This window comes from Rhinoraja longicauda, chromosome 28 (assembly GCF_053455715.1).
Source record: "Rhinoraja longicauda isolate Sanriku21f chromosome 28, sRhiLon1.1, whole genome shotgun sequence".
Taxonomy (NCBI): domain Eukaryota; kingdom Metazoa; phylum Chordata; class Chondrichthyes; order Rajiformes; family Arhynchobatidae; genus Rhinoraja; species Rhinoraja longicauda.
The window spans coordinates 32,537,331-32,659,226 of NC_135980.1; the positions used below are offsets into that span (position 1 = coordinate 32,537,331).

General features: G+C 43.7%; 2 protein-coding genes across 5 annotated transcripts; one reads left to right on the plus strand and one right to left on the minus strand.

Annotated features, from left to right (window-relative positions):
- The first annotated feature begins 27,477 nt into the window (after positions 1-27,477).
- Positions 27,478-43,314, plus strand: LOC144607083 (perilipin-2-like). Its single transcript, XM_078423669.1, has 8 exons — positions 27,478-27,622; positions 28,186-28,252; positions 36,230-36,425; positions 36,874-36,956; positions 37,358-37,622; positions 40,295-40,482; positions 41,506-41,646; positions 42,195-43,314. Exons 2-8 carry the CDS (start codon positions 28,196-28,198, stop codon positions 42,567-42,569), a joined length of 1,305 nt encoding a protein of 434 aa, XP_078279795.1. The 5' UTR covers positions 27,478-27,622; positions 28,186-28,195; the 3' UTR covers positions 42,570-43,314.
- Positions 43,315-52,378: 9,064 nt separating this feature from the next.
- Positions 52,379-118,679, minus strand: hdgfl2 (HDGF like 2). Of its 4 annotated transcripts, none has more exons than XM_078423556.1 (16): positions 118,321-118,679; positions 110,385-110,461; positions 105,094-105,232; positions 98,657-98,803; positions 93,437-93,565; positions 92,605-92,676; positions 86,740-86,890; positions 83,476-83,551; positions 77,001-77,295; positions 72,978-73,084; positions 72,075-72,145; positions 71,671-71,741; positions 69,119-69,220; positions 64,652-64,838; positions 63,189-63,321; positions 52,379-53,707 (listed from the first exon to the last, which is right to left on the minus strand). In XM_078423556.1, exons 1-16 carry the CDS (start codon positions 118,390-118,392, stop codon positions 53,611-53,613), a joined length of 1,926 nt encoding a protein of 641 aa, XP_078279682.1. In that variant the 5' UTR covers positions 118,393-118,679; the 3' UTR covers positions 52,379-53,610. The 4 variants fall into 4 exon arrangements, with proteins under 4 accessions (XP_078279682.1, XP_078279684.1, XP_078279683.1 ...); XM_078423558.1 differs by having other exon boundaries at positions 63,189-63,306; positions 64,796-64,838; positions 83,476-83,554; XM_078423557.1 differs by having other exon boundaries at positions 63,189-63,306; positions 83,476-83,554.
- Between the last annotated feature and the right edge of the window lie 3,217 nt (positions 118,680-121,896).

The following is a 121,896-nucleotide window of genomic DNA, read 5'->3' on the forward strand; positions in this document are numbered from 1 at the left end:
AAAGATCACTAAAGCAATTACCATTGGTGGACATTGGGCCTTTGCACAATATTTTCTGATATGAATCTTATTGATATTTACTATCTTCTAATTCCACTGAGGTGATCATTACACAGTGATGAAACCTCTGGGAGGGGTCAGGACACAGGTACTGAAATCTATTAGTTCACATGGCATATTCACAGGTAAAGGCATCAGTGAGTCATCTGTATCAAAGTCCTTAGGACTTTCTTCATCTCGCTCCATGAACTGCTGCTTGTGTGGAGAAGATTGGTGTCAGCAGCACCATCTTCAGCATTCACAGAATACTGAGCCAGGTGATACGTTTGAGAATGACAAAGAAGGTTGATGAAGGTCGGGCAGTGGAAGGTGTCTACATGGGTCTTAGTGAGGCATTTGATAAGGTCCCTAATGGAAGGCTGTTGCGGAAGATTAAGATGTATGGGATTCACAATGACCTTTGGTTCGGGACCCTTCTTCATAACTTCATAAGTCATAGGAGCAGAATAAGGCCATTTGGCCCATTGTCTACTTCCCCATTCAATCGTTTCATCTCAACACCATTCTCCTGCCTTCTCCCCGTAACCCCTGACACTCGTACTAATCAAGAATCTATCAATCTCCACTTTAAAAACACCTAATGACTTGGCCTGTTTGTGGCTTTAATATAATTTCCGGCAACGTAGCAACACCTTTTCTATTCTTAAATTCTAAGAATGTCCCATTTTTTCCATCTTCTTTATGGTATATCATCACCTGTAAAAATACAGACTGTAGATTTCTTGATTCCAACCCATTCCTTAAGTTGCCTTTTAATGTACACTACAAATACTAATACTCAATAATTCAACCATATTCTAAAATGATTACATTTTATTTGGCACAAACAAAATTAAAACCAATCTAATTAGTGTTTGTGTACAATTGGGAGATACATCACCTCGTTATACTCTGTGTAAAAACAGTGAAGCATTTTGCCTATAGTCTATGCTTCCGGCTTGTCCAAAGGGTGGTGGTCAATCTTACCTGTGTGTTGGCCCCTCTCTTTTTCTCAGAATGCCTCTCTTATCTTCTCATCACACCAGGGACTTCTGTTAAATCAGTCATTTAAAGTAATGACCAATCCTTACTCTACTGCCATCTAATGTCCATGAACTCTGACTGATGAAATTGTTATCAGTTAGTACACAAAGCCACCCATCTGTGCCCTACAGGGATATGATCAATCTGCATCGTACTTTTCAATTATGTTGGGATAAACTTAGTTCTTTTGTCTCAAGTTCTATTTGTTTTCATCATCCAAGATATCTGCACAAATGTCCTTGACTTTATGGCTAGTGAACTGTTTAAAAGCAGTGACCACTGTGACATGGCAATTACATTGATTGGCATTTCCAACATTTGGTGAGATTTTGTTAAGACCCAAATGGATCCTGTACTGTATTGTTGTATGTTCTACGGATCAGAAAACGGCAAACATGACTCTGCTTTCAAATGAAGAAGGGTGAAAGAAAACAAGGAACTGAAGGCGAATGCCAACTGTCTGGAAAACATGGAATCGATTACTATCGGAGGATGAGAGGGCTGAACATGTGATGGAAGGAGCTGCAGATGCTGGTCTGAAGAAGGGTCTCGACCCGAAACATCACCTCGTGCTTCTCTCCAGCGATGCTGCCTGTCTAAGGACATAACATGATCAGGGTCAGTCTACGTGCCTGAGATCAAAGCACTTCCTAACTCAGCAAACTCTACCATCAGAGGGGCAGACTGTCAGAGAGCACAAGTTCCCTCCAACTCACATACCATCTTGACCAGAACGTGTGTCAACATTCCTTCATTATCCCTGGGTCTAAATCCTTGCAGTCCACGCCTATTAGAATACTTTCACACAGAAACCGTAATGGGTGGTGAAGACAGCCAAAGCTGAACAAGCTAAATATGCATAGGCAATAATCTTCCAATCTTTCATCAGAATCAACAAAATAAATTCTATCTACAGCATATTTCCGCAATTTTCCTTTTTAAGAAACCTCTCTAAAGTCGATGAAGTTAAGAAACTTCATCAACTTTACCACCCATTTTCATCCTGCACTCAGATTTACTTGGACCATCTGCGACACCTCCCTTCCCTTTCTTGATCTCACCGTCTCCATCACAGGAAATAGACTATTGACTGACATCTATTACAAACCCACTGACTCCCACAACTATCTCGATTGCACTTCTTCCCAACCCTGCTTCCTACAAAGACTCTATCCCCTACTCCTAATTCCTCCGTCTACACCGCATCTGCGCCCAAGATGAAGCGTTTTATACTAGAACATCCTAGATGTCCTCATTCTTTAGGGAACAGGGGTTCCCCTCCCATCATAGATGAGGCCCTCACTTGTGTCTCCTCGGTACCCCGCAGCTCTGCCCTTGCTCCCCCTCCCCCTAGTCACAACAGAGACAGTCCCCCTAGTCCTCACCTTCCACCCCATCAGCCATCGCATACAACACAATCCTCCGAAATTTCCACAATCTCCAACGGGATCCCACCACTGGCCACATTTTCCCATCTTCACCCCTTTCCACTTTCCGCAGAGACCGTTCCCTCCGCAACGCCCTGGTTAACTCATCCCTTCCCACCCATACCACCCCTTCCCCAGGTACCTTCCCCTGCAACTGCAGAAGATGCAACACCTGTCATTATACCTCCTCCCTCGACTCTTAGTCCACATCTTGAACAACGGATACAGTAGAGACCAAACGCAGACTGGGCGATCGTTTCACAGAACACCTTCACTCAGCCCACGTGAACCAACCTGATCTCCTGGTTCAGACTGGGCGATCGTTTCACAGAACACCTTCACTCAGCCCGTGTGAACCAACCTGATCTCCCGGTTTTGCTGGACACTTTAATTCTCCATCCCATTCCTACACAGACCTTTCTGTCCTCGGTCTCCTCCATTGTCAGAGTGAAGCTAAACTCAAATTGGAGAAACAGCATCTCATATTTCGTTTGGGCAGCTTACACCCCAGTGGTATGAATATTGATTTCTCTCACTTCAGGTATTGTTCTTTATCTGTCACATCACCGTCTATATCTCTCGTTTCCCTTATCCCTAACCAGTCTGAAGAAGGGTCTCGACCCGAAACGTCACCCATTCCTTCTCTCCAGAGATGCTGCCTGTCCCGCTGAGATACTCCAGCTTGTTGTGTCTATGTTCTCTAATACTTCACTTGCTTTAGAATATTCCTGAGAGTCATCTTAATTTACTTCTCTCTCTGTACATTTAATTAACTTTAGTTCTGAGTGGAATGATTAATTAGGTGATTGAAGTGTTGATAAAATTGTTGATAAAATTGGTTGGTTGATTCAGTGAATTTCTATTGGTTAGATTTATAGCAGGTGCTACTGTGGTGTGGTTGGGCTGTGACTGATGTCCTTGTTTGAGGTAAGGATTAGATTCTGATCGTGATGGTTTGTTTCTAGTACCTTTAATGGGAGACAATTGTAGAGATTTATGCTTTTTGTAGATTGTACACATTGTTCAATATTCAATGCTGTGGGAGTTAATGGGTAAAGATTGTTCCATTTCTGGTGCCCTTTGTGTGGACTTTAACTGGGACTGATTAATAACACCTTGAGTTTAACACAATAATTTGATCTATTGAACGTGTTTAGTTCATCATAACATCTGCAAATCTAACTTCTAACAATACAGAGACTTGGGATGGGAGCCAAAAAGAAAATAACTATAATAAATGATGATACTCATCTTGCTTGTCTTGTGATTTTTATATTTAAAATGCATAAAGTTGCATCCGGCTTGGTTCTAAAACTCCTGCACGTGTCCCTTTGATCAAGGCGTCTGTCAATAGTGTATGTAAACTCATTCTGCTTGGACAAATTACTCTGTAATTGTGTTAGCTCTTGAGGGGGGAGGGATAAACCTACCAAATCAAGGTCTCAAGGTCAGTTTATTGTCACATGTACCAATTAAGGTACAGTGAAATTTCAATTACCATGCAGCCAGACTAAAACAAAAGCAAAAAGACACACAACCACATAAAAGTTCACATAAACATCCATCACAGCAGATTCCTCACTGTGATGGAAGGCAATAAAGTCAAAACTTCTTCCTGTTTATTCTCCTGTGGTCGGGGCAGCAAAAACAAAATTTGTGCTTGTTTGAGTAAGGCCCAAGGTGTGAAAATATGGTGCATATTTTCATAATAAAGCATACCACATGTTTAAATAACAGGCCACAGTTTAAAATGTTTTGTTCCTCAACCAGATGAAATGGGAATTCTTGTGGACCAAAGGTGGTGTCTTGGCTAAGATGTTTAGTTGGTAGACCTGCATGGGGCTAGTGCAAATTTACCCTAGTGGTAACATCGGCATTTCTGTAGATGCTCACACAACGCCAAGACTAAGTGGGGGAGGACCACTGTCTAGGGTCCTTCCGCTGCTGGACATTGGGGGGCAGAGTGTGGTGGAGACGTCCTTCAAGCAAGGGAAGGATTTCTCGCCACGGGGCCACATGAGTGGCAAGGGTGGGGGTAACATTGTGTGATTTGTGTAAACACTATTGACTGCCTGTATTGCCTCTGAGAATGTCAAAATAATTTTTTGCACAGTTCCTGTATTGTACATATATTTTACTTGAATATATGTGAACACGAGGAAAGCTGGAGGCCCAGATGGTATATCTGGGCAAGTACTAAAGTCTTGTGCTACTCAGCTTTCTCCAGTGCTCACCACAATATTCAACCTCTCCTTGGCAAAGTCCGTGGTCCCTGCATGCTTCAAAAGATCCATCATTGTACCGGTGCCAAAGAATGCCTCTCCAGCGTGTTTAAATGACTACCGACCGGTGGCCCTCACCTCGGTTGTCATGAAATGCTTCGAGAGACTAATCAAGAAGCACATCTGTGCCATCCTTCCTCGCAACATGGACCCACTACAGTTCGCATACCGTCCGAACAGGTCCACGGATGATGCGGCCTCCCAGGTTCTGCACACCGCTCTCTCTCATCTGGACAGCCAGGGGGGCTATGTGAGGATGCTGTTCATTGACTTTAGTTCAGCTTTCAACACAATAGTCCCCAGCAGACTGGTTGAGAAGCTGCTGGAACTGGGGCTTAGCACCCCTCTGTGTGCCTGGGTCCTGGACTTTCTCACCGCCAGGCCCCAAGTGGTCAGGATGGGGGAACACACATCTAGCTCCCTCACCCTGAACATAGGATCCCCCCAGGGTTGCGTCCTTAGCCCCCTACTGTACTCCCTGAACACACATGATAGTGGGGCCAGGTTCAGCTCAAACGCCATCATCAAGTTTGCTGATGACACTGTGGTGGTGGCCGGATCTCTGACAACGATGAGAAGGCCTACCGGGAGGAGGTGGCTGATCTGGCACTCTGGTGTCAGGACAATAGCCTCCTCTTGAATGTTACTAAAACTAAGGAGCTGATTGTGGACTTTAGAAGGGCTAAACATCCAAGGACGTACACGCCACTGGAGATAAATGGGTCTACTGTGGATAGGGTGAGCAGTTTTAAATACTTGGGAGTCCACATCACAGAGGATCTGACATGGGCAACGCACATTGCCGCACTGGTGGGTAAGGCAAAGCAGCGCCTTTACCACCTTAGACAGACAGCTGAGGAAATTCAGAGTGTCTCTGAGGATCCTTCATTGCTTCTACTCTGGGGCTGTAGAGAGCATCCTGTCCGGCAACATTACAGTCTGGTTTGGGAACAGCTCTGCCCAGGACAGGAAGGCCCTGCAGAGAGTAGTGCGTTCGGCAGAACGCACCATGGGAACTACATTCGTCCCCCTGCAGGACCTATACATCAGGAGGTGCAGATCCAGAGCAAGCAAGATTATGAGGGACCCCTGCCACCCCAGTAACGGACTGTTCCAGATGCTACGGTCAGGCAAACGCCTCCGCTGTCACGCTGTGAAAACAGAGAGGATGAGACGGAGTTTCTTCCCACAGGCCATCAGGACTGTTAACTTTTATAACTCCAGGGACTAAATTTTGTCTTCTCTATATTAACTTATTAACTTTATTTATATGCTGTAACTGTAATTCTTTCTTGTGCACAATCCGCAGGCATTGCCACTTTCATTTCACTGCACATCATGTGTGTGTATGTGACAGATAAACTTGACTTGACTTGAATAAAGTTTATTTTAATTTTGTTTAAATATAGATACTCCTCTAAAGGGAATCTGGAGTACTTAATTCTGATGCCCTCTGTACAGGTAGATGCTAGACTTTCTAGGATCACTTCCTCGAATTGTGACACTTGTAAAATGCATGAACAGTTATAAATCATTGTTCACTGATGAAAAGCCTGGCTCTCAACTACAGGATGTATGTGTGGGACCCACTCTCATTACCTGTGGACAAACCAGTGCTAAAGGAAACTCCACTGAGACAGCTCCCTGATGTGGAGCAAAGACTGGAAATCACTCTATCACTCGATGAGAGAGTCTGCAAGAAGCAAATAGCCAGTGTAAATTTGCTGGACCATGTAGTCTACTGTTGAATAGAATACTTCAAAGGAATGAAATAGGCCTCTGATCTCAATGTCAGTAATGCTTCTCCAGCTCCCACACAACCAGAAACATTCCAAGCGCCCCTGAATTTCCAGTTGGAAATTTCCACTAGAAATCTGTAATCTCCAGCCTCTCCAGAATGTCAAGATGAGGCCCAAAGTTCAGGATTTTAACTTCCAGAGAATCTGTTTATAAACACAACTGCGTTTTACGGCCTTGCTATTTCGCTGTACTGCTTGGTGAAAGCTTTCACTGCATTCAAAACTGACTTCCTACAGCTACCCGATCCTGCCATCTAGCAGAGATGCCCGATAGGCTTTGGACAAGGAGACTCTGAGCTTCAGAAGGCCTTGATCCCATGACATTGAGATTGATTTATTTTAACCTCTAATAGAGGCTTGATACCTGAACTGCTTAACTTGAAAGTAGGTCACCTTGCTTCCTGTCTATTGTATGCCAGTTTTAATCTTTGTTTTGCTTTTTGGTTTGTTTGACCAGGATTGCCACAATAATTCATCCCACTAAATTCATCCCATTTAGTGGGATGAATTATTGTCCCACTTCTTGCAGACTCTCTTATCGAGTGATAGAGTGATTTCCAGTCTTTGCTCCACATCAGGGAGCTGTCTCAGTGGAGTTTCCTTTAGCACTGGTTTGTCCACAGGTAATGAGAATGGGTCCCACACATACATCCTGTAGTTGAGAGCCAGGCTTTTCATCAGTGAACAATGATTTATAACTGTTCATGCTACATGCATCTGACATCATGTGAGTAATGGACTACCTTGCAGAAACCACCCAGGAATGCCTTTACGGAAAATCTAGAGATGCCTTTTGCACTTGAAATACCTCTGGCAGCAATCTTCTCCACATTCAGATCTTCTAGCCTCAGTCCATTTAGCCTCTCCCCTCCAAGTCCAATTTGTATATCCATTAGTGGACCGAGTCCAAATTTGTAGCGATAACACCTTCCAGAACAGATACCTGGTAAAGGCCTTGGAATTGTTCACCATGCAATACAGTAGTTGGCATGGCCCAACTATGCCGCAATGAAAATCATTGTTTGTAGTGCTGCTATCTTGCAGCACAAGTCCCAGGTTCAATCCTAATCTCTAGAGTTTACACATTCTCCTGTGACTATAGGATACATTTAGGATTAGCATAAATATGGTTGGACAGCACTACTTCAGTGGCTGAAGGGCCTGTTGTAATTGCTATACTCTTGATGGTGGGTATTAGGTTTTAAGATAATAATTCTCAGACTGTTTTATCACAGAACAGAGTTACTATGTAGACTTTCGAAGAGATCCCCCTCCCCTCCCCCCACTCACCATCAACAACACCACAGTCACATCTGTGGAGTCATTTAAGTTCATTGGCACTATCATCTCCAGGGACCTTAAATGGAGGGCCACCATCGAATCCACAGTCGAAAAGACCCAACAGAGGATGTACTTCCTGTGGCAACTGAGGAAACACAATCTGCCACAGGCAGTGATGGTCCAATTCTATACTGCTATCATTGAGTCCGTCCTCACCTTCTCCATCATGTTTGGCTCAGCCACCAAGCACGACATCCGGAGGATGCAACAGATCGTTCGCACAGCTGAGAAGGTTGTTGGCTGCAACCTTCCCCCTATTGACGAACCGTACACTGCAAGAGCCAGTAAGCGAGCGGGCAAGATCATCTCTGACCCCTCTCACCCTGGCCACAAACTCTTTGAAGCACTTCCCTCTGGAAGGTGAATCCAGAATGTCAAAGCAGCCACAGCCAGACATAAAAACAGCTTTTTTCCACGAGTGATAGCTCTACTCAATAACCAAAGTCTGGAGTCTCTTTTTTGCTCTGGTTTATTTTCACCCACATGTTTAGACCGTAATGGTGTATCCTTATTGTTTTGATGTGTTTATGCTTTATTCTTAATTGTTAACTGTATGTTTGTGTTCTCATTTGTGAGCGGAGCACCAAGGCACATTCCTTGTATATGCACATACTTGGCCAATAAACTCATTCATTCATTCATTCATTCTATGTACGCCTGGGATCTCTGACCTTGTGCTGGCAATCGTGCATATCAATATTCGATCTCCAAGATGGAGCAAGCCAAGCAGAATAGTCAAGAGCCGTTCTCCCACCTGCACAACCCTGGGGTCAGGTAAGGTACTGCACATATTTAAGAGCACCTATATCGTTGCCACCAATAGTCACTATCCACAAAGATTTTGGTGCAGCTCCATTTTAATGCAGGCGAGGCAAGTGAACTCTGCATCAACAAAGTCAGTCAGTAAAGGTCGGGAGTACAGGAGCAAAGAAGACCATTGGCTGAGAAAAAGTAAGTGTTAATTGCAGGTTAAGGTCCGTTTAAAAAGAGCGCCAAAAGGATGCTAGCAGGCAGTCAGTGAAGCGCACACCTCCAAGCTCGTCAGAGGAAGGCAGGATAGAAGTGAGTACGTGGATTGGCTGATCAATTCAATTAGAAGTTTGGTAAATTGGCCAATTAGGCAATTTAGTGACTGATATAAACAAGGCTTGCACAAGGGGTGTGGCCATGTCTGGCTGAGGAGGTTACACGTGTTTTTAGACACTAAAGTAATGGCGGACAAGTTGATGCAGTGTGTTTCCTGCAGGATGTGGGAAGGTAGGGACACTTCTGGAGCTTCTGGGAGCTACACCTGCAAGAGGAAGGGTTAGTTAGCAGTCTTGTTGTGCGAGGCCCCTTGGGCAAGAGTGATCATAATATGGTAGAGTTCTTCATTAGGATGGAGAGTGACAAAGTCCATACAGAAACAAGTGTTCTGAACTTAAAGAAAGGTAACTTTGAGGGTATGAGGCGTGAATTGTCCAAGATAGACTGGCGATTGATGCTGAAAGGGTTGACGGTGGACATGCAATGGAAGGCATTTAAAGGTCGCATGGATGAACTACAACAAGTGTTCATCCCAGTTTGGCAAAAGAACAAACCAGGAAAGGTAGTGCATCCGTGGCTAACAAGGGAAATCAAGGATAGTATTAAAACAAAAGATGAAGCATACAGATTAGCCAGAAAAAGTAGCATACCAGAGGACTGGGAGAAATTCAGAGTCCAGCAGAGGAGGACAAAGGGCTTAATTAGGAAAGGGAGAATAGATTATGAGGGAAAACTGGCAAGGAACATAAAAACTGACTGCAAAAGCTTTTATAGATATGTCAAGGGAAAAAGATTAGTTAAGACAAATGTAGGTCCCTTGCAGTCGGAAACAGGTGAATTCATCATAAGGAACAAGGAGATGGCAGACCAATTGAACAAATACTTTGGTTCTGTCTTCACTAAGGAAGACATAAACCGTCTGCCGGAAATAGCGGGGGACCGGGGGTCTAATGAGATGGAGGAACTGAGGGAAATCCAGGTTAGTCGGGAAGTGGTGTTAGGTAAATTAAATGGATTAAAGGCAGATAAATCCCCAGGGCCAGATAGGCTGCATCCCAGAGTGCTTAAGGAAGTAGCCTCAGAAATAGTGGATGCATTAGTGATAATTTTTCAAAACTCTAGATTCTGGAGTAGTTCCTGAGGACTGGAGGGTAGCTAATGTAACCCCACTTTTTAAAAAGGGAGGGAGAGAGAAAACGGGGAATTATAGACCAGTTAGCCTAACATCGGTAGTGGGGAAAATGCTAGAGTCAGTTATTAAAGATGTGATAGCATCACATTTGGAAAGTGGTGAAATCATCGGACAAAGTCAGCATGGATTTACCAAAGGCAAATCATGTCTGACGAATCTTATAAAAATTTTCGAGGATGTAACTAGTAGAGTGGATAAGGGAGAACCAGTCGATGTGTTATATCTGGACTTTCAGAAGGCCTTCGACAAGGTCCCACATAGGAGATTGGTGTACAAACTTAAAGCACACGGTATTGAGGGTTCAGTGTTGAGGTGGATAGAAAATTGGTTGGCGGACAGGAAGCAAAGAGTAGGAATAAACGGGTCCTTTTCGGAATGGCAGGCAGTGACTAGTGGGGTACCGCAAGGCTCAGTGCTGGGACCCCAGTTATTTACAGTGTATATTAATGATTTGGACGAGGGAATTGAATGCAACATCTCTAAGTTTGCGGATGACACGAAGCTGGGTGGCAGTGTTAGCTGCGAGGAGGATGCTAGGAGGCTGCAGAGTGACTTGGATAGATTAGGCGAGTGGGCAAATGCATGGCAAATGCAATATAATGTGGATAAATGTGAGGTTATCCACTTTGGCGGCAAGAATAGGAAAGCAGAGTATTACCTGAATGGTGACCGATTGGGAGAAGGGGAGATGCAACGTGACCTGGGTGTCATGGTGCACCAGTCATGGAAAGCAAGCATGCAGGTGCAGCAGGCAGTGAAGAAAGCGAATGGTATGTTGGCATTCATAGCAAGAGGATTTGAGTTTAGGAGCAGGGAGGTTCTGCTGCAGTTGTACAGGGCCTTGGTGAGACCGCACCTGGAGTATTGTGTGCAGTTTTGGTCTCCTAACCTGAGGAAAGACGTTCTTGCCTTAGAGGGAGTACAGAGAAGGTTCACCAGATTGATCCCTGGGATGACGGGACTTTCATATGAGGAAAGACTGGATAGACTGGGCTTGTACTCGCTGGAATTTAGAAGACTGAGGGGGGATCTTATAGAAACATATAAAATTCTTAAGGGTTTGGAGAGGCTAGATGCGGGAAGATTGTTCCCGATGTGTGGGGAGTCCAGAACAAGGGGTCACAGCTTAAGGATAAGGGGGAAGTCTTTTAGGACCGAGATGAGAAAACATTTCTTCACACAGAGAGTGGTGAATCAGTGGAATTCTCTGCCACAGAAGGTAGTTGAGGCCAGTTCATTGGCTATATTTAAGAGGGAGTTAGATGTGGCCCTTTTTGCTAAAGGGATCAGGGGGTATGGAGAGAAGGCAGGTACAGGCTACTGAGCTGGATGATCAGCCATGATCATATTGAATGGCGGTGCAGGCTTGAAGGGCCGAATGGCCTACTCCTGCACCTATTTTCTATGTTTCTATGTTTCTAACTGTGTCCAGGTGCGGCTCCTGTATGGACGTGTGGCGGAGTTGAAGAAGCAGCTGGAAGACCTCGGGGCCATCCGGGAATGCGAGAGTTTCCTGGACAGGACCTACTGCGAGGCTGTCATGCCAAGGGTCCAGGTCGAGCGAAGGTGGGAGACTGTTTCAAAGGGGAGTGAACGTGGGCTACAGGAGACCCCGGTGGCTGTGCCTATTGCAAACCGGTACACCCTCTTGGGAGCTGTTGGGGCAGAATACGCTTCCAGTCCGAGCGGCGGACGTGTTGGCAGATCGAACCCAGGCAAGGAGACTTGACCAGGGAGACCTAAGTCAGGAATATCCATAGTAGTGGGTGACTCCATTGTCCGAGGTATGGACAGTAGATTCTGTGGCGACAGGTGGGACTCGAGGATGGTCTGTTGCCTCCCTGGTGCCAGGGTTCGAGACATCACGGACCTGCTTCAGAACATCCTAGCGAGGGAAGGCAATCAACCGGAAGTAGTTGTGCACGTGGGCACGAACGACGTCGGGAGGAAGAGGAAGGAGATACTGCGATGTGAGTTTAGAGAGTTAGGAAGAAGACTGAGAGGTAGGACGTCGAGGGTGGTTGTCTCTGGACTGCTACCTGGGCTGCTAGTGAGGGCAGGAATAGAGAGATCGGGGATATGAATGTATGGCTGAGGGGCTGGTGCAGGGAGCAGGGATTTAGATTTCTAGACCACTGGGATCTCTTCTGGGGTAGGGGTGACCTGTACAAAAGGGACGGGTTACACCTTAACAGCAGGGGGACCAACATTCTGGCAGGTAGGTTTGCTAGTGCTACAAGTGTGGCTTTAAACTAAGTAATGGGGGGGGAGGGGTTGGCAAACTGGGAATATGGAGATGGAGTTAAAGGGGAAGCAAATACAGGAGAAATTGCAAAGGACTCTCGAATGAATGGGGAGGGAAGTTCTAAAAGGGATAAGAGTAAGGTCAGGGCCAATTGTGACCGGTGTGAGAGGGGAGGTGAATACCGAAACTAAAGTGTTGTATTTACATGCGCAAAGTATAAAAAATAAAGTGGATGAGCTTGAGGCTCAGTTAGACATTGGCAAGTATGATGTTGTGGGAATCACTGAGACATGGCTACAAGAGGACCAGGGCTGGGAACTGAATATTCAGGGGTACACAACATATAGAAAAGACAGACAGGTGGGCAGAGGGGGTGGGGTCGCTCTGTTGGTGAGGAATGATAGTCACTCCCTTGCAAAGGGGGGACATAGAATCAGGAGATGAAGAATCAGTATGGGTAGAAATGAGGAATTGTAAGGGTAAAAAGACGCTAATGGGAGTTATCTACAGGCCCCCAAACAGTAGCCTCGACATAGGGTGCAAGTTGAATCAGGAGATAAAATTGGCATGTCGCAAATGTAATGCTACGGTGGTTATGGGAGATTTCAACATGCAGGTAGACTGGGAAAATCAAGTTGGTAATGGACCCCAGGAAAGAGAGTTTGTGGAGTGCCTCCGAGATGGATTCTTAGAACAGCTTGTACTGGAGCCTACTAGGGAGAAGGCAATTCTGGATTTAGTGTTGTGTAATGAACCTGATCTGATAAGGGGAATCGAGGTAAAAGAGCCATTAGGATGCAGTGATCACAATATGATAAGTTTTACTCTACAAATTGAGAGGGAGAAGGGAAAATCGGAAGTGTCAGTATTACAGTATAGCAAAGGGGATTACAGAGGCATGAGGCAAGAGCTGGCCAGATTTGACTGGAAGGAGGCCCTAGCAGGGAAGATGGTGGAACAGCAAAGGCAGGTATTCCTGGGAATGATGCAGAAGTTGCAGGATCAATTTATCCCAAAGAAGAGGAAAGATTCTAAGGGGAATAAGAGGCACCCGTGGCTGACAAGGGAAGTCAAGGACAGCATAAAAATAAAAGAGAAGTATATCATAGCAAAGAAAAGTGGGAAGCCAGAGGATTGGGAATCTTTTAAAGAGCTATAGAAGATAACTAAAAAGGCAATATGAGGAGAATAGATGAGGTACGAGGGTAAGCTAGTCAATAATATAAAGGAGGATAGTAAAAGCTTTTTTAGGTATGTGAAGAGGAAACAAATAGTCAAGGCAAATGTGGGTCCCTTGAAGTCAGAAGCAGGGGAATTTATTACAGGGAACAAGGAAATGGCAGATGAGTTGAACCGGTACATTGGATCTGTTTTCACTAAGGAAGATATAAGCAATCTCCCAGATATTCTAGTGGCCAGAGATCCTAGGGTGACGGAGGAACTGAAGGAAATCCACATTAGGCAGGAAATGGTGTTGGGTAGACTGATGGGACTGAAGGCTGATAAATCCCCAGGGCCTGATGGTCTGTATCCCAGGGTACTTAAGAAGGTGGCTCTAGAAATTGTGGACGCATTGGTGATCATTTTCCAATGTTCTATAGATTCAGGATCAGTTTCTGTGGATTGGAGGGTAGCTAATGTTATCCCACTTTTTAAGAAAGGAGGGAGAGAGAAAATGGGAAATTATAGACCAGTTAGTCTGACATCAGTGGTGGGGTAGATGCTGGAGTCGATTACAAAAGACAAAATTGCGGAGCATTTGGATAGCAGTAACAGGATCGTTCCGAGTCAGCATAGATTTACGAAGGGGAAATCATGCTTGACTAATCTTCTGGAATTTTTTGAGGATGTAACTAGGAAAATTTACTGGGGAGAGCCGGAGGATGTAGTGTACCTTGACTTTCAGAAAGCCTTCGACAAGGTCCCACCTAGGAGATTAGTGGGCAAACGTAGAACACATGGTATTGGGGGTAGGGTACTGACAAGCAAAGAGTGGAGAGAAATGGGTCCTTTTCAGAATGGCAGGCAGTGACTAGTGGGGTACCGCAAGGCTCGGTGCTGGGACTGCAGCTATTTACAATATACATTAATGACTTGGATGAAGGGATTAAAAGTAACATTAGCAAATTTGCAGATGATACAATGCTGGTAGTGTGAGCTGTGAGGAAGATGCTATGAGGTTGCAGGGTGACTTGGACAGGTTGTGTGAGTGGGCGGATGCATGGCAGATGCAGTTTAATGTGGATAAGTGTGAGGTTATCCACTTTGGTGGTAAGAATAAGAAGGTAGATTATTATCTGAATGGTGTCAAGTTAGGAAAAGAGGACGTTCAACGAGATCTGGGTGTCCTAGTGCATCAGTCACTGAAAGGAAGCATGCAGGTACAGCAGGCAGTGAAGAAAGCCAATGGAATGTTGGTCTTCATAACAAGAGGAGTTGAGTATAGGAGCAAAGAGGTCCTTCTGCAGTTGTATAGGGCCCTAGTGAGACTGCACCTGGATTACTGTGTGCAGTTTTGGTCTCCAAAGTTGAGGAAGGATATTCTTGCTATTGAGGGCGTGCAGAGTAGGTTTACTAGATTAATTCCCGGAATGGCGGGACTGTCATATGTTGAAAGACTGGAGCGACTAGGCTTGTATACACTGGAATTTAGAAGGATGAGAGGGGATCTTATCGAAACATATAAGATTATTAAGGGGTTGGACACATTAGAGGCAGGAAACATGTTCCCAATGTTTGGGGAGTCCAGAAACAGGGGCCACAGTTTAAGAATAAGGGGTAGGCCATTTAGAACGGAGATGAGGAAAAACTTTTTCAGTCAGAGAGTTGTAAATCTGTGGAATTTACTGCCTCAGAAGGCAGTGGAGGCCAATTCTCTAAATGCATTCAAGAGAGAGCTAGATAGAACTCTTAAGGATAACGGAGTAAGGGGGTATGGGGAGAAGGCAGGAATGGGGTACTGATTGAGAATGATCAGCCACGATCAAATTGAATGGTGGTGCTGGCTCGAAGGGCCGAATGGCCTCCTCCTGCACCTATTGTTTATTGTCTATAAAGGGAGCAAAAGAACTTCTTTGTTCTGTATTTGAAAATAACCCTGGTGAACCTGCAACTCCAATGAGCAAGTTCTGCATTGCATGGTCCAGCTTGCATCTCTTCCTGCATAGCCTTGCTCGAGAGAGGCTGATTCTAATCTACTTTAGAAAAATGAGTGGCCAATGGCTACTAAGTAAACTGTGACCTGACAACTTAGTGAAAGTTTGCTCCTGCATCTCCCTGCAGACTTCATGTTTTAAGCTCCACTTTGAAGATGGATACAATCATATAACCATATAAGGTGACCTCCTTTCCTTAGGTCAGTTCTGATCTCCCCACAAGTTAAGTGAACCTATGCCTTGGCAAAATCCTCGGTTGATAACTTGCAAATTTAATTTTTTTAATCTGTCCATCAAACAAAACTAAATACCTACTGAATATTAGATAGTTGGGAAGTAGGGTACATGAGCCAAAGTAGAATATGTGGGATGTGGTCACGTTAAGGGATGCCTCTGTTCAACAGAGGAAATGGTTTCCATAATTTTAAACAGTTGGGTAAAAACCATGTCCTCTGCCACTTGGGACAGAATGTGACCTGAAACTGTCTTGGCCCATTGCAGAGGCCTGTGGGGTGGGGTGGTGGGTGGGGGAAGGAATGGAGATGTGGGGGTGGGGGAGGAGGTGGTGAGATATTTCTGACAAACTATAAACCATCTGTCAGTCATGGGCTGCCCCAAAATAAAAGAGTAAGTGCAGCAGATGTGTAAATGGACAGTGGTGATCTCCAGCACCCTGCAGCACCCTGCAGAACCCTGCAGCACCCTGCAGCACCCTGCAGCACCCTGCAGCACCCTGCAGCACCCTGCAGAACCCTCCAGCACCCTGCAGCACCCTGCAGCAACAGGTAGTATAAGAAAATAACTGCAGATGCTGGTACAAATCGAAGGTATTTATTCACAAAATGCTGGAGTAACTCAGCAGGTCAGGCAGCATCTCAGGAGAGAAGGAATGGGCGATGTTTCGGGTTGAGACCCTTCTTCAGACTGATGTCAGGGGGGCGGGACAAAGGAAGGATATAGGTGGAGACAGGAAGATAGAGGGAGATCTGGGAAGGGGGAGGGGAAGAGAGGGACAGAGGAACTATCTAAAGTTGGAGAAGTCGATGTTCATACCGCTGGGCTGCAAGCTGCCCAGGTGAAATATGAGGTGCTGTTCCTCCAATTTCTGATGGGCCTCACTATGGCACTGGAGGAGGCCCATGACAGAAAGGTCAGACTGGGAATGGGAGGGGGAGTTGAAGTGCTCGGCCACCGGGAGATCAGTTTGGCCAATGCGGACCGAGCGCAGGTGTTGAGCGAAGTGATCGCCGAGCCTGCGTTTGGTTTTGCCGATGTAAATAAGTTGACATCTGGAGCAGCGGATGCAATAGATGAGGTTGGAGGAGGTGCAGGTGAACCTCTGTCTCACCTGGAAAGACTGTTTGGGTCCTTGGATGGAGTTGAGGGGGGAGGTAAAGGGACAGGTGTTGCAGCTCCTAGAGATCACCACCGACCAGGATCTATCTGTACAATGGCTGGTCCAGCTTTGCAGGTCCACAAGGGAATGCATGGAGTGATGGACTATGTGCTTCACAGTACTCACCTTAATTGGTTGTTGGGACCCTTCATCTCACAGCTGACTGGAGAACAGATGCCTCAGGACTCATTATCCCACAAATAAGTGAAGATTGGAAATCTGTGTCAATGTAGAAGCAACCAGCAATTAGATATGAAAAGACAATCTTACAAAGATAAATGTACTTTGCTTCTACTATATAACTAGATATGTCCGCTTCGTATGTAACAAGATGGCAAGTTCTCGAGTGCTCTAGTAATAAGTGTGCTTTTCTATGGAATTGATGTTTAGTCTTTATTCAATTCTGCTTGGCTGTGCATGTAAACAAGACTTGCTATTGTAAATATGAACTCTAACACCTACTAGGTCAATATGTTTATTCCACAGCCTTCAGAAATTGCCTTGCCATGTCATAATCTATTTCAGACTTCCAATTTGATTTAACATCCCTAGGATGGGCAGATTCTATCAGTTTAATGCTGCCAATATTATATTTAGCACTTCACTTTTCATTGCTATGAAATGCGTCAAGTGACACGTTAATATTAGGCTCAGTTCTAATCTATGTTGTATCCTAATTAACTGTCTAACTTGTCTGTCGCCCCTGATTCAGATGTTGCTTCAGATTTTACCCAGTTCCTAAAGTCATTGCCAGTTTAATGTGTAGCAGGTGTCCTGCAATGACGCGCGTTTCAAGGATCTAAATTGACATTGGTCTGACCCTCTGCCTCACCTTGTTTTGGGTGCTGATTTAGATCTAGCATTAGTCTCCATGTATCACCCCACAACAAGCTGGCTGCTCATTCTGAGCCACACTTAACTTGCTCAATGAAAGTGAACCTGTTCTTGTTGCACTAGCACAATATTTGTCACGGCCAGCTCACTCTTAAAATCCAGTTTCAAATTTATTTGGTTATTGACAACTATACTACCTGCTGTCAGTTATTTCCCTATTAAAATCTGTCAGTTTTCCATTGGGCTACTTTTGAAAACCTCTCTTCCAATGAAGACGATCCTATTTGTCCAACACCTCAGACAGAAGCTCCTCATCTCCATTAATCTCATGGGAAGATTCATGGATTTCCTTCTGTCTCCATTTCACCAACAGAGGTGTCAGAATCATTCAAGCCTATAGGTGCTGCTTCTATAATTGAGATTCTAGACATTTCTACATGAGTCTTATGAATGGAATCTTTAACCACTTGTTATCTGCTGGAATAATGTTAATGGGCATCTTGGTCACCATTTAATTTATCCATTTACAAATTTATTTATATATAAATGCATTTCAAAGTACATACTATAAATACAAGCCAAGCCTATTTCACCACCTGATTTAGTTTAGTGTGGAACAGACCCTTCAGCCAGAGTCCCTGCTGACCAACAATCACCCATGCACTAGTTCTATAGTTCTATCCTAAGCACTAGGATCAATTTACAGAAGGCGATTAACCTACAAACCTGCACATCTTTGTTAAACAAGCCTTGAGCAATCTTAACTAGATCTTATCATCTGCAAACAGAATTCTATTCACTACACACAAGTCCAAACACCTTGGAAAATTAAAGAGCAATGAAAAAAAAACTTGTTAATCAATCTGCAGTGAAGTTCCTAATCTATAAAAGGATCTGGAGATGCAAATTGCAAACACTGCAAACTTGAATCTTCACACTGAACGGTCCTAACCTGAAGGTATTTATTCACAAAATGCTGGAGTATCTCAGTAGGTCAGGCAGCATCTCAGGAGAGAAGGAATGGGTGACGTTTTGGGTCGAGACCCTTCTTCAGACTCCTAACCTGAATATCAACTGTTAATTGCCTCCACAACTGCCACCAAACCTGCCAAGTTCCTCCAGCACTGTCTTGTAAAGGATCTGCCCACCTTCACTATGAGTGGATGGTTAGAATGGCCAAAGGGGGCCATGAAATGTCATTGGCACTATTAGTAAACCAGTTTCACGGCCCCCTTTGTAACATTAAGCACGTTTCACGTCCAGTGTCTCTTGTGATGGTTTACTGTGCCTTGAAATAATTCAATCTTGCCAATAAGACATTGTAACAAATCCTTGTTGGCTCTTTCATTTAACCAATGTCTTCCCAGATGAATTTATTCCAATCTGGTGATTTCCAATTTCTTCATCACTGTTGTCAGGCAGACTGATGTAGAGGCCACAGGCCAACATGTTACAACTTCAACTCTAGTTCTTCTGTCCAATGCTGAATTCAAGGATTGAAAATATTTCTATCTTTGATGGCATCTGAGAAATATAGTGAGTAGGAAGGAACTCTAGTGGGTGGTTAGAACAGCCAAAGGCAGCCATGAAATGTCATTGGCAAGTCGGATTAAAGCAAATCTCAAGGCATTTTATACACACATTAAAAACAAGAGGATGACCTGGAAGAAGGTCAGATAAAGGAAGGAATCTATGCTTGGAGTCAGAGGATGCAGATGAGGCACTAAACGAATACCTGTATTCAGTGAAGAGAAGGACTTGGAGAATACAATGATGCTTGGGTAGTGCTGAGGCTTTTGAAGACCATTAAGGTGGATGTCCCCTGGGCCTGATGGGATCTGATCTATCCCAGGTTATTGAGGAAGGCAAGAGAGGTGAGTGTGGGGGGGCTTGAAGGGGGTCTTTATTTCTTCTCCAGCCGCAGGCAAGGTCTCAGAGGACTGGAGAGCGACCAATGCTGTTCTTTTGTTTAAAAAGGGAAATAAAGGGAATCCAAGGACCTATAGGCCAGTGAGCCTCCATCAGTGGTAGGGGACAAATAGAAAGAATGTGGCAGGTCATGTCTTACTCATTTGATCAGGGTTTTTTGAGGTGACAAAGGAGATTGATGAGGGTAGGGTGGTGGATGGTGCATCCATGAATTTTACTAAGGCATTGGATAAAGTCCTTCATGGTAGGCTGATCTCCGAAGATTAAGATTCACGGGATTTAAGGTGAATGGCTTATTCATAGAAGACAGAGAGTTGTGGTGTGAGGAAGATATTCTGACTGGAAGTCTATAACCAGTGGAGCAATAAAGTTCTGCAGGGATATGTGCTGATATCTCTGTTGTTCATGATATATATATAATATATATATAAATTACTTGGATGTAACGGAAGATGAGTTGGTGAGCAGGTTTGGTGCCGACACCAAAATTGGAGGAGTTGCAGACAATGAGGAGGCTGTCAGAAGATACAGTGGGATATAGATCGACTGCAGATCTGGGTGGAGATATGCCAGATGAAGTTTAACCCAAGCAAATGTAAGGTATTGCACTTCAGAAAGTTGAATGTGAGGAGAGAGTATACAGTTAATGGCAAGACCCTTAACAGTGTTGATGTGCAGAGGGATCTTGGAGTCCAAGTTCACAGCTCACTGACGGTGACAGCACAAGAGACGGTGGTAAAGACAGGTTGCCTTCATGGCTAGGGGCATTGAGTATAATAGTATCTCTGTGTCAAAACTTTTGGGGAGCTATTTATTTGTTCCAAGAAAGTGCCAAGGGATGGTGTATCTGTCTTCATTCAGAGAGCAGGAGTGGAGAGTCGGCAGCCGCAGATTCCTGAGCACACATCTCTCCTGATCTGTACACTGCATTCCTCAGAGGTTTGGGAAGATTTATCATGTTGCTGAACTTCTACAGGTGTTAAGTGGAGTGCACTCAGACTGGTTACTTTGTGGCTTAGTTCCATCATTCGAATGCTCAACAATGAAGGAGGCTGCAGAACATGATGGACATTGCTCGGTCCATCTCTCCATAATGATTGCTAATGCCACCACAGATCCTCACCTCTGTTAGAATCAGGAAAGTACAGAATCTCGAGAACTGTTTCCTCCAGATTCATGAACAGCTTCTTTTGTCATCTGTCAGGTTCTTAAACCATGTTGCACAAACCCTCACCTAAACCAACTTCAGCACAAGTAATGGTTGTAAAAAGTCATAATAATATCCAATACCTCCTCCCATTACAGTACCTCGGCATGTTACATTGTAGCGACCATAGAGAATGGTCCAGGTCGTCGAACCCTCGGATTGGCCAGCGAGGTCACGTGGGAACGCGACCATGGGGATTGGTCCAGGGAACGACATCGCTGATTGGCCAGCGATGTCATGTGCGCGTTTGGCGCCCGATTTAGTCAGTTCGGCGAAGTCTTCAAGGAAGACAGTAAGTTTGTATTGGTTGTCCTGTACCTTGTTGTTTAACTCTGTATTCGTGTATTGCGGCTGCAATAAACTTCGTCTACAACCAACAAGTTTCGGACTCGCCATATTGGTGACCCCGACGTGATCTGGACGATCACCGACTGAGCAGGAACCCGACGCCTCGTTGACGATGACCGAGCAGGGCACACCGGAGTCAAGCGCGGCAGGCGTTCATCTTCCGTTATTTTGGACGTACGCACCGCAAGCTTGGTTTAGCCACGCCGAGGCTCAATTCCATATAAAGAAGGTGTCGGACGAATCCACAAAGTACTTCTACCTCGTCAGCGCTCTATCGCCGGACACAACCAAGCGCGTGATGCGGTTCATCGTAAATTCACCTGCGGAAGACAAGTACGAGGCCATGAAGAAGGTATTACTGCGAACCTTCGGGTTGAATAAGCATGGTGGTGCGGCAAAACTTCTGCACCTACCGGATCTTGGAGACCAACTGCCTTCCGTCCTCATGGCCGAAATGATGATGCTAGCCGGTGAGCATACGGACTGCCCGATGTTTGAACAGGCATTCCGCGAGAAACTTCCCGAGGATGTCCGACTGCTGCTTACGGATTGTTCTTTTAAGGACCCCGAAGCATATGCAGCGAAAGCGGACGCGCTCATAGCGGCAAAAAACAAGGCAAGTGGTTCAATCAACAAAGTCTCGACATCGGTGACCACGCCACAGCGACGGCAAGATGGCGCCCCGTCTCCTGCCAATTCTCCGAAAGCCCGCCAAAAAGATCCGCACAAGCGCGGCTGGTGCTATTATCACCTACGATGGGGTAACGAATCCCGCAACTGTCGTTTGCCTTGTACCTTCGCGGGAAATGCCTCGGCCGATCGTACATAGGGGCAGTTACGATTGGCCAGAACCGGCGCCTCTATGTCCATGATCGATTCACGGACACAGAATTTTTGGTAGACACGGGAGCCATCGTCAGCATAGTGCCGCCGACCGACCTCGAAACCAGATCGGGTAAGACAGGTCCCACCCTCATCGCGGTTAATGGCAGCCCAATTCGCACTTTCGGTACACGGAAGATGTCCCTTGTGTTAGGCCTCCGCACGTACGAATGGCCATTCATCATAGCCGACGTCAAACAAGCGATCCTGGGCGCAGATTTTCTCTGGGCTTTTTCACTGGTTCCTGATGTCCGCGGTAACGACCTCCGACCCTCCGCCGAAGATGAGCACGTCGCTCCGACAATCGCCTCCTCGCCCAGCCCTACTGTCAAGGCCGTCGTCGCGGCCCCCGACTCGTATGCTGCGATTCTGGCAGAGTTCCCAGAGCTGCTCGTCCAACGTTTTGACGCACCTTCGGCTAAGCACGGTGTGGTCCATCACATCCGCACCGAAGGCCCTCCCGTTTTCGCTCGGGCCAGGAGACTACCGCCAGACAAACTGGTGGTGGCAAGGGCGGAGTTCAGGAAGATGGAGGAAATGGGAATTGTCCGTCAGTCTGACAGCCCGTGGGCCTCGCCGTTACACATGGTCTCCAAGGCATCTGGGGGGTGGAGGCCATGTGGCGATTATCGGCGTCTCAATGCTGTCACCACGGCTGATCGCTACCCCATACCGCACCTACAGGACTTTTCATCTGGGCTGGAAGGAGCGGTGGTGTTTTCCAAAATCGATTTGGTGCGAGGATACCATCAGATTCCGGTGCGACCGGAGGACATACAAAAAACTGCAACTATTACTCCGTTCGGGTTGTTTGAATGGTTGCGTATGCCTTTCGGTTTAAAGAACGCGGCACAGGCTTTCCAACGACTGATGGACCGCGTGGGCCGGGGTTTACCCTTTTTGTTTATTTATTTAGACGACATCCTGGTAGCCAGCCCCTCAGTGCAGGAACACAAGATTCAAGATTCAAGATATCTTTATTTGTCATCCAAAAAACAAGTTTTTTGAACGAAATTTCGTCACCCACAGTCCAACAATAAGAGCAATAAAATAAGCAAATTACACAACCCCAACCAACACAAAACCCCCCAAAAAGAAACATCCATCACAGTGAGTCTCCTCCAGTCCCCTCCTCACTGTGATGGAAGGCCAGAATGTCTTTTCTCTTCCCCTGCCGTCTTCTCCTGCGGTCAGGCTGTTGTCGTTGCCATGTTCCAGGCTGCGCCGGACGGTGAAATGTCCGCAACGGGCCGACCCAAGCCCCGCTGCAAGTCGGGGCGGTCGGGGCTCCCGACATTGAAGCCCCCGCCGAGCAGAGAAAATTCCGTGGCCTATTTTAGGCCGCGCCGGACGGTGAAATGTCCGTGACCCAAGCCCCGCGATCCGGGGCGGGCGAACACGCTGCCGCTGCCGGAGCTCCCGATGTCGGCATCCACGCGGCCCGAGCCTAAGGCGAGTCGCAGCCGCAGTCGCAGCCTCCGAGAACGGCCGGCTCCGCTGATGGTGAGTCTGATCCGCGGGCTCTGCGAACCAGAGCCCTGGAGGCCGCCAGCTGCAGGAGTTTGGCCGATGGTAGGCCGCAGCAGGAACGGAGACCCGACCTAGAAAACAAAGGTCAGGTCTCCGTTCGGAAGGGACAAATATACAATTTTACATTTCCTCCCTCCCCCCCACACACACACATAGTACACAACCACAAAAACACGACATCACATTTACAATTAAGACAAAATCCCCCAACAAAAACACAAAGACAAACGGACTGCAGGTAAGCCGCAGCTGCTAGGGCAGCGCCGCCACCAGGCCCATTTGCGGACCGTGTTCCAGCGGCTCCAAGACCACGGGCTCATTATCCAACCCTCCAAATGTCAATTCGGCCTGCCTGCCCTCGATTTTCTAGGGCACATAATTACTCCTGCCGGCGCCGCCCCTTTGCCCGAGAAGGTGGAAGCTATCCGGGCTTTTCCCAGGCCCACCACAGTAAAAGGGCTGCAGGAGTTCGTAGGCATGGTTAATTTCTACCATAGATTCGTTCCGGCAGCGGCGCGAGTCCTGCGCCCGCTTTTCCAATGCCTTGCAGGGAATCCGGTAGAGTTGTTGTGGTCCCCGACCGCAGAGTCGGCTTTTACGGCAGCTAAGGCAGCCTTGGCAGACGCCACCATGTTGGTCCATCCGAGCCCCTCCGCCCCCACGGCCCTGACGGTTGACGCCTCTGACGTGGCGGTGGGTGGGGTTCTGGAGCAGCAGGTCGGTGGCCGTTGGCAGCCTTTAGCGTTTTTCAGCCGGCAACTAAATTCGGCCGAGCTGAAATATAGCGCATTTGACCGAGAGCTTCTAGCTCTCTATTTAGCTGTCCGTCATTTCAGGTATTTCCTCGAGGGCCGCCCATTCGTGGCATTTACGGACCACAAGCCATTAACATTTGCTTTTTTGAAATTGTCTGACCCATGGTCGGCCCGCCAGCAGCGGCACCTGACTGCTATCTCCGAATTTACCACAGATGTCCGTCATATCGCGGGTAAGCTTAATGCCGTTGCTGACGCCCTGTCTAGACCTGCTTTTCCCCCTATTTCGGCGGTGGACTGCGAAGTGGATCCCCAGGAGCTCGCGGAGGCACAGCTCCTAGCGGATACCGTTTCGGCTTACCAGTCCACCACTTCGGGATTGAAGTTGGCCCAGGTAGCTTGTGGGTCGGAGGGCACGAAAGTCTGGTGCGATGTTTCTCTTCCTCGTCCCAGGCCGGTAGTACCGCCCTCCCTTCAGCGCCGGGTTTTCGATGCCATTCATGGGCTGGCGCACCCGTCCATCCGCTCCACCTCTGCCTTGGTAGCAGCGAGATTTGTCTGGCATGGCCTGCGGAAACAGGTAGCGGGGTGGGCACGTTCCTGCGTGCCCTGTCAGACCGCTAAAGTCCAGCGCCACGTCCAGCCTCCCGTACAGGATTTCGAGGTCCCGGCTTTTCGTTTTTTCCACATCCACGTGGATTTGGTCGGGCCTTTGCCTTCCTCCCGGGGCTACACCCACCTCCTCACGGTGGTGGATCGGTTCACCCGGTGGCCAGAGGCTTTCCCATTGTTTGATATCTCGTCAGCGTCTTGTGCTAGGACTTTGGCCCTTCATTGGGTAGCTCGTTTCGGGGTCCCGGCAGTTATTACAACTGACAGAGGGCCACAGTTCACTTCGTCCCTCTGGGCCGCGCTGGCGGAACTGTACGGGTCCAAGTTACAACCCACAACTGCATATCACCCCCAGGCAAATGGACTCGTAGAAAGGTTCCACCGCCAACTTAAGGCGTCCCTCAGTGCAAGGCTTGAAGGCCCGGACTGGGTAGACCAACTCCCTTGGGTTCTTTTGGGCATCCGGAATGCTCCTAAGCCAGATCTCGGTGCGTCGTCCGCAGAGCTAGTATATGGCTCGACACTTCGAGTACCCGGAGATCTGTTTCCGGACCCTTCAGCCCTGCTCCCTACAGTCCCATCAGCGTTAGCATCTCTCCGGGAACGGGTGGGCTCCCTGGCTCCAGTGCCGACTTCACGTCATGGGTGTCCCATGGTACATGAACCGTCTTCCCTGAAGGACTGTGAGTTTGTTTTTCTGCGTAAAGATGCCCATCGCGCTCCGTTGCAGAGGGTCTATCAAGGGCCGTTCCGGGTTTTACGTAAGGGAACGGCTACTTTCACCTTAGACATGGGCGGCAAGAGTGAACTAGTCTCGGTGTCCCGGCTCAAACCTGCCCATTTGGACCCGGATCAACCAGTCCTGGTCAGGCAAACCCCTAGGAGAGGCCGACCTCCGTTAGTTCCGCCCAGTCCAGAAACCCCCGTTCCGACAGTTCCTCCAGGACCCCCCGTTTCGGCAGTTCCTCCAGGACCCCCCGTGCCGGTAGTTCCTCCAGAACCTCTCGTTCCGGCTGTTCCACCAAGTCCGGAACCTCCGGCTCCTGTGGTTCAGGCTGTCCCTCTCCGTACTCGTTATGGTCGCGAAATCCGGCTCCCAGCTAGGTTCCGCACCTCGGGTTCTGGGGGGGTTCATGTAGCGACCATAGAGAATGGTCCAGGTCGTCGAACCCTCGGATTGGCCAGCGAGGGCACGTGGGAACGCGACCATGGGGATTGGTCCAGGGAACGACATCGCTGATTGGCCAGCGATGTCATGTGCGCGTTTGGCGCCCGATTTAGTCAGTTCGGCGAAGTCTTCAAGGAAGACAGTAAGTTTGTATTGGTTGTCCTGTACCTTGTTGTTTAACTCTGTATTCGTGTATTGCGGCTGCAATAAACTTCGTCTACAACCAACAAGTTTCGGACTCGCCATAACATGAACTATTTGTGTGTGGCAATCTTGAGTCATACTTAATGAAGGAATGACTCAAATGGCCCAATCTGCACTTTGTGATTCTAGAACAAGAAATTGCAGGTGATGGTTTACAAAATAAAAAACACAAAGTCCTGGAGTAACTCAACGGGTCAGGCAGCAACTCTGGAGAACATGGATAGGTGACGTTTCGGGTCGCGTCCCTTCTACAGATCTGTAATTCTACATTTGCAATGAAATGTTAATTAAAAAAAGATCAGGGTCCTTTCCCCACGGTTCCGTGAGCCCATCCTGTGCCCCCCCCCTCCTCCTCTCCCCCACCCCCTCCTCCTCAGCCCCTCCTCCTCACCCCCACCTCTCCCCCACCCACCTCCCCACTCCCATCCCCACCTCCCCACTCCCATCCCCACTCCCATCCCCACCCCCTCCTCCTCACCCCCTCCTCTCCCCCACCCATCCCCACCCCCACCTCCTCCTCCTCACCCCCTCCTCTCCCCCACCCCTCCCCACCCCCTCCTCTCCCCCACCCCTCCCGGTCCAGCCCCACGCTGGTTGCAACACGGGTCGGGGTCACGAGTCCAACAAGCGCCGTCTGTTCTGCCGGGAAATGTCTGACTCACTCGCGCTGCTTGTGACCTTTCGCCTACTTGTGTGTGTGTGTGTGACTTGTGTGTGTGTGTGTGACTTGTGTGTGTGTGTGTGTGTGTGTGTGTGGGGGGGACTTGTGTGTGTGTGACTTGTGTGTGTGTGTGTGGGGGACTTGTGTGTGTGTGTGTGTGTGTGTGTGTGTGGGACTTGTGTGTGTGTGTGTGTGTGTGTGTGTGTGTGTGTGGGACTTGTGTGTGTGGGACGTGTGTGTGTGGGACGTGTGTGTGTATGTGTGGGACGTGTGTGTGTGTGTGTGTGTGTGTGTGAGCCCATCCCGTGCCCCCCCCCCAATCTCCTCCCCAACTCCCCGCCATCTCCTCCATGAGACGCCGCCCATTCTGACCGACCCGTGACTGCTTTCGCTTTGCTTCGTTGACTGTTGACTGGTTGGAGCTGCTGTCAATCGCTCGGGGCCCCACCCGTCCCGTCACTGGGGGTTTAAAATCGTCGGTCCCGAGTCCAGTCCCCACTCTGGAGAAGTGAGCGGCTCACAGAAGTTAGCGAGTGTGTTACAGAGGTTAGTGAGTGTGTTACAGAAGTTAGAGTGTGTTACAGAAGTTAGTGAGTGTGTTACAGAAGTTAGTGAGTGTGTTACACGGGTTAGTGAGTGTGTTACAGAAGTTAGTGAGTGTGTTACAGAAGTTAGTGAGTGTGTTACAGAAGTTAGTGAGTGTGTTACAGAAGTTAGTGAGTGTGTTACACGGGTTAGTGAGTGTGTTACAGAAGTGAGTGTGTTACAGAAGTGAGTGTTACACGGGTTGGTGAGTGTGTTACAGAAGTTAGTGAGTGTGTTACAGAAGTGAGTGTGTTACACGGGTTGGTGAGTTTACACTCCGCTACTCGCGTTACACTCACTGGTCTTGGGGCGAGACTCGTCTTTGTTTATTCAAGTTCAAAGTAACTTTGACGACACAAATGTTTTTCCAGTATTTTACTTAAAATTTTATTCTGAGAAACTTTATTTTTGTGTCGTTGCCCCGAGACAAGACGATCTCTGCGACGAGTTGATGAACTTTATTCCCAGTGATTTGTCGGTGCGGGCGGAGGGTGAAGCTGATTTGACCCGTTTCTTCTCCACAGATTTCCGCAAATGGCAAATGTTGAAGTGGTCGCTGTTGGGAAGAGTCTGGACGGTGGAGAACAGGAGGTACCGACCGCGCCTGACCCTGGTCCCACTCGCTCCGGCCGCACACTGACCACCGCCCTGGCCGCGGTGTCCACCCCCTCCTCACCCCCACCCCCTCCTCTCCCCCACCCCCTCCTCACCCCACCCCCTCCTCACCCCACCCCCTCCTCTCCCCCACCCCCTCCTCCAGTCTCCCCCACCCCCTCCAGTCTCCCCCACCCCCTCCTCTCCCCCACCCCCTCCTCTCCCCCACCCCCTCCTCACCCCACCCCCTCCTCACCCCACCCCCTCCTCACCCCACCCCCTCCTCTCCCCCACCCCCTCCTCACCCCACCCCCTCCTCTCCCCACCCCCTCCTCTCCCCCACCCCCTCCTCACCCCACCCCCTCCTCTCCCCACCCCCTCCTCTCCCCCACCCCCTCCTCCAGTCTCCCCCACCCCCTCCTCTCCCCCACCCCCTCCTCCAGTCTCCCCCACCCCTCCCGGTCCAGCCCCACGCTGGTTGCAACACGGGTCGGGGTCACGAGTCCAACAAGCGCCGTCTGTTCTGCCGGGAAATGTCTGACTCACTCGCGCTGCTTGTGACCTTTCGCCTACTTGTGTGTGTGTGTGTGACTTGTGTGTGTGACTTGTGTGTGTGTGGGACTTGTGTGTGTGTGTGTGTGACTTGTGTGTGTGTGTGTGTGTGTGTGACTTGTGTGTGTGTGTGTGTGTGTGACTTGTGTGTGTGTGTGTGTGTGTGTGTGACTTGTGTGTGTGTGTGTGTGTGTGTGTGTGTGTGGGACTTGGTCACTGCCGATAACCGGCAATTGGCGTAAATGAAATGAGCGGAAAGCTTTTATTGACTTTTAATTTGGCCCTCCCCCCCTCTCTCCCTCCCTCTCTCCCTCCCTCCCCCCCTCTCTCCCCCCCTCTCTCCCCCCCTCTCTCCCTCCCTCCCCCCTCTCTCCCTCCCTCTCTCCCTCCCTCCCCCCTCTCTCCCTCCCTCCCCCCTCTCTCCCTCCCTCCCCCCTCTCTCCCTCCCTCCCCCCTCTCTCCCTCCCTCCCCCCTCTCTCCCTCCCTCCCCCCTCTCTCTCCCTCCTCCCTCCCTCCCCCTCTCTCCCTCCCTCCCCCCTCTCTCCCTCCCTCCCCCCTCTCTCCCTCCCTCCCCCCTCTCTCCCTCCCTCCCCCCTCTCTCCCTCCCTCCCCCCTCTCTCTCCCTCCCCCCTCTCTCCCTCCCCCCTCCCTCCCTCCCCCCTCCCTCCCTCCCCCTCCCTCCCTCCCCCCTCTCTCTCCCTCCCCCCTCTCTCTCCCTCCTCCCTCCCCCCTCTCTCCCTCCCTCCCCTCTCCCTCCCTCCTCTCCCTCTTTTTTCTATTTAGCAAATTCTTTTTTTATTTCCTTGCTTTAAGCACAAAAGAAACCTTGCTGTTTTGTTAAAATTGCTCTTTATTTTAGTTTATAAAATCGCGTCACAATTCCTCAAAATGGCTGCAGAAGTTTATTTTGGGCCATTTGGATGAAAATCCCAGTTCAAGTCGCCCCACTTTGTGGAGCATGTGGGGATTTGAGCCCAGTCTGCTGGGGTGTTGTACGTGTCCAAATGCACAACAAATTTCTTCTTGATGAAATTAATATATTGTATGAAATCTTGTTTGTAATCTAAACCCTTTTATCTGCAAAGCAGCAGGTCACGATCTTCAAACATCAGTCATTGTGGATTTGTTTTACTCCATCAGTCCAGAAGTGAATTTGAAGTTAATGTTGTTGCATCTCCTGTGATAACATTTTAACTAGAAACCAATTTTGCTGATGAGTAGGTTCAAGCTTTGGGTTGTAGAAAGATTTAATCTCAGTGGACGGTTTTGTGAAATTAGATGTAACAGCTGGAGAAATTGAGCATAACCTTTTGGCCGAGCTGTGATTCCATAGCAGAGTCTGGGGAGGCAACAATGTTGTCGTTCGGTGTCTGGCTGGTAATTACCTGGACTCCAGTGAAATTTATCACAACTGTGTAGCAACCCATGTGAATATAAAAATTGTTAAGAATAGCATTCATAAATTCTGCAAGTCTATACAAAATGTGCTAGATCAGTTTTGCTGTAATGCTTTTGAGTGTAAATTTGATGCAGTCTGTTTTGTTTTATACCTCTGCATTCTCTCAATTTGCACTTGAATGGAAAAGGAGTTTTAGTAGAGAATAACAGGTTCAGAGTGAATGAGGTGGAACAAATCCGTATCGAAGTTGACGGAATTTCATTTGATGTCAGCTGATGGAAGGAAAATCTTGTTTTGACAAATCTGAGCTTTGAGATTGTAATGAGTAAATGAAACCAGTAATGCCAAATTTGGTGTGTAGTGGGCAGTGAGGAAGAATATCTAATGTCTCTATCACTTGGGAAAGTATTCAAAGTAATAGCAAATGGAGTTTCACTGTGGTAATGCAAACCAAGGGAAGACTTGCATGGTGTTGTGAAGAAGGCATTTGGCAAGCTTGTTCTTGCTGGGATCATTGGTGAGACCACACTTGGGATGCTGTGTGCAGCTATAGGAAGAATGTCAAAGTTGGGAAGGATGCAGATGAGATTCACCAGAATGTTGACTGAACTGAAGTTATAAAGCAGTTAGAGGTTGGGATGTTTTTCTTTGGAGTGTAGAAGGCTGAGCGATGACTTTCTTGTTTCCAGCCTGCGAAGTATTCTTGAGCTGTAGAAGATCATGAGGGGCGGGGATGAAATGAACAATCTGTTATTCCCAGGTTACAGGATTCTAAAACTAAAGGACATAGTCTTGAGGGGCGGAGGAGAGATTTGGGGGGGGGGGGGGGGGAGACACGCAACATTGTCTGTATTTGGAATAAGCTGCTGGTGGAGGAAGCTGTAGAAGCAGAGGAAATTGAGACATTTAGACAGATATCTGGATAGGAAGGGTTTAGAGGACTATGGGACCAGCCCAGTATGTTAAATGTGCCTGCATCGACATGTTGGGCTGACCGGCCTATTTCTGTGCTGTACAGCTCTCTGACTGAGGGAATAAAGGTTTGCCGAGGATGGACATGGCATTTGGAACCTGGCAGGCTCCCTCTCCAATGAAAGATCTACAATTGTGGAGGGGTTTTGACAAAAATTCGGTGGATCATTGAGGTGTGGAGATCCTCCCAGAGCAGTGTTCAGATTGAACCTATGCAGGAGAGCAGATTTGATCAGTGTAAAAGCGCAGCGGTAGAGTTGCTGCTTTACAGCGAATGCAGCGCCGGAGACTCAGGTTCGATCCTGACTACGGGTGCTGCACTGTAAGGAGTTTGTACTTTCTCCCCGTGACCTGCGTGGGTTTTCTCCGAGATCTTCGGTTTCCTCCCACACTCCAAAGACGTACAGGTATGTAGGTTAATTGGCTGGGTAAATGTAAAAATTGTCCCTAGTGGGTGTAGGATAGTGTTAATGTACGGGGATCGCTGGGCGGCACGGACTTGGAGGGCCGAAAAGGCCTGTTTCCGGCTGTATAGATATGATATGATATGATACATTAGAAACATAGAAAATAGGTGCAGTAGGAGGCCTTTTGGCCTTTCGAGCCAGCACCGCCATTCATTGTGATCATGGCTGATCATCCACGATCAGCAACCCGTTCTACCTTCTCCCCATGTCCCTTGATTCTGCTAGCCCCAAGAGCTCTATCTAACTCTCTTTTAAACTCATCCAGTGAATTGGCCTCCACTGTCCTCTCTGGCAGAGAATTCCACAAATTCACAACTCTTGGTGAAAATGTTTTTTCTCATCTCAGTTTTAAATGGCTTCCCCTTTATTCTTAGACTGTGGCCCCTGGTTCTGGACTCCCCCAACATTGGGAACATTTTTCCTGCATCTAGCTTGTCCAGTCCTTTTATAATTTTGTTTCTACAAGATCCCCTCTCATCCTTCTAAATTCCAGTGAATACAAGCCCAATCTTTCCACATATGACAGTCCCACCATCCCGGGGATTAACCTTGTTAACCTATGCTGCACTGCCTCAATAGCAAGGATGTCCTTCCTCAAATTAGGAGACCAAAACTGCACACAATACTCCAGATGTCGTCTCACCAGGGTCCTGTACAAATGCCGAAGGACCTCTTTACTCCTATACTCAAATCCTCTCGTTATGAAGGCCAACAAGCCATTAGCTTTCTTCACTGCCTGCTGTACCTGCTGCATGTTTACTTTCAGTGACTGGTGTACAAGGACACCCAGGTCTCATTGCACTTCCCTTTTTCCTAATCTGACACCATTGAGATAATAATCTGTCTCCTTGTTCTTGCCGCCAAAGTAGATATCCTCACATTTATCTACATTATATACTGAATCTGCCCACTCACTCAACCTGTCCAAGTCACCCTGCAACCTCCTAGCATCCTCTTCGCAGTTCACACTGCTACCCAGCTTTGTGTCATCTGCAAATTTGTGGTGTTACTTTTAATTCCATCACCTAAATCATTAATATATATTGTAAATAGTTGAGGCCCCAGCACCGAGCCTTGCGGCACTCCACTCGCTACTGCCTGCCATTCTGACCCGTTTATTCCTACTCTTTGCTTCCTGTCTACCAACCAATTCTCTATCCATGTTAATACCCTACCCCCAATACCATGTGCTCTAATTTTGCCCACTAATCTCCTGTGTGGGACCTTATCAAAGGCTTTCTGAAAGTCTAGATACACTACATCCACTGGCTCTCCTTCATCCATTTTACTTGTCACATCCTCAAAAAATTCCAGAAGATTAGTCAAGCAGGATTTCCCTTTCATAAATCCATGCTGACTTTTACTGCTGTCCAAATGTGCCGTTATCAGGGATGTCACCGGATATCCGCTCCGGCACCTCTGTAAAAACAAAAGGCAAAATAAACTAGCGGGGAATTTAACAGCAGCCGCTCCGGCACTTAAACAATTAGCGCTGCAACACTGGCCATTATTACTACCGGCCATTATTACTACTGGCCATTATTACTACTTTAATAATTGACACCAGCATCTTCCCCACTACCGATGTCAGGCTAACTGGTCTATAATTCCCCGTTTTCTCTCTCGCTCCTTTCTTGAAAAGTGGGTTAACATTAGCTACCCTCCAATCCGCAGGTACTGATCCTGAATCTATTGAACATTGGAAAATGATCACACATGCGTCCACGATTTCTAGAGCCACCTCCTTGAGTACCCTGGGATGCAGACCATCAGGCCCTGGGGATTTATCAGCCTTCAGTCCCATCAGTCTACCCTATACTATTTCACGCCTAATGCAAATTTCTTTCAGTTCCTCTGTCGCCCTAGATCCTCTGTCCTCTAGTACATCTGGGAGATTGTTTGTGTCCTCAGTGAAGACAGAACCAAGGTACCTGTTCAACTCTTCTGCCATTTCCTTGTTCCCCATAATAGTTTCAACTGTTTCTGCCTTCAAGGGACCCACATTTGTCTTTACTAACCTTTTTCTCTTAACATACCTAAAGAAGCTTTTACTATCCTTTATATTCTTGGTGATCTCACCTTCGTACTTCATCTTTTCACCCCATATTGCCCTTTTTGTTACCTCTTGATGTCCTTTCAAAGTTACCCAATCCTCTGGCTTCCTGCCACTCTTTTCTATGTTATACACCTTTTCTTTTAGTTTTATACTATAGACAATAGGCTGCCTTCGAGCCAGCACCACCATTCAATGTGATCATGGCTGATCATTTTCAATCAGTACCCCATTCCTGCCTTCTCCCCATACCCCCTGACTCCGCTATCCTTAAGAGCTCTATCTAGCTCTCTCTTGAATGCATTCAGAGAATTGGCCTCCACTGCCCTCTGAGGCAGAGAATTCCACATCTCAGTTCTAAATGGCCTGCCCCTTATTCTTAAGCTGTGGCCCCTTGTTCTGGACTCCCCCAACATTGGGAACATGTTTCCTGCCTCTAACGTGTCCAACCCCTTAATAATCTTATACGTTTCAATAAGATCCCCTCTCCTTCTAAATTCCAGTGTATACAAGTCTAGTCGCTCCAGTCTTTCAACATATGACAGTCCCACCATTCCAGGAATTAACCTAGTAAACCTACGCTGCACGCCCTCAATAACAAGAATATCCTTCCTCAAATTTGGAGACCAAAACTGCACACAGTACTCCAGGTGCGGTCTCACTAGGGCCCTGTACAACTGCAGAAGGACCTCTTTGCTCCTATACTCAACTCCCCTTATTATGAAGGCCAACATTCCATTGGCTTTCTTCACTGCCTGCTGTACCTGCATGCTTCCTTTCAGTGACTGATGCACTAGGACACCCAGATCTCGTTGTACGTCCCCTTTTCCTAACTTGACACCATTCAGATAATAATCTGCCTTCTTATTCTTACCACCAAAGTGGATAACCTCACACTTATCCACATTAAACTGCATCTGCCATGCATCCGCCCACTCACACAACCTGTCCAAGTCACCCTGCAACCTCATAGCATCTTCCTCACAGTTCACACTACCACCCAGCTTTGTATCATCTGCAAATTTGTCCCTAACTTCCCTTGTCAGCCACGGTTGCCTCTTACTCCCCTTAGAATCTTTCTTCCTCTTTGAAATCTGTATCTGAAATATAAAAAATAATATGAAAAAAATATGAAAATGAAATGATCCTGCATCTTCTGGATTATGCTTAGAAATTCCTGCCATTGCTGTTCCCCTGTCATTCCTGCTAGGATCCCTTTCCAGTCGACTTTGGCCAGCTCATCTCTCATGCCTTCATAGTCCCCTTTGTTGAACTGCAACACTGACCCTTCTGATTTAACCTTCTCCCTCTCAAATTGCAGATTAAAACATATCATATTATGATCATTACCTCCATTACCTTGAGTTCCTTTCCTTTACCTTGAGTTCCCATATTAAATCTGGTTCATTAGACAACACAAAAATCCAGAATTGCCTTTCCTCTGGTAGGCTCCAATACATTCTGTTAGTGTCACCTGTATTGCAGAAAGAAAGAGCAGGAGAAGAAATATGAAAGAGTTACTCTGATTGTGGAAAAGAATGGTTTCACAGACTATGTGCTCAGTCTTTGTACAATTTCAGCCAAGCTACCATGAGAGAATAGGCACAAAATGTTGGAGTAACTCAGTAGGACAGGCAACATCTCTGGAAAGAAGGAAAGGGTGGTGTTTCGGGTTGAGACCCTTCGGTCCGATAGAACTGATCTTGTGTAAATGGTCAACCTTTTGAGACGAGGTGCTCCTCCTGTTGGGCTATCGAGAACTAGGGATGTAAGAAAATAACTGCAGATGCTGGTACAAATCGAAGGTATTTAAATTCACAAAATGCTGGGTGACGTTTCGGGTCGAGACCCTTCTTCAGACTGATGTCAGGGGGGCGGAACAAAGGAAGGATATAGGTGGAGACAGGAAGATAGAAGGAGAACTGGGAAGGGGATGGGGAAGAGAGGGACAGAGGAACTATCTAAAGTTGGAGAAGTCAATGTTCATACTGCTGGGCTGCAAGCTGCCCAGGTGAAATATGAGGTGCTGTTCCTCCAATTTCTGGTGGGCCTCACTGTGGCACTGGAGGCCCATGACAGAAAGGTCAGACTGGGAATGGGAGGGGGAGTTGAAGTGCTCAGCCACCGGGAGATCAGGTTGGTTACGGCAGACTGAGCGAAGGTGTTGAACGAAACGATTGCCGAGCCTGTGTTTGGTTTTGCCAATGTAAAGAAGTTGACATCTAGAGCAGCGGATGCAATAGATGAGGTTGGAGGAGGTGCAGGTGAACCTCTGTCTCATCGTCGATGCTGGTAATTCAATGGGCTGGTAATTCACAAACGTAATGGGATTTGAATCTTTGAAATTCGGCCTCAATTGTGTATATTCAAAATGAAAACTTTAAAACTTTGGGTGGGGATGGTGTAGAAGATCCATGTGCAAGGGGCTGAATATTCTACCCCATTGCTGGTAACGTGAAGTGGGAGGTGACATATTGAGACCTGATTTCGGGCTTGTGTTAATGGAATAAATATCATAACTTTATTTCAGAATGTGGTGAACAGGGTTACCAACCTGCCTCTTGTGAGCTCTGCCTATGATATGGTGTCAGCTGTTTATACAAACACCAAGGAGAACCACCCGTACATGAAGACTGTGTGCGATGTTGCTGAGCAGGGAGTGAAGGCAATCTCTGCCGTGGCTGTCAGTGGTGCCAAGCCTATCATCAATAAGTTGGAACCTCAAAGTAAGACATGGAATTGGTTGCATTCTGATTTGAGACCTTAACGCTACATCTCATGGTGATGTAGAGAGGTAGTTGTGATTGAGCTGAGTTTCCAACTGCCACTTGGCCTGTTCGTAAGAAGCTTCAAGACCTGAAATGATTTCAGTTTCTCTTTCTGCTCCTAATGAAGTGTTTCTTAAGGGCATCCATACAAAGTATTGACCATGATCTGTAAACATTTGTCACTTATGCCCTTAATTCTGGACTTTTGCGACAAGTACAAATGTACTCTGGACCACTACCTGATGTGGACTTCTAGCAGGAAGATTGTGTTGCACAACTTGACCAACCAGGTCATGGCAATATGGGGAGTGGTGTTTGCAACAACACAAGGTTGTTGTGTAATTGTAGGGGGGGGGGGGGGTATTGCATTTGTAAGTAATATGTAACTAAACTGGGTTCTCTTCAGTTGCAGCAGCTAATGAATATGCCTGTATGGGTTTGGATAAACTGGAAGAAAAGCTTCCAATCCTGCAACAATCCACACCCCAGGTAAGGAAAGTCTGCCCTGCAAAAGTGGTTTTGGAAAGGTGTGCACACTTCAGCTTTGGGGGGGCACGGGCTTCATTTAGTATAACCTTCACTTGTAAGATTGCAGAGTTCAATATCTGACTAGTCAGTGAAGTATATTAAAGACTTTCTTTCAACGTAATTCCTGTAAGCTATTTAAATTGTAAGTGTTGCCATTCAAAGTGCTATTCTCTCTGAACAAATGTAATTGGCTGAATTTTAAAGTTTACATTGTGTTATGGTAATGGAAAGTTAATCAATTCAACAATTACAAATGAGCAAAAGTTCATAATGGTGAAAACCAGAAAGTTGCATCTAGATGGAACTTTGTTCTTTTAGAAGTACAGGGGTTGCCATTGGACACCGAATTATCCTCTTTGCAGGTTGTTGCAGACACCAAGGAGCTTGTTTCAACCACCATCATTGGAGCAAAAGATGCAGTCTCCAACACTGTGACTGGTGTAGTTGACATGGCCAAGGGGGCTGTGCACAATAGCATTGAAAAGACCAGAAATGTGGTGGCTGAAGGAGTAAACACTGTCATGACATCCAAGGTTGGCCAGATGGTGTCCACTGGTGTGGACAACGCACTCAATAAATCTGAGGAGATGGTCGATCATTATCTTCCTTTGACTGAAGAAGAGCTAGGTAAGAAACTTGATTTGCTGCCTTGTATAAATTGCCTTGTGTGGTGGGCAGTAAGGTTGGATACTGTGCAAACCAATCAGTGTTGTCAGTCTTTATCTTAAACCTTCTGAATCAATGTTTTTAGACGTGGTCGAAGAACATTTCGCCTACCCAGGGGGTAAATTTGTTGATTCTGGATTTGTACAAATTGACTGACTGTGTTTGGTTCTGGTATACTGGTATCGGTTCATCATTAGACAGTTATGACTTTCTTTGTGCACTGCCACACCAGCAGTCTTCGATATGGTGGACACCAATTATTGTGGTTGTCTAACAACACAAGTGGACACTTTGACCATCACCTACCGATAAATATACTTCCTGTCTTTGCTGTAAATTCTATCCATGTGTTTGAACAAAAATGATCTTTGCCTATCCTGTCGCTCCATACCAACATCCTGATGAATCTCCTAGTACAATTTTTCCTGCTGACCAGTACTGACCACTACTCCAGTTGTACCATAACCAATATTTTAAAGTTGTATTGTCTCATGATCGATGCCTTGGCTAATGAAGACGAATATCTGGTGTTCCACATTATCTACCTGTGGTGCTATCTTCAGGGTTTGTTGGAACTTGTACAAATTCCCTCTGTTCCTCAATGCACCTGGGGCCCTTCCTATTGTGTGTGTCCAACTTATTATTGTGTGTGTCCAACTTTTAATGGTTCTCAAAGTGCACCACCTTGCTTAAGTTCCTCCACCTATTCCTCTGTCCACTTCTTCAACTAATCAGTGTGGTCCTGCAGGCTACAACTAATCTTGTTCTAAATCGAGGGATCCCAACCTGAGGTAAATTTACCCCGGAGGTAAATTTCACCTACCATGGGGTAAATTTGTTGATTCTGGATTTGTACATATTGACTGACTGTTTGGTTCTGGTATACTGGTATCTGTTCATTCGTTGTTCATAAGTGAAATGACATTGTTATGTGTTATTATTGTTATTTGAACTTAAAATAATAATAATGTTAAAAACAGTATTTTAAAATTTACCCTTTGTCGGTTGCTTTGTTATGGTAGAAGTGTAAACTCAAATTACTGAACAAAACAGGGTGGGGGTAAATTTACTTTTGAAAAGTTCCAATGGGGTAAATGGGATGAAAAAGGTAGGGAACCCCTGTTCTAAATGGTGTCAACTGTTGCCATCTACAAAGTTACCACTATGCCTTTTCATCTCCAGATATGGTCATCAAATGATAATGGCTCCAGCACTACTCCCTGTCTACAGGTCGTAAGCTTCCAGTTGCAAAAACAATTCTCTACCCCATTACCATGCAAATTCTGCCAACATGCCTTAAATCTCAGGATTGCAACCTATTGAACTAGTTTCACATTTGAGACTTTATCAAAGACTTTCACTGGAGTCTGAGCAAGTTGTGAAGTCTGATATATTCCATTCTGTCCCTACTGACTCCACTGGCAGTTCCATTCCAATGCTAGATTTCTTGTCAATTGGAACTTGCAATTATGGATAGGATCAGAAGTTTGAAAGAAACTATTGAAATAGTCTCAACAATACATAGATACATAGACAATAGATGCAGGAGTAAGCCATTCGGCCCTTCGAGCCAGCACCGCCATTCAATGTGATCATGGCTGATCATCTACTATCAGTACCCCGTTCCTGCCTTCTCCCCATATCCCTTGATTCCACTAGCCCAGTGAATCGGCCTCCACTGCCATCTGAGGCAGAAAATTCCAGATTCACAACTCTCTGGGCGAAAAGGTTTATCCTTGCCTCAGTTCTAAATGGCCTACCCCTTATTCTTAAACTGTGGCCCCCTGGTTCTGGATTCCCCCAACATTGGGAACATGTTTTCTTCATCTAGCTCGTCCATTTCCCTTAATTTTATGTTTCTACTAGACCGTGGACTCGTTGGGCCCAAACCTCTCCTGCGTTGGTGCAGCATCCTCTCCTCCCCTCCCCTCCCTCCCCTCGAGAGTTTTAGTATATAGATAAGATCCCCTCTCATCCTTCTAAATTCGAAGCAAACACAAGCCCAGTTGCTCCAGTCTTTCATCATATGACAATCCTGCCATCCCAGGAATTAACCTCGTGAACCTCCGCTGCACTCCGTCAATAGCAAGAATGTCCTTCCTCAAATTAGGAGACCAAAACTGCACACAATACTCCAGGTGTAATCGCACCAGGGCCCTGAACAACTGCAGAAGGACATCTTTGCTCCTAAACTCATCTCGTTATGAAGGCCAACATGCCATTAGCTTTCTTCACTGCCTGCTGTTCCAGTATGCTTACTTTCATTGACTGATGTGCAAGGACACCCAGGTCTTGTACTTCACCTTTTCCTAACCTGACACCATTCAGATAATAATCTGCCTTCCTGTTCTTACCACCTGTGGATAACCTCACAATCATGGCTTCTATATCTATTTTCAAACAAATGCTAGAAATTTCAATGCAAATGGCGGATTTGATTAGTACATTAGACACCAACTAGATTTAATGTACAGTAAATAATAATAATATCCATTTCCTGCCAGTCATGCAACACAGAAATGAGCCCATGGTGCCCCATCTACACTTGACCAAACTGCTTATATTATTATTATTATTATTAATGTACAGCAAAGTCCTGATCAGCCTCTACATTAACCTTTCCTGTATTCCAGCAAAACTGGCCACGTCTACAGAAGGTTTTGAGGTGGCCCCGGTACAAGAGCCAAGTTACTATGTGCGTTTGGGATCTTTGTCCTCAAAGGTTCGTCACAGAGCGTACCAGCACTCCACTGCAAAGATGCAGAAGGTTAGGCAAAGCAGCCAAGAAATCATCTCTCAACTTCACAACACAATGGATCTGGTAAGAATTATTTTTGCTGCTTAAACTGTAGATCAGTCACTGTATTCCTGATTCATGTCAGGCCTTCCATCCCCTTGCGGGGGCTGTGCGTGTCGTTTGCCTCGGTAGGGGTCGAGCTGCCTGTCCGTGGGTGCGGGGGGAAGAGAGGGGAAGTTTTGTTGCCTCCATCACAGTGAGGGGGTGTTTGGAGTCACTGATGGATGTTTGTGTTGGGGTCGGGTGTCCTGTGTTCTTTTCTTTTTTGCTGTATTTTGTGTGACTGCTGAAATTTCGCTCGGTGTTGTGCCGAGTGACAATAAAGTGTTGTTATGTTATGTTATGTTTGTACTGACATCCTATGGAATGTGTCTGATTTGTACGATTTCTCAATTTTTTGCTGTTTTTGCACATCATAAATGCTGTGCTGCTCTATAGCATTTGAGTTGCAGCTTGGATGTGGTTCAGCCCATTGAGCACAAGATGGCTCTCTGCAAGTGCACTTGTATTCCCTGTAGCTCTATTCCTATTTTCACTGTACAAGGTAGACATTTGAGATGTCCACATGTTGGATACCACATCCATTTCCTGCCAGTCATGCAACACAGAAATGAGCCCATTGTGCCCCATCTACACTTGACCAAACTGCTTGTGTTTGGCCCATATCCTTCTAAACCTTTCCTTTCCATGTACCCTTCACCATTAATTTTGGGCGGGTGGAGACCATTCCTCAGGGGCTTAAAGTCCATTTTGGTGGTAGTCCCTTGTAATGGAGTGTTGGCTGAACCGCTGAATTTCTTATGTTTAGACCTTCACTATTCTGGGGTAATAATGTGCACAGCCACAATGATGTGTGGATATTTTTGTTTGCCCAGAACATCTCTACTCTGTCTTTTATGTGAGCACCTTTCAATACTCTGCAAGGGGTATTGTACATCTAAAGGGGTTGCTGATAAAACTCAGTGTCATGCACTCTTGCTGGGGGAGAATTGGTGAGGGACAAATTTTAGGGGTTTTTCAGCATCTTATAACCAGGTTTGTTTGTAGATTGAATTGGCAAAGAAAGGAGTGGATTCAGCAAATCAGAAACTCCACGGTGTTCAGGAGAAGCTGCATCAGTCCTGGGATGATTGGGTGAAAAATCAACCTGGCGCTCAAGTAGAGGAACAAACTGCACCGAAAACAGAGGTAGGAAATAGAACTACCCTGAAATCTACAGGAGTGAAGACTCTGTACTTTTTCATCTTGAAGCTGCAGAACACTTAAACTAAAATATTTGGGTATTAGGATTAAAATACCCTAATTTCCTTGGAAATTAAATACACTTTCATTATCATGAAATAATCCAAATAGCTGCATTAAAGTTAGTGATTGTGACTTACTCCATTTGGCTATCACGAAGACTACTTAGCAAGTGCTGGACAGCTAATCTGACTTTACTGAATTGTTTAGAAGTTTGGAACTATTTGCCATTGTAAATTTTTGTTTGGCTTCCCATTGAATCTGTCACTAATTTGCATTGAATCAAATATTTTCATAAAATGCATCTAGTGGTGCAGATTTCAGGTGTAGCAGCAAACTGCTTGTTCTGAGTTGCTATGTGTGTTGCCCTAACCTCCAACCTGGTGAAATGGGTTATTTGTAATAAAAATTCTGGCTATCCACCAGATCTTGGCATTCGTTTTGGGTTTAGTTTGTAGATTTACTCGTTTAAAATTCCTTTGTTTTTATTGCAGCAACTTGAAACTCGAATGCTGACCATGACCCGTGGTCTCACCCAACAACTACAGACAACCTGTCTCACCTTGGTTTCAAACGTTCACGGTCTCCCCCAGCACATTCAAGATAAAGTACAACAGATCCGCAAAACAGCAGAGACCATCCACACTTCGTTTTCTTCTGCACATTCGTTTGGGGATCTGTCTGGGCAGCTCCTGGCACAAAGCCGGGAGCAGATGTTGAAGATCCGTGAGTCCATGGATGGGGTGATCGACTATGTGCTTCACAACACTCCCCTCAACTGGCTGGTTGGTCCTTTTGCCCCACAGCTGACTGAAAACCCTCAATCACCACCAGAGGAGATGATTGCAATGGATGAAATTAAGGAATAGTGTAACCACCCTTAAGTTCTACTTGTTGGGTAGATTGCCCTGTGCTAAACTTGTGTTAATTCTTGGCATTTAAACTTTGACCCTGCTATTTGACTAAATTTGTATTTTTAGCTTAAGAGCAATTGAACAACATTCCACCAAACTACTTTGTCTCAATTTATTTGCAGTATCCTATCAATTTCAATATCTTGTCCTGTCCCCTAGCTAGCACTGTTATTTCATTGCATGATTGCAATGTGTTTCTGTATTTCCCAATACTGATTGGGAAATTACATGTTGCAAGAGCATCAATTTTTTTACCTTTTGTGTGATGCCTGATTTTACTCACACTGCAATTTGTTCCAACGTACTAGCCAGTAAATATGTTTACTTGAAAGGGCAGTAGTACGAGCATGTGTTGGGCTTTATCTATCTGTGCATGGCGCATGGGTGCAAAGATTTGTTCTAACATTTAAACTAGTCCTCATCAGTCCCAAGTACTCTTTGCTTTAAAATGGTGTTGCTTAAAGAACTTAAACCTTTTTTTGGAGTGTGAATTGCTTGGGATAAAAAAATAACCTATGTGACACAGGGGTACTGAAGTTTCACTCGCACTTTCTTCACACACTTTCACTTGTAGTCATCCAAACATTTCATTTGTCAATGCAGCATTATTTGGGGAGTTTCTCGTTTTGAATTGGATGACATGCCAAATGTAAATGGAATTAATAGTATTGCTCTATTGTCAATAAAGGTTATAATGGCACTACCTGTTTATTCTTAAAGATATTCTCTCAATGCAGTGAGTCTCTGAAATATTGATTCTAGTGAAGTTTGTATGTTCTCCCTGTGACCATGGCGTTTTCTCCAGGTGCTCCAGTTTCCTCCCAAGTTCCAAAGATGTGCAGCTTTGTCGGTTAATTGGGTTCAGTAAATTGGCCCCATTGTGTAGAATAGAACTAGTGTATGGGTGATTGTTGGTTGGCATGGACCCCATGTGCTAAAGGGCCTGTTTGAACAATAAATTAAACTAGTCTGTGCACTGAAGTGGTATGCAAATGTACAAATTGTTTCTCCAGTGTGCATAGGTTTTTGTTTATGGTCACAAGCCCTTTACCGGAATGCCACTTCAGACTAGGGTGTGTGAAAAGGCATTTGAGATAAATGAAGTGCACACATCTAAGTGAAAACTTGAAGTACTCGATGCCTTGGGTCTTCACTAAGATTTCATACTTTAGGCTAGGGAGTGGAACTTCCTGTGCATTCTAACTAGTGAGAATGCTGCTACTTGCTGTGCTTCATTGTCTAATGTAAATCACTTAATCAGAGGTTCAATTAGATTTCTGGTAATATGCTAGGCACTCCCGAGCACAACCTTGTCTAGGCTATGGTTAACTGTCCCAATGTAAAAGTAATTTTGAATTAAAATCCTGAATTTAAATGTACATTTAATCTTGCTTTTGCAAGACTAAATATTATTTGGAAAAGAGAAATACAAATTTGATATTCTTTAAGAATTGTACAAGTTTTGGCTGTTATTAGACAATTGTTTCAGTGCTTTTGAGATGTTACAACCCTGCTTTCTATTCCCTTTCAATGGGGGAACTTCCTCACTGACGACTACAGGGTCTGTAACTTGGGCCTCTGTGTCATCCACACCTACTAAAGGATTGCACAGTGCTTGTATGGAATTTCCCAATGGGAGAGGTTGGTACAGCCATCTAAGGTTCAGTTCTCTATATACAGATCCAGGCTGTTGCAACCATTTTAAAGAACATCTAATTCAATCTTAAGGGATGGAACAGGCCAGATGCAGCAAAAATGTTCCTGATGCTGGGGGAGTCCAGAACCAGAGGTCACAGTTTAAGAATAAGGGGTAGGCCCTTTAAGACTGAGATGAGAATTCTTTTCACCCAGTTGTGAATCTGAAATTCTCTGCCACATTGATTCTACTCCAGTACTCTTTGCTGACCTACCTTGCCTGAAAACATTGTGAAATTGTTTTGTAACCAGAATAAACGCTTGCTTATGAATAACGAGTAGTCAATTCAACTCCACTTATACCTTGGCTCTGAAGTGCAATACAATCCTGCAAGAATTGCCTTCTGTAATATCCAAACTCAACTGCATGAAGTAACGCCACCTGTTTTACACACAGGTAATTGCATAGAGCTTGTAGACTTTTGCCTTTTGCAAAGTATCTTGGCTTGCAAAAGATTAGCACATTTTCAATGTTCCAATTTTAGTTGATGAGCAAGTTAGAAAACTAGTTACTGTTAATTCTCTGCATGGAATTTGAGCTCTCAATAGGAAATCAAATTCCTACCCTCTTTTAGTTAGAGACTTGACTTTTTTTTAAACCAAGTCTTGTGGTTCACTCCTGTGTGGAAATGTGTAGCGACATTTATGAAGATCCAGTTTCAGTATTATTACAAAACTGCATAGCCTTCCCTGATTCTGGACTCAAACTCAAATGCTTGGAGTCATTCAGTGTTTAATTGTGTGCTTTTAATGATCAAAAGTATATTATAATTCAGTGCCCTAAAAATTATGCATTGAAATAAATCTCTTGAAGACAAATTGCCAAAGACCACTGCAAAGCAGGAGCCAGAGACCTCAGGAGTAGGATTTCTGGTAATCTTTAGAAGATTGGTGATTAACAGATTCTTGATGAGTAAGGGTGTCAGGGGTTATGGGAAGGCAAGAGAATGCAGTTGAGAGGGATAGATCAGCAATGATTGAATGGTGGGGTAGAGTTGATGGGCCAAATGGCCTAATTCTACTCCTAGAACTTAAAGCATAGGGTCAGCATGTTGGTGGATCAAGCCCTACCATCGTAGTAAGCTGATTGTGGGGTCCACATATCACTTTAGTAGGTTAATGAGTATGTTGTATTTAAAGTTAAGAATTGCAACTTCAACATGCAAGAGGGGATTTGTCAATTAGGACATGGCATTATGGTTAGAAGTCACAACTAAATGTTCAAGTCACTAGAATTTAATATTTGTGGATAAATCCACTCAATTGCTCTTTCAAGATAATAGACAATAGGTGCAGGAGGAGGCCATTCAGCCCTTCGAGCCAGCACCACCATTCAATGTGATCATGGCTGATCATTCTCAATCAGTACCCCGTTCCTGCTTCTCCCCTACCCCCTGACTCCGCTATCCTTAAGAGCTCTATCTAACTCTCTTGAATGCATTTGTACTGGGTTAAATAAAGGCCGTGGCCTTGCAAAAAATGTGCCATTGTAATGAGAAGGGTTCAACAATTTTTTTAACTAAAGGTTAAATGAGTGAATACTGGAATATTTTACTCCAATTTCCACTTGGCAATAAGATTGTTCCTTCTCATTGAAGCAAATGGCAACCTGGATACTGTTTCTAAATGGAGCCATGGAGAGTTTCATGTGCATCTAATTTAATAGTTCATCCAAAGGATGAAACCTGCTCCTAGCAGCTCCTTCCTTGCTGGTTTTAGTCAAGATTTTTGTGCTCAAATCTGAACAAACTTCTACCCAAAGTTGGGCAAGAGTGTTATCCATTAAATTGTGGCTGAAACATTTAGAACTTTTAAAACCTAAGACCAGTTTTTAAAAAAATCACTGTGATTTTTGCCATTAACTGCTTAAGTTAGAATTGTATGCTGATTTCCAGTTCGATCAATTTACCGTTTGGGAGATGTATTATCACTGATTAATTCAAGAAACAAAGATATTAGTCAGCATGTTTCCCTATTCCACAAGACTGAGCCTTGATATCAGTGTTGTCCAAAGTTAAAATGAAGCTAAAACCTAGCTCAAATATCTCCTTGTTGCTGGAGTGGGAGCAGAATCAACTTTCAATTGCCTCATCGCACTACTGCATCTCCTGGTCTTTTATCTTTTTTTTTTTTTTATGAGGGGGGTGGGAACACATTGTTTTATTTATCATTGACAGCCTGAGCTCATAAAAAATAAAATGGGGTCTGATCAATAGAAGAATGCAGTCTCTATCATTTATCAGTGTTTTCTAGTGTGAATAATTATTTAGCATTTGTCTGAAGCAAACTCATTTGGATCCTTTAAAACATAATATAGCTCATTTTGCACATGAGCTAGGTACTGGTGTTCATTTCTTCTAAAAAGGAATTAAATCTATAATCCCAGTAATTAACAAATGAAACATTCTGAAGTACAAGTTTGAAGAAGTGTCCCAACCCAAAACATCACCCATCCTTTTTCTCCAGAGATGCCCAGCACCAAAGATACTGGAGGAACAAGATGAAATTGCCTATACTGGTGTAGTATGCAAAGGAGCCATTTTCGTAGGCAAAACCTGCCATTCGTTATGCCTCTCGCAGTGTAATCAGTGTTTTGGGGAACAGTATGTGTAATTATACCATAAAAATGCAGAATATATCTCATCCATCAATTCAGATTTTTGTTATTTTTCTTTAAATGTTTCTGCATACTAAAATGGCGCCATGACATACTAGTCTTTAGGGTTGAATGGTCCATCTTGCTCTGCTTTATTATCTTTGCCCAGCACTCTGTGAAACGTCACCTATCCATGTTCTCTAGAGATATTGCCTGACCCGCTGAGTTACTCCAGCACTCTGTGTCCATCTTCAATTGAAATACTCTCAGCACGCATCTGTTGAGGTAATAGAATTAATAGCTTGGGTTGGCGACCTTTCAGTGGTGGTTCTGATAAAGTATTGGGTCTTTCTTTCTGCACAGATGCTACCTAACTTGCTGAACATTTTTGTTCTTTCAGATTTCTAGCACCTACATCTCCTTCCCTTTTTGGATACTAATGATCTTGTTTCTAATAAACGAGAGCTATTTCTGCCAGGTGGTGAAGCAAGCAAGCAATGGAAACACCAGTGAAATATATTGCTCATGTGTCATATAGATTGATTAGAGTTGGCGACAATGCCATTTCTTGAGGCTTATTTGATTCTCCAGTCACAGCCAAGTAAAGGAAGATTTTGTGGACTACTGTGAAATATGTCCTGATTTCCTGTCCAAAGTAATTCTAATATGTTGCATGTGCAAGAGCAGATTTGCATTTGTATGTTTCTCCCTCGATAGTTGATCAATGGGCTATTTTACTAGCGGCAAGTTGCCAGTGATCCCGCTGCATCATTGCGTTGTGAACAATGGAAACGATGTGCAGTTAGTTTATTTGGCTTTCATTTCCAATATCTAGTGTCAGTGAGTATGTCAATAGATTACAGAGTAATGAATGCATCTTCCTTTTGAAATTACTCGGTCTTCAATTCTGTTACTCCAGTTATGTTGCAAGATAAGTTGCCAAAACCACCAATGAATCAGTTTCCTGGAAATAAGTGTACTCTTGTACAGGTTTAAACTTTCAATGTCTCTTCCTGCAGGATTAGCAGCACAGATCCCACTTGCCCATTAACCACTTATCTTACCATTTTATGAAATAAACATTATCAACGTGCATATTTAGAAAAATAGGTGCAGGAGGCCATTTGGACCTTCGAGCCAGCACTGCTATTCAATATGATCATGGTTGATCATTTAAAATCAATACCCCATTCCTGCTTTTTCCCCACATCCCTTGATTCTTTTAGCCATAAGAGCTAAATCTAACTCTCTCTTGAAAACATCCAGTGAATTAGCCTCCACTGCCTTCTGTGGCAGAGAATTCCATCAAACAAGTTCCAAATATGTTCCTGCGTTAATTGTTGCTTTGATTAATGTTGCTGAGCTGCATGTATAATGGTGCATGAGAGAGCTGGGGAGAGAAAGTCCCAAAGGTATACACAATGTCCCTGTATGTACCATGATTACTGAATCCATGAGATATAGACAAACAAACCACAGTATTCACAAAACAAAGTTCTGGAGTAACTCAAAGGGTCAAGCAGCATTTCTAGAGCACATGGATGGGTGATGTTTTAGGTCAGGACCCGTCTATAAACTGCTAATAGAAATTGTGGCAGATCAATGAAATCCTAAATCCATAAATAAGGGTTTTATCAAGAATGGGTAAAATGGTCCATTATGAGCAATCGCATCTTAATCCCCGTGCATTGAATGACTGGAATTATATTCTCCAATGCAATTAGGTATCTAAATCACATCCTTTGCATTTATACTCTTGCCCCACTTAACATATGAATTATGTTACACTCTCATGTATTCCATAATCTCCCTACTTTTCTAATCAACCAACTATACCGGTTATGTTATGCAGATACTCTTATCACAATCGGTCATAAATAGTGATACGGAATTAGCAGTTAATGGGTAGATGAAGGCAACGCGTGCAAAAGACAAAGCTGACGTTTTTGCAAACACCTTCAGCCAGAACTACCAAGTACATGGTGCATCTTGGATTCTGATTCACAGAAGCCAGTGAGTACTGGATGCAGTAAAGGCCATGAGATCGAACAACATCCTGGTGAGCTATTAAACACCAGAACACAGAATTTCAGTGTACACAGCTAAAGATATGCTCCAGAACCTGCCATGCTGGTTCTGGGCAGTTACAGCATGAGATTCCACTGGACAATTGTTTACAGTCCACAAAATGAGAAATCCAATACAGCTCCAATGGAGTGTTATGAAAAACGTTTAAAAATAGCAAGTGGCTATAATGCTGATGTTAGTAGTGCAGTCAACTGGAGATTCAAAAGGAAGGAAAGACCAGAGACCTTCATGAAACCAATATGATCTCAGTAACTAATGTCTTCCAGCTACAACTTGTCTATGCTAACCTAGATGCCTATTGTATTTGCCCCTATCCCTCTCAACAACATTGTAGTTGTACGTGCCCATACCGCCACCTCAAGCAACTTGTTCCATTTACCACCCCTTCCCAAACATTCTCTGAATTCCCCTCTCACCTTAAACCTATGCCTCTAGTTTAGACTGCTGTGCTCTGGGGGATAAAGACTGACTATGCCCCCCTAGCTATGCCTCTCATCATTTTATAAACTTATCATATCACCCCAGATTCCTTAGTTTCAGGGAAAATAACCTATCAAATTGATCATTATTTCTCCAGCCCTCTAGTCCAGGCAAGATTACTATGAATCTTCTCTTTACCCCTTATGCTTAATCACATTCATTTAGAAATATAAAATTCTTAAGGGATTGGACAGGCTAGATGCAAGAAAAATGTTCCCAATGTTGGGGTAGTCCAGAACAAGGGGCCACAGTTTAAGAATAAGGAGGAGGCCATTTATGACTGAGATGAGGAAAAATGGTATCACCCAGAGAGTTGTGAATCTGTGGAATTCTCTGCCACAGAAGGCCATGGAGGCTAATTCACTAGATGTATTCAAGAGTTAGATAAAGCTCTTTGGGTTAACAGAGTCAAGGGATATGGGGAGAAGGCAGGAACAGGGTACTGATTTTGGATGATCATATTAAATGGCGATGCTGGGTCAAAGGGCCGAATGGCCTACTCCTACACCTATTTTCCATGTTGTTATTAAGCTCTTACTCTTGATAGCAATATGATTTTATGTTCATCTTTTGCAAAAGATATTGTGCAGTTTAGAAATCTTTTGCTCTGTCAAGCAAGCTATTATGACTTCATGGTAATATATTGGAGTTTTACAAACAAACCTTGTGATATAATGCAGCTATTAGCACCACAATTCACTAATCTCCCATCTGTAAACTCAAATTGGGCAGTATCTGCTCTAATTGAAATAATTAGATCAAATTGGATTTCGTACTAATCATCCCTTTTATGTATGTTTGAAAAGAGGATGAACTGAGATTGATGCACACCAGATGAAGTGCAAAGATTTAATCATCTTTGAGTTAGATCCTAAAGCTTGTGAGGAAATAAAATGTGGGGTATGTGATTGTGAAATCTGACTATTGCAGATGGATTATTGCAGTCTGGAGGATGGGAAGAAAAACCATCTACTCTCAATGCATTTCAGGTTTGATTAAATCTCAACCACCGATAGGAATCAATGATTTGGAATCACTTCCAAAAATACCAGTCGTTTCTCTTTGGAAACTTAACCAGAATACTGCAAGCAAATATTTTATACTTATATACAAGCAGAACAGCTAAACGCATCCCTTTTTGGTTTGTTTGCCTCTAGTCGTTTTTCAAGGTGATCAATTACTGATGAGTTTGAGCTTGAATTCTTATCTTCACTTTGGCAAATAATTCCTTCTACACCTTAACAGATGTGATCAATGTAGTTTCATAATTCAAGCCTGTTTTGCAGTGAGCAAAATTACCTTGTTATACACATTGATCCCACTCTTACACAAGGGTACTCCAGCCCAGCTAGTACCATCCAGCAAATAGGCCGGGTAGTGATGGACACTTGTTGGGCTCACTCATTAGCAACCCGCTTCTTGAATATGATCACAACATTAACAAGACAGGATGTGCCATCTACAGTGATTGGAAAATTTAAAACTTTCAGGATTTTATTGACACTCACCTGTCAAATCTTGTATTTTCTTACATTGTAAATGTTTACAGGCATATGGGTCAACCAGGACTACAGTAGATGGATATCTAGGTTGACCGGAACAAGTTGGGCCCAAGGGGCTGATCCTGGGCTCTATGTCCTTGGGGAATGCACACAAGTTTGGATAATAAACAAACACAAAAATATTTAGCGTGTTGACAGGTATAATAGTTTAAAATCTCATGATGACCTTGTATTTACTTCAGGGTGGTAAAGATAACAGAAAATCACTTACTCATGACCACTCATTAATTGGCTTCTGTGTATCCGTGTCCATCTTCAACTACTTTCCAAGTAGCGAATTTTCCAGAAGAACAAGCTATCACAAGCACAAAAAAACCCGGCAGTTTTCTGCAATCCCGAAACCTTGGAGGTGATTAGACATTTGGAAATGATCACTTCAGACTTATAGCTGTTGAATTAACTACCCTTGAATGTTTACATCAAACACAGACATCTGAAAATCAATGAGGAATTCCCAATCCAGATAAATACCACAGGCTGTTTACCAGTCTATGCTCAGCTGTAGCACAATTTTACACTTTAGTCATTGTATAGATAAGGTGGCAACTAAAATGGTCAAGTATTTTGGTATCACTGAAGCACCATTTCTAAAATAGGAAAATGTATGGACCCAAGCCACAATTTAATAATCAGGTCGATGTGTCTGTGGAAAACAGTATCACCCTTAAATAAAGGAAGTCTGAATGAGTATAGGAATGTAACTTTTGAACATGCCAAATGCAGAACGATGGAGCCTGAATGGTGTGGATGGGTGCATGTCATGGGATACAATTGGGGGAGGAACAGGCTGGTGCACTTGGAACTTAGAGAAGGTGAAGCTCACAGGAACAGTAACCTCAGCTGCAAATTACAATTATAATGGATATTCTTACATTGTTATTTATTGAAAATAAATATTTAAGTTGTTCAGTATTTTGACACTGTCTAGCCAAATCTAGTTATCCTTGCTTCAAGCTTTGCACATGTCACTTTTGTCCAGCTATTATTTTGTTTTTACTTTTGCCAGAAGGGAAATTGTCCACAAAATAGTAGCACAATACTATGAATATTGTATGAAATAAACTGCCAGAACTACCTACACAATAGTACTCTTACATTAGTACTTGGAATTGTTAGATCTAGATCTAGTTTTCTCGCCTTTTAGGCAGAGATGGTGATTAACAATTCCATATTTGAAGTTGGATTTCCTTCCTTAAACATTTAAACTGTTTTTGTCAGCTAAATTCATGAATAGAATTGTCCAATAGTCTACAGCTGAGGTGCCCCAATCTTAATGGGAAGTCAGATTTTTGTCACATTCATTAAACTTTGATTAGAAACAAACTCAAAGAAAACACCACACATTATTTTTTATATATAAAAGTTTGCATTTTAAAACTTTCTGAATTAACCTGCTAAAGGCCATTTGTCCTTGGTGGTCTTTTACAACAGGATTTGATTTGTTTTCTTTAATTTAATAAACAAAAGCAGGCGATGTCTTACAGTGCTCACCACCACAGTGGAGACAATAAAAAGTGAAGATGAGGTTAATCAAGACACAGAATATGTTAGATTAATCCAGAACTTAACCTACAGGCCTTCCAGGCTACAGAAGGAAAGGAAGACAAAGGAATAAATTGTTCCACAGTTGTGAGGTCTTATGAAATTATAGGAGTTGTCAAAACTTCATTTTATTACATTAAGAATGAAGGAAGAGAGCAAATAGAATGGCATGTTTGTGGTTTGGAAGAAAAAAGGGAAACAAATTCAGAGGATCAATGCCCATATGGGGGTGTCCCCTGTAGTCTTGCTCTCTCCACCCTACTCTCCATACAAAGCAGTTTAAAAGAAAGTTCACTACATCAATATTAAATTCACGTACAAACTCCCACAAGGTCAAACTTTAATAACTGGTTACAAAGTTGTATTTTACAAATGACATAAAACTGAAATGGTTACATAATTGTTTTTGTTTTTAAAAAAGTTACGTGTGGACTGAGAAATTAATCATCTTGGGGAAATATGTAATGGTCCATTGTAGCTGGAAGAGTTTAAAAAAAACAGACTTTGACTAATTGTGAGCCAAGTCATCATAAAGAACATACTTCTATCGACAAAATGTTTAAACAAATAATTTCAAGTGAAGTCAGAAACAAATATGTTCTAGAATTAGGTAAAGCATGCATCATGATTGCCTTGGGGGTTGCCTTATTGGCTGCCATATCTTCAGCTGGAACCCTGTTTACGTATTTATCCAGGATCTCTGCTGATCAGAACATCCATGGAATTTCCTGGCAGTACCACTCCTCCCATCAAAAGCAGCCATCTTTGCATTTGCATCACGTTCACTTCCTCTGCTCAAGGTTATGAAAAAGAGATCTCAATTGTACCAAACAATATTTTGTTTTCTCTTTTCAACAAAATGAAAAAAACCAGTTCTGTGTAACAAGTAACCTCTTTTACCTTCTTTGCGTGGGCAGACAACAAAACCAAACAGTCTTTACTAGGTTCTAGGATAATTCAAGTGACAAATGTTCTTATTTGAAAACAACCCAGATCTTGAAACATGTCCTACAGTTGATTTGGATTCAAAGCTTCAACTCTTGATAGCTGACGGCATCTCCATTGAGACAGGCTCTGTGCCAGTGGTATGCTGGCCATCTGAATGAAGCACTTTCAGTAGATCTGGAGTACTAAAAAAAACAAAAAAACGCCATCATTCCACACAACCAATGTGTTCAAAATTAGTGGGGGAAAAAATACAAAATCTAAAACTCTAATTATTCACAAATCCAGCAGTGATCAGAGCGGAACATACATAAATTAAAACCGTATCCAGCACCAAATTGCTGATGTTGTGGATTTAAACTAACCATAAATGTTCAGGAACCTTAGAGGCTGTTCTGCCATTCAGTGAGAATATAAACTTCGCTCAACAAAAATCATTTATTTTCATGTTTAAAATTAATACTTCAGCAAACATCAATTATCAATGATTACTTCGAAAGAGAGTTCGAAATTTCTAATCACAATATTGAGAGCTACCTATTTACACACCTGATAAACAGTTATTAACCAAGAATGTTACATTTGTTTCATAGATGCTGCTTCACCTGCTGGGTATTTTCAACATTTTGTTTTTACTTTATACCCAAAAAGTCCGGTTCTAAATGTAGAAACAAAGAACTGCAGAGGCTGGTTTATAACAAAGATAGACCCAAAGTGCCGGAGTAACTCGGCTGGCCAGGCAGCATCTCTGGAGAAACAGGAGGGGTAACGTTTTGGGTCAGGACCCTTCTTCAGCCTGAAAGTAGAGGGTGGAGGGCGAAGAGCTGAGGTGAGAAAAGACCAGGACAAATCTATAGAACATTGGAAAATGATCACCAATGCGTCCACAATTTCTAGCGCCACCTCCTTAAGGAGGTGTTCTATAGATTCAGGATCAGTTCCTGTGGATTGGAGGGTAGCTAATGTTGTCCCACTTTTTAAGAAAGGAGGGAGAGAGAAAACGGGAAATTATAGACCAGTTAGTCTGACATCAGTGGTGGGGAAGATGCTGGACTCAATTATAAAAGACGAAATTGCAGAGCATTTGGATAGTAGTAACAGGATTGTTCCGAGTCAGCATGGATTTACAAAGGGGAAATCATGCTTGACTAATCTTCTGGAATTCTTTGAGGATGTAACAAGGAAAATTGACAGGGGAGAGCCGGTGGATGTGGTGTACCTTGACTTTCAGAAAGCCTCTGACAAGGTTCCACATAGGAGATTAGTGGGCAAAATTAGAGCACATGGTATTGGAGGTAGGGTACTGACATGGATAGAAAATTGGTTGACAGACGGAAAGCAAAGAGTGGGGATAAATGGGTCCCTTTCAGAATGGCAGGCAGTAACTAGTGGAGTACCGCAAGGCTCGGTGCTGGGACCGCAGTTATTTACAATATACATTAATGACTTGGATGAAGGGATTAAAAGTAACATTAGCAAATTTGCAAATGATACAATGCTGGTAGTGTGAGCTGTGAGGAAGATGCTATGAGGTTGCAGGGTGACTTGGACAGGTTGTGTGAGTGGGCGGATGCATGGCAGATGCAGTTTAATGTGGATAAGTGTGAGGTTATCCACTGGTGGTAAGAATAAGAAGGTCGATTATTATCTGAATGGTGTCAAGTTAGGAAAAGGGGACGTTCAACGAGATCTGGGTGTCCTAGTGCATCAGTCACTGAAAGGAAGCATGCAGGTACAGCAGGCAGTGAAGAAAGCCAATGGAATGTTGGCCTTCATAACAAGAGGAGTTGAGTATAGGAGCAAAGAGGTCCTTCTGCAGTTGTACAGGGCCCTAGTGAGACCGCACCTGGAATACTGTGTGCAGTTTTGGTCTCCAAATTTGAGGAAGGATATTCTTGCTATTGAGGGCATGCAGCGTAGGTTTACTAGGTTAATTCCCGGAATGGCGGGACTTTCATATGTTGAAAGACTGGAGCGACTAGGCTTGTATACACTGGAATTTAGGATGAGAGGAGATCTTATCGAAACGTACAAGATTGTTAAGGGGTTGGACACGTTAGAGGCAGGAAACATGTTCCCAATGTTGGGGGAGTCCAGAACAAGGGGCCACAGTTTAAGAATAAGGGGTAGGCCATTCAGAAATGAGATGAGGAAAAACTTTTTCAGTCAGAGAGTTGTGAATCTGTGGAATTCTCTGCCTCAGAAGGCAGTTGAGGCCAATTCTCTGAATGCATTCAAGAGAGAGCTGGATAGAGCTCTTAAGGATAGCGGAGTCAGGGGGTATGGGGAGAAGGCAGGAACGGGGTACTGATTGAGAATGATCAGCCATGATCACATTGAATGGCAGTGCTGGCTCGAAGGGCTGAATGGCCTCCTCCTGCACCTATTATTTATTGTCTAAGTACTCTGGGATGCAGACCATTAGGCCCTGGGGATTTATCAGCCTTCAGCCCCATCAGTCTACCCAACACCATTTCCTGCCTAATGTGGATTTCCTTCAGTTCCTCCGTCACCCTAGGATCTCTGGCCACTAGAATATCTGGGAGATTGCTTGTATCTTCCTTAGTGAAGACAGATCCAAAGTACCGGTTCAACTCGTCTGCCATTTCCTTGTTTCCCATAATAAATTCCCCCGCTTCTGTCTTCAAGGGACCCACATTTGCCTTGACTATTTTTTTCCTCTTTACATACCTACATACTATCCTCCTTTATATTATTGGATAGTTTACCCTCGTACCTCATCTTTTCTCCCCGTATTGCCTTCTTAGTTATCTTCTGTTGCTCTTTAAAAGAGTCCCAATCCTCTGGCTTCCCACTCTTCTTTGCTTTGTTGTACTTCTGCTCTTTTATATTTATGCTGTCCTTGACTTCCCTTGTCAGCCACAGGTGTCTCTTACTCCCCTTGGAATCTTTCCTCTTCTTTGGGATAAATTGATCCTGCAACTTCTGCATTATTCCCAGGAATACCTGCCATTGCTGTTCCACCATCTTCCCTGCGAGGGCCTCCTTCCAGTCAATTCTGGCCAGCTCATGCCTCTGTAATCCCCTTTGCTGTACTGTAATACTGACACTTCCGATTTTCCCTTCTCCCTCTCAATTTGTAGAGTAAAAATTATCATATTGTGATCACTGCATCCTAATGGCTCTTTTACCTCGAGTCCCCTTATCAGATCAGGTTCATTACACAACACTAAATCCCCAGAATTGCCTTCTCCCTAGTAGGCTCCAGTACAAGCTGTTCGAAGAATCCATCTCGGAGACACTCCACAAACTCTCTTTCCTGGGTTCCATTACCAACCTGATTTTCCCAGTCTACCTGCATGTTGAAATCTCCCATAACCACCGTAGCATTACATTTGCGAAATGCCAATTTTAGCTCCTCATTCAACTTGCACCCTATGTCGAGGCTACTGTTTGGGGGCCTGTAGATAACTCCCATTAGCGTCTTTTTACCCTTACAATTTCTCATTTCTACCCATACTGATTCTACATCTCCTGATTCTCTGTCACCTCTTGCAAGGGAGTGACTATCATTCCTCACCAACAGAGCGACCCCACCCCCTCTGCCCACCTGTCTGTCTTTTCTATATGTTGTGTACCCCTGAATATTCAGTTCCCAGCCCTGGTCCTCTTGTAGCCATGTCTCAGTGATTCCCACAACATCATACTTGCCAATGTCTAACTGAGCCTCAAGCTCATCCACTTTATTTCTTATACTTCGCGCATTTAAATACAACACTTTAATTTCCGTATTCACCTCCCCTCTCACACCGGTCACAATTGGCCCTGACCTTACTCTTATCCCTTTTAGAACTTCCCTCCCCATTCATTCGAGAGTCCTTTGCAATTTCTCCTGTATTTGCTTCCCCTTTAACTCCATCTCCATATTCCCAGTTTGCCAACCCCTCCCCCCCACTACTTAGTTTAAAGCCACACTTGTAGCACTAGCAAACCTACCTGCCAGAATGTTGGTCCCCCTGCTGTTAAAGTGTAACCCGTCCCTTTTGTACAGGTCACCCCTACCCCAGAAGGGATCCCAGTTGTCTAGAAATCTAAATCCCTGCTCCCTGCACCAGCCCCTCAGCCATACATTCATATCCCCGATCTCTCTATTCCTGCCCTCACTAGCAGCACAGGTAGCAGTCCAGAGACAACCACCTTCGACGTCCTACTTCTCAGTCTTCTTCCCAACTCTCTAAACTCACGTCGCAGTATCTCCTTCCTCTTCCTCCCGACGTCGTTTGTGCATGTGCACAACTACTTCCGGTTGATCGCCTTCCCTCGCTAGGATGTTCTGAAGCAGGTCCGTGATGTCTTGAACCCTGGCACCAGGGAAGCAGCAGACCATCCTCGAGTCCCGCCTGTCGCCACAGAATCTACTGTCCATACCTCGGACAATGGAGTCACCCACTACTATGGCTATTCCTGACTTTGGTCTCCCCGGTCGAGTTTCCTTGCCTGGGTTAGATCTGCCAACACGTCCGCCGCTCGGACTGGAAGCGTCTTCTGCCCCAACAGCTCCCAAGAGGGTGTACCGGTTTGCAATAGGCACAGCCACCGGGGTCTCCTGTAGCCCACGTTTGCTCCCCCCTGAAACGGTCTCCCACCTTCGCTTGACCTGGACCCTTGGCATGACAGCCTCGCAGTAGGTGCTGTCCAGGAAACTCTCGCATTCCCGGATGGCCCCGAGGTCTTCCAGCTGCCTTTCCAACTCCGCCACACGTCCATTCAGGAGCCGCACCTGGACACAGTTCTTGCAGGTGTAGCTCCCAGAAGCTCCAGCGGTGTCCCTATCTTCCCACATCCTGCAGGAAATACACTACACCAACTTGTCCGCCATTACTTGAGTGAAGTCAAAAACAATTCAGGCGCACAAACAAGCGTAACCTCCTCACCTCAGCCTCCTCGCCAAAGACGCGCACTTTTCTCACAGGGCACTTCCCTCAACAGGGCTGCACCCCTTGTGCAAGTCTGGCTTATATCAGTCACTAAATTACTTAATTGGCCAATTTACCAAACTTCTACTTTAATTGATCAACCAATCCAGGTACTCACTTCTATACTGCCTTCCTAACAAGCTTGGAGTTATGCACTTTTCTGACTGACTACTAACGGACTCTTGGCGCTCTTTTTAAACTGCCTTTACACACAGCAATTAACACTTACTTTGTTCTCATGGCATGTTGGCCTTCATTGTGAGAGGATTTGAATTTAGGAGCAAGGAGGTCCTACTGCAGTTGTACAGGGCCCTGGTGAGACCGCATCTGGAGTATTGTGTAATTTTGGTCTCCTAATTTGAGGAAGGGCATTATTGCTATTGACGGAGTGAGGAGTAGGTTCATCAGGTTAATTCCCAGGATGGCAGGACTCACATATGATGAAAGAATGTGTCGACTGAGCTTGTATTTACTGGAATTTAGAAGGATGAGAGGGGATCTTATAGAAATATATAAAATTCTTAAAGGATTGGACAGGCTAAATGCAGGAAAAATGTTCCCAATGTTGGAGGAGCCCAAAACCAGGAGTCACAGTTTAAGAATAAGGGGTAGGCCATTTAGGACTGAGATGAGGAGAAACTTTTTCACCCAGAGAGTTGTGAATCTGTGGGATTCTCTGCCACAGAAGGCAGTGCAGGCCAATTCACTGGATGTTTTCAAGAGAGAGTTAGATTTAGCTCTTAGGGCTAAAGGAATCAAGGGATGTGGGGAAAAAGCAGGAATGGGGTACTGATTTTAGATGATCAGCCATGATCTTTTTGAATGGCAGTGCTGGCTCGAAGGGCCGAATGGCCTACTCCTGCAACTATTTTTCTATGTTTCGAAGATTCCACGGAACACAGGCATGGTAATTATATTGCCACCAATGTTATTACATCTTTCTTAGGGGGCTAAAACCGTAGACCGTATGGTCTGAGGTGAGGCCTCAGCAATGTCATGCACAATGCCAACTAAACCTCTCCATCTTAAAAGTACAACCGCTTTGCAATAAAGACCAAATCACAGTTTACTTCTTAACTATCCACCTGCTAGACTTTTGTAATTCATGCACAAGAATATCTGGAGCCCTCTGGTACTTCATTCATGTGCTGTCTCTCTCCATTTAGATGATAAGCTATCTTCTGATTTTCCTCACCTCTTCATTTACAGACTCATCTTGCCAATTACAGTGATAAGATGGCGGCGTTGCCCTAGCAGCTGCGGCTTACCTGCAGTCCGTTTGTCTTTGTGTTTTTGTTGTTTTTTTTGTCTTAATTGTAGATTGTGATGTGGTGTTTTTGTGTTTGTGTACTATGTGTGTATGTGGGGGGGGGGGGGGGGGAACTGTAACATTGTAAATAGGTGTCCCTTCCGAACGGAGACCCGACCTTTGTTTTCTGGGCCGTGTCTCCGTTCCTGCTGCGGCCTACCATCGGCCAAACTCCTGGAGCTGGCGGCCTCCAGGGCTCTGGTTCGCAGAGCCCGCGGATCGGACTGACCACCACCGGAGCTGGCCGTCCTCGGAGGCTGCTGGAGGAGCTGCGACTCGCCTTAGGCTCGGGCCGCGTGGATGCCGACATCGGGAGCTCCAGCAGCGGCAGCGTGTTCGCCCGCCCCGGATTGCGGGGCTTGGGTCGGCCCGCCGCGGATATTTCACCGTCCGGCGCGGCCTGAAATAGGCCACGGAATTTTCTCTGCTCGGCGGGGGCTTCAATGTCGGGAGCCCCGACCGCCCCGACTTGCAGCGGGGCTTGGGTCGGCCCGTTGTGGACATTTCACCGTCCGGCGCAGCCTGGAACATGGCAACGACAACAGCCTGACCGCAGGAGAAGACGGCAGGGGAAGAGAAAAAGACATTCTGGCCTTCCATCACAGTGAGGAGGGGACTGGAGGAGACTCACTGTGATGGATGTTTCTTTTTGGGGGGTTTTGTGTTGGTTGGGGTTGTGTAATTTGCTTATTTTATTGCTCTTATTGTTGGACTGTGGGTGACGAAATTTCGTCCAAAAAACTTGTTTTTTGGATGACAAATAAAGATATCTTGAATCTTAAAGATGCAAGTTACTTTATTCTAATATGTTTCATTATTATTTAGTGTCTTAATTTGCTTTAAAATCATTTTATAAATTTAAAAAACCCTAAAACTTCTGTGTTTTTAAGTGTCTTTAGCTATCAAATATATTTAAAACTAAATATAAGTGTATTTTTGATATAACCCAAAGCTCTGCCTCATGTTAAAGGCTGTCTGGGAATTGGGAGGTGGAACCCACCCCAGCTGATCCTTCACTGTCTATCAATGTGCTTTCCAACTCGACCCACTGCAGCCAGACAAGGTGAACACGGGATGTGGGCAGCCGGCTGAAAACAGCTTGCTTTGGCCCACAATTTCAAAAGATCTGCTTGCGAAGGAAGCCTATTCTTGACATGTACCAATACATCTTCTGCATCAAGCCCACACCCCTAACTATTGTGGCTCTATATTTACAGCGTCTGAGAAGGGTGAACAAAAGACATTATGGACCTATAGCACCTAATTTTATAGCTCCTCATTTGTTTCTTGACATAGATGTGGAAGGAAAATGGAACATAGAATAGTCCAGCACAGGAATGAGCTTCAGTTCACAATGTTTGTGCCATAATGCTTGCACATGATATATATCCCTCCATTCCCTGCACTTTATATGCCTGTCTAAAAGACTCTTAAACATCACTATCATATCTGCCACAACCACCCCTGGCAATGCATTCCAGACCTCCACCATCCTCTGTGTAAAGAACGTCACGCTTATCTCCATTAAACATTCCCCCTCTCTCCTTGTAGCAATACCCTCTAGTGATGGATATTTCCATACAAGGAAAAAGTTTCTGGTTACCCTATGTAAGCCTCTCATAATTTTATATACTTCTATCGCATCTCCCCTCAAACTCCAATGTTCCAGAGAAAACAATCCAAGTCTATCCAACCAGCATTCTGGTAAACCTCCTTTGCACCCTCTTCAAAGCTTTCACATCTAGCCTGGAATAGGGGCGACCAGAACTGCGTGTAATACAGAGAAGTGTGAGGTGTTGCATTTTGGGAAGTCTAACATGCGCAGGACCTACACAGTGAATGGCAGGGCTCTGGGGAGTGTTGTAGAGCAGAGGGATCTAGGAGAGCAGGTGCATGGCTCCTTGAAGGTGGAGTCGAAGGTTGATAGGGTGGTCAAAAAGGCATGTCACATTGGCCTTCATCCGTCAGAATATTAAGTATATAAGTTGGGAGGTCATGCTGTAGTTGTACAAGATGTTGGTGAGGCCGCATTTAGAGTATTGTGTCCAGTTCTGGGCACCATGACATAGGAAAGATGCTGGCAAACTGGAAAGGATACAGAGAAGATTTACGAGGATGTTGCCAGGACTAGAGGGTCTGAGCTACAGGGAGAGGTTGAGTAGGCTGGGACTCTATTCCTTGAAGCACAGGAGGATGAGGGGTGATCTTATGGAGGTGTATAAAATCATGAGAGGAATAGATTCGGTAGATGCATAGAGTCTCTTGCCCAGAGTAAGTGAATCGAGGACCAGAGGACATAGGTTTAAGGTGAAAAGATTTAATAGGAATCTGAGGAGGAATTTTTTCACCCAAAGGGTGGCGAGTATACAGAACAAGCTGTCAGACGAGGTAGTTGAGGCTGGGCCAACATTTAAGAAACAGTTAAGACAGGTACAAGAATAGGACAGGTTTGGAGGAATATGGACCAAACGTGGGCAGATGAGACTAATATAGTTGGGACATGTTGGCCGGTGTGGGCAAGTTGGGCCGAAGGGCCTCTTTCCGCACTGTATCATTCTATGACTCTACTCCAAATGCGGGCTAACCAAAGTCCTACAGACCATTACTTTCTGGCTCTCAGTGCCCCTAGCAATAAAGATGAGTACCATACACCTTCTTTATCACCCTATCTACTTGTGCTGCCATCTTTGAATCCTATCTACTTGCGATATCACCTATGAACTTGGACTTCAAGATCCCTCTGCACATCAATCCTCTTAACAGTTTGCCGTTAATTGTATATTCTCTCCCAACCGCCCAAAGTGCAACACATTGCACTTGCTCGGCTTAAACTCCATCTACCATTTCTCTGCCTATTTCATCTATATCTCGTTGTATCTTGTGACAGCCATCCTCAGTGACTGCAACGCCTCCAGTTTTGGTGTCATCAGCAAACTTACTCACCAACCCATCTACATTGCCACCTGGGCCATTGAAATAATCACAAACAGCAACAGTCCCGGCACAGATCCCTGCGGAACTCCACTGGTCACTCCCCTCCAGAAGCCATACTTAATATTTATTTCAAAGCCAACATCTTCCAAATAGCTAAAATAAATGAATAGCTAAAAAAAATACTGCTTTGAAAGATGGAGCAATTTTGGACAATGTTTCAGATCGATTTGTGATGGGTGATTGAAAGTCAGAAAGAAGGGAACTTTTTCTAATAAAGCAACGTATTTTTTGCCACTAACTCTACTTGTTAGGGCAGCTTCAAAATTGCTATATTCTCTCAGTATAGCAATAGTCAACCCAAACTATAAACTTAAGTCCACAACAAGGCACATTTGACTGTACAAACATACAACATAAAAGAATCCAGCAACAGAACACGGTTAACATGCACTACCGAGTCAATTGTACAGATTGAATTGTTTGTACCTGTTTTGATTGCCGATCAACGTTTCTTCAGTGTCCTTCTCTTCCTCTGTCTGTGGTCGATCTTGTTCTTGATTCTCCGGGAGGATTTCATTCTTCAGAGACACTGTCTCTCCATTCACTGCATTAGATAAATCTGTTGATAGTTTTGCGGAGAAACTGATCAAATGCAAACTTAACTTTAAAAAAAAGTAATCTAGCTCATGAATAAACTAGATCAATAATTACAGAAATATTGTCCTTTCATTTTAAATTGGATTCAGTTATTGAATATCCAAAACAGTTGTGCAGAAAATGAAAGCTTTCTCCATCCTTACCCTCAAAGCCCTTCTATAAATAGTACTGGCCCACTCCCCACAGGCCAGCTCACTTAAACATGGGGATCATTTATTTAAATGACCTTCGGAGTGTAGGTTTACACTAAACAATATGGGAAAGGTGAATTTTCCAAGTGCATAAACAATGAACTAAAATTCATACTAACATTAAGTCAATCATCATAGTCATACAGCGTGGAAACAGGTTCTTCGGCCCAACGTGCCCACACTGACCAACATGCCCCCATCTACACTAGTTCCACCTGTCTGCGCTTGGCCCATATCCCTAGAATCCTGTCCAATCCGTGTAACTGTCTAAATGTTTCTAAAATGTTATGATAGTACCTGCCTTAACTACCTCCTCCGGCAGCTTGTTCCATACACCCACCACCCTTCGTATGAAAAAGTTACCCCTCGGGTTTCCCACCCTCACCTTATACCTATGTCCACTGGTTCTCAATACCCCAACTCTGGACAAGAGACCATGTGCGTCTACCTGATCTATTCCTCTCATGATTTTGTATACCTCTATAAGATCACCCCTCATTGTAAATCTACTCTACATCCTTTCCATCTTGACATCTTTCTATAATATGGTGACCAGAACTGAACATAATACTCGAAATGCAGCCTCACCAACACCTTGTAAAACTGCAACATGATCTTCCAACTTCTATACCCAATACTTAATTGATGAAGGCCGATATGCCAAAAGCCTTTGTGACCAGCCTATCTACCTGTGATGCCACTTTCAACAAACTATGTACCTGCACACCTCGATCCCTCTGCTCTACAACACTCCCCAGAGCCCTACCATTCACTGTGTATGTTCTGCCCTAGTTAGTCTTCCTAAAATGCAACACCTCACATCTTTTAGTATTAAATCCATCAACTATTCTTCAGCTCCACCTGTCCAACCGATCAAAATCCTGCTGCAATGATTGACAAACATCTTCACTATCTACTATATCACCCATTTTTGCGTCAGAAAGAACATTATAAACTCAGCAATAGTTTGTAACCTAAAGGGGCTTAAGACATTTTATAGATACATCAGAAATAGACTAATTCCCAGATCGCAAAGAGAAACAGATATTGCAGCAGGCAAGTACAGCCTGTGTTACAACATCCTAAGAGCACAGTACTCACTCGAGTCTTGCTTCTTTATATTATTTTCAGCTTCCTTCTCCTCTTCTTTGGCTTTATCTGGGTCAGAGGGATTCTTCTTCAATGAATTGTTGGCAGAATCATCTCCTCCCATAAACATAGACTTTAAGTGTTTGTAGATCTCACCTGCTTTTGTCATTACTTCCTGACTAGCTTTGTAGCGGCGTATCTGGAAAACATTGTCAATAATATGTAGACAAGACGTCAGAATGGGTCTGACAAAACAAAGTGATCAAGATGGTCTCAGAATTGTCTTTGCAGAAATAATGCAGTTTCTAGATATCTCAACTATTTGGGGGAGTTAACCTATCTTCTGTATGCTAAGATAGTTAATGTATGCCAATAGTTAAGGTAAATTCTGGAAGGGATATCACAGGGAAAGTATTGTTAGCAAAAATAAAACATGCATTTTTCTTTACAGCCTTAACTTAGTAACAACAATAAATTACAGGTAAATATTTAAAATATTACTATCAGAGCCAAATAGAAGCTTGTCCCAAGATTAATTTGAATAAACGTTATTTGTGTTGGTCATTTCCAACTCTGGGGAAGGCACAAGTAAATATAATAAATATATGAAAATTACTTTAATCTTACTTAAATTTTAGTTATCAATCTATTCGATTTAAGCAGAGCATGAGTGATTTCAAGAATCTTACGGGACCCAGCTAACCTTTATACCCCCAACTTAGCACAATCTGGTACACATTGCTGCTTGAATCAACACTTATGCCACCTCTGAACTCGGTTATTTCAATGATTTTGTGGCTGTCTTTATCTCCCTCTATAATTGTTAATTTAGTGATACAGCGCGGAAACAGGCCCATTGGCCCACTGAGTCCATACCAACCAGCAATCCCTGCACACCAACTCTGTCCTACACACACTAGGGGTAATTTTTACACTTACACCGAGCCAATTAACCTACAAACCAGTATGTCTTTGGAGTGTGGGAGGAATCGGAAGATCTTGGAGAAAACCCCGTAGGTCACGGGGAGAACATACAAACTCCATACAGACAGCATTCGTAGTCAGGATTGAACCCGGGTCTCTTGCGCTAAGGCAGTAACTTTACTACTGCACCACCGTGCCGGATCAGGTCAATGAGATAAAAACTGGTGCACTTTGCCTCACCAACTCTCCACAATACCCGTGACTGATTTGGACTCCAATCCTCAAAAGCACCACATTTAAATTATTTCTCTGCGTCTCTAAATGTCTAGCTTTGTACTGTCCTACATCTCCCATCCGGCAACTCTTCACAAACACAATTCTTTTGGGAATCGCCTCATTTTTGGGTGTAACCAATTATCTGTCTCTTAAATCTCTGTGGGTCATTGCTATCTTTAAAAACTCAAGTTTGCCAAGATTTTAATCACACAAATTTCTGGCGTGCAATCTGCTTTCTTTATACTTAATATTTAAGCAACTAGGGATTTTCTTCTGCTCAAGGCCACATATAATTCTTTTATATGTGATTTAATTTTTTGGTGAACAGAGTGCAAGATAATCCAGATGTAGATGTGAAGGGACAAGTCAAAGGGGCACAAAATAGTGTCACGGTACAAGGAAGTTAGTTCACATATGTTCTTTGTCTTTATTTCTAGTGGAATACAAGAGAGACAGAGTGAGAGGGACAGAGAGAGAGAGAGAGAGAGAGAGAGAGAGAGAGAGAGAGAGAGAGAGAGAGAGAGAGAGAGAGAGAGAGAGAGACAGGCAGACAAAGAGAATGAGAGTTTTACTCTTTTACATTTATAATAGTCGTTCATAGAAAAAATCCGTGTTTTGTTTAAACAATATGATAATGCCCTTGATTGTAGGACAGATATAGAAGGACTTATGACTTCCCAACTCAATTCTCAAGTTGCATCACTTCACACCTAAGTGTAACTACACAGCAATGGACCTTACGTTGTCCACTTAAGCTACTGCAAAAAAAATTAAATCACACAATGTTTTCAACTGAAGGGTAGCAACTTTATTTTCACCCAAAAAGGAAGCAGCTTTTCGGTCCTGTAGTGTATCAGCAAAGACTGGAGCTCAAGTCTAAAAATTATCTGAACCCACAATTCAAAAGGCAGATTCCATACTGAGCCCAAACCCAACTCAGTATCTGTATGAAGAGGTTTTGATTTAGGTTGGACGCAAAACACATCAGGTTAATGATAACAGCCACTTCACCCCTAACCGTACAAATATACTACCAATAATGTAGTACAGATTCTGCAGTGAGAAATAAACTGCTGGAGGAGTCCAGTAGCCCAGGTATCATCTTTGCAATGGGAGGGGGTGCAGTCTGGGGAGCTGCAGGAGGCAGTGGGGTTATAGGAAATGTTGATGAAATAGTTTGTCTCCTGAAAGGGAGAAAAAGAATCACAAAAGAGGAAGTATAGGAAATAGTCCACATAAATTGAAGGTCTGGGTGATAGTTAGTGGCAAGGTTAATGAAATTAACAAACTCCGCATGGGTGCAGGAGGCAGTACCAATGCAGTTGTCAATGTAGCAGAGAAAACGTGATGGAATAATGCCAGAGCCAATTTGGAACAAAGACTACTTACTCCATGTAGTCAACAAAAAGACAGGTGTTGCCAATGCCCATGCAAGCACCTTTGGCTACACCTTTGATTTGTAGAAAGTGAGAGGAATCAAAAGAAACGTTATTCAGCGCAAGGACAAGTTCCACCATGAGGAAAGTGTTAGTAGAAAATAATTGGTTGGATCGATGTTTTAGAAGGAAATGGAGAACCCCAATGCCTACTTGATGGAGAATGCAAGTGTAAAAGGGACTGGAAGTCCGTGCAAAGATGAGGGCCAGGGAAATGGACATTATTAAAATGGTGAACAGAGTGCAAGATAATCCAGATGTAGATGTGAAGGGACAAGTCAAAGAGGCACAAAATAGTGTCAAGGTACAAGGAAGTTAGTTCAGTGGGATAAGAGCAGGCAGAAATAATTGGCATACCTGGTCAGACAGAGTCGTACAGCATTGAATCAGGCCCTTCAGCCCAACTTGCCCATGCTAAGCACAATGCCCCAGTTAGTCCCACCTACCGGTGTTTGGCCCATATCCTTCTAAACTTTCCTGTCCGTGTACCTGTCCAGTCCTGTTTGTAAATCTTGCATGGGAGATAGAAACTGGCAGTTTGAGGGTGGGAACTATCTGATTGTACGCTGCAGAGGAGTGATTTCCTGAAGTGATTAAATCTGTGATGGGAAAAAGTGGCCCGCTAATTGCTGGCAAGGTCATGGTCTGTGGGAAGTATGAGGAGAGAGCTGACATCTACCTGCTGCAAGGTAAAGGTTAGTCCGCCAGACCACAACGCCAAGAATCTTGCTTTTGGGTTTGATAAAGAGACTGCGATTAGCGCAGAGAGCACGGAGAGCTGCACGCATGGAGAGGGTGATGTTGCAGTGGGCGAGGAGATTGGAGAAGTCAAGACTGTTGTTTTAACTAATATAATTTGATGAATATTTTGCTCCAGATTCCAGCATCAATAGTCCTGAGCATCTCCATGGTACAGTCTACCTACTGAGCAATTGGAGCCAGAATATAATCAAGGTTATTTAGTCATGTTTTTATAAATTCACTGTATATTCTTTTCAATTACAATCTTGCACCATACTGCTGTTTTGTATTATTATTTTATCATGAACCTTTGTATACAGCTTACTCTGAATTTCAGGTGAACAAGGAATTTCACTGCATCCTGGAGTATATGAAAATAATCTAACCATTAGCCACACATTATTGGTGGAACAAATCTATCAGTACAACAGTTCTTGGCATTGCTGTTTTGCACTGAGAGATACGTGGGTCAGTGCTTCAGACAGCTGGAGTTTGGTTTCTGGATGTTAATTGGCCTTAAGGATGGGGAGGTAGATTGAATAATGACGCCCGATTATTGTTATTTTGTTATATGTTGTTAAGTGACGACTCGTGCCGCAAAAAATAATCCAATGTTGTGACACCCCACTGCTCATGGAAGACACAGGAACCTTTGAGGTGGTAGAGTATCCAATATAAGTATTCTAATTTAACAAAGTCCTCTGTTTGCTATCCTAAATATATTATCAAAAACTTACCTAGAACTTAATTCTAATGAGATGACTTTAAGGCATGGGGAATTGGGATTCACCTGTAACAGTGATCTTAGATATAGGTGTCATTGAAAAAAAAAAAGCAGAACAGCCGAGGTTTAATCACTTGAATCAGACTAACAACAAAAAGAAATTCATCTATATATGCTACATCTTCCCAAAGGTACTCAGCCTTGTAGAGCTGGGCTCTACGGATAGAACTGCTGCTAGCTCTGTTGAGAATGACATTGTTACTAGATTATGTTAAACTATCAGAATTCCAGTATATGTTGAAAATGTGCACCAAAATATACAATTACAAATATACAAAATACACCCAAAGAACAATTAAAGTAGCACAATAAACATACTTTTTTTAGTGTTGCAACCAGATCACTATGTTTCTGCAAGAGTTGTGTTGTGACTTGCAATGTTCGTAGTTCTTCAAGTGCTTCCACACACTTCTTTACATCCTACAAGACATCAAGAATTGAAATGTAATAACTCTGATTAATGTGTGTAGTTTGCTTTGCTTTCAGTTCCGTTACATTACATTCCATAGACCCCATACATTCCTTTTTGTTCAGTTTTGGTACATGTGCTAGCTGTCACAAGCTGGTCAACGGTGCCAGCTTCAAAGTTTGTACTTGCTTCTCATTTGGCTCCTGTCAAACACTGTACATACAGAGCAACCCCAAGCCAGTGGTAACACACACTGCTTCTCAGGCAGGGCCCGATCTTTATCAATGGGGACAGTGTGAAGAGAGTGTCCAGCTTCAAGTTTCTGGGCACTCACATTTCGGAGGACCTCACATGGTCCAATAACACTGCTGCGCTGGTTAAGAAGGCACAGCAACGACTGTTCTACCCAAGAACACTGAAAAAGTCTGGTCTACCCCAACAGCTGCTGACGACATTCTATCGCTGCACCATAGAGAGCATCCTAACACATGGCATCCCTGTGTGGTATCTCAGCTGCACGGAGGCAGAGAGAAAAGCTCTTCAGCGGGTAGTCCATAGAGCTCAGAGGACCATCGGAACACAGCTACCAGCCTTGGAGGGCATCTACAACACACGATGCCTCAGAAAAGCCACCAGCATCCACAAAGGCTCTTCACACCCCTGCAACAGTCTGTTCGAACTTCTACCATCAGGCAGACGATACAAGGCCTTCTACGCCCGCACCTCCAGACTCAGGAACAGCTTCATCCTCAGGGCCATAGCTGCTATGAACCGGTCCTTCTGAGCCGGATGATCACATCGCACAGTGAACCGGCACAGACCTACTTGCACTTTATTCTGTTTTAAAACTGTTCCAATTTGTTTCATTGGGTTGTTTAAATTAATACTGACTAGCTAATTAATTTATTGCATCGTATGGGAGGCGCATTCCCAATCTCGTTGTACCCTGTACAATGGCAATAAAGATATATTGTATTGTATTGTACTAGTGCCACCTGGCGGCATACCACAAACTAGGCATTTTGTACCGTGTTTCACATATGCAGCAAAGCTCCTTCCACGTTTATTTTGTTTCTTCGTGACATAATTAGTTTACTGACACTACAGATCATTTATTTGTACCAGAATGTCAAGTTGTGTGGTAGTTATATTTTTCTGGAAGCAAAATGACTTGACTTTTGCCATGTGCTAATTTTCCTCTTGTTTATATCCTCACTACTTCTACTCTTGCAAAATACATATTTACTGATGTCATGTTGAAGAATGTGATTGTTTTAATATGGTGTGGAAAATTAGAATGATTATTCTATGTAGATGCTCAATTAAGTAATATTCTATATACAAACATTTAGTTTAGCTTAGAGATACAGCGCCGAAACAGGTCCTTTGGCCCACCGAACCCATGCCCACCACGATCACCTGTACACTAATTCTATCCTACATAATAGGGACAATTTACAGAAGCCAATCAACCCTGTACATCTTTGGAATGTGGGAGGAAACCGGAGGGAGAAAGCCCATGCGGTCACAGGGAGAACGTACAAACTCTGTACAGACAGCACCTGTAGTCAGGATCAGGTCTCTGGCGCTGTGAGGCAGCAACCCCAATGCTGTGCCGCCCCAATTAACTATTACATTTCTAATTAATTTTTAAAAACACCATACGTTGTGAACTTGACCTCCATCGATCCAAATTCAACTATATTTGTTGGAATTCCTTCATAGAAATGTGGCTAATGAGAGTTAATTACATATGAATGTGCATAAACTCAGAGAAATCAATTTGACATCAATAATTTCCCCTCAAAGTCAGGCTATACTGTACAGGCAATCCTCATGTTAAAGGGTCTCGACCTGAAACATCACCCATTCCTTCTCTCAAGAGATGCTGCCTGTCCCGCTGAGTTACTCCAGCTTTTTGTGTCTATCTCATGTTACACCATACGGTTAATGGAAATTTGCCCTTAAAGAATTCACAAATCACTCTTGATGGATTTGAGATACGGAATAAATTCCATTCTCATCGAATGTTTGTGTAAAAAAATGTACAAATTTCTTTCAACTCGTATTTGCGGATGATGCAGTTTAACATTACAGAAAATCAAATATTGATTCTGTCCAGGAACACTCTGCAGGGGTCACCTGTAGTTATCAAACTAATATTTTAATACTGGTTATCCAAAATTCATCTGATGAAATAATTACATATTACAAGCAACCTTGGGCAACAGGGTTCCTTGCCACTTGTGGATTGGAAATCTGCCCAACATCAACAAAAACAATGGAAGAATTGTTTTGCACAAATTGACTTTAATTTTGTAGTGCAGATTGGTAACTTTAAATCCCCTTTTAAGAGACTAAAATTTAAGAGTTTTATTCTATTTTTCTTGCATTCTACATTAGCCAACTTCTTTCCAACAGAAACACTGGCCTTTCAATACAGGTCGCTACTGATACTCACAGGATTGTCAACCTTCAGAGCATGTTTAATGTCAGTGTGTATTTTCTGAAGCTTCTGTTCTGCTGTCATTTCTGTGAAACAAAGAAAACGTCATCAGAATTTGTTGGCTTTGCTATAGTAAGCCTTAATAAACCACAAGATGGAGCAGCATGAAGATGGCGAATCAGATGAATGTTCGCTCAGTTTTCACCACTTGCTTAATCTATTGGTAATGTGTGTACAGAAACTAAAGTCAATTAAGATTATGCTGCTGTCAGCCTAGAAAAGGATCTGTTGTAACTGCACAATCTTGGATTCACAAAATTCCCTGGGAGTGGCTATGCTATCGTTAAATTACAAAACTAATGTCACCAAGTCTAAATTGATAACCTTGAGCAATAATTTAAAACCACTATGGGATATACCTTTTTTCTTTTCTATTTTTTTAGCTTGTAACTTTTCTTCTTTCTTCTTTTCCTGTTCTGCCTTGGCTGTCCTGCACAGAAAATAATTATTTAAAAAATGTAAAATGTACAAGTTATAATAATGTAATAATTTAGGCAACCAATCTGCACGCAGCATGCAAAACTGTGATAATGGCCAAATAACTAGATATTGAGCGAGGATTAAATTGGAATTATATCCCCAGGCAAAATTCTCTTGTGATCTTTCAGAATCCTGGGATTAATTTATTTACCCTAGGATGCTTCCTGTCATTGGTTCAATGACACTGACAGCCCTCCACAATTTTGCGAGATAGTTATTCTTATGCACAAGTAAACCCTCATTCCATTGGCAATATCATAATCAAAACCAAACTGAACTTCAAAAGGAGACACAGGGAACTATAGATGCTAGAATCTCAAGAAAAAACCCCACTAGATTAGAAACATAAAAAAGGTGCAGGAGTAGGCCAATCGGCCCTTTGGCCCAGCATCACCATTCAATATGATCATGGCTGACCATCCAAAATCAATACCCCGTTCCGGCTTTTTCCCCATATCCCTTGATTCCCTTAGCCCTAAGAGCTAAATCTAACTCTCTTGGAAACAGCGAGACAAGCAACATCTGTGGAGGGAACAGATAGGCAAAGTCTTAGGTTGGGACTCTTCTTCAGAAGGGCCATTGCTAGGTTGCTAGAGCTATGTGGCATCATTAGTCCACAAACCTGAATGTCTGCTTGTTCCACCTTTGTATGGGTAACCCAGAAACAAGGTGGTACTTTACTGGATAATTACACCTTGAACAAATGTTGATTTTCTTTGAAGGTAACACTGAATAAAGAATTAGGTGCTGAAAGCGGAATTGTCGTAAGAAACATAACTCACCTTTCTTTGTGTCGATCCTCCAGCTTACGTTTTCTTTCTTTTTGTTCTCTCTCTTTTTTCGATTTGTTTGTGGGTTCAGGAAGTGGTTTCTTTGGCTTTTTTTTCACCTATAAATAAAGTGATGTGCTCCCATTCACTTTTTAAACGACACTTTATGTAGACAGTAATGAACCTCCCCAACTTATGAAGCTCGTACAAACATTTGGGAGACTGGCGGAATAGTTCTGCCAACTGTTGTGGAGCTGCAGGCATCTTCTACGATGTGAGAACTCAGCTAACAGCAATATCTGAATGGTTGACTTGAATGTCCAGGTCTAACTACATGTTGCCCTTGTTTGGTGTATGTTTTTATTTAATATTGCGGGTGGCTGCTTTTTTGATTTGCAAACTGTTTGGGTTAAGAGCAGTTCTCAGGAATAAGGTCTTCATAACCTACTGAGAACCTGTATAAAGAAATGCTCCGTTGACCAAGATGATTGATTGCAAATAAAAGTCTGGTCCCATAAAAGCATCAATCTGCTTTCTTCGGCTTATTCTGCAGTCAACACAAGTTACTTTTGTAAAATATTGCAGAGTATATTTGCATTCAGTTTTTAGCATTGGTATAGAATAGTCTCCAATGCAAATCCAAAATCAGAATCTGAACTGATGCTACATTAAAGTCAGACTCCACATACAGTCTGATAGAAAAATTGTAAAACCTCCTCTCCAATAAAACCCAGCCCAAACCATGCCGACTCAACCAAAGTGTGTGGGGATAGATTCCTTGTGCCTTACCCACCAGTGCGGCAATGTGCGTTACACAATGCCACATACATTTGAAATTTAATCAAACTATAACAATGCAAACACTGGAAATTAGAAATAAAACAGAAAATGAAATAGAGTATACCGTTCATACAGTACAGTACAAAGTTCCGTGTTATAATTGCCCTCAGTGTGGTTTCTTTCCAGTGCTTTCGGGATTTATTAATGACCATCTTAGATCTATGACATCCTAGTTTTGAATAATTTAAATGTCATCAACCCATACATTTCTTAAATATACTAGAATCGATTATGATTCTCATTTCTTAATTTTGAAATGATCTTCCAATCTTGTAATTGTCTCATCAGCTGTCAGAACACAGCACTGAACGTTACAAATGGTACAGGACCAGACAACATCAAGTTAGGAAAAGGGGGCGTACAACGAGATCTGGGTGTCCTAGTGCATCAGTCACTGAAAGTAAACTTGCAGGTACAGCAGGCAGTGAAGAAAGCCAATGGAATGTTGGCCTTCATAACACGAGGAGTTGAGTATAGGAGCAAAGAGGTCCTTCTGCAGTTGACAGGGCCCTAGTGAGACCGCACCTGGAGTACTGTGTGCAGTTTTGGTCTCCAAATTTGAGGAAGGATATTCTTGCTATTGAGGGCGTGCAGCATAGGTTTACTAGGTCAATTCCCAGAATGGCGGGACTGCCGTATGTTGAAAGACTGGAGCGACTAGGCTTGTATACACTGGAATTTAGAAGGATGAGAGGGGATCTTATCGAAACGTATAAGATTATTAAGGGGTTGGACACGTTAGAGGCAGGAAACATGTTCCCAATGTTGGGGGAGTCCAGAACCATGGGCCACAGTTTAAGAATAAGGGGTAGGCCATTTAGAACGGAAATGAGGAAAAACTTTTTCAGTCAGAGAGTTGTGAATCTGTGGAATTCTCTGCCTCAGAAGGCAGTGGAGGCCAATTCTCTGAATGCATTCAAGAGAGAGCTAGATAGAGCTCTTGAGGATAGCGGAGTCAGGGCGTATGGGGAGAAGGCAGGAACGGGGTACTGATTGAGAATGATCAGCCATGATCACATTGAAGCTCGAAGGGCCAAATGGCCTACTCCTGCACCTATTGTCTATCTCAGTTGTAATACCTGCTAACTGCTCTGCTAGCCAACCTGTTCCAATACAACATTTGCATCCACCCAACTATGTGGAAAATTGCCCAAGTATGAAATTATATTACAAACTTGCTTATAAAGCAGGATATTGGACTGAATTTCGTCCAATATTGGATGACAAATAAAGCTATCTTGAATCTTGAATCTCTTGAATCTTGAATAATCAAGCTCATTACCACCCAAATCAATCTACTTTTAATAATCAACGAAGCTGTAGAAACTATCACCAACAGTGCTTTCCAGCTGCATTTACTCATAAAAAATCAACTCACTGATGCCATTTAGAGGTTTTCCAGGATCAGTCTTCCCTAGACCTTTTCAAGCCTTGGTCCAAATATAGCCCAAATAGCGAAGTGCAAATATGAAGCAAGAGTGACTGCCTTTGATATCAAGGCAGCATTTGACCAAGCGGCATCAAGGTGCCCTAGTAAATCAGGTCAATGAAAATCCATCTATGATTGATAGAGGTTAATCGCCCTAATACTAGAACCTCTTTGAAACTTTTCTCAAGGCAGATTCCTGGACTCCACCATCTTCAGTTGCTTCATCAATAAACTTTTTTTTCCCATCACAAAGATGTTAACAGATAATTGCATAATTCCTAAGCAAATGAAGCTATCCAGATCTGCATTCAACATGACCGTTGACAACATTTAACTGTGGACAAATGTGGCAAATAATATTTGTACCACAAAAAAGCCCAATCATGACCACCTCCGATGTGAGAGTCTTACCATCTACTTTCATGTTCAGTGGTATTGTTATGGCCAGGTCTCAACATTAACATTTTATTGGTTACATTCAACTAAAAGTGAACTAGACTAGCCACATAACATTGCAAATACAATTGTATGGAGATGTCTAATCCTGCTCTAGCCCCCCCACCCCCCTCCCACTAAATCAAGGCCTTTCCATTTTTCCATCGTCTACAAAGCCAGTCCAAAGTGTGGTACTGTGCAATCCACTTGCCAGAATGTGTGCAGTACCAACAACTCTCAAGATACCATTCAAGACGAAGCACCTACTTGATTGACAACCCACCAACTACCCCAAACAACCATTCCCTTCACCACCAGCTCAGAGTCTGCAGTGTGTACCATCTCTTACAAGTATTGCAGTTACTCCAAGCTACTCCTACAGTAGCCCCGAAACACACAATCTCTACCACCATGAAGGACAAGGGCAATAAATGAAAAGTTGTATCAGGTGGAACACAACGACCTCCAGGACCCCCACCAAGTGAACTGGAAATAAAATCTCTGGTTCTGTATTGCCATGTCTATATCCAGGAACTCCCTCCGCAACATCACTGTAAGAGTACCTTCATCAGAAGGGAGCTCCCCACCACCACATTGAGCACTATGGAAGGGCAATAAATGCTGACCTTGCAAATTACATACTGGTAATAAAAAATAATTAAAAAAATTATATTAGTTTTACTTTGCAGCTCAGAAACATGCCCTTCGGCCCACCAAGTCGATGCCAACCAGCGATCACCCCATACTATCCTAGCACTAATCTGCACACTATGGACAATTTACAATTTTATCAAAGTCAATTAACCTACAAACCTGAACATCTTTGGAGTATGGGAGGAAACAAGAGTATTCGGAGAAAACCCACTCCGTCACAAGGAGAATGTACAAACTCTGTACAAACAGCACCCGTAGTCAGGATTGAAGCTGGGTCTCTGAAGCCTTAAGGCAGCCACTCTACCGCAGCACCATCATGCTGCCCTTAGTTGCTGCACCCTTGTGCCTTTAAAAAAATTACCAGTCTGGTTTCTGTATTGTTACAGTAATAATATTCAAGTCTAGAAATAACATGAAAAATTTATAACCAAAGGAAAGATATAAAAGGCCACTAAATTTTAATAAGCACTACTTGTATTACTCACAAATTTGTTGTTTTATTATGATTACGTATTAAATAATCTGCAAGGACTTAAAAGAATGATCCAGGTTGTAACAGTAGTATGCACTCATCATAAACAACTAATGACCACTGAAACTGTGACTAAAATGAGTTCAGATCTAAACACAATTAAAATCTCCGAAACCAAATGTAAATAAATATATTTTTTAATCACCTCCTTTTCCACTGCAGAGTCTGAATCGGAAGAGTATTTCGACTTAGCTCGAACTTTCTTGACCTTTTTTACTGGTTCTTTTTCTACTTCATCAATGAATTTATCCCGATCATCTTCTCTTTCTTTTTCTTCTTTCCGTTTCCGCTTGTCTTCTTCTTCCTCCTCCCTTTCCTTCTCTCTTAATTTCCTCAGCTCTTCCTCCTGTTGTTTCTTTCTCCTTTCTTCTATCTCTCTCTTTCGTTCTTCATCTCTTTTTTTCCAGTCGCTGATTTTATCTTCAGCATCGCTGTCACTGCTAAAATTAAACAATAAGGGTGCACATAGGTTTATAGATTAGACCAAGTGGACCCGTTGGACCCAAACCTCTCTTGCATTGGTGCAGCACCCTGTCCTCCCCCCTCCCCCCCCCCTCCCTCTCTCCTTTTAAACTTTAAAATGTGAATAACTTAAAAAATATAACAGCGATTTCAATGAAACTACTGACATTATCACTAAAGTGACAATGGTGAGTAAAGTGGGCCTAAAATTGTCACGATATCATGTACCGTTTTGGGTGAAGTTCAGTCACAAACAAGTTAACAAACGAGAGTTTTAGTATATAGATGTCAAAAGATCAGATGCATTGGGCTAAATGACTCTCCAATATGGATGTAGGAAAAACTGTGGAAAGATCCAGGGAGGTGATAATGAATCATACTGCCTCCAAGGCAAACAGAATCTTCCTTGTGCAAGGAAACCAAACCACACGCCCTTTGTAGTTTTAGCATGGCCACATTAGAGTAGAGCATTTACTTCCCAAATTTCTTATTGTATCTTCATGATCCAGAACACAAGATCAATTTATTAACTTCTCAGCATTTAAAAATATCTTTTTTTTCCATCCTCTTACCAAAGGATGGAATTTTGCATTCATTCATATTATAATCCATCTGGCTCTTTCTTGCCCATATGTAACCTGACTAAGACTATCTTCCTCATACTTCACACACTCACCTAGCCTTGTATTGTCAGGAAACTACATTACAACATGTCCTTTTTAATTCAACATAGACCGCAAATAAATGCCTGACAGGTACTAATTCTTGTACCACCTGCTTATTTCTACTGTTCTGTCTGCGAGTTGTTATTTCATTTAACAACATTTTACATGATATCAAGGGTCTTTTGGAAATTCAAATGTACTGGTTCCTCCTCAAAAATTATCAGAATTTTCAAACACAATTCCTCTTCCATAAAATCATGTTGTGTATATATATATATATATATATATATATTTATATATATTCCAATATCTTATCCTCAAGACAGAATCAACATTTTCCTAATAATAGAGAACAGTTTAACCAGTCTACATCTCCTCGTTTTTGTTTACTCTTTTTGCTTTCTTGATTTGCAACATTTCCATTTTCTGCAACTGTTCCTGAATCGGGGAAATCTGTGAAGAGCAACCAAGAATGCACCAATTGTGGGTCGAAAGGCCCACTCTGTGCTGCACTCAAGTCAAGTCAAGTTTATTTGTCACATACACAATGTGCAGTGAAATGAAAGTGGCAATGCCTGCTGATTGTGATCCTCTCCGTTTTCACAGCGTGACAGCGGAGGCGCTTGCCTGACCGTAGCATCTGGAACAGTCCATTGTTGGGGTGGCAGGGGTCCCTCATAATCTTGCTTGCTCTCGATCTATACCACCTGATGTATAGGTCCTGCAGGGGGGGGCGAGTGTAGTTCCCATGGTGCGTTCTGCCGACTACTCTATGCAGGGCCTTCCTGTCCTGGGCAGAGCTGTTCCCAAACCAGACTGTAATGTTGCCAGCAGGATGCTCTCTACAGCCCCAGAGTAGAAGCAATGAAGGATCTTCAGAGACACTCTGAATTTCCTCAGCTGTCTAAGGTGGTAAAGGCGCTGCTTTGCCTTACCCACCAGTGCGGCAATGTGCGTTGCCCATGTCAGATCCTCTGATGTGGACTCCCAAGTATTTAAAACTGCTCACCCTATCCACAGTAGACCCATTTATCTCCAGTGGCGTGCGTGTATGTCCTTGGATGTTGAGCCCTTCTAAAGTCCACAATCAGCTCCTTAGTTTTTTTGACATTCAAGAGGAGGCTATTGTCCTGACACCAGAGTGCCAGATCAGCCACCTCCTCCCGGTAGGCCTTCTCATCGTTGTCGGAGATCCGGCCCACCACCACAAACTTGATCAGCAAACTTGATGATGGAGTTTGAGCTGAACCTGGCCACACAGTCATGTGTGTACAGGGAGTACAGTAGGGGGCTAAGGACGCAACCCTGGGGGGATCCTATGTTCAGGGTGAGGGGGTTAGATGTGTGTTCTCCCATCCTGACCACTTGGGGCCTGGCCGTGAGAAAGTCCAGGACCCAGGCACACAGAGGGGTGCTAAGCCCCAGTTCCAGCAGCTTCTCAGCCAGTCTGCTGGGGACTATTGTGTTGAAAGTTGAACTAAGGTCAATGAACAGCATCCACATAGCCCCCCAGCTGTCCAGATGAGCTGGGATGGCAGGACTTTCATATGAAGAAAGACTGGATAGACTCGGCTTGTACTCGCTGGAATTTAGAAGATTGAGGGGGGATCTTATAGAAACTTACAAAATTCTTAAGGGGTTGGACAGGCTAGATGCAGGAAGATTGTTCCCGATGTTGGGGAAGTCCAGAACAAGGGGTCACAGTTTAAGGATAAGGGGGAAGTCTTTTAGGACCGAGATGAGAAAGTTTTTTTTCACACAGAGAGTGGTGAATCTGTGGAATTCTCTGCCACAGAAGGTAGTTGAGGCCAGTTCATTGGCTATATTTAAGAGGGAGTTAGATGTGGCCCTTGTGGCTAAAGGGATCAGGGGGTATGGAGAGAAGGCAGGTACGGGATACTGAGTTGGATGATCAGCCATGATCATATTGAATGGCGGTGCAGGCTCGAAGGGCCGAATGGCCTACTCCTGCACCTATTTTCTATGTTTCTATGAGAGAGAGCGGTGTGCAGAACCTGGGAGACCGCATCATCCGTGGACCTGTTCGGACGGTATGCAAACTGTAGTGGGTCCATGTTGCGAGGAAGGAGGGCACAGATGTACTTCTTGATTAGTCTCTCGAAGCATTTCATGACAACCGAGCTGAGGGCCACCGGTCGGTAGTCATTTAAACAAGCTGGAGAGGCATTCTTTGGCACCGGTCCAATAATGGATCTTTTGAAGCTTGCAGGGACCACAGACTTTGCCAAGGAGAGGTTAAATATCTCTAGGCAATTTATCAGTCCTATAATTTTTCCAGCAATTTCTTTTTCCAATTACATTAGTTATTTTTAAGATATTCTTTCTGATATTAGACTCTTAGATCCCCACAACTTCTGGCACATTTATTTTGTATTTTGCTTTAGTTATTTATTTATTTCCTCATTATAATTTCTTCTGACATCATCAGGAAGACCACTTATTTTTACTACCTTACTTTTCAAACAGTTGTATATGCTCTTACCGTTCTTTATGTATATTTCAGATGTTTACTGTCAGAGAAACATAGAAAAATAGGTGCAAGAATAGGCCATTTGGCACCGCCATTCAATATAATCATGGCTGATCATCTCAAATCAGTACCCCGTTCCTGCTTTTTCCCCATATCCCTCGATTCCGTACTAAGCTCTCTTGAAAACATCCAGTGAATTGGCCTCCGCTGCCTTCTGTGGTAGAGAATTCCACAGATTCACAACTCTCTGGGTGAAAAAGTTTTTCCTCATCTCAGTCCTAAAAGTACAGCAGGCAGTGAAGAAAGCCAATGGAATGTTGGCCTTCATAACAAGAGGAGTTGAGTATAGGAGCAAAGAGGTCCTTCTACAGTTGTACCGGGCCCTGGTGAGACCGCACCTGGAGTACCGTGTGCAGTTTTGGTCTCCAAATTTGAGGAAGGATATTCTTGCTATGGAGGGCGTGCAGCGTAGGTTCACTAGGTTAATTCCCGGAATGGCGGGACTGTCGTATGTTGAAAGGCTGGAGCGATTGGGCTTGTATACACTGGAATTTAGAAGGATGAGGGGGGATCTTATTGAAACATATAAGATAATTAGGGGATTGGACACATTAGAGGCAGGAAACATGTTCCCAATGTTGGGGGAGTCCAGAACAAGGGGCCACAGTTTAAGAATAAGGGGTAGGCCATTTAGAACGGAGATGAGGAAGAACTTTTTCAGTCAGAGAGTGGTGAAGGTGTGGAATTCTCTGCCTCAGAAGGCAGTGGAGGCCAGTTCGTTGGATGCTTTCAAGAGAGAGCTGGATAGAGCTCTTAAGGATAGCGGAGTGAGGGGGTATGGGGAGAAGGCAGGAACGGGGTACTGATTGAGAGTGATCAGCCATGATCGCATTGAATGGCGGTGCTGGCTCGAAGGGCTGAATGGCCTACTCCTGCAACTATTGTCTATTGTCTATTATCTAAATGGCCTACCCCTTATTCTTAAAATGTGACCCCTGGTTCTGGACTCCCCCAACATCGGGAACATATTTCCTGCATCTAGCCTGTCCAATCCTTTAAGAATTTTATATGTTTCTTTGAGATCTCCTTTCATCCTTCTAAATTCCAGTGAATAGAAGCCCAGTCGACCTGTTCTTTCATCATATGTCAGTCCCGCCATCCCGGGAATTAACCAGGTGAACCTATTCTGCACTCCCTCAATAGCAATAACGTCCTGCCTCAAATTAGGAGACCAACATCGCACACAATACTCCAGGTGCGGTCTTACCAGGGCCCTGTACAACCGCAGTAGGATCTCCTTGCTCCTAAACTCAAATCTTCTCGCAATCAAGGCCAACATGCCATTAGCTTTCTTCATTGCCTACTGTACCTGCATACTTACTTTCAGTGACTGATGTACAAGCACCTCCAGGTCATGTTGCACCTTCCCTTTTCCTAATCTGACATAATTCAGATAATAATCTACCTTCCTGTTCTTGCCTCTAAAGTGGATAACCTCAAATTTATCCGCATTATACCCTACCTCCTTTATCTTCTTTTGGGTCTTGACCTAAAAGTTATGTGGGATCACTTTTCCCATGGAGCTCGTATTTCTTAATGATATATACATTCACTTACTGTTATTTATCTCCATGCAAACCTTTACACCTCGTTTTCCACTCTACCGTAGCCTTTTCAACGCTCTTGGTAATTAGTCCAGGATTACAGTTTACATCTGATGTAATATTTTTTTGAATAAATATATCTCACATACCATTGCTCACATACCTACAAGTAGAAGATCTCTTTGCACAATCTTTAACTCAGCTCCTTTACACAAGAATTAAGATACCCAAATTGATTCCATGAAGTTATGGTCCAGGAAACTGTCCTGAATACACTAATGAGCCAAAATATCATGTCATCATGGGCTACGCAGCCCCGTACGCAGCAGGGTGCGATGCACTGTGTATTGTGACATATTCCTCATGTGACCACCATTAAAATTTTCTGTGACTTGTGCCACAGTAGACCTTCTGTCGGTTCGGACCAGACGGGATAGCCTTCGTTGCCCTCGTGCATCGATGAGCCTTGGGCGCCCAACACCCTGTCGCCGGTTTGTGGTTTGTCCCTCCTTGGACCACTGTCGGTAGGTACTCACCACTGCTGACCAGGAGCACCCCACAAGCCTTGTCGTTTCAGAGATGCTCTGACCCAGTCGTCTGGCCAGAACAATTTGTCAAAGTCACTCAGGTCTTTACTCCTGCCCATTTCTCCTGCATCCAACACATCAACTTCAAGAACTGCCTGTTCACTTGCTGCCTAATATATCCCACCCCTTGAAAGGTGCCATTAACAAGATAATCAATGCTCTTCACTTCACCTGTCAGTGGTCATGATGTTTTGGCTCATCGGTGTATATTCTATTCACTCATCCTCCAATCTACATTTGTAAATTTACTTTGCTCATTTTATATGAATATTAAAATCTCCCAGGGTATTTGCATTACCTTTGCTCCAAGTTCTTAATTCTTGATTATTGTTCTTTCTAACACTGTTGCTGCTGCATCGAGTATTCGCACCAGTGTTCTTTTTAACCCTGATTATCTCTTACTGATCCTAATTCTAGACCAACATTAGTGCTTATTACTCTGATAAGCCATACTCTTCTCTTCTAATCATTCAATTCCTTGGAATATTTAACAACCAACTTTGGTTAAAATGCAACTGCATCTCTGGTGCATTTAGATCAAACCCATTAATCTTTATTTGTGGTATTAGTTCATCTAACATGTTATGAATGACTTCCATACAGAAACAGCATCTTTAATACGGCTAAACAAGGTCGACAGGGTAGTTAAACTTTTATAATATATAAAATGTTATTCCATAATATATAGACACCTTATTATAGGTCATATTGTCAATTCATTTTTCATCTAAGCTAGTATGAATTACTAAATATTTTAGAAATTCACACTTGTCTATGTGCAAAATGAAATGTTCTCAGCCATTTGACTAACCTGAGGCTGCTAGAAACTGAAGGTAACCTCTCAATTTTTGGCTTCCTGCCTCGTGGTTTAGGAGTTTTCTTTCGAGCTGCTGAAGAGAAGGATAAGGATATCTCAAAACTGGATTAATTCGACGTGCATATGTGGTTCACTAGATTAAACAATACAATTTCACCTGTTATACTAACAACATAAGGAATCTTTAAAATAGAATACAGATTTTAATATTTGTGAGAGAACTCAAAAGAAATTAATTTAACGCGCCAGAACTTGCTGCCATCAACAAATTACTCATTCTCCCTGGTAATATGTACAAATTGGAAATTTTGCCTTTGAAGATCCCTGATTTGGGCACTGATAAAATTGTCCGTCAAATCCAAATGATCAGGTCACTTATGTGGCAGAAAATTGTGCAAATTAATGCAGTCATACAGGTGGGAATGAACAAACCACCCTGTAAAAGGACTGATGGGAAAGCTCACAGCTAGATTAATTATGATCTGAAGGAGCATCCCATCCCAAAGTCACCTATTCGTAAACTCCAGAGATGCTAGACACAAAATGCTGGAGTAACTCAGCGGGTCAGGCAGCATCTCTGTTTCAGTTTCAGTTTAGTTTATTGTCATGTGTAAGTATAAAGCTTTTGTTGCATGCTAACCAGTCAGCAGAAAGACAATACTTGATTACAACTGAGCCATTTACAGCATATAGACGATACATGGGAATGGAATAATGTTTAGTGCAAGTTGAAGCCAGCAAAGTCCGATCAGGGATAGTCCAAGGGTCACCAAAGAGGTAGATAAAAGTTCAGCACTACTCTCTAATTGTGGTAGAATGATTCAGATGCCTGATAACAGCTGGGAAGAAACTGTCCCTGAATCTGGAGGTGTGCATTTTCATACTTCTATACCTTTTGCCTGATGAGAGGGGAGAAGAGGGAGTGGCCAGGGTGCGACTCATCCTTGATTATGCTGCTGGCCTTGCCGAGGCAGCGCGAGATATACACCGATCAGCCAAAACGTTATGACAATTGACAGGCAAAGTGAATAACATTGATTATCTTGTTACAATGGCACCTGTGAAGGGGTGGGATATATTAGGCAGCAAGTGAACAGTCAGTTCTTGAAGTTGATGTGTTGGATGCAGGAGAAATGGGCAGGAGTAAAGACCTGAGCGACTTTGACAAGGGCCAAATTGTTCTGGCCAGACGACTGGGTCAGAGCATCTCTGAAACAGCAAGGCTTGTGGGGTGCTCCCGTTCAGCAGTGGTACCTACCAACAGTGGTCCGAGGAGGGACAAACCACAAACAGGGTGTTGGGCGCCCAAGACTCATCGATGCGCGAGGGCAACGAAGGCTATCCCGTCAGGTCCGAACCGACAGAAGGTCTACTGTGGCACAAGTCACAGAAACGTTTAATGGTGGTCACGGGAGGAATGTGTCACAATACACCGCACCCTGCTGCGTATGGCGCTCCACACGGAGGACCAACAGCATATTAGGCACGTGGTCATAATGTTTTGGTTCATTAGGTCATAATGTTTTGGCTGATCGTTGTAAATCAAGTCAAAGGAAGGGGGGTTGGTTTGTGTGATAGTCTGGGCTGCATCCACAATTCACTGCAATTTCTTACGGTCTTGGATGGAGCTGTTCCCAAACCAAACTGTGATGCATCCTGATAAAATGTTTTCTATGGTGCACCTGTAGAAGTTGCTGAATATTGTAGGGAACATGCTTAAGCCTTCTAAGGAAGTAGAGGCGTTGGTGTGCTTTCTTAGTCGTTGATTCAATCAGGGTGGTACACAAGAAGTTGTTGGTGATATTGACTCCTAGAAATTTGAAGTTTTCAACCATCCACTTCGGTACCATCAATGCAAACTGGGGTATGTGTACCACTTCGCTTCCTGAAGTCGATCATTATCTCCGTTGACTTGCTGACAGCGAGAGAAAGGTTATTGTCTTGACACCAAGACACAAGGTTCTCGATCTCTTTACTATACTGTCTCATCATTATTTGATATCCGGTCCATAATGGTGGCATCGTCTATGAATTTGAAAATTGAATTGGATTTGCACATGGCTGCACAGTCGTGGATGTACAAGGAGTAAAGAAGGGCCGAGAACACATCCTTGTGGAGCCCCCTCGGATTATCATAGAGGACGATTTGTCCCCTATCCTCACTGATTGGGGTCTGTTGGTCAGAAAGTAGAGAATTCAGTTGCAGAGATGAGCGCTGACACAAAGTCCTGCGTGTTTGGTGATAAGCTTGGATGGTAGGTAAGGGGGGGGGGGTCACAAATCCCCGTTGCATTAGCCTGACTTGCAGTCCGTAGCGCTTACCCAGTTTCCCTACGAGGTGGCAGCACTTGGACCTCGTGAGCCTATTCCCTGGGCTGGGGTCAGCCCTGGACGGCCGTGAGAGGTCATGCCTGGTGGAGGGACCGGAGGCGAGAGGTCATGCCCAGTGGAGGGTCCGGAGGTGAGTGGTCATGCCTGGTGGACGGACCGGATGTGAGAGGTCACGCCCGATGGGGGGTCCGGAGGTGAGAGGTCACGCCCAATTTAGGGTCCGGAGGTGAGCGGTCACGCCCAGTGGAGGGTCCGGAGGTGAGAGGTCACGCCCAGTGGTGGGTCCGGAGGCGAAAGGTCACGCCCAGTGGAGGGTCCGGAGGTGAGAGGTCTCGTTCCATATACCCACCAAAAAGTTATCCCTCAGGTTCCCATTAAATCTTTCCCCCCTCACCTTAAACCTATGTCCCCTGGTTCTCAATTCCCCTACTCTGGGCAAAAGACACTGCTTTTATCTGATCTATTCCTTTCATGATTTTGTACACTTGTATTCTATTTGAAATTAATCAAATAATAACGTTTTAAACTAAAAAACAATACAGGTACCTCCTGTGCGTAGGCCCTTCGGGCTATAAAAATTTACACTTACAGAAGTCACAAATCACTACTCAAAATCAACATGATTTTTTTTTTTAAATCAACTTTTTTCTTGAACATGTGCAGATGATGTGGTTTTGTGTTACGAAAAACCTCAGTACAGCCCGATCTAGGCATGCAACCCCACCCCCATAATGTGATGCTCATCTGTACAGCATACTCAACAATTTAAAAACAATGTGGGGCGTTTCAAATAAAATTGCTGACAATTTTCATCAAACTGCAGCCAATTGTTTAACCATTAAGCAAAACTAAAGCACTGATAATTGGCACACCTAGTCAATGCTAAGATGCAGAAGTAACGACTAGTATTAGCCTTCACCACAGTACCTGGTTTTCTGCCTCTGGCATGTTTCTTTATGGAGTCTTCAGAATCAGATTCTCTCTTGTAGTCTTCATCATCATCTTCCTTCACTTCTATGTGCTTCTTCTCTTCTACTTCATCCTCATTATTTTCCTGTTCCTCTTCAGAATCATATTTCTAGAAAGTTTCAAAAAGAGAATCATGAATACTTAGCCAACTAATCAATTTTTTGAAAAAAATCAGGAACTTCTGCAAATCACTCAAAAATAACTGACATTGACTTCAACTAATAAAAAACCCAAGAGATCTTCAGAGATCCTTAAAGGTATAGTGGCACGATATTTGACGAGTTAATGCACTAGCTCCAATAAGGCCATTAAAGAGCCAGCTTGGAGCAAGGATGTGGATACATTTGAATTTGTTCACTGTAGTGGGCATTGCCATAAAGTTAGAAACGATTTAAAGGGGTACAGGAAACAAGCATAGAATTATGAAAAATAGGGTTAACGTAGACAAGATCAGGATGGCTGGTTGGAAAAGGCATTGGATAAGTCACGATAACAAAGCAAGGGTAATGGACAAGATAAATTTGCAGAATGGCAAAAGTAAAGATTTTGACACCAGTGTTGCACACTTCTCAAGTCAAGTCAAGTTAAGTCAAGTCAAATTTATTTGTCACATACACATACACAATGTGCAGTGAAATGAAAGTGGCAATGCCTGCGGGTTGTGCACAAAAAATAATTACAGTTACAGCATATAAATAAAGTAATAAGTTACTATTAGTGTCGACAAAAATTTAGTCTCTGGGGTTATAAAAGTTGACAGTCCTGATGGCCTGTGGGAAGAAGCTCCGTCTCATCCTCTCCGTTTTCGCAGCGTGACAGCGGAGGCGTTTGCCTGATCGTAGCATCTGGAACAGTCCGTTACTGGGGTGGCAGGGGTCCCTCATGATCTTGCTTGCTCTGGATCTGCACCTCCTGATGTATAGGTCCTGCAGGGGGGCGAGTGTAGTTCCCATGGTGCGTTCTGCCGAACGCACTACTCTCTGCAGGGCCATCCTGTCCTGGGCAGAGCTGTTCCCAAACCAGACTGTAATGCTGCCGGACAGGATGCTCTCTACAGCCCCAGAGTAAAAGCAATGAAGAATCCTCAGAGACACTCTGAATTTCCTCAATTGTCTAAGGTGGTAAAGGCGCTGCTTAGCCTTCCCCACCAGTGCGGCAATGTGTGTTGCCCACGTCATATCCTCTGTGATGCGGACTCAACTGCATGAATGAATTGGAGGGTTATCATATTGATGGTTGGAGCTATAGTAGTAGTCAGTTGATTTTCCTCATTCAAAAGTTCTAAGTTATATAAAAATTGAATAAACTGCAAGCAAAAAAGATGCAACTTACAGTTGAAAGTTTTACACAAAAAGAGCTAAAGACATAAATTTTAGACAATAGACAATAGACAATAGGTGCAGGAGTAGGCCATTCAGCCCTTCGTGCCAGCACCGCCATTCAATGCGATCATGGCTGATCACTATCAATCAGTACCCCGTTCCTGCCTTCTCCCCATACCCCCTCACTCCGCTATCCTTAAGAGCTCTATCCAGCTCTCTCTTGAAAGCATCCAACGAACTGGCCTCCACTGCCTTCTGAGGCAGAGAATTCCACACCTTCACCACCCTCTGACTGAAAAAGTTCTTCCTCATCTCCGTTCTAAATGGCCTACCCCTTATTCTCAAACTGTGGCCCCTTGATCTGGACTCCCCCAACATTGGGAACATGTTATCTGCCTCTAATGTGTCCAATCCCCTAATTATCTTATATGTTTCAATAAGATCCCCCCTCATCCTTCTAAATTCCAGTGTATACAAGCCCAATCGCTCCAGCCTTTCAACATACGACAGTCCCGCCATTCCGGGAATTAATCTAGTGAACCTACGCTGCACGCCCTCCATAGCAAGAATATCCTTCCTCAAATTTGGAGACCAAAACTGCACACAGTACTCCAGGTGCGGTCTCACCAGGGCCCGGTACAACTGTAGAAGGACCTCTTTGCTCCTATACTCAACTCCTCTTGTTACGAAGGCCAACATTCCATTGGCTTTCTTCACTGCCTGCTGAACCTGCATGCTTCCTTTCATTGACTGATGCACTAGGACACCCAGATCTCGTTGAACCCCCCCTCCTCCTAACTTGACACCATTCAGATAATAATCTGCCTTTCTATTCTTACTTCCAAAGTGAATAACCTCACACTTATCTACATTAAACTGCATCTGCCATGTATCCGCCCACTCACACAACCTGTCCAGGTCACCCTGCAGCCTTATTGCATCTTCCTCACAATTCACACTACCCCCCAACTTAGTATCATCTGCAAATTTGCTAATGGTACTTTTAATCCCTTCGTCTAAGTCATTAATGTATATCGTAAATAGCTGGGGTCCCAGCACCGAACCTTGCGGTACCCCACTGGTCACTGCCTGCCATTCCGAAAGGGACCCATTTATCCCCACTCTTTGCTTTCTGTCTGTTAACCAATTTTCTATCCATGTCAGTACCCTACCCCCAATACCATGTGCCCTAATTTTGCCCACTAATCTCCTATGTGGGACCTTGTCGAAGGCTTTCTGAAAGTCGAGGTACACCACATCCACTGACTCTCCCTTGTCAATTTTCCTAGTTACATCCTCAAAAAATTCCAGTAGATTTGTCAAGCATGATTTCCCCTTCGTAAATCCATGCTGACTCGGAACGATCCCGTTACTGCTATCCAAATGCTCAGCAATTTTGTCTTTTATAATTGACTCCAGCATTTTCCCCACCACTGATGTCAGACTAACTGGTCTATAATTACCCGTTTTCTCTCTCCCTCCTTTCTTAAAAAGTGGGATAACATTTGCTATTCTCCAATCCACAGGAACTGATCCTGAATCTATAGAACATTGAAAAATGATCTCCAATGCTTCCACTATTTCTAGAGCCACCTCCTTAAGTACTCTGGGATGCAGACCATCAGGCCCTGGGGATTTATCAGCCTTCAGTCCCATCAGTCTACCCAAAACCATTTCCTGCCTAATGTGGATTTCCTTCAGTTCCTCCATCACCCTAGGTTCTCCAGCCCCTAGAACATTTGGGAGATTGTGTGTATCTTCCTCAGTGAAAAAGATAAATTAAAGGAAAATAGGTGTAAGTATGGAGAATGACGGTAAAGTGGGAGCAGATCAAAGTTACGGGGGGGGTAAGGGCCGGTGCTGACAAGTATTTGTTCTTATTGTATTTTTTTCCTCTTCACGGAACTAATGCTAACTATTTTTGGCTAGATCCGTACCTTTATAATATTTGCTAGTACTTGCCTTTAGTTATAGCTATGTCTCTTTTCGTATCGTAATGCCTTAGTTACACTTTTGTTGCTCTTTAAAGAGTCCCAATCCTCTGTCTTCCATCTTCTTTGCTTGTCTACTTCCTCTCCTTAAGTCTTATTATGTCGACTTCCTTGTCAGCACAGGTAGTTGTCTCTTAGCCCCTTAGAGTCTTTCCACCTCTTTGGAATAAATTGATCCTGCAACCTCTGCATTATTCCCAGGAATACCTGCCATTGCTGTTCTACCGTCTTCCCTGCTAGGGCCTCCTTCCAATCAATTTTGGCCAGCTCCCGCCTCATGCCTCTGTAATCCCCTTTGCTATACTGCAATACCGACACTCCCGATTTTCCCTTCTGCCTTTCCATTTGCAGAGTAAAACTTATCATGTTGTGATCACTGCCTCCTAATGGCTCTTTTACCTCTAGTCCCCTTATCAGATTGTTTGGCTAAATCAGATGAGGAAAATCAAAATGAGGTGTGGTTCTACCATTTCCTTACATTGAACTCCATTCACCATAGTGGGAGTTATTTGAAATGGTGATGTAGTTACAGGATACACAGAGAAAATGGAAAATCATGTGGGAAAGGCAAAGTCTAGTTTAAAATCTTTCACTTTTAATTTGACTAGATTATTTTAAAAAATGTTCAAACTGCAAGGTTGGTTCAGTCTGAAGATGGGTCTCGACCCGAAACGTCACCCATTCCTTCTCTCCTGAGATGCTGCCTGACCTGCTGAGTTACTCCAGCATTGTGAAATAAAACTGCAAGGGTAATTAATTTCTTAAGCATATGGAGGGCAGTTTAATAATACAACAGTTTTAGTTTGCACACGCTCTGAAATTTGGGGAAAAAAAGGTGCTTCAAGTTAGGCCAATTAGGTTACTGTTAAGATTATAAATAAAATTCAAATGCATATTTGCAAAGAAAATCTTCAATGAATCAGTGCAACATCTTCAGGTTTATTTGCTTTTTAATAACTTTATTTTTATTTCATTAATGGATTTTAATCCATTTTAAAACATGTGCTTAATTGGATTAAGCCCTTTTATTAACATAGGCCAGTGCACCACCTGGGAGTAACTTAGCTCAAGAAAATGACATGGACATTTCTCCAGAAGTTAGATCTCGCAGTCGCACATTTTGCATGCTACACAATCCACATTTGATCTTAAATAGCTGTGAAAATTGATGCTTTGTAGTACAAGTACAAAGTTCATAAGTCTGCTATTTTCATTTGCGGTTGCTCGTTACTCTGCCATTTAACACACACACAACCCCAGATTACAGAGAAGGGCCCAACAACACAGTGTATATCACGAAGTTGCTTCTGATCTTAATATTGGCTGCAGGCCACTCCTCCCAAACCAGCTATTCAACACTGGCAAGACCCATATCCAACCGAGTTATCGGGAGTAAGTCGCATGCCACTGATTGAAACTCAGCTCAAGTCCATTTTAAGCTACTGGCTCTTTAAATCCCCATTCCATTCTATCCAAACCTCCCTCCCCTCCACCAATCGTAGCCCTACCTCCTCCCAACCAACTAACAGGACTCCATGCCAAATCCTAACCCTTCCCTGTCCCACTGGCAGCTGATCTTGCCCCACTTTAAATGCACATGGTTACTCCCTACTCTCTCCAACCTTCAGCCCCATAGCCTTCCAATCCTCAATGGCACTGAATTTACCAGATTTCTCTTGTACAACCTGCAACAGCGAAGAACAAAGTGCCAAATATGTCAGGTGCTACTAAATTTACAAGAGATGGGTATAGAACAAAAATAAACGTTGGTACACCTCACGAGCCATATATCATGCTTCAATAGGCATCTTTGAAAAATCTAAGTCACTATACTGACCAACTTCATGCATTCTGCCAGTTAAAAAATAAAATACTATTTTACTGTTTATTTTGAAAATATTCAAAAAATGCCCAACCACACAAGAAAGTTAGTTAAACAATATTAAGCCTCCAGGAGAGCCAGTCATTTGTGTAACCAGTGCCAGAGCAGCAGAAACCTTTCTGTTCTACACAAATAAATCCACTGCACAAAAGGGATTGCACTGCACTGTAAGGAGTTTGTACGTTCTCCCCGTGACCTGCGTGGGTTTTCTCCGAGATCTTCGGTTTCCTCCCACACTCCAAAGACGTACAGGTATGTAGGTTAATTGGCTGGGTAAATGTAAAAATTGTCCCTAGTGGGTGTAGGATAGTGTTAATGTACGGGGATCGCTGGGCGGCACGGACTTGGAGGGCCGAAAAGGCCTGTTTCCGGCTGTATATATATGATATGATATGATAAAAGGGGTGCGATTTCTCATAACAGAATTTACAGCCAAATATTTTCACCTTGCAATTTACAGACCCAAAAAGAAAAAAAGAAACGTCCTTGGGCAGCTATTTAATTAGTCATATATCATAAATATAATTATATCATTAGTCATGACAATGAAGTATCACTGACTCTCCCATCTTCACATATTTATGCTATCACAGACAGAAACGTCACCAATTTGAAAGGACAGCTTTACCTTTTTCTTCCTCCCAGTTACAGGTCCTCTTCGAGGTGTTCTGGAAATTATTTTCTTTTCTAGTGTGAATTCCTAATGAGCAAAACGTGAAAGAAAAAACCATAATGCCGACTACCTCAACATTGTTCTCAGCTACTGTGGCCACACAGTGGCGCAGCAGTAGAGTTGCTACCTTAGTGTTAGAGATCCAAATTCGATCCTGACTACGGGTGCTGTCTGTAAGGAGCTTGTACATTCTCCCTGTGACCTGTATAGGTTTTCCCCGGGTGTTCTGGTTTCCTCCCTCACTCCACAGATGCACAGGTTTGCAGTTAATTGGCTTTGATAAAATTGTCAATTGTCCCTAGTGTGTAGGATAGTGTAGGTTTATGGGGATCGCTGGTTGGCGGGGATCCAATGGGACAAAGGGCCTGTTTCCGCACTGTATCTCTAAATCTATCTACATTAAAATACGGCGCTTATAGCAATAGAGTGAAAGTTCATCACAATAACTATAATAAATTTATATTTAGTCAGGTTTGTCAGTACTCTTTCTCTCACTCTGACAATTCTTCAAGGTTCATGGCATAGCAAAGTAGGTAATTCAGAAGTGTCAAGTCTAGCCAGAGGAAATTAGGTATTATCTCAGTAGAAGTCTGAGGTCAACTGCAAACTGTGCATCTGTGCCGTATGGTTTAGTCGCACACCAGTTAAACTCAAATGAGTCAACATAACAGCTTGAGAATTCTTGAGCTTGTGAGGGGCACACAAATGGAAATGGGCTGAATTCTATTACTATGTCTTATAGCTATTTTCCCTGCATTGAATGAGCCTTTAACTTGTTTATATTTACTTGGTCACTGTTTTTCTCAGACTCTGACGAACTTGCTTCAGAATTCTCCTCAAGCGAATTGGAGCCACTTTCATCCTCCGCCACCTCGTCCTCATCACTCGATTTACGAGCACGCTTTGGAGCCGGTTGCTATCAATTTTAAATGACAAAATTAATTTTCTTGCCTCATGATTAGAATGTTTATAAATTGTTTGGATGCAATATCTTTAACAAAGCAACTGACCAGGAAAAATCCACTACACTTTTTTTGTATGCAGTTCAATTGGAATAATTCAGTCATTGTTAGTGAACAGAGTTCACGATTTATCAGCACTTCAACCTCCGGATATACATTTTTAATTGCCTTCAACCCAAAATGAGATAAAAATCCTAGAAGCATATAGGGCTCGTCTCATTTTCCTAAATCTTCCTTCTCCCATTTAGTTTAGTTTAGAGATACAGCGTGGAAACAGACCCCCCCGGGGCACCGAGTCCACGCCAACCAACAATCACCCGTACACTTTACACAGTGAATGGCAGGGCTGTAGAGTGTTGTAGAGCAGAGGGATCTAGGAGTGTAGATACATAGTTCCTACATAGAAAGTGATGTCACATGTAGGTAGGGTGGTCAAAAAGGCTTTCAACACATTGGCCTTCATCAGTCAGAGTATTGAGTATAGAAGTTGGGAGTTCATGTTGCAGTTGTATAAGATGTTGGTGAGGCCGCATTTAGAGTATTATGTTCAGTTTTGGGCACTATGTTATAGGAAAGATGTTGTCAAACTGGAAAGGGAGGAGAGACGATTTACGATGATGTTGGCAGGACTTAAAGGCTAGAGCTATAGAGAGAGGTTGAGCAGGGTAGGACTCTATACCTTGGAGCGCAGAAGGAAGATCTGGTAGAGGTGTACAAAATCATGAGGAATAGATCAGGTAAATGCACAGAATCTCTTGACAAGAGGAGGGGAATCGAGAACCAGGGGACATAGGTTTAAGGCGAGGTGGGAAAGGAACCTGAGGTTAACTTTTTTTTTTATACACATAGGGTGTTGGGTGTATGGAACGAGGTTGCAGAGGAGGTAGTTAAGGCAGGTATTATCACGTTACATGGACAGGATAGGTTTAGAGGGGTATGCCCCAAATGTGGGCAGGTAGGACTAGTGTAGCTGGGACGCGTTGGTCGGTGCGGGAAAGTTGGACCTAAGGGGTTGTTTCCACGCTATAACCATTTGTCACCAATTATTACCTTTTTGGTTTGTCAGGCTGGTTTTATGACAGCAGAGATATTCTTCGACTGATTGCCAAGAGTATTGAAGCCGCAGCAAAGCAGTTCATCCGTTTCTATGATTACACAGGCCTAACCAGACCACTAGCTCTGCCAGGCCATTTACAGTGCTACTATCAATGAGCTTGTGGCCACCCCTCTGCTCCCTCCCCAAGACTATTTCCCTCGACCTTCAAAGCACTATGTTTTCACCTCTGATGCAGCTCCTTTGCTGATGAAATTGTCACCTGTTCCTATTCTAAGGATTTGAGTATAGGAGCAGGGAGGTTCTGCTGCAGTTGTACAGGGCCTTGGTGAGACTGCACCTGTACAGTTTTGGTCTCCTAATCTGAGGAAAGACATTCTAGCCTTAGAGGGAGTACAGAGAAGGTTCACCAGATTGATCCCTGGGATGGCAGGACTTTCATATGAAGAAAGACTGGATAGACTAGGCTTATACTCGCTGGAATTTAGAAGACTGAGGGGGGATCTTATAGAAACATATAAAATTCTTAAGGGGTTGGAGAGGCTAGATGCGGGAAGATTGTTCCCGATGTTGGGGAAGTCCAGAACCAGGGGTCACAGCTTAAGGATAAGGGGGAAGTCTTTTAGGACCGAGATGAGAAAACATTTCTTCACACAGACAGTGGTGAGTCTGTGGAATTCTCTGCCACAGAAGGTAGTTGAGGCCAGTTCATTGGCTGTATTTAAGAGGGAGTTAGATGTGGCCCTTGTGGCTAAAGGGATCAGGGGGTATGGAGAAAAGGCAGGTACAGGTTATTGAGCTGGATGATCAGCCATGATCATATTGAATGGCGGTGCAGGCTCGAAGGGCCGAATGGCCTACTCCTGCACCTATTTTCTATGTTTCTATGTAACACTCACCTGCCAGACCTCCTACCTTCCATCCACCATGAAATTGAGTAATTTGAAACTTTAATGATATTTCAGGGATTCGCTCTTCTCTCCCATTTTACTGACCATTGTTGCTTCCCAGTTTGGCTTGATATCAAATGTTAAAGTTCACATCTTTGAAACCTCTTCCGTCCCCACAATCCTAAAAGATCGTAGCACTGCACCAATTGTGAAGCATTCACAAAAGTAGTCACAACATTTTTGATGTTGGATACTTAGGCTTCAAAAGCTGTAGATCCCCACCAAATCTCTTCACCTTCTTATTTACATCTCCACTTCTAAAAATGCTTTTTAGTACACTCCTCTTTTGACCATGCATTTGTCTGATAACTTTCTGGCAAAGACCACTTAGAAGGTACAGTGCAAGTTATAATTTTTCACTCCTTTTCTGCCTCTTTATTCCCCAAAAATAAGTCAGCATTTTTAAAAAAAAGCTATTATATTTTAATTGTAAAAGTGCTTTGCATACAAGGCATTCGCATACATTGTGTTTTGTTTGATTCTATAAAACAGTATATTTTCCATTTTGTGATTAGATAAATTGTACACATTTGAAATACAAAGCTATCTTTTGGCAGACGTGTTGTTTTTCTTCCCAGCATCTTATAATTCTGGGTGTATTGTTTACCGTAGTAGTTCAATGGAACATCAATACCTCTACGGAAACACAAGAGACTACAGATACTGAAATCACGCGTAAAAAACAAACTACTGGAGGAACTCCACTATGTCAAAATCCTCAATGGAACAAATACATTTAAATTCTGCATAATTAGAACTGCAAAGGTCCTGCAAATTCCCCTCTACCCTTTCAGTCCAGATGAAGGGACTCAACCTGAAACTTTAAATGTCCATTTCCCTCCACAGATGCTGCCTGACTGGCTTCTCATCTTTTGCTTCAAATTATTTAATATGAATTGGCATCCACAATAATGACCTGTAATAGTCAATGAGATTCTGCAAAATAATTTCTAGTAATTGAAGTGTGTAAACAAATGTCAGTAACTTTGAATACAAGATCAAAAGGAATTGAAGCCTGCAATATACAGCTAGTGTGTAAAAAAAGATTAAAAGAGATCCTATTTAGTTTGTAAATTTTCCCAGACATTATTTCGTTAACTACCTGAACATATTAAAGCATCGAAAGACCGTGATCCAAAAGGGACAAAACATTGAACTGCACTTTTGCAAATGTTTTCACACCCTCCAAATGATTCCTAACTATTAAATATCGATTTGAAGTGTGTTTACTAATAGTACTAATACTATTTTAACTACTCATAAAAACGAGTAAAAATGGCAGACAACCTTTCACAATCACGTTTTAATATTGCCATGATGCAAGATTTTCAGGCTTTCAATAATGCATAATTCACAATGTTCCTGTTCAAACTTTGAGTGCACAGTATTGGATATGCAAGATGTTAGCATAGACCGAGGATTGGTGGACAGACAGGAAACAGAGTAGGAATAAAAATGGGTTATATTTTGGGTTGGCATAATGTGATTGACAGGATATCATTCATTTACAATCTATAACAATGATTTGGATGAGGAGATTCAGGTGTACGATGTTTAGGTTTTCTGACAATTCAGAAGTTAGGCAACGATGGGAGTTGAAAGAGAGGATTCAGAAGATATGGACAGGCTCCGTGAAAGGACAGACATATTGGAATATAAATGTGGATAAAATGTGAGGTCGCCCTGTTTTCCATACAAAAGTTTATTTTTCAGCAAAAAGAGGCAATTTCTTTGTATTCGAATCACCAAAAAATAAAATGCAAGAGTCAGAAAACCTTTAAGGCAGCAAATGGCCTCTGATGCATAAGGATCTGAGTACAAGAGAACACATGCCTATCTCTAAATACAAGTGCTCTGATGAGACTGCATCTGAAATACTATATGTCGATCTGATCTACCTCCCATGGAAAAATATATGTGCAAAGATTCACTAGATCCATTTCCAGTTTTATAGGTTTGTCATATAAAAATAGAGAGAATTGGACTGGGCCTATTATCGAGTTTTAAAGAAAGAAGTGTGATCTCATTGAAACATATAAAATTTGCACAATACCTGACAGGATAAATGTAGAGTTGTTGTTTCTTGTGGCTGGGGTGTCTAGAACCAGGGATCACAGTCTCTAAATAGGGGCAGAGATAAGAAGCAATGTGTTTACTGAGCGAGCAATGAATCTTTGGGATTCTCTAGAGAGTTCTCTGAAAACACAGAGTTTATGTATCCCAAGATTGAGACTAATAGGTGTGTTGATGTTAAGGAAATCAAGGGGCATAGAGTTAATAAAAGAAAGTGGCACTAAAGCAATAGATCAGCCATGATCTTATTGAATGGCAGACTAAACATGAGGGGTTGAATGGCCCATCTCTGCTATTTCTAACCCGAGTGACGTTTATTAAAAAAGAGAAATAGCTTTTTTGTTTTAAAAAGGGGCTGGTGTTCGTCAATGCACAAACAGTACTCCTTGCATTCTTTGAAAAATGCTCTGGGACTAAATGTTCACCTATACAAGTAAATAGGCTTCAATTTAAGCTGTCATCCAAGTAGCAGTATCTTTAAGAACACACCACTCATATATATTAAACTAAAAATATCCTGCACAAAATATTTTTTGCAAGTGGAGACCTCAACTAGATCAAATTTGTCCCGGTTATATACTTTATTGACACTGAACTAGTCACTATTTGAGGTGAACACATATCCTACTCCTGCGGAAATCCGACACTTGCTTTTATTTGTATAAACGGTCAAAGAGATGACATTCAACAAGTGTGAAGAAGGGTCTCGACCCGAAACGTCACCGTTCCTTTTCTCCTGAGATGCTGCCTGACCCGCTGAGTTACTCCAGCATTTTGTGTCTACCTTCGATTTGAACCAGCATCTGTGGTTATTTTCCTACATACCATTCAACAGCCTGAATCGTCAAGTTCAAGAGACTAGCGACTAAAGGAAATGGTGGTTAGAAGGTGGCAGGAGATCATCCATGAGGATAGATATTTAGAAAATAAATTAATGGACATGCATCGCTGAGTTCCTAAGTATTTACCTTTGGAAGTTGCGGCTTCTGCTTGATGCTACTTTGTTCAACGCTGTCCTTGTCAGATTCCTCATCACTCACTTGTTTGTCCTCTTCTGCACCACTTCCAGGGACTACTTCATTTTCTGGAACTTCACTATCAGATGAGCTTGATGGCTAAAAAGAGAAAATGGTCAGATGCCAGTTCATTCACTGAGCTTTTGCAAATACGGCGTAATTTATTCATCCTCGAGGAAAATGTACACAAACTCAATATCTAGTAAAGTAAATGACTTGCTTTAAAATAGTTATTTTAATGTAGTAAAGCATAGAAACATAGAAAATAGGTGCAGGAGTAGGCCATTCGGCCCTTCGAGCCTGAACCGCCATTCAATATGATCATGGCTGATCATCCAGCTCAGTAACCTGTACCTGCCTTCTCTCCATACCCCCTGATCCCTTTAGCCACAAGGGCCACATCTAACTCCCTCTTAAATATAGCCAATGAACTGGCCTCAACTACCTTCTGTGGCAGAGAATTCCACAGACTCACCACTCTCTGGGTGAAAAAGTTCCTTCTCACCTCAGTTTTAAATGGCCTCCGCTTTATTCTAAGACTGTGGCCCATGGTTCTGGACCTGCCCAACATTGGGAACATTTTTCCTACATTAAAAAGGCAATACGGGGAGAAAAGATGAGGTACGAGGGTAAACTAGCCAATAATATAAAGGAGGATAGCAAAAGTTTTTTTAGGTACGTGAAGAGGAAAAAAATAGTCAAGGCAAATGTGGGTCCCTTGAAGACAGAAGCAGGGGAATTTATTATGGGGAACAAAGAAATGGCAGACGAGTTAAACCGTTACTTTGGATCTGTCTTCACTGAGGAAGATACACACAATCTCCCAAATGTTCTAGGGGCCGGAGAACCTAGGGTAATGGAGGAACTGAAGGAAATCCACATTAGGCAGGAAATGGTTTTGGGTAGACTGATGGGACTGAAGGCTGATAAATCCCCAGGGCCTGATGGTCTGCATCCCAGGGTACTTAAGGAGGTGGCTCTAGAAATAGTGGAAGCATTGGAGATCATTTTTCAATGTTCTATAGATTCAGGATCAGTTCCTGTGGATTGGAGGATAGCAAATGTTGTCCCACTTTTTAAGAAAGGAGGGAGCGAGAAAACGGGTAATTATAGACCAGTTAGTCTGACATCAGTGGTGGGGAAGATGCTGGAGTCAATTATAAAAGACGAAATTGCTGAGCATTTGGATAGCAGTAACGGGATCATTCCGAGTCAGCATGGATTTACGAAGGGGAAATCATGCTTGACAAATCTACTGGAATTTTTTGAGGATGTAACTAGGAAAATTGACAGGGGAGAGTCAGTAGATGTGGTGTACCTCGACTTTCAAAAAGCCTTCGACAAGGTCCCACATAGATTAGTGGGCAAAATTAGGGCACATGGTATTGGGGGTAGGGTACTGACATGGATAGAAAATTGGTTGACAGACAGAAAGCAAAGAGTGGGGATAAATGGGTCCCTTTCGGAATGGCAGGCAGTGACCAGTGGGGTACCGCAAGGTTCGGTGCTGGGACCCCAGCTATTTACGATATACATTAATGACTTAGACGAAGGGATTAAAAGTACCATTAGCAAATTTGCAGATGATACTAAGCTGGGGGGGGTAGTGTGAATTGTGAGGAAGATGCAATAAGGCTGCAGGGTGACTTGGACAGGTTGTGTGAGTGGGCAGATACATGGCAGATGCAGTTTAATGTAGATAAGTGTGAGGTTATTCACTTTGGAAGTAAGAATAGAAAGGCAGATTATTATCTGAATGGTGTCAAGTTAGGAGGAGGGGGAGTTCAACGAGATCTGGGTGTCCTAGTGCATCAGTCAATGAAAGGAAGCATGCAGGTACAGCAGGCAGTGAAGAAAGCCAATGGAATGTTGGCCTTCGTAACAAGAGGAGTTGAGTATAGGAGCAAAGAGGTCCTTCTACAGTTGTACCGGGCCCTGGTGAGACCGCACCTGGAGTACTGTGTGCAGTTTTGGTCTCCAAATTTGAGGAAGGATATTCTTGCTATGGAGGACGTGCAGCGTAGGTTCACTAAGTTAATTCCCGGAATGGCGGGACTGTCGTATGTTGAAAGGCTGGAGCGATTGGGCTTGCATACACTGGAATTTAGAAGGATGAGGGGGGATCTTATTGAAACATATAAGATAATTAGGGGATTGGACACATTAGAGGCAGGAAACATGTTCCCAATGTTGGGGGAGTCCAGAACAAGGGGCCACAGTTTAAGAATAAGGGGTAGGCCATTTAGAACGGAGATGAGGAAGAACTTTTTCAGTCAGAGAGTGGTGAAGGTGTGGAATTCTCTGCCTCAGAAGGCAGTGGAGGCCAGTTCGTTGGATGCTTTCAAGAGAGAGCTGAATAGAGCTCTTAAGGATAGCGGAGTGAGGGGGTACGGGGAGAAGGCAGGAACGGGGTACTGATTGAGAGTGATCAGCCATGATCGCATTGAATGGCGGTGCTGGCTCGAAGGGCTGAATGGCCTACTCCTGCACCTATTGTCTATTGTCTATCTAGCTTGTGCCAGTCCTTTTATAATTTTTATGTCTCTATAAGATCCCCTCTCATCCTTATAAACTCCAGTGAATACAAGCCTAGTCTTTTCAATCTTTCCTCATATGACAGTTCCGCCATCCCAGGGATCAATCTTGTGAACCTACGTTGCACTGCCTCAATTACAAGGATGTCCTTCCTCAAATTAGGAGACCAAAACTGTACACAATACTCCAGATGTGGTCTTACCAGGGCCCTATACAACTGCAGAAGAACCTCTTTACTCCTATACTGAAATCCTCTAGTTATGAAGGCCAACATGCCATTAGCTTTCTTCACTGCCTATTGTACCTGCACGCCAACTTTCAGTGATTGGTGTACTAGGACACCCAGGTCTCGCTGCACTTCCCCCTTACCTAACCTGACACCATTGAGATAATAATCTGCCTCCTTTGTTTTTGCCGCCTAAGTGGATAACTGCACATTTATCTATATTATACTGCATCTGCCACGCATCTGCCCACTCACTCAACCTGTCCGGGTTACCCTGCAACCTCCTAACATCCTCTTCGCAGTTCACACTGCCACCCAGCTTTGTGTCATCCGCAAACTTCTAATTCCTTTATCCAAATCATTAATATATATGGTAAACAATTGCAGCCCCAACACAGAGCCTTGCGGCACTCCACTCGCCACTGCCTGTCATTCTGAAAAGGACCCTTTTACTCCTACTCTTTGCCTCCTGCCTGCCAACCAATTCTCTATCCATGTCAACACCCTACCCCCAATTTCATGTGCTCTAATTTTGCTCACCAATCTCCCGTGTGGGACCTTATCAAAGGCTTTATGAAAGTCTAGATACACTACATTCACTGGCTCCCCTTCATCCATTTTACTTGTCACATCCTCGAAAAATTCCAGAAGATTAGTCAAGCATGATTTCCCTTTCATAAATTCATGCTGACTTGGACTTATCCTTTTACTGCTATCCAAAATGCACCGTTATTACCTCTTTAATAATTGATTCCAGCATCTTCCCCACCACCGATGTTAGGCTAACTGGTCTGTAATTCCCCGTTTTCTCACTCGCTCCTTTCTTGAAAAGTGGGATAACATTAACTAATCTCCAATCCACAGGAACTGATCCTGAATCTATTGAACATTGGAAAATGATCACCAATGTGTCCACTATTTCTAGAGCTACCTCCCCGAGTACTCTGGGATGCAGACCATCAGCCCTGGGGATTTATCAACCTTGAGTCCCATCAGTCTACCCAATACTATTTCTCGCCTAATGTAGTTGGGTGGGGAGCTCCAAGACCTAGCTAGGCCTTGCACCAATGAAGGAACTACTATGTATTTCTAATTCAGGACAATGTGTAACTTAAAGCGGATCTTGTTGATGATGGTGTTGCCATGTTTGCTGACCACTTTTGACTGCTGCCTTTGACTGTCTTAGTGACAGAAGACCTGGATGCAGGAGGCTGTGGTTGGAGTAGTCCGAGCAAGGGATTACAATGTCTCTTATCACCCTTACCTGAACATTATGCAGACTGTGGAGCATGCAGGCATGCACTTAATTTTCAGAGAAGGTCCCAATGGAATATTATGCATTTGTTAGCATGACTCACACATTTGACTTGATGTTTGAAGGAAAGTCATTGATGAAGCAGCAGAAGACAGTTTGTCCTAGGACACTTCCAGGAGATTCTCAGGGCAATCTGATCGGGCTGGAATAATTGACCTCAACTATTAACCACAACTATTTTTCTTTCTACAAGGCATCTTCCACCTTGAGCACGTCTTCAGGCCAATAGCTGGATCAAGACTAGTTCCATAGCTTCTGCTGTACTCAGCGGTCTCAGGTATTTCTTGGTATCACACGGCTCCATTGGTTGGGAGATAGCAGTGCTTTGCCAAACATTTTCTAGCTTTATTGTTCAGCATGTACATAGCCCTGTATTATAGCTTCACCATCCATACTTTGATTTTACTGCCCAGCAAGCATGTAGCCCTGCTTCAGTATTGCCTTAGCAGCTTGGCACTTTATCTTTGGTATGCTCGCATGATCTCCTGCATACTACTGTACTGGAATGCCAGTCCAGACTACACTTACATACGGCACATGCTAGATTTTGTCACTGACTGCAAACTGAAAACCCAGTGCCATGGAGTCCATAGTCAATACTCAGAACTCTTGTGATTACTGCCACCTGCCTGTATACTACTGTACTGCTGTCTCTGGTGAGTCGGTCTTTTGGTAGGACAGAATATTACCCAGTGATTATGATGAAAAAGACTAGATACGATTCTAGATATGTGACTCTGTTCAGCTTCTCTGTGAAACAGCTTTCCCACTTTCCCACTTTAAATATCAGTCACCAGACACTTGAGTGAGAGAGTTTGCAAAGGTGAATGAACTGGGAGCAAGTTTGTGGTGACTGAATTTGACACTGAGCCAAGCTAGGCAATCTAGTCAGTTTCATCTTGATGATTATGATACAACCTCTGGATATGTTAGTGCATTTCAGTGGGCAATTAATAATCACTTACACTATTGTGAAACTGGAGTCATTTCAATATCAGACTGCATAATGATGGGAGCATTTCCTCCCTTACATTAGAGAACAAAGTGGGTATTAACAATTTCAGGTAGTTTTTCATTACTAACTACAGTCTTTTTAAAAAATAGATTATTAGACGAGTCAAAAATCAGCTTAGATTTCTCCACTTGGGTTTCTGGAGCAACACTCAAGTCAGTAAATTTCTGATTCATGGAGTTGTTTGAATTAAGCTTGGATGACATCAGCAATGTTGTTATGCATCTGTCATTCTTTGTATACAAACCCACTGACTCCCACAACTATCTCGACTACACTTCTTCCAACCCTGCTTCCTGTAAAGACTCTATTCCCTACTCCCAATTCCTCCATCAATGCCACATCTGCGCCCAAGATGAGGTGTTCCATACTAGGACATCTGAGGTGTCCTCATTCTTTAGGGAACAGGGGTTCCCCCCTCCCATCGTAGATGAGGCCCTCACTTGCACCTCCTCGGTACCCCGCAGTTCCGCCCCTCCCCCAGTCCTTACCTTCCACCCCATTAGCCATCGCATACAACACATAATCCTCCAAAATTTCCACCACCTCCAACGGGATCCCACCACTAGCCACATTTTCCCCATTTCCACCCCTTTTCGCCTACCGCAGAGACCGTTCCCTCCGCAACGCCCTGGTTAACTCATCCCTTCCCACCCAAACTGCCCCCTCCCCAGGTACCTTCCCCTGCAACTGCCGAAGATGCAACACCTGTTCCTATGTAAATTATCCAGGTAATATTAAGAATATTAGATATGCTCTTGGACAGAACAGCAACTATCATTTCATACACCAAGCACCTCTTTCATTCTTCTCAATCTAAAATAATGACTTATCAATTCTATGTCAAATGGCAAAAGTCAAATTAATTCTTACAATGACTCGGTTACAAAGAGACAAAATTTGTGTTTAACTTGTTAAGCTCTTGTCACTACCCAAACTTCTGAGCCAACTGGTGCTCTGGAAGAACAAATAGTTTGACTCTTTACTGGTCTTCCATGCATTAAAATAGAACGTACATTTTAAAGAAAAAAGAAAAAACCCCACAAATTCCAAAATATTTCTCTAATTGTCTCGATAAGAATTCAGCATCTCTTATTGTAACCTAAAATATTTGGATCGCATGCAAGTAAAATTCCCAGTCGTCATTGTTATACATGGGTTCCCAAGGCTTGTATCATACAATTCTGCTAACATGAAAATTGTTGGCAATGATCTAAATTGTCAAAGTTTCACCCACACTAGTTTGATTTTGATTTGACTCGCTGTAACTCAATATCAAATACAACCAATGCCGAACTCACCAATGGTGCACTAAAGCTGACGTTTGGGTTGTTTTGTATTTCCCATAATCCTTCATTAAATCCTTTTCTCTTGTTTGGTTTTCCATATTTGTCTTTGTATTTTTCAAAAAGGAAAATATCTTTTGGCCCCAAAAATGCCCTGGACAACCAAAATAAAAGCAGCAATTATCTGACATTTATAAATGTAACATACAAGTTTACAACATTACTTACGAGAAACATGATGCACTAACAGTAAAGATAGGGAAGGAATAAGAGAATCCCGACAAGGTGCTTTCCCATACGCTATAGATTTGAAACAACAATCACAACATCAAAAGGCTTAGAATAGATGCAGAATAGGATATAGATGACCACAAGTTAAAAATAGTCAGTGGGAGAAGGGCCATTTTAAATGGAATGGAAACAGATCAGACTTTGGTTAATCGGAAAGTAAAGCCAGGCAGGCAAACTGAAAATGATCAGTTTGATGTCTGCAGTTTCAGCTGTGGTCTCGATTCATTATAATGAGGGAGAGGGGTAGGGAAAGCAATGTCAAAGCTTCAGAGATGACTGAAAAGATGAACAGAAGAAGATGCTGTTAGAATACACGCACAAACATAAAATGTAGTGAAGGTTTCAAGTTCATAGCTCACTAACCGTGGCAACTCCCAAGTTCATTGCTCACTGAAGGTGGCAGCAAGTAAATAGGATGGCTAGAAAACTGTGAAGTATGCTTGCCTTCATTGGGGCAATGAATATGAGAATCAGGAAGTCATGGTGCAGTTTTATAGAGATTTGGTTCGGCTCCTTATGGAGTATTGCGTGTATTGCAAAATAAAAATGTGGAGGCTTTGGAGAGGGTGCAGTGGAGGTTCGCCAGGATGCCACCTGGATTAGAGGGTTTCAACTACAGGGAGAGGTCAGATAGACTTTGGAAGTTGAGGAAGATTTGAAAGAAGTATATAAAATTATGAGTAGCGTAGATAGGATAAACAGTCAGAAACGTTTTCCAAGGGTGGAAATGCCCAACACCAGAGGGCATAGCTATAATTGAGAGGGGGAAGGTTTAGTGGAGACCTGTGGGGCAAGATGTTTTTCTTGTTTTTTGAGTGGTGGCGGCCTGGAAGTCACCGGCGCTGCGAAGGCATCAGGAGGGGACCCATCGACAGTCATGGAGGTCAGTGCGGCGGTCGTGGAGGTCAGTGCGGTGGTCGTGCAGGTCAGTGCGGCGGTCATGGAGGAAGTCGAGGACGGGCCACGTGGGGGTCGGAGGACGCACTGCCAGAAACAAAGGTGGAACCGGTGTGGGGGAACCACTGTGAGGGAGAGGGGAAGAATGAAGGTGGACCTGGTGTGGCTAACTTTGTCAGCGCCCTTTATGTCGCAATTATTGCATACCTTGGGTGTGCAAGCAAAGAATTTTGCTGTGACTTGTCACATGTGACAATAAAGTATTCATTCTTAAAGCATTTAAGATACTTTTGGATAAACATTTGGAAGTGCAGGGAAAAGATATGGATCAAGTACAGGCAAATGAGATCAGTTTAACTTGACATCATGTTTAGTACAAAAATTGTGGGTGAAAGGGCCCGTTCCTGTGCTGTTGTGTTCTACGTTCGAAGGTTCTGGATGGGGTGAAACTTGAGCAAGTGACAGTATTAGAAAGATTGTCCACCTTAAAGTGGATATATCACATGGTAAACAAGGGATGCATCCTAGATTGCTGTTAAACATTTACAGAATCTAGGGTATTGCCGGAGAACTGGAAAATTGAAAATATGACAACCTTGTTAAAAAGCGTGCAAAGATAAACCCACTCAGTTTAATTTTGGTGGCAGTGAAAGTTCTGAAACTATTCATCAGAATTCGTATTCACTTGGACAATATGGATTTATGAGAGCAACAGCAGGGATGTGATACGAGCAAATTAAGCCTACAAGCTTAATGGAACTTTGAGTGCTGATGAGGAAAATGCAATTGTGCTGCATATACACTTTAAGAAGTTTCGGACAGAGGCACATAATAAGTTTGTCATTAAGACCGAAGGCCTTGAATAAAAGTTCTGTAGCAACATGGAATGAAAACTGACTAAATAACAGGAAATGAAGATTAGTTTTGTAAGACTTCTTCAAAATGGAAGTGCATAGTGGTATTAAGAAAATGTTTATACAATTTACATTAACAATTTGAACTTTGGTGAACGCAGGAAATGGACATAGATTTAACAGCGACTCAAGCCTACTGTGCCATTCAATAAGATTATAGGTGCACAGGGTACAAGTTCCAGATTTGAAGTGAAGGCAAAACTGGGAGATGTGGTGAACTGTGGGGAGGATATCAAGTCCTTAAGGAATACATGGGAGATGAACTTTAATGCCGAGGAATGTAATTTTACGTGAAGAATAAGAATTAGCAATATAAATTAGAGGGTACAATTCTAAAATGGGCACATAAACAGAGTTCTGGAAGTGTTTGTGCACGATTTATTGAAAGTAGCAAGGAAAGTTCAGAATATAGTTGAAACTAAATATACAGTGTCGTGAGCTTTATACAAGGAGTACATGAGTACAAGAACAAGGCAGTCATGATAAACAACAGGCGTACTGGGTCTGATGCCACAATTTAGGAAAAATGCAGATTCTTTGGAATGGGTGCAGAACCGACTTAACAAAGTGATTCCAGGGATGAGGAACTTTAGTTACGTGGACAGACCAGAGAAGCTCAGCTAGTTCTACTTGCAACAAAGGAATTTACGAGGAGATCTGACAATTAACACTTTGAAAGGCAAAGAAACAGTGCCCATTTCCAAAGAGGTCAAGAAGTAGGGAACAGAGAGTGATGGCACAAGAGTCAAAAGCTGGTAAAATAGGTGGCTGGGATCTGGAGTACACAGCCAGTGATACAAGTGGAGGCAGATTCGAATGAAGAAATTAAGAGAGAGCTGGATACATTTCTGAAGAAATATACAAAGTAAAATGGTCAAGTGTGGCAGAGAGAAACTGAATTATTCTTGCACAATGCCAGTATACAGTCTCAACCGGTCAAAATAGATAGAGCTCTTAATGATAGCGGAGTCAGGGGGTTTGTGGATAAGGCAGGAACAGGGTACTGTGGATGATCAGCCATGATCACATTGAATGGCGGTGCTGGCTCGAAGGGCTGAATGGTCTACTCCTGCACCTATTGTCTATAAAATACATAATTCCATATCATGGCCATTTTGTGGTTTTGCTTAGTTTGGTTAAAATTTTAAAAAACATGCAAGATTCAAAATAATTGTCAGCACTATTTCAGCAACTATACTTTTAACAATGGTTCAATAACACTGCGCATTTTGACACATACTTGATGTTATAATATACTCTATAGCATTGTCAATAATTTCTATGAACATTTTAGAATTTGCACTGACTCTGACTAGAACACCTTTGGCGCCAAAATAAGGGAATGTTATTGTTAATATTTGGCAAAACAAAAGAGTACTTCCGCTAGTACTTTCTCTCTGCCACACTTGACCATTTTGCTTTGTATATTTCTTCAGAAATGTATCCAGCTCTCTCTTAATTGCTTCATTCGAATCTGCCTCCACTTGTATCACTGGCTGTGTACTCCAGATCCCACCCACCTATTTTATTTATTATAAAATTATTTGTCAACGTTTGACGAAATCCAGGTTAGTCGGGAAGTGGTGTTTGGTAAATTAAATGGATTAAAGGCAGATAAATCCCCAGGGCCAGATAGGCTGCATCCCAGAGTACTTAAGGAAGTAGCCCCAGAAATAGTGGATGCATTAGCGATAATTTTTCAAAACTCTTTAGATTCTGGAGTAGTTCCTGAGGATTAGAGGGTAGCTAATGTAACCCCACTTTTTAAAAAGGGAGGGAGAGAGAAAAAGGGGAATTATAGACCAGTTAGCCTAACATCGGTAGTGGGGAAAATGCTAGTCAGTTATTAAAGATGTGATAGCATCACATTTGTAAAGTGGTGAAATCATCGGACAAAGTCAGAATGGATTTATGAAAGGCAAATCATGTCTGACGAATCTTATAGAATTTTTCGAGGATGTAACTAGTAGAGTGGATAAGGGAGAACCAGTCGATGTGTTATATCTGGACTTTCAGAAGGCCTTCGACAAGGTCCCACATAGGAGATTGGTATACAAACTTAAAGCACACGGTATTGGGGGTTCAGTGTTGAGGTGGATAGAGAATTGGTTGGGGGACAGGAAGCAAAGAGTAGGAATAAACGGGTCCTTTTCGGAATGGCAGGCAGTGGCTAGTGGGGTACCGCAAGGCTCAGTGCTGGGACCCCAGTTATTTACAATATATATTAATGATTTGGACGAGGGAATTGAATGCAACATCTCTAAGTTTGCGGATGACACGAAGCTGGGTGGCAGTGTTAGCTGTGAGGAGGATGCTAGGAGGTTGCAGAGTGACTTGGATAGATTAGGCGAGTGGGCAAATGCATGGCAGATGCAATATAATGTGGATAAATGTGAGGTTATCCACTTTGGCGGCAAGAACAGGAAAGCAGAGTATTACCTGAATGGTGGCCAATTAGGAAAAGGGGAGATGCAACGTGTCATGGTGTACCAGTCATTGAAAGCAAGCATGCAGGTGCAGCAGGCAGTGAAGAAAGCGAATGGTATGTTAGCATTCACAGCAAGAGGATTTGAGTATAGGAGCAGGGAGGTTCTGCTGCAGTTGTACAGGGCCTTGGTGAGACCGCACCTGGAGTATTGTGTAGTTTTGGTCTCCTAATCTGAGGAAAGACATTCTAGCCTTAGAGGGAGTACAGAGAAGGTTCACCAGATTGATCCCTGGGATGGCAGGACTTTCATATGAAGAAAGACTGGATAGACTAGGCTTATACTCGCTGGAATTTAGAAGACTGAGGGGGGATCTTATAGAAACATATAAAATTCTTAAGGGGTTGGAGAGGCTAGACGCGGGAAGATTGTTCCCGATGTTGGGGAAGTCCAGAACCAGGGGTCACAGCTTAAGGATAAGGGGGAAGTCTTTTAGGACCGAGATGAGAAAACATTTCGTCACACAGAGAGTGGTGAGTCTGTGGAATTCTCTGCCACAGAAGTTAGTTGAGGCCAGTTCATTGGCTGTATTTAAGAGGGAGTTAGATGTGGCCCTTGTGGCTAAAGGGATCAGGGGGTATGGAGAGAAGGCAGGTACAGCTGGATGATCAGCCATGATCATATTGAATGGCGGTGCAGGCTCGAAGGGCCGAATGGCCTACTCCTGCACCTATTTTCTATGTCTATGTTTCTATAAAGAAAAGGCAGAAATACATACGTTTCGTGAGTACCATAGAAGAAAATTGGGTATTTATTTGATGGTGGTTTCACTGCTCCCTCTGCAACATCATCAATCTGAAACAATATGTAATTAAATGACTTTATGGTTATGATTAAGTCACAAGTACAAGATATAATTTTGATATAACTTCCATTTTCGCTGTCTTCGCCGTATCCTGGGAGTTTCTTGGCAGGACAAAATCACCAACGAATCTGTCCTCTCCCTAACCAACATGGCTAGCATTCCTGCTATCCTCAAGTAGAAGCACCTCCGCTGGCTTGGACATATATTCACAGGATGGACAATGGGCATATCCCCAAAGACGTGCTTTATGGGGAGGTTGCCAATGCTCGGAGACCAATAGGAAGACAAAAGCTCCGCTACAAGGACACAATTAAAAGGGTTATGACAAGCTTCATTATCGACATTGACAACTGGGGCGCGGCTGCTGAGGAACGTGGCAGGTGGTGGAAGGACCGCCAGGCAGGCATGAAACAACACGGCAGCATTTGGTTCAAGGCCCTGAAGCACAAGCGCCAACGCCACAATATGGTCAAAGACTGCAGCCACGGACTCCCCAGAACAACGACCAGAGATGACCTTGCCCGTGGAAGGATCTGCTTGTCACAGATAGGCCTAGTCAGTCACACAAGGAAATGTAACCACAGATGAAAAATCAGCCCCGCCAAGCAGGACAACGCCAAGCCGCACCATCATCTCCCGCAGATGGACGGATGCCAGAGAGAGAAAAGATATAATAGACACCAATTTTCAAATGACATTTTTCTACAAAGTATGTAGCAAGTAACATTTATGCCACACTTTACAGCTCCAAATATGCAGAAGCTAATCACTGCCTCTTAATATTCAATCACATTACTTTCTTTGAACATGCTAGAGGTCACCATTCATAAGAAACTCTTCTGGGCAACATAATAAAAATTGCATAGGAAAAAACTGCAGACGCTGGTTTAAATCGAAGGTAAACACAAAATGCTGGAGTAACTCAGCAGGTCAGGCAGCATCTCTGGAGAGAAGGATGGGTGACAGTCTGAAGAAGAGTTAACCCGAAACGTCACCCATTCCTTCTCTCCCGAAATGCTGCCTGACCTGCTGAGTTACTCCAGCATTTTGTGTCTACAATAAAAATTGCTTCTAGATGAACAAAGCACATCTTGGGTAATTAGCAATGAGTGATTTATAGAACATGCATAGAAAAGTACAGCACAGGAACAGGCCCTTCGGTCTATAATAACTGTGCTCGACATCATGGCAAGTTAAACTGATCTCCTCCACCTGCACACAATCCATATCCCTCCATTCCTGCATATCCATGTGCCATCTAAAAGCCTCTTAACACCACCAGTATATCTGCTTCCATCACCACACCTGGCAGACCATTCCAGGCACACATCACTCTGTGTAAAAATAAATCGGCCCGCATGTCTCCTTTAAAAACATTCCCCCTCTGACCTTAAATGATATGCCCTCTAGTTGTCATTTCCACCTGGGAAAAAAGCTTTGACCGTCTACCCTATCTATGCCTCTCATGATTTTATATACTTCTATCAGGTCTCCTTTTAACCACTGCCACTCCAGAGAAAATCATTCAATTTTCAAGAGCCATGAGTAATAAGTTTTTAAATTGTTATACATATCGACAACGGAACAATGAAATTCTTACTTGCAGCAGCATAACAGGCCTGTAAATGCAATGTACAGAAATTATATATAATAAATAAATAAATAATAAATTAATAACCACAATACTGCTTCAAAAATCCAGAAATTCTTTGTGGAACCAAAGATAGTCCATAGAATCTCATAGCTGCACATAGTGTTTTATGTGCCCAAGAGCCTGATGGTTGTTGGGAAGAAGCTATTCTTGAACCTGGTGGTCACAGCTTCCCAATGGTCTGAGTGAAATGAGAGTGTGGCCAGGATGATGTAGGTCTCCGACTATTTTAGTTGCCTTTTTGAGGCAGGGGCTCCTATACACCTTTTGATGGTGGCAAGGGTTAGTACCCATGATAGATCAAGCCGTATCTAGCATTCTACAATCTGCTTTGCTCCTGGGTGTTCAAGTTGCTAAGCCAGGCCACGATACAACCAGTTAATATGCTCCCTCCTGTACACCTGTAGAGGTCAAGAGAGTCACAAAAAGCTGGAATAACTCAGCAGGACAGGCAGCATCTCCTGAGAGAAGGAATGGGAGATGTTTCGGGTCGAGACCCTTTCTTTAAGAGTATTCATTGACATACAGAATCTCATAAATCTTCAAAGGAAAGAGTTATTCTTTGCAGTTGCATCAATGTGTAGCCCAGGGCAGGTCTTCAGAGATACGCACGCCCAGAAAGTTGTTGACTCTCTTCACCTCCAACTCGTCGATTAACGCAGATTTGTGGATCCTTGGTCTTCCCCTTCTGAAGTGAACAAACAGTTTCTTGCTCTTGCTGATATTGAGAGCAAGGATGTTGGTACCATTGAATCAGAATATTCTCGCACCGTTCATTCCGTTTTTTCAATTGCCCTCTTATGCTCTGACTTATCATTACCAGTTATTCACCCATCATCTGTGGTATTGTCAGCAAATGTAAAGATGACATGGATCTGTGTCTGGCTACAGAAGAGTCTTGACCCAAAACGTCATCCAGTCCTTCTCTCCAGAGATGCTGCCTGTCCTGCTGAGTTACTCCAGCTTTTTGTGTCTATCTTCAGTTTAAACCAGCATCTGCAGTTCCTTCTTACACACCACCTTAACAATTGGATCAGTGTGCTGGGCCCAGGAAAGGTCATCCGAGATAATGACACACAGGAATTTGAAGCTGCTATGTCTCTCCCCCACTGACCCACTAATAAAAACTGTCGCTTGGTCTCCCGCCTTCCCTGCTCTAAAGTCAACAATTAGTTCCTTGATCTTGATGACAGTGAACAAGAGATTGTTCTTGCAGTCCCACTCGACCTTTCTCTTCCAAAGTTAAAGTCTCGAAGGTTCAAGTCAAACGATCCCAGGTGGTACAAGAAATTCATTTATGACCTTCACAAAGCCATCAAAGAAATTTCGGACCAAGCTAGAACCCCAGGATAACTGAACAGCCACCCATTGATTGTGGCTTGCATGCTATAATGGTTTACAATGTGAAGTCGGACAATATTGCTGGCAACGTGTTCCTCTCCAACAACATCAAATGCATTCTAGACTTGCTTTGAACAGAAGGTCAATAGAATGGTGTCAACTATCACAACAGCTTCAGATGAGCTTGTCTCCACGGTCACTGTTGCAGATGTCATATTTTCCTTCCTAAGATTGAACTCGTGAAAATCAATTGGCCCAAATGGAGACCCTTGCCATTGACCAGCTGGCAGGAGTATTCATGGACATCTTTAACCCTTTTCCCTACTCCACTAAGATTCCCACCTTCTTTAAGATGACCATTATTATCCCAATGCCAAAGAAAAGCAATGTAGTGTCTTAATAACTATCATTCAGTGGCTCCAACATTCACCATCATGAAGTGCTTCTAGAGGCTGATCATGAGATACACTAACTCCAGCCTCAAAGCAAACCTTGATCGAATGCAGTTTGCCTACCGACACAAGTTCACCGCAGACACAATATCCCTTGAACCTACACACAATCGCTGGAACATTTGGTAACCTAGGTCAGACTCCTATTTATTGACTATAGCTCTGTCTTCAACACCACAATCCCAACCAAACTCATCTCCAAACTCCTGGACCTAGGAGTCAGCACTCCCTCCGCCTCTGGATCCTCAAATTCCTGACCATAGACCACAATCAGTGAGGATAGGTGACAAAATATCCTCCACGATAATTCTTAACAACAATGCATTTGCAGTCCCTTATTCTACATGTACGACTTTGCGTCCAAATTCTGCTCCAACTCCATTTAATGATTCAATTGTACTTTATTACCACATGTTACTAGGTACAGTGAGATTCTTTACTTGCATGCAGTTCAGTAAAAAAATCTTACTATACATAAGCACAATCATATTTAAGTACTAGTGTAGGAGTCACCACATTTCCACCAGCAAGGCCAAGAGCATTGACGGGTACTAATGGTGGACTTCAAGATAATTCTGACGTTCTGGATACATGGTTCCTGCTGATTGGGAATCAGTAGGTTGAATGCGGTGCTGTCCAAGAAGAATTGTGTTTAGATTTTTGACAATAACTTTCATGTGACATTTTAGTTGCTGTTGTTTTACCATAGCAGAATAACTTAGTCTGTCATCAATAACCATCATGGTAACTACGGTGAAGACATCTTTGAGGTTCCTCACTCAAATGATGAAAGAATCCAACAGCTTCCAGTGCCTAGATTGGTGGTATTCCCAAGAGTCTTGTTCTCATCTCCCATGATACAATATGTTGCTTATTATAAAACCATGCTCCAAACCTTTTGTCAGCAAGACAATTCCATTAGATGTAGTTTTGCCTCCTCCCTGCTTGCTGAACGGAATACTCATGTTGCCTTTTCCAACACAAGAACAGAGGTTCGGGGCAAATCCAGAATCAAGAGTGTTTTATTGTCATATGTCCCAAAACAGAACAATGAAATTCTTACTTGCAGCAAGCAGCACAACAGATAATATACACATAGTACTCTGTAGACACTCTAATAAACAGCAACAAAGTTTAGCATCTAAAATAACAAACAATAATAGTGCTAAGATAAAAATCAATAAAAATAATGCACCCCCCAGCTATATCTTCTTCATTTAAGCAGCTTTCAGATAGGCACATGGAAATGCAGGGAATGGAGGGATATGGATCACTTGCAAGCAGACGAGATCAGTTCAGCCTCGATAGAGTGAATGTGGTGAGGATGTTTCCACCAGTGGGAGAGTCTAGGATCAGAGGCCATAGCCTCAGAATGAAAGATGAGATGGAATTTCTTAGTCAGTGGGTAGTGAATCTGTGGAATTCATTGCCACAGACAGCTGTGGAGGCCAAGTCAGTGGACATTTTTACGGCAAGATTGGCGGATTCTTAATTAGTAAGGGTGTCAGGGTTTATGGGGCAAAGGTAGGAGAATGGGGTTGTGAGAGAAAAATAGATCAGCCATGATTGAATGGCAAAGAAGACTTAACGGGTCGAATGGCCTAATTCTGCTGCTGGAATTTATAAAGTTCAGCTAAGCTTCATGTTCGTCATAAAACATTGTGGCCGAAGAGACTGTTCCTGGGTGCTCGATGTTGCCATGCTGCAACCAGTCAATATTACACAGACATAGAAAGTAGGTGCAGGAGTAGGCCATTCAGCCCCACAAGCCAGCACTGCCATTCAACATGATCATGGCTGATTATCCAAAATCATTGCCCTGTTCCTGCTTTCCCCCCATATCCCTCGATTCCGTTAGCCCAAAGAGCTATATCTAACTCTCTCTTGAACACATCCAGTGAATTGGCCTCTACCACAATTCTGTCATAGAAATATAGAAAAATAGGTGTAGGAGTAGGCCATTTGGCCCTTTGAGCCAGCACCACCATTCAATATGATCATGGCTGATCATTTAAAATCAGTACCCCATTCGTGCTTTTCCCCCCATATCCCTTGATTCCTTTAGTCCTAAGAGCTAAATCTAACGCTCTTGAAAACATCCAGTAAAATGGCCTCCACTGCCTTCTGTGGCAGAGAATTCCAGATTCACCACTCTCTGGATGAAAACGTTTTTACTCATCTCAGTCCTAAATGGCCTACCCCTTATTCTTAAACTATGATCCCTGTTTCTGGACCCCTCCAACATCGGGAACATTTTTCCTGCATCTAGTCTGTCCAATCCCTTAAGAATTGTATATGTTTCTATAAGATCCCCTCCCATCCTTCTAAATTCCAGTGAATACAAGCCCAGTCAACCCATTCTTTCATCATATGTCAGTCCTGCCATCCCAGGAATGAACCTGGTGAACCTATGCTGCACGCCCTCAATAGCAATAACGTCCTTCTGCAGATTAGGAGACCAAAATTGCACACAATACTCCAGGTGCAGTCTCACCAGGGCCTTGTACAACTGTAGTAGGATCACCTTGCTCCTAAACTCAAATCCTCTCACAATGAAGGCCAACATGCCTTTAGATTTCTACACTTCCTACTGTACCTGCATGCTTACTTTTAGTGACTGATGTACAAGCACCCAGGTCTCGTTACACCTCCGCTTTTCCAAAACTGACACCATTCAGATAATAAACTGCCTTCCTGTTCTTTCCACCAAAGTGGATAACCTCACATTTATCCACATCATACTGCATCTGCCATGCAACCGCTCACTTACCCAACCAAGCCAAGTCACCCTGCAGCCTCATAGCATCAGCCTTGCAACTCACACTGCCACCCAGCGTTGTGTCATCCACAAACTTGAAGATGTTTGAATGTTGATGAAGACTGGGATGTGGATCCTCAGCCTTCCTCTTCTAAAGTCAACTACCAATTCCTTGATTTTACTGACGTTGCGTGCAAGGTTTTTCTGGCACCACTCGGTCAATCTCCCACCTGCATTCTGACTTACAATCATCTGCAATTTGTCCATCAATCTCTATGGTTCACCTTCAAAAATCATCAATAAACTCCAATACATCCAGAACTCCGCTGCCCGTCTACTCACCCAATCCCCGACCCATGACCATATCACCCCCGTCCTTTACAAGCTCCACTGGCTCCCCATCCCCCAGAGAATCCAGTACAAAATCCTCCTCATGACCTACAAAGCCCTCCATAACCTGGCCCCATCCTACCTGACTGACCTCCTCCACAGACACACTCCCACCCTCCGCTCTGCTGCTGCTAACCTCCTGTCCCCCCCCCCCCATCCGGACCAAACTCAGATCCTGGGGGGACAGGGCTTTCTCCATCGCTGCGCCCACCCTCTGGAACTCACTACCTCAAACCATCAGAGACTCCTCCTCACTCACCACATTCAAAACATCACTGATGTCTCACCTGTTCAACACTGCCTGTCGCTTCACCTTATTCTTCCTTTTCTGTTCGTTTATTTATTTATTTTTATGTCTTATTTATCCTGTAAAGCGTCTTTGAGTGTCTAGAAAAGCGCTATACAAATGTAATGTATTATTATTATTATTATTAATGATAGTGTCGTCAGCGAATTTGAAAATAGAGTTGGAACCAACATCACTTCCATAGGATAGCAGGGTGAATTTCCACAGAACTGCAAATTGAATGCTAACCTACATTACATTCCAAAATTTCTGTAGTGGAGTTTGAATCTACAATCCACAAGTCTGGAGGAAAGGTGAGAGTGATGGTTCAAGGCCATATTATTGATATGTAGTGGATAAAAGTTACTAATTGATGATCTGTTAATGGTCTCTGTAGAATTCAGTGACAAATACCTTAAGAAATATAACCAGAACAGTTTCTGCAGGTAACGTATGGTCCACCTATGATGCAGCTGCACGGCAGGTCGCTTCATGTACACAACCCCCTCGCCGCACGGCACCGTGGGACATGTAGTCCTCTGCCCGCGTCAGGTCACGGACGCTGCTCACGCGTAAACTACAACTCCCACAATGCACCGGACAAGCAGGCATGCGTAGAGCCGTACATCCAGAAGCATCCACACTGTACAACACATATCCGTCCCCACACAAAAAAACTTTCAGTCAAAAACCTCACTGTATTGCAGTTTAAACGATAATATTCATTTCATAAGGAAAGTTCCTGCAAAGAAAATAACAACCCCACAGGCCTCTAGTTTTCTCCCCTCCTCAGTAATTACAAAAGAACTGACTACCTGAGACAGAAATTCAAAACGAGAATAAGCGAGCCGATTTACCTCACATGGGTTCGAGGGCCATGGATGAAAGTTAAAAGTTTTGATTTGGTTTTATTTTTCTCCCGCTGTCAGACTCTCCTCCCGCCAAAGTACATCAGACAGCGCGATACTCACCCGGGCCGGCCAGTGGGGATATCCCTTCATTTTAGCAAAAACCAGATCTCCTGCTTTGAAATTGTGAGGCATTCTCTGTTCGATGTGGCTATCTTCAGGCAATTGTAAACGGGCGGTGTGGGAGCGGGGCGCCGAGCAACCGCACACTGTCGTGGGGTCGGGGCTGTGGGCCGGGCGCTGTGGTCCGGGTCGGGGGCCGTGAGGCAGGCGCTGTGGGCCGGGTCCGGCGCCGTGAGGCAGGCGCTGTGGGCCGGGTCCGGCGCCGTGAGGCGGGCGCTGTGGTCCGGGGCCGTGAGGCGGGCGCTGTGGGCCGGGCTGTCGGCGTTCCGGACGCGCTGAGGGGACGCGGCGCAGCCCAACCTGCTGCCAGCAGTCCCGCCCTCCTCGCCTTCCTATTGGCTCCTGGCGCGGAACGTGCTGCAGCTCCGGGCTCTGATTGGGCAATGTGGATGCCCATCATGTGACCTCACGCCAGCACAGTGTGAGGCGCAGAAAGGGCGGGGCGCTGCACTGGAGGATGAGCCATGTTGCGCTACCCCCCCCAGCGCTGCCCCCCCCTGCATCTTCCCCCCTTGCACCTCCCCCCCCCTTGCACCTCCCCCCCCCTTACACCTCCTCCCCCCCTTGCACCTCCCCCCCCCTTGCACCTCCCCCCCCTTGCACCTCCCCCCCTGCACCTCCCCCCCCCTTGCACCTCCCCCCCCCCTTGCACCTCCCCCCCCCCCTTGCACCTCCCCCCCCCCCCCCACTGGCCCCGCTCCTCACGCTTCATCAATGATGCTGCTGCTCACAGGAGACCACATGGTCATGTTGTGGATGTCTAGGAATCCAATAATTGAAACAAGTTATATACGAGTTATCATTTGCAAATGTGCGCTTCTAACCATTTCCCATACCACAAGTGGGGCAAGGAATACAGTCCGATTCTTGACTCGACAAACATGACAGCTCTACCTATGTGTTCTTTACGCGTGGGCCTCAAGCACCTAAATAGAAGAAATACAAGCAGAAATAGGCCGTCCAGTCCTTTAAGTCTGTATTGCCTTTTAATTTATTGTTGATATATTGCGCATTAATTGCACTTTCCAGCCTGATCCCCATATTCCTTGATTGCCCCAGTATGAGAAAAAATAGCTATCAATTATTCTTGATGAGAGTCGAGGACTGGACATCCGCAGACAACCCTTATGGGAAGATAATTCATTTCTGAGTTAAGGGCATAACGGCAAGGTAGGCGTTCAATGCCTGTTCCCTAAATGACTTTGAAAAAAGGACTGTTTGCTGCCTTGAACCACTGCAGTCCTGGTGCTATTGAGTAGGGAGCTCCAGATAGAATTTAGACCCAATAACTATAAAATACCTATGATATATTTCCAAATCAGGACAATGGACACTTGGAGTGGAACCTGCAACTGGACGTTCCATGTACCTACTGCATTTACTCTTAGCGATGGAGGTTTGGGAAGTGTCTGAGGAGAAGCCTGGTGAGTAAGGCTGGTGAATCTGTGGAATTCATTGCCGCAGAACACTGTGGAGGCCAAGTCAATTGATATTTTTAAGGCAGAGATAGATAGATTTTTGATTAGTACGGGTGTCAGGGGTTATGAGAAGGCAGGAGAATGGGGTTCAGAGGGGAAGATAGATCAGCCATGATTGAATGGAGGAGAAGACTTGTTGGGCAGAATGGCCTAATTTTGCTGCTATCTCTTTTGAACTGCGGTGCAATTTGTAAATAGCTCAAAAAAGTGGCCATTGAGTGCTGTTGGTGGAAAAATTAATATTAAGGGTGGTGGATGGGGTTTCAATCAAATAAGCTGGTTTGTCTGGATGGTCCTCTTGAACGTTGTTACTCATCCAAGTAAGTGGAGTACACATGTTCTCTTTCACATTTTGGCACGAATTGTACACTCCCTTATCCTGAGACAATTTCTCAAGTCAATTACCAGTATATTATTTTAAAAGCAATTTATTTTTCTATTCAAAGGTAGACACAAAATGCTGGAGTAACTCAGCGGGTCAGGCAGCATCTCTGGAGAAAAGGAATGGGTGATGTTTCGGGTCAAGACCCTTCTTCAGACCCTTCAGTCTGGACACTGGAACTTTCCCTGATTTCCCACATCCTGCAGGAGGGGCAAACCAGTGCCGTAACTAACATCCCTACTGCACTAAGATCAAATAAGAGTTATAAAAAAAGACCTTACCTTATCTTGCCGTTATCCTCTGTTCACCCTTCTCGCTGCAGCTAAAGCTTCAGCATTTACCCTCACTCGCAACACTTACACCTCAATATTGTCTATTGTCTATATGCCAAAAAGTAACGATGATACAGTTGTACAGTTGGATGATCAGCCATGATCATATTGAATGGCGGTGCAGGCTCGAAGGGCCGAATGGCCTACTCCTGCACCTATTTTCTATGTTTCTATGTTTCAATACACAGTCTCTCCCAAATGGCCACTCTGCTACTGCATTACCTCTTTATACATCACAAGGCGCATTCACTCCCGGACACTAACGCTGCTCACTCAACAGTGAAATTAATTTATAAAAGGCAAAGGCAGCTACTAAAAATAATAGCACTGCCACTTAGAGAATTGCTCTCCAACAGAAATGACACTCATTTATGAGAAAACTAAAGCTTAGCATTCTCAAGAAGCTGGTGGCACTGCACGGCATTTCGGAATGGGCATGCAACACCCACTAGAGCGCAGTAATTGGGACTTTAATATCTTGTCCATGGATCAAAGAACAAAAAATGGACAAATTAAGCTCACCTGTGTGTAAAATTACAATGTTGCATTACATGACGGTAAGAACACTTAGGCAGAAAATTAGTTTAACACCTCATCCCAGTGAAAGAATGTTCACTGCAGCACTTCATCGCAATTGCATGGAAGCATCATCTGAGGTTCGGAGATCAAGTTCCGGATTGGTTTCCAAAGTCACTCCTGATTAACATGGAGATGAAGAATATCACCAATCAACACTAAATGCTGGGGTAGCTCAACGGGTCAGGTAGTATCTCTGGAAGACGTGTATCAGTGACGCTTCAGTCTGAAGAAAGGTCTGAAGAAACTCAAAACATCACCTATCCATATCCATCATGCATTGGCAAGACCAAACGTAGACTGGGCGATCATTTCGCTGAACACCTTCGTTCAGTCTGTCTGAACCTACCTGATCTCCCGGTTGCGAAACACTTTAATTCTCCTTCCCATTCCCACACAGACCTTTATGTCCTAGACCTCCTCCATTGTCAGAGTAAGGCTAAATGCAAATTGGAGGAACAGCATCTCATATTTTGCTTGGGGAGCTTGCAGCCTAGTGGTATGAATGTTGATTTCTCTAACTTCAGGTAGTCCCGGTATTCACACTCTCTCTATCCCTCCCCCACCCAAGTCACACTAGCTTCTCATTTTCACCCAACAAATAGTTACCAATGTGTAAGAAGGTACTGCAGGTGCTAGTTTAAACCGCAGATAGACACAAAAACCTGGAGTAATTCTGCGGAACAGGCAGCATCTCTGGAGAGAAGGAATGGGTGATGTTTCAGGTTGAGACCTTCTTCAGCAAATA

Bases quoted from the DNA above. Each gene is read 5' to 3' on its own strand.
- LOC144607083 (XM_078423669.1), top strand. From the start codon at position 28,196: ATGGCAAATGTTGAAGTGGTCGCTGTTGGGAAGAGTCTGGACGGTGGA. The intron at 28,253-36,229 runs GTACCGACCGCG...ACTTTATTTCAG, and splicing joins TGGACGGTGGAGAACAGGAG to AATGTGGTGAACAGGGTTAC. The intron at 41,647-42,194 runs GTAGGAAATAGA...TTTTTATTGCAG, and splicing joins AAACTGCACCGAAAACAGAG to CAACTTGAAACTCGAATGCT.
- hdgfl2 (XM_078423555.1), bottom strand. From the start codon at position 118,392: ATGCCTCACAATTTCAAAGCAGGAGATCTGGTTTTTGCTAAAATGAAG. The intron at 73,085-77,000 runs GTGATTAAAAAA...CTTTATTTATAG, and splicing joins ACTCTGCAGTGGAAAAGGAG to GTGAAAAAAAAGCCAAAGAA. The intron at 72,146-72,977 runs GTGAGTTATGTT...TTTTCTGTGCAG, and splicing joins GAGGATCGACACAAAGAAAG to GACAGCCAAGGCAGAACAGG.